The following is a 144,179-nucleotide window of genomic DNA, read 5'->3' as shown; positions in this document are numbered from 1 at the left end:
CTTATCATTTCCATTGAGTGGTCTATGCTCTTTTCAAGATGATTATTTGATCTTCGTTGTCTGATGTCCTATCTTCTAAGTGGTTTACTCTGTTGTTGATGCCCTCATTTGAATTTTTAATTTGGTTTATTATTTCTTTCATTTCAAGGATTTCTGTTTGTTTTTTTTTTTTTTTTTGGTAAAACCTCTATCTCCCTGTTGAGATTACCTTTTGCTTCTTGGATTTGTTTTTGTAGTTCATTGTTGAAGTGATCTTTCATTACCGATATTTGTTCTCTTATATCTTCTTTGAAATCCCAAAGCATTTTAACCATGTATATCCTGAAATCTTTGTCTGTTATTTTTCTGCTTGTAGCTGCCAATGCTTATAATGTTATGCCATCTTGATTTGTTTGTGGTACTTTTTTCCCTTGTCTTCCATGTTGTTCAAGTGTCTTCCTTTCCAGCTCTGTGGATCTGGTGTATTATTGTTTTTACCCTATAGATTTGTAGTGCTTTTGTAGGGTTCCAAGATATCAGATGGCAATCCGATCTGATAGCCACGCCCACCAAAAAATGGTGAGGAAGGTTTTCCAAGATGGAGTTGGTCTGCTTCCAGCACTGGGTTGTCTGGTGAGGTGGGAGGAGCTGGTCAATGGCCTTGTTCTGTGGATAGGTAGCAGCTGTGAGACCTGCATGGGAGCGAAGCACAGTCTGGAGTTTTGCAGAGGTGCTGATAGGTAATTCTGCTAAGCTGCTTGTGTGAGCTAGACTTGCGGGCTTTGTGTCTGGAGTTCAAAGACTTGCTCAAGCACAGAGGTTCTGATTTCTGCATGGGTGATTGAAGCACTGGTGATTTCTGAAAATATCTGCTGTATAGGGGTCTTCTCACATCCTCTGAGATGTTGTATTTCGTCTAGGTTAGACCTTGTGGAGAAGCTGCCTGTGTGTTTTCTTGGTTTCAGATAAAAATGAGACCTCTTCTATTCTACCACCTTGGATTCTGCCTGCATTCCTGATAATTTCCATTCTGCTGGAGTGATTTGCATTTCTCTAATTACTATGGTGTTCACCATTTTTTCATATATGTGTTGATCAATTGTATTTCTTCTTTTGTGAAGTGTCTGTTCTGTTCCTTAGCCATCTATTGATTGAGTTGTTTGTTTATTTATTTATTTATTTATTTTTTTGTGTTAAGTTTTTTGAATTCTTTATGTATCCTGGAGATTAATGCTCTATCTGAGGTGCATGAGGTAAAATTTTTCTTCCATTCTCTAGGCTCTCTACTCATGGTGTTGATAGATTATTTTCCTTGCTGAGAAGAGCTTTTTGTTTTGAATCCATTCTATTTATTGATTCTTGATTTTACTACTTGGGCTTTAGGAATCTTGTTAAGGAAGTCAGATGCTAGGCCAACATGTAGAAGATTCAAGGCTACTTTTTGTTCTATTTGGCACTGGGTCTCTGTTCTAGTGCCTAAGTCTTTGATCCACATTGAATGGAGTTTCATGCAGGGTGAGAAAGAGAGGTTTAATTTTACTTTGCTACATGTGGCTTTCAAATTTTCCCAGCACCATTTGTTGAATAGGCTATCTTTTCTCCAGTGAACGTGTTTGGCTATTTGTCTTGAGTGAGATAATTATATTTCTATGGGTTGTCTCTGTGTATTCTGTTCTCTACCATTGGTCTATGTGTTTGTTTTAGTGCAAATACCATACCATTTTTGTTACTATGTCTCTATAGTATAGTTTCAGGTCTGGTATTGTGATGCCTCCTTCTTCCTGCTTCTTACCAAGAATTGCTTTGGTTATTTGGGCTCTCTTATTTTTCCAAATAAAGTTTGTGATTGCTTTTTCTGCTTCTACAGAGAGAAATATTTCATACTGCTTAAGAAAATTATACATCAGTAAGATACATCATTGAATTTTAATAATAATTTCAGTAAATATGTATAATGCTTCGGTAACATGACCATATTGATAATATTAATTCTGTCTATTCAGGAGCATGGGAGATGTTTCCATCTTCTAAGATCTTATTCATTTGTTTTCTTTAGTCTTGTGTAGTTTTTATTTTATAAGTCTGTCACCACTTTTGTTGGAATGATTCCCAAGGTGTTTTTTGTCTTGTTTATTTGTTTTAATGCTATTGTAAATGGATAGTTTTCCTAATTTCTCTTTCAGTGGATTCATCACTGATGTATAAAAAATACATTTGATTTGTGGGTGTTGATTTTATATTCGTCTATTTTACTGAGTGTTGGGGTTTGAGTGTGCAGAGTTTAGCTCCCTCAGGCCTGACAGTTTGCAAGAGCTGTGGTTGTGATTTAGGTCAGCTGAGGCAAACCTCAGTCAGGAGGAGAAAAAGTTCTCTTCCCCTTATCGCAAGTCACAAGTTCTGCATGGTTTGGCTAGGAGGAAGAAGCTTCCTGCATACTTGTCCTGGGAACGGTACATTCTAAAGAAACAAATGCATCCTCAGATGATTAGATAATGTCTACAAAGAACTTTGGGAGGGTACTTATCATATGAACAGGAACGATCTGAATTTAGCTCTGTGTACCCGCTGAGGCATGACATTTGGGCAATGTGGGTAAAGTGTTAATTGCTTGCTTTGTTAGAAGAAGAATATAAAAGGAACTTGCAAATAAATCTCAGCATGCAGTCGCAACTGCTGCCTTTGCTCTGCATCCCCTGTGTCCTGGTTATTTTGCGACCCTTACCCAGGGACCCGAACGCACTAGACGTTCACAACTGAGTTTATTTATTAGTTCTAGAAATTTTCTGGTGGAAATTTTTGGATCTTCTAAATACAGAGTTATGCCATTGGCAAATAGAGATCACTTGAATTCTTTTATTCATATTCATGCCCCTTTAAATTCTTTTTTCTAATTTCTCTGGCTAGATTTTCAAGAACACAAGTTGAATACAATTGGTTAAAAAGGACATCCTTTTCTTGTTCTAGTTTTTAGAACCAAACTTGCATCCCTGGGATGAACCCCACATAATATGTTTTTCTATGTGATTTGCCTAAATTTTATTGAAAATTTTTCATGTATATTCATCATGGATATTGGTCTGAAGATTTCTTTCCTTGATGTGTCTTTGTCTGGTTTAGGTATCATGGTGATATTAGCCATAAGTTTGGAAGGGTTTCTTCCCTTTGTATTTCAAAATACTTTGAGGATACTGGTGATGATTCTTCTTTGAAGATATTGTAAAACTTGACTGAGAATCCATCTGGTACTGGCATTTTCTTGATTTGTAGGCTTTTGATGGCATGTGGTAGACTGTATTAAAAAAACAAGATCCAACAATATGCTGTTTCCAAGAAGCTCACCTCATAGTCAAAGACGTCCGCAGACTGAAGGTGAAAGAATGGGAAAAGATATATCACTCATATGTATCATGTAAACAAGCAGAGGGTTCCATCCTCATATCAGATAAAGTGAATCTCAATCCAAAAATAATCTTAAGGGACAGAGAGATATTTCATACTGCTTAAGAAAATTATACATCAGTAAGATGTAACAATTGTAAATATTTATGCCCCAATCAATGGAGCATCTATGTACATCAAACAAACCCTTCTCAATTCAAGAATCAAAAACCACAACACAATAATATTGGGTGACCTTAATGCACCTCTCTCACTACTGGACAAATCATCCAAACAAAAACTATATAAAGAAACTATAGAACTAAATAATATGTCAATATTTTGGAAATAACAGACATATATAGAAAGTTTCATTCATCAGTGAGTGAATACACTTTCTTCTCAGCAGCATGCAGATTCTTCTCTAAAGTAGAACATATCTGTGCCACAAAGCAACTCTAAGTAAATACAAAAAGAATTTCTATCAGAACCCAATGGAATGCAATTAGAAATCTATGAAATTATAAAAATAGAGACTTGTTTAAAACCTGGATCCTAAATAATACACTATTGAATGACAACTGAATAACAGAAGAAATCAAGAATGAAATAAATAAAATACTTAGAATTAAATGAGAATGCCAACACAATACAGCAAAATGTCTGGTACATCATGAAATCAGTACTAACAAGAGAGTTCATTGCATTGAGCTCATTCATTAAAGAAAAAACGTCAACAAATAAGTGACTTAAGATTGCATCTGAAAGCTCTAAAAAAAGAAGAACAAACCAACAACAAAAGCACTAGCAGACAGGGAATAATTAAAATCAGAGCTGAAACTGATGAATTTGAAACAAAGGAAACAATTCAAAAATTGACAAAATAAAAAATTTGGTGCTTTGAAAAAAGAAATAATATTATAAATCAATCGCCACACAAACGAAGAGAGAAAACTCAAATTACTAAAATACATGACAAAAAAGGAAATATCACACTACTGAAATATAGCAGATATTTAGAAACAATTTTGAAAATTTATCTTTCAGTAAAATAGAACATCAGGAAGACATCAACAAATTTCTAGAGACATAGGACCTACCCACACTGATTCAAGAGTATATACACAATTTAAACAGATCAATTCCAACCAATGAAATAGAAGACACCATCAGAAGCCTACCGACCATTCAGTATTTTAGAATAATAACAAGAAACACATCTAATTTTTATGAGCTATTTGACATCCATGATTTTTTTTCCAATACATTGAAAAGAAAGAAATATATGTAATACACACACACACACACACACACACACACACACACACACACCTTGTTTACTTTTTGTACTGTGGCTTGAACCTGGAGGAGTTTTACAGCTGAGCTACAATCCCAGTCCTTTGCATTTTTTTTTTTTATTTTGACACAGTTCTAAGTTGCTTAGGGCCTTACTAAATTGCTTAGGCTGCTTTGAACTTGCAATCCACCCACTTCAGCCTCCCAAGTCACTGGAATTATTGGTATGTGCCACAGTGCCTATGTTTGAAACTTTAAATGTTGAAAATCCCTAACAATGGCAATGGTAGTCTCAGTTTTTTTGTTCATATGTTTCTTTGTTTATCAATGACTTATAAATTCCAGTTTCTAAATTGCAAGAGAACCAGAGACCCTGGATTGAAAAGTGCCCATTATTGCTCTGTTTGAACTTCTTCTACCTGAAACCTCATTACTCACCTAGTCCATTTTCTCTAAAAATTCTGTAGGGGAAAGCAGTGTGATGTTTGAAACTAGACAGAATTAAAAATGCTCAAATATGTGTGAGCTACTAGACAAAGGTATTGGATTTGTACTTGAAAAACATCTCAGTTATGACCTTTGCTATGGTTCAATATGGTTTGAGTGTCTGCTATGGGCTCATGGGCAGAAGCATAATCCTCATAAGATAGTAAGAGGGTAGATTCTTTATCCAGGACTGAACACTGATCTTTGAAGGTTCAATGAGAAGCAGTGAGCTCAGGGCTCCATTTAATTCCTAAGCTTGTTTCTTTAATTTTTTGTGGTCATTATCTTGATCTCCGGAAGTTTACAATGCTATTATTACAACAGTTTAAATATAAGGTTGACATAAAGTTGTCAAGTGTTTGTTTTACTTCCTAATGTCAGCATATGTTTATTCACAGAGTTTCTCATAAGCAACACATATTTGAATCTTTTTATTAATCCATTTGATCAAAATGTGTCTTTTAATTGAAGGCTTTAATCATTTATATTCCAGGTAATTTTCGATATGCAGAACTTACTAAAGCACATTTTAAAAACTTATTTGTCATTCCATTGTTCTTTCTTTTTCTCTTATAGTCTTTGTTGTGCCTAAGTGATTTCTTTAGTAGTGTCTTGTTTTTCATATGACTTTGAGTTTGTCAATTACAGACTTTTGTTTGAACTGTACCACTATTGGTATTAACTTCAACAAGCTATTTTGAAATAATAGCCTCATTTTATGCTCTTAAATATAAGATAGGAAAAAAGAAACATAATGCCTACTAACAAATATCTCTGCTTATAATCTCTTCCCAAACACATCTTTAATTTTTGATGTCCAATTTAATATCTCCACATTTTATTCTGTTAACTTAATAATGTAGCTATTACTCTTCAATCTCATAATAAATTCATGAATGGCTTACACACTGTGCTTTCAATATAACCACATTTTCTATTTTCCTTTGAAGTTACTCTGAGCAGAGAGATTCTTATAGCTTTTCAGGTTCTCAGTCATTGAGGTTTCAGTCTTTCAGTTTGAGGAACTCCGTTTAGCATGTCTTATAAGACCAGTCTGGTTGTGATACATCAGGTCAGCTTTGATTTCTTTTAGAATGTTTTTATTTCTTCTTAATTTCTAAAGGAGAGCTTTGCTGGGTACAAGCTTCTTTATTCACAGTTTTGCTTTTTCATTCATTACCATGAAAGACTCAAGCTTCTCTTTACTAGCTAAAAAGTTTTCTGAAGAAGTTGGTTGCCTGGCCAGTTGTGGCACACTTGGTGCATTTGCTTCTTTTTTCCTTTTCTTGCTGCATTCAGAATCCTCTCTTTACCTGTGACCTGGACAGCTTGATTCCAGTATTACATGATGTGGATCTGAGTCAAGTCTTATTGATAACACTTGACTTCACTGCACCGTGACTTTGTATATTTCTCTAACATCGGGAGTTTAATGCTATGATCTCTTTTGATGCATGTTTCACAACTTGAGTATTTCAAGTCCCTCTTGAACCTCAATACCTATAATATTTGCTTTTAATTCTGTTCCACAGTTCCCACAACATTTCTTCCTTCTGCTTTATTACTCTTCCTTCTCTCTCCACTAACTTTGCAATTTCAAAGGCCCCATTGAAGATCCTTATTCTCCCTTTGGTATGACCTACTCTGGTACTGATATTTCCTATTATGCTTTTAATTCCACATCATCTCATCTACAAAACTGATAATGATCATTATTATACTACAGAGTAAGATGTTTCTGAAGAGAAATGGCATGTAGCCAGTGATTAACAAATGTGACCTGTTATGTAGATACTGGGCTCTGTTGGCACAATATTAAAAAGCAAGGGGAGAAGGCCATATGTGACTTAACTCCAGGGATTTGAGGTAGAGATTAAGCAAGTAGTCATAGTTGGGATAAATTTAGAAAACAGATGAAAATGAATTTGTTACTAGACACTGCTTGGGGGAATGAAAGCACAATAGTAACTCATGTTTTGAATAATGAAATAAAACAAACCTTATTTCTGGGAACTGATTAATAGTCATTGAGGGATGATTTTCACAAGGTTCCATGTTAAATCCTCCCCTAATACCTCAGATTGTATTTGAAGAATGAACTTTAAAACAGGAGTTAAGTTATAATGAAGCTGTTAGGATGGCACACAATCAAAACTGCCTAGGAATCATTGTATCCTTTATGAAAAAGACCTTCAGACACATAGAGACAGCAGCATTGCATGTGCACATAAAAGCCCCCTGAGATACAGCATCGAAGTATCACTCTGGGAGACCAGAAGAAGCCACTGAAGACATCTAGCCTCAAATCAGACATGGTGGAGCACACCTGCAATCCAGTGACTTGGGCAGCACAGGCAGGAAGATTGCAAGTTTGATACCACCTTCAGCATCTTCGCGAGACCATTATCTACCTAGTAACACTCAGTCTTAAAATAATAATAAAGGTAACTCAGTGGCAAAGCACCCCTTTGTTATGGTTTAGCTATTAGCTGTTTCCCAAAACTTTGTATGTAAGGCAGGGCAAGAAAGATTGGAAGTGAAATGATTGGGTTATGAGAACCTTAACCCAAACACTGCATCAATCCTATGATGGGAATAACTACGTGGTAATAATAGCTAGGTAATGTGTGCGGGAAGAGGTCAACCCTTTGCACTTGCCTTTGGGGCATATATTTTCTCTGTGGTGACAGGAGTCTCTCTCTCTCTCTCTCTCTCTCTCTCTCTCTGGCTCTCTCTCTCTCTCTCTCTCTCTCCCTCCCCTCCCTCCCTCTTTCTCTCCCCACCCCTCCTTCAGATATTGTTATATCCTAAGCCAATTTCCTCTACCATACTTTTTCAAGGTGATGTTCTATCTCACCTCAGGCCCCAAGGAATAGAGTTTGCCATGTATAGGTTGAGTCCTCTGAACCTGTGAGTGCCAAAAGAAACTAGTCCTCCTAAAATTGTTCATCTCAGGTCTTTGGTCATAGCAGTAGAAAAGCTGACTAAAACACCTGGGTTCCAGTGTCAATATTTTTTTAAAAAATTAATAACAGGAACTGGTACCAGCTTTTCTTGACCTAAACATTGAAATATGTTTAGTGAAAAAAGCAAATCCTCTTATTAATTTGACAGAGTGCATGCTTATTTTTAGCAGACAGCACTAAGTAAAATGGCAAAGGAGGGGAATTCAGATATGAAAAACGAGAATTCTTTCTGTCATGGTAAGTGTACCTACATATTTCATTTATTGTTATTTTTCATTTTATTCTTTGTCTACTGGGCACTGAAAACAGGTCTGCCACGCCACCAGTGCTGGCTTCATGAAAGAAGGTTGGATTCATGAGTAATTACTAGGGAGTTTTAAATTAAAGAGACAAGACTCTCATTACCTTTAAACCAGCTCCAGGATGGCTTCTCCTAGCTCCCGCCTCCAGCCACCTAATGCAGTGGCCAGGTTTACAGAAGAGACTAGCCAGAGAGGGAGAGCACGCCAGGGCCAGGCAGTGAGCTTTTATTGGGGAACAAAAACTTCCGGGAAAATCCCATCCAATGAAGGTTAACGGGGGCAGCATCCCAAGGTCAGGGGCGACGATTGGGTCTTCAGGGCAGTGGCCAGGTATGCCTCTGCACAGACAAGCCCTCAGACCTGGAAAGGGTGGGGAAGGCTTTTAACACAGCTGTGTTTAGGCGCCTCTCATCCAGCCAGGGAGGTAACTCAAATCACAGGTGAGAACGGCCTCCCACACACAGGTGCACTCTATTGCTGAGTTACATCCCCAGCTCTTTTTATTTTATTTTCAGGAAGAGACTTGCTAAGGTGCCCATTGTGGCCTCTAACCTGGGATCCTCCTCTGCAGCACCCAGATTTACGTGGGCTTATTCTACCTCAAGACAGGGTACCTATTTCAGACAAGAACTCGGCTTGAGGCATTCACTCACCTACACTTTTCTAGCTCTTGCTTAGAGTTTTAAACACACACTTCTTGACTGATAGATCTTTTATCAGTGCTGCTGTTGCCCTCAGTGTGGTAGTGTCTGGTGAGTTCACAAGTCAGAGTCTTCTTTCAGGATACACTAGTCTCCTTATCTCATTGCTGATATAAGCAAAGGTCAGGAAAAGGGCCCAGGGTGAGTGCTATTTGGAAGAATCACCCGCTATCTGCCACAACCCACCAGGCCAAGGACAAGGATGACTATCACTAGGACTGCAGCTTCCACAGTTGCCCACACAGGCGAGCACCTCTGCCTGGCTGTCGCTCTGCTCTTTCTCTCTGTAGTTCCTTTCCTACCGGAAGGTCAATCATGTGCCATTTGGTGAGGACCACTCATCACCTCCTTCCCTTCTCATGTCCTGTTTGCAGAAATCAAACCGCCATGGCAGTAAATACAGGAATGGGTCAGGCCAAAGCACCTCTGCTCTATCTCCTAATAAACCCTATCATCCAGAGACAATTTCTCTATATTTAACATAGCGTGCAAAGTGTTGCCCACTGGTAATATATCCCCCATGTGGAATCTAGCCATGATTATACCAGGGAATTCCATCAGCCTGGTCACCTTGCAAGAGCCAATAATATCTACAAACACCCCCTTTTGTAGGAATCCCTCCTTTAGTATGCTCTCGAACAAAGGGCAAAAAGGACACTCACATACACAGCAAAGGACCCAGTTTCCTCACTTGACAAGAGACCTATCTTTACCATTTCAAGTCACATGCCTCTCCCTGCCATACCTCCAACCAAACCCTCAATTTACCACCAGACCTGCCTGTCTGAACACTTGCACACACCTGGAGACGGTCTGAGATGATGAGATGCAGCTGGTAATACAGAAGATTTTAGGTTGTGCCCCATAAGAGTGAGCAGGTAACTACTAGACAGCTCAGTGAATAGCAGATGGTACAGCAAGCCATGCAGGGAACCATGGAAGCCCTGTCAGAAACATGATACCTTGCTCCAGAATTCTGGAATAAAAAATTATGCAAAGCTAGTGAAAAATAGGATAGAAGTTAATTTCTATGTTTAAATAAAGGAACTCTCTTAAAATACAAGGAGAAAACAGATATAAAATGATAAACACTGGGAGGATTATTTCAGAACACAATAAATCAACTGTCAGAGTCCAAGGAGAGTAGAGAAGATTGCCTCTCAGGTTTCTTCAGGGAATATTGTCTGCTCTGATGACCAATCTCAGACAACAGGATAGAACCTGACTGTAGCACAGATTGGGAATGCAATGAAATTGAGACTTTAAGCTGGCCATTAGTCTGCACTAATAAAATGCATAGTTATGATCAACCAATTTTCACTGGAAGTGATAAATAATATTCCATAGAAGATATGAGGCCCACAATCAAATGTATAGAACATTCTGGGGAAAGGTAGAATAGCACTACTTATATAGAAACTGTGTCTCTCTCTTGCTGTGCTATGTAAATTTCACAGGATATCTTCTGCCGATTTTGCTTTAAAAATATGCAAGTATATTAATGAACACAGAATTATTTAAGCTTGTTTCTTACAAAAATACCAATGCTTCTGTGATTACAGCTACTTCCAGTAATTTCCAGTAACTTCCAGCAATCTTTTCAGGTCTAGCAGGCTAAAGATCAATGTTTAGTTACCCTTTATCCATGCATCTTCTCTAAGGTATCAGAGGTCTGAGGAGAAAAAGCACTACCTCAACACAACTTCACCACATCATATATACATGGGGACACATATATCTTTATTGACTGAATTTAGGCTGTGATAACAACCTCATGGCCATCTCATTTTTTGTAGTTAAGGTCATTGCTGCTACAAATAACATATGTGTGCACTACTTCTGCCTACAAACACAGTCACAATAGAAGACCAGATTCATAGACTCAATTAACAGACATATTCACATAATTATGGAACTTCAGTTCTAATATCTCTGCTGACTGCAAGCACAGTTTGCTTCAACACTGCTGCCCAATTCACTTGATGCACCCCCTAGAAAAGACACACTGACAACCGACTTCACACCACATTCTGCTGGGCTCAGGTCCCAAAGAGAAAGCAGGGGTTCAAGACACCCTAGTGCATCAGCTGTGAGGTCACCCAGCATGGAGCCCAAAGGCACCACTGTTTTGCTCCTCGTTAAAAAATAAGTATCCCTATATCTCCCAGCACACACTGGGGAGCAATTACCGACCTTCCCCCAGATACTGGTGATACTGCTCACAGTGGCATTGCTGACCATAAACCCAGGAAAGAGTGCAAATGAAGGTAAAAGCAAATGAGGATTGTAGTCACTCCTGTGGTATAGAACACCATCCATACTGCAGAGAGGGAAGAGGAGGGAGGGAAGAATATTAATACAGGGCAGCAGAACTGTATAAAAACTGAAAGACTACTTATGGCACTGTTTCTTTTCAGGGCATTAGAATTTCAGGATAATTGAAACATCTTCTAAAAACTTTCAACCAGAAACACGGCAAGGTAAATTTCACATTTGAGGAAAGATCTCTCCACATTGTCACAGGTGCAAGGAAGGTGGGAGACTGACATAGGGAAACATTCTATGGAGACACTATTGTATTTAAGCAAACAGGCTGCATGGTGCATGGTTGTACAGCAGATGCAGGACATAGGAAGGGGAAATCCACACACCAGAGCTATGTCAGAAACAAAGATCTAGAGACTAAACTGCATGTTCTCTGCTATGTGAGATAAAAATATCAGGGCCCAATTTCTCATTTATCTCTGACCTACAGCAGTATTTCAATGAGCTGTGTGAACTAGATGTATCAATAAATCTAAATGTTCTGGTTCCCATGCTTTCAAAAAAATGTGAGTAGGGGCAAAGGTTTTAACAAAGAGAGAGGGTAAAAAAAAAAAAAAGTAAATACTCAAGTGCGATATTGAAATACCCAGAACACTTATTAATAAAACACTTATTAAGAAAATGTTATTAATCATAACATTTTATTAATGCTAGTTAAGACTGTCATAACACTTTATTAATGCTAGTTAAGACTGAAATGGTTTTCATATATTCACAAAATAGTGAGACTACTCACCAGCAACATCAGGCCTTTCTCTCACATCTTCCTCTTTTTCATCAGCATCACAGAGTGTGGCTGAATTCTCATAGAAGGTGTCCAGGTTGTGGTTGGAAGTCACCTTTCCCAGGAGGACATGGGTGACCCCTGAGACTGGTGACTAACTTTTCACTTCATCTGTTCTTATTTCCTAGAGGTCAGCTATGAAGGCCCTTCCACTCTATACACAGGTAAGGCCAGTTCATCCTCAGTTGACCTTCTTCTCCTTTTCCTCAGGGATGTTCATTTCTACAACTATCATTTACATCATTTTTATTTTCAACAAACAATGAAGGTCATTTCCCCCAATAATATAGAGAAGCCTGCCCAAACTTTCATTCTGCAAAAATGTGCAGAACTAATAGCTTGAACACAACTATTCGATTTGATAACAAAAGGCAGGGTTAGGTTGTTGCCGAGGGAGAAAGAATTTCTGAGAGGTGACAGATATATGCAAAAGTGCTAATCTGTGTCCTCAGTGGTCATTCCATGGCATCCTAAGTCCCCAGTGCTCCTCTCTGGAGTGATATAGCTCCACATGAATGCACAGAATTGTGTGTCTGAGTATCTTGTCTTGTTATACTTTTGATCAGTCCTTCTAGCTGATCAATACAGGCCATATGTCCTAAGCCAATCCCCTGTGGGCCACCACCTTGGGTTTCCCTTCACTGTATTAAATGTTTTCAAGGTAAATGTAGGTCCCTAAACAACTACATGTCTTCATTCAACATCTGGCTTACATGTCTGAATTGAATTCACAGACAACAAGTTATCACTGCATCCTGAAATAAAACTGGGTATATAACTGACATATAATCCCTTTGATTTGCCCCTCTATTGTCTTGGGAAACATAATTGGGAATAGGAGCATATCAAGGGATTTCTTTAAGGCAAATTGAAAGGGGTAATACGTTCACATCTAGGTATGACACATTCCTATTATGAGGAGCTCGGAATGAGGAGGCAGTAGAAATGAAGGAATTTCAGTTGAGAGGCAACTTCTAAGATAAAGTATCTTTGTGCCAAGGTCAGACAAGTGCATGATGAGGAGGCTCTTCCACTGGCCATCCCATCTACTCTAGTGCTGTATCCACACAAAGGCTGAGGACCAAAGCCAGAGCTCTGAATGAGCCCTCACAGACCACCTCCTAGAGAACTCCCACCCAAACCCCCTGTAACATCCATTTATCAAAGTGCATTAGAAAGTAGACCTTGTGGATCTATAGATTTTCACATAGGTGACCACAAAGGTGTACAGTATGAACAGTTAATGATAATGCTATGGTCCTCTTGGGAAGAAATGGACAACATTTTTATTAGTGAGTAAGCATTTTGATGATAAAATTCATGAGCTTTTACAGCATCTGAAAATAAAGGAAAAAAGGATCTCATAGCTTTGTCTGTGTGAGCATTATCCTTCATCAGAGGTCCAGGAATCTTTGTGTGGCTGCATATGCGAGCAAGGAAGTTCAGGGATGCATACTGCTGTAAAAGAGTTTGAAGAGTTAAAAAGAGAAGTAGTAAACTGCAATCCAAATGAGCATAGAACACATCTATAGAAACATGAGGAACAAGTATAGTGATATATTGAGAGTTGTAATAATGTTTAAAGTAGTAGGAAATAATCTCAGTGCCAGGATAATTATAGTTAATTCAGCTAGCTGTGGAGAGCCTTGAAGTAGGGTATAATAGTTATTCCATTAACCATTAATAAAACCAATGCGTTTCTCTTTTGATTATCTTTAACTGTATATAATATTAACCCGTGTGCAAGAAGAATGGTAGAAATCAAGGAAGAGGGAGAATGTTTAACTTGACATAACAAAGAGATTTTTCCCTCATGAGGCATATGAAAATCAATTGGTGATAAAAAATTCTGTTAATGTACCTTGATAGTAGGAGAAAAACTGTGAATATTGGAGATGTAAAACCTTTTTGTAAGTAGTATAAAACATAAAAGTCCATAGAATGTTTAAAAACACAGCCACAATACTAAATTGTTCATCAGGTCAAGTGCACTTTTCTTTCAGATAGGAGTCAGTTGGAAGTTTGCAAAATTAAAAAAAGAAAGAAAGAAAGAAAGGAAGAAAGCAAGAAAAACATTTTTGAAAAAGAAAGTTTGTACATTTGCAATCTTTCTGCTTTTCTTTCTGTACTGTGATATTAGAGAGAAAGTGGTTAAGATAGCCAACTGAAAACAGATAAGAGAGCCAGCCAAGCAGTTTGGATTTAAAAGGGACACTTTTTTTTTTTGGATGCAAAACCAGTTAAGTCTGGTTTTCATCAGCCTAGTAAATCTTGTAGGCCTTGTAATTTTTTAAAAAATATAAGACTAGGAGAGCTAGAGATAACCCAGAAGCTAGAAGTAAGGAAAACTGATGTAACTATTTTTTGATAAGATTATTCTCTTAAAGCATGGTGCAGTAGTTTATATTCTTTTGGAGAGTTCTTTTTTCTCTTTCTCTTTGTTGTAAATCTTGTAATATTTTTTACATAGTGATGAACATGAGTAATGTTTTGCTGTGGATTGAAAGGAGCAGAGCATGGTAGCCATAGGGAGCTTTTGAACACTTGTTCATTTTTGCCTCTTTTTTGACCCAGACCAAGATGGCTTCTTCAGGACACCATGCATAAGGCCATACGGTAAGAAGTATTACTATGAGAATACTATTGGTGTCCACTAACCCTAAATTGACTGCTCATTTAAACAGAGGATTTAGGTCTACTTTCAGTCATTGGTAAACAGTTCCAAACTTTGCATTTCCCCTTTCATTTAAAGGTTGTTGAGCTGAAACATTGGGAATCACAATCAATTTAGTAATGGAGCATCCTTTGGGGGGGTTTAAGGCATATGGGACCACATTTGGACATATATTGTACCAGTATATTCAAAACAAAAAACTTCTAGAATAACAGGTTTTTCTCCTTTAGCATTATGGGAATGAGACAAAATCAATCCAAAAGCATTTTTTAATAAAGGTGCTCCTAAGGAAGCCGACTTTTGAGAGAACTTAGTGGTCCTAGAGATAGCATTGTGACAAAGAAACCAAGCTTGCAGCACAAGCACAGGAGCTCCTGGCTCCTCATGAACCTTTTTACCGATACCTTCCCGATCCTTTAAAAGTAAAGAACCACTTTCTGGGTACCAGGAACAACAAGAGTCTTTCTGCCAGTAAGGCAGCAAGATGAGCATTATTCATGGTATGTCCAGCCTTGGAAAGTAGAAAGGAGAGCTCAGCTGATGACATCTTGAGTGTCAGATAAGGCACTTGCCATAGATTACTTGTTGGGATTTGGTACCAGCAGAAGAAAGACACGTGTCATTGCCTGTTCAGATGGTACCAGCAGAAGAAAGACACATGTCATTTCCCTTTCCCTGTTATCTGGGAAAACATCCAGAAGGGTCCCTTTCTCAGGAAGATTTATTGCTTTAGCTTCCCTATGGATAGAGAAGTTGTGAAGTCGCATGGGCAGAGAATTCTGTCATATCCCATGTTGGATGCCAGCTGTAAAAAAAAAAAATCAAAAGAGACACAGAAACTATGAAGAGGCAGAATATCGATAGAGTGCCCAAGTATCCAGCTCTGTTTATATCAATGGGTTACATTCAGTCACTGGCATCATTAGTACATTATTTTTCATGTGTCCTTAGGTAGGTACAGAATTAGAAACATTATGTAGCTTTCCTCAGTTACATACTATAGTTGCAATGTGCAATGTTAGGAGCATTGTGTAGCTCTGAAGAAAGTCTATTGTTTAATGCCACTGTTTTATGGACAGGTTCAGGCCCAGTGGAGGTTGGTAAAACATTGTAGCTGTCTAACAAGAGAGTTCCTTTATTCCCTGGAACGGTATACCTGAGATCAAGGTTGAGGCAATAAAACTCTAGTACATATTTTCCTTTTGCAGGGCATTGCTATAGGAGCTAGGCATCCTGCGTCCTTGTAGAGAAACTTCCTATGCACCAAGCATGCCACAGTCATGAAGCCATCAGAGACTCCCAATCCCAAACACAGAATCCTTACAGCTTCTCTATTTTGTTTTGTATGGCCTTTTTGAGGAATAAAACTTGTTTTGTCTTTAATATTGGCAGAGGCAAAAAATAAGGTATGCATTGACAACAGGTACAAAATAGTAATCCTAGTATTACTAAACATCCACCTATGAATGATTGTTTATCTTAGATGAATTGACAATTTTAGCCAGGTAAACCCAGATATTATAATGGGCTCTAGAATTTAAGGAGATTGATTGTACTGGATTTCCCACAGCTGGGGTAGAATAACAGAACTGCATTATCATTAGGATCAAAGCATTTACAGAGGTTTGTGTAAGTTTAGCAATTAAAGCAGTAACCAAATTTTCTGAAATATGTTTTAACCCAATTTAAGCCAAGAGCTATTGAGCTAAAGCTGTTAATGATTTTATATCCCCCCAAGTCATCAAAAGTCAAATATATTCGGGTCCATTTTAGTATTCTTTTTTTTTTTTTTTTTGAGGATAGTGATCATCTTTTTGTTTGGCAGAATCCTCCTCATTCAGGGTCAAATCAAATTTGGGGATTGGGTTATGAAGTCCCTGATGCCAACTTGTGATTAATAGGTCTCACACTTTGAGCTGGAATCCAAACAGGCCCTCTTGATGTATAGCAGCATATAGCAACATATCTTTTTCTCCATGTGAATCAAAGGTACAGGATCCCGCCATCCTGGGGGTGTTGGAATCCTGTATTTTACATAAATTTAGGCAAGGATTGTTTGGAAATAAAATACTTATCCATAGCATATAATCAACTGTGCGTATTTTCTTTGCATTGCATTTTGAGGGCATTAACTGAAAAAAAGCAATATTTAAGGCAATATAAATTCATAAGAGACGCTAGTTTCCCTTTTATTGTTTTTTGTTTTAAAAAGTGTGTTTTAAGAATATGATGTGCTTGTTTACAAAGCCTTTACAGTAGAATTATGAGGAATTTCATGATTTAAAAGGAAGGGGATAGGAAGGGCAGCAGAATACAACAGACACTAGTATGGCAATATGTATAAACGTGACTGTATAACCAATGTGATCCTGCAATCTGTACACGTGGGAAAAACAAGAATTCATACCCCACTTGAATCAAATGTATGATATATGATATGTCAAGGTCGTTGTAATGTTTTGAGCAACTAATAAAAAATTATCCTTTTTGATAACAGAAGTGTTTAAAAGCACAGGATATATATGCAGTCGCATTATCAATTTTTCAATGAAAAGGTTTACCTAGAGTGAAAGCAAAGCAATAAATGAGAAATGTAAGCAGATACTTTTCAGCCCTAAGGGAACTATCCCAAATGATCTCAGAAGAGTATCAATGGAAACATGAAGAAGGCAGTGAGGATGAAAAGGAGGGAAATGGGTAACATCCATATGCCAAAGTGCATTAGAACATAGACCTCATGGATTTATAGATTCCCACATAGGGGCCCAGAAGGGTTCACAGTGAGAACAGGTTTTAACTATAGCATGAACCTGTTGAGATGAGAATAAAAACATTTCATTAGTGATTGAATATTTTTATGAAAAAAATCCATGAGATTCCACAGCATTTGAAAATAAAGGATAAAGAGATTTCACAACTTCATCTGTGTGGGTGTTACCCTCTATCAGAGGTTCAAGAATTTTGGTGTGGCTGTGTATATGAGTGAGGAAGATAGGAGACATATGACACAGCATTTGAAAGGTTAAAAAAACAGGAGATAATAAATTAGAATCCAAAGGAGGAGATAACACAACTACATAAATATGAGGAACAAGTTTAATTATATATTGAGAATCTGTAATGGTGTTTAAAGTAGCAGAAAATAATCACAGTGCTAGGATAATGGCAGTTAATTTAGCATACTCTGAAGAGATTTGAGGTAGGGTATAAAAGTTAGCCCATTTAACATTAATAAAAACAGATATTATTTCTCTTTTTACCTTTATCTGTATACATTGTTAATCCATCCACAACACGAATGAAAAAAATCAAGGAAAAGGGATAATATGTAACTCGACATAACAAAAAGAATTGACCCTCATGAGGCATGTGAAAAGAAATTGGTGCTAAAAGAAAAATCTGTGAATGCAGCTTGATAGTAGGAGGAAAACTGTAAGTATTGGAGATGTACAGTTCTTCCATAGTAAGGTATAAAACATGAATGTTTGTGCCTGTTAAATATAAAGTTTTAATATGACCATTAGTTGTAATGTTACTGAAAGTTGATCCATCATTATTGTTGATAGCTCTTGTTAGTTTTTTGTAAAACCTGTTTTTAAAAAGGAGTTAAATAAACAATGGAGGCAGGATGCTATTATTTTTTTAACAACTGAAAAAAAGAAGAAAGCAGTTGTGCATAGCTGTAATTTTTAACTTATTTATTTAAGAAGCCATATTTATGAAGATCAATCCTATTTATATTAAACTTAATTTCTTTATTTTAATTGTAAATAATAACAATATCAGAAAAATGTAATAGTAGTATTAATCATCTTTTGTGTTGAAGAGAAATTTTAGAAACCAGGGATATTACATTAAATTCTAGACATTTTTTAGATACTAATACTTTATTGTCTGGCCACCTATAAAAATTGGTGAAAAAATATTGTGAGTTGGAATTTTTTAAAGTTATACTTTAAAGCCATTTCTCTATTTTTTATTTAGTTATTTGATTTGAATTGAATTATTTGTATCTATATACTTTTTAAAATTTTTATTGATGAGTGCTCATTTGTTTAAATGTTAATTTGATACCAAGTACATAATATATAGACATAGGACAGGCCTGTATCATTGGAAAAGCCAGGTATAAAATCCAACAGCCTGATGGAAACTGAAATCAAAGGTTTCATACAGCTGACTATTTGTCCCTGATAGCTATCAGATTTATTCCCAGCATCACCATGTGTATATCCTCCTAAGGATTTAGTAAAAGGAAATTTTAATGTACTCGAGAGTTAAATCTGGAGAAATTGACCTTTGGACAAAGACAGAATGTAAAAACCTTTATAGATAGACAAAACAAGACTGATTAGAAAACTACATTAACTTACATAGAATATTTTAAAACTTACATGGCTGTAATACTTTTTTTATCAGGTCAGAGTGTACTTTTGGCTCAGATAAGACTTAGTTGGAAGCCTGTGAAATTCTTTTAAAAATTTTTTTTAAATAAAGTTTATATATTTAAAATATTTTTATTTTTCTCTTTCTGTGCTATAGCATTAGGGAGGAACTGGAATTTCAGTATTTTCTGAAAACAGAAAATACTGCCAGCCAAGCAGTTTGGATTTAAAGGGAAACCTTTTTTCTTTTTCTTAACTGTTTTTTTTTTAATAAAACTAGTAAATCTTGTAGTTCCTGTAATTTACATTTATATATAAGGCTAAGAGAGTTAGAGATGGAGCAGAAGCTGAGAATTAAAGAGAACGGATGTGAATTTTTTAAGCTTATTTTTTAAAGCATGTTGTTGTAATATATATATATATATACATATATATATGTATATATATATATATAGAGAGAGAGAGAGAGAGAACATGAGTGATGATTTGTTATGGATTGAAAAGTGTAGAGCATGCAAGCCACAGGGAGGTTTTGGACACTTGCTTATTTTTGCTTCCTACCATAAGAGATAGTACTGTAAAATCAGTACTATTATACAAAAGCCCTGTAATTCGCTGCTCACTTAAACAAAGAGTTAATTTAGATCTACCTTCAGTAATTTTAAGCATGCGTCAATGAAAGTAGAGTCAAAACTTGTATTTCCCCTTTCATTTAAAGGTTGTTGAGCTGAAACATTGGGAATCACAATCAATTGAGCAATAAAGGACTTTTGGGGGGAGATTGGAAAAATGGATTCCCCCTCCTTTTGCCCTGGGTCACGAGGTCACCATTCTTTAAATACAGCAGAAGGTAATTGCTTATATTCTGGGTGGCAGGCACCATGTAGCTTAATAGGGCAAACAGACAAAGTATGTGTTTCTTTTTCCTCCTCTGTTTGCCACACACACAGAGCCAAGGGAGATTTAATGGGGGACAGCAATGGTGGGGGAGGAGAGGGCTGTGAATGTGCAAGGAATGCCTCTGTAAAGAATACTGTATGTAGCAGCTCTGGCTAAGGAAGGGGACATTTGAGAGGACACAGGGATAATGTTATTACAAAGAAATCAAACTTACACACAAGTACAGGAGCACGTGTCTCCTCAGGAAGCAAGTTACCTATTTTTCCCAATCCTTTAAACATAGGGAACAACTTCCTGTGTACCAGGGACAGCAAGAGTCTATCTCCATCAGCAAGGCAGCAAGATCAGCATTACTCATGATATGTCCAGCCTTATGAACTAAAAAGGAGAGCTCAGAACAATGATGCTATTGAGGGTCAGAGGGGGAATACCCGATAGGTTACCAGTTGGGAGCACTACTAGCTGATTAAAGATGAGCATCAAAACCTACTCCAGGCAATAAGTTATTCCCTTCCCTTGCCACCTGTTAAAACATCCAGAAGAGTCCCTTTCTCCAGCGGATTTGTTGGTCCAGACTCTGTAGTCAGACTGTGAAGAGGTGTGGAGAAAGAACTTTCTCATGCCCCAAAGTTGAGCACCAGTTGTAAAGAAAATAATAAAAGACACAGGAGACAAGACACAGGGGTAGAATAGACAAGCTGCAAACTTTATTTCTATCAATAGGTTATATTAGGTCACTGGCATTATTAGTACATTATTGTTCATTGCGTCCTTAGGTAGGTACAGAGTTGGAAACATTATATAGCTTATTCCTCAGTCACATTCTATAGTTGCAATGGGCAATGTTAGGAGTTTGTGTAGCTCTCAAGAAAGTCCATTTTTTAATATTTATGGTTATATGGACAGGTTCAGGCCCAGTGGAGGTTGGTGAAGCATTGTGGTTGTCTAACACGAGAGTTTCTGTATTCCCAGAAACAGTATACCTGAGATCAAGGTAAGGCTGATACGACTATCACAGAGCCTCCTCATGCAGGGCATTTCTATAGCAGCTAGGCATCCCGTGTCTTTGCATAGAAGTTTTCCTAACATCCAGGCATTCTGTGTCTGCACACAATCTTCCTATGCACGAAACATGACACAGTCATGAAGCATCAGAGAACCCAATCCCAAAAGCAGAACCCTTATACTCTGCCTCTCATAGGCCCATAAACATTCAGAAGTTTTCACTATTTGAATCAACAGAGAAAAATGGAAAACTGAATTTGTATTCCCTTTAAGAATATATCCATGCCTGTACCAGGGAAGAAACCATCACCTACTCACTCTGCAAAGATCCAAGTATCTGCAGCAAATGCAAATATGTAGAAAACCTTCCCTCAGTATTCTCTGAACCCCTGTAGAAAGGGCCAGAAAAGAAATCCTTTCACAAAACACAGGACCAGTCATCCATGCTGGACTAGGGGGCCTGTTTTTGGATTTCCATTGTGTGGTCCTCCCTGTCTTACCTCAAACCAACTTCTTCTCTAATTACCACCAACCAAGATAAAAACCAATCACAAGATCGATAGAAGATCTGAAATACACAGCTGGGTATTCTGGTCAATGCAGGTGTTCCATGAAATGGTGAGCAGGCCAGTACTAAGTGGAACAGAGTAAACAGCAACTGAATAGACAGCAAGCAATGCCATACCCAGAGAAAAGCTACTGGAGCATAATAACTCTCTCCAGTTGGAAATAAAACATGAAACAAAAGTCATGCAGGATAGACCAGATGTGTGAAAATGCCAGGGGCAGAATCAAAATATAACATAATAAATACAGAGTTGATTCAGATTCAGAACACAAAATAACCACCATCAGATCCAGAAGAAGACTGGGAGAACTGCCAATCAGAATATTGCAGAAAATGTTCTCTGTTGAAGACCAGCTTGAGAAAGTAGCAGAGAATATGACTGTAAAGGAAACATGAACATAGTGCAGTTGAGAGTTTGAAGTGAACAGAAGATTGCATTATTCAAATCCATAAATGTCCACCCTCCCAGCCTTCTTTTTTTTTACTTTTTGGCATTAGTGATTGATCCCAGAAGCACTTAACCCTTGGGCCACATCCCCATTTCTTTCTTTCTTTATTTTTTTTAATTTTGAAACACTATCTTGCTAAGCTGCTTTGGGCATCCCTAAGTTGCAGAGGCTGGCCTCCAACCTGGGAACACCCCAACTCAGCTTCCTAAATTACTGGGATGACAGACATGAGCCACCACTCCTGACACAATTATGCCCATTTGTAATGGGGGGTGATAAAAATGCTTCCTAGATGAAATAAAGCGAAAAAGGCAGGTTGCACAGTTGGCTGAACACTGTGCAAAAGTAAAACGCTGAGGAGAATTTGAGGCCCCAAACAGCTTGTTTCATCCAGAAACTGGTTATTCATGTGCCTTGCCATGAAAATCCATGGGGTTTTGAGGCCATATTGATTTACTAACTCGGGGATATCACTAAGAAGAGAATGTTATAGCCAACTGTTTCTACAATAGCTGATTAAGGCCAGAACAACAGAATACTCGGCAATCGCTCTGGTTCTGTGAACATTGAGAGTGAAATACAGCTCATGTAATGGTTTGGGTCATGTATGGTATCCAAAAGCATTACAGAGCTGAGCAGGAATAGTCTGAATTTCACCAAGAATTTAGTGTTCACTTGTGGACACACCCATCATGTTTGATGGAGTTGGGTATATGAAAATTTCAAAGATATTGATCAATATTCATTTTTGGTGATAGTGTTGAAATAAATAAATACACATGAAAAGAAGGAGAGGCCCTGCAAAAACAGCACAGTAGTTAGAATGGATCCATGGTATCATAAAATCGATGGAAATTCAGATAATGGTGGAACTTCAGTTCTAATATCTGTACTGAATGCGCAAGAAGTTTCCTTTACACTATTGCTCAAGGCACAGGTTGTACCTTTTAGAAAGGAGACACTGACAACCTCCTGCCCACCCCATCCTGCTGGGCTGAGGTCCAAAGAGAAAGCAGGGATGCAAGATCTCCCAGTGCATCAGCTGTGAGGTCACCCAGCATGGACCTGAAAGACGCCACTGTTCTGCTCCTCCTTAAAAAGAGAGCTGCCTGGCTTCCCCAGCACAGACTTGGGAGCCACTACAGATCCTCCTCCAACATGCTGGTGGTCCTGCTCTCAGTGGCCTTGCTGGGCCTGAGCCCAGTTTGGAGTTCAAGCGAAGGTAGAATGAAATACTGCTGGTGGTGATAAGGGGCTGTAATTTGTTTTTGCTTGGGACCAGGGGAAAGCACAGTGCAGAGAGGGAGGTGAGGAAGGAGGGAAGGAGATAAAAACAAAACAAAAAAAAAACCAGTAGACTGCAGAATTCTTAGGACAACGGTAAGGCTACTTTTGTTCTCATTCCACATCCAATGTATCAATTTTGTTTTATTTAATGCATAATGGGATCACCATAGATTTTTGGCCAGAGAAATGACAAGATAAGTTTGGATTTGTAGGTTGACCTCTGTGTCCTCTAAAGGACAGAATGATAGAGGACAAGACAAAATTGGGGCAATCCAATTGTGAACACAGTATCATGATCAAAGTAGAAGTGGGTTCCAGCAGCCTTGCTATATAGAGACACAGGACAGAAGAAGGAAGAAATCACATACCAAGTTGCCTCAGAGATGGAGAATTGTATAATAGTTTGACTTTCTCCACATAGGAAGAGAGAAATATCAGGGCCTTATTTTCATATTTTGCTCTTAATTATATTCACTATTTTAGTATGCTATAAATAGCATACATGTGACCCATGCCCAAACATTTGCTGCTGGTTTGCCCCTCAAGAGCATGTGAATATAAACAAAAGATTTGATAAAGAAAGGGCAAAATGATGATCTAATGGGATTTTGAAATTCCTAGAACATTTAACAAATATTAGCAACAAGGTTTGAATAATTCTAGCGAGGACATAATATTTGTTCAAATGATTTTTTTTACTATATTAATTTTTAGTCCAAAGCAAGCAGTTGAGACTCAGCATAGCACCCACCAACCATTCCATTATAGTCTCCTATGATGCCCACAGCATCATGTAGAGTGACAGACAAGTTCACTTAGGGGGTGCCCAGGTTGTGGTTGGAAGTCACCTTTCCCTGTAGGATACCTGTGAGCCCTGAGATTGGGGACTACCTTTTCACTTCATCTTGAGCTTCATTTTCATTTCTTAGAGTTTAGCTATGAAGACTCTTCCTCCTTGGAATCAGTCAAGATCCAATTCATCCTTAACTTTCTTTTCTTTGTTTTCCTCAGGAATGTTTCAATTTTACAAAGTCATGATAATAATCTTTTTTAGCTTTAGCAATTACTAAAAGCTAGTTCTCCCAAAGATATACAAGAACTTTCCCCAACCTAAATTCTGGAGACCAAGTGCATGACCACCAACTCCCCCAGGCAGAAATGACTGTGGAGAGATGATGCATGAATGGGAAGGGCCCTAATTCTGGCTTCTTCCTCCCTGATGCTGAGAGTCACTTAGCAGCTTCATTCTTTCTCAATGGGCCTCTCCAGCACTGCAGAGTTTCAGGATGCAATGAGCCCAAGTAAGCATCTGGATTCTTTTTCTCTGTTTTCCTCAGTTCTGCTGTGTCCTGCTAACTGACAAGAATTTCCACAGCTGTTTAGTGAATCTTTCGGGTCATCACTTATCTTTCTCTTCTCTGTCTCAGTATTTCCCCCATGGGAATCTTTGGCCCTGACTAACTTGTCTGTTGTTTCAAAACAGGGCTCAGGTGAAAAGACTTGGATTCATGGTCAGTCCTTATTACTGTGTCTCAAAACATAATTGGCCACATAAATGACATTCATAATCCTCTCACTTTGTTTCTCTTCTCTCTCAGATGGTAAGGTGTTCAAGACATTGTTGTTGTTGTTTTGCAAACTTAAGGGCAAACAATTGTTCTTGGAACTGAACGTGAGATGTCCCATATGGGAGTACACTGGTAAAGAGGAGCTCTTCATGAGGAAGGAGAGGCCATGAGGAAGGCTGTCAGCTGAAAGTAAAGTTCAGGAAAAAAGGGTCTGTGTGACAGATCAGAGAGGTAAATAGTAAGGAGTAAGGAGTATGCCACCACTAAGCTCATTTGTTCTTGGGCTGTACCCAAACAGATGCTGAAAATCAAAGGCAGTTCTTCCAGCAGGAGTCTCAAGCAGCACCTGGTCTTGGATTCCAACAAGCTGCTGCTCAGCAAGCATCACTGCAACTAGCAAGCCAGCAAAGTGGCCTTGCTATTGAAAAGGGACTAGCCAAACAGGCAGCTCTGCAGCAAAGTAGCTCCTCTGCTGCCTCCTCCATCGCTGCTGCCGCTGGTTTGAAGCAAGGACTAGCCAGACAAGCAGCAGCATCCCAGCAAAGTGGCCTTGCTTTTGAAAAGGGACTAGCCAAACAGGCAGCTCTGCAGCAAAGTAGCTCCTCTGCTGCAGCCTCCATCGCCGCCGCTGCTGGATTGAAGCATGGACTAGCAGGACATGCAGCAGCATCCCAGCAAAGTGGCCTTGCTTTTGAAAAGGGACTAGCCAAACAGGCAGCTATGCAGCAAAGTAGCTCCTCCGTTGCCTCCTCCATCGCCGCTGCCTCTGGATTGAAGCATGGACTAGCAGGACATGCAGCAGCATCCCAGCAAAGTGGCCTTGCTTTTGAAAAGGGACTAGCCAAACAGGCAGCTATGCAGCAAAGTAGCTCCTCTGCTGCCTCATCCATCGCTGCTGCCGCTGGATTGAAGCAAGGACTAGCAGGACATGCAGCAGCATCCCAGCAAAGTGGCCTTGCTTTTGAAAAGGGACTAGCTAAACAGGCAGCTATGCAGCAAAGTAGCTCCTCCGCTGCCTCCTCCATCGCCGCTGCCGCTGGTTTGAAGCAAGGACTAGCAGGACATGCAGCAGCAGCCCAGCAAAGTGGCCTTGCCTCTGTTGCTTATAAGCAGCAAAGTGCCAGTGCTCTTAGTGCTGGTGCTGGTCTTAGTGCCGGTGCTGGTCTTAGTGCTGGTGCTGGTCTTAGTGCTGGTGCTGGTCTTAGTGCGGGACTAGCCAAACAGGCAGCAGCCCAGCAGCAAAGTAGCGCCCTTGATCCTGGTTTCTTGAAGGGAGGATTCAATCAAGCAGCCCAGCAGCAAAGTGGCTTTCCAGATTTTCCTGGAAAAAGATGACCACCTCCAATCACAAGGTAATCATGAACATACTCCTTCATTTCATCTTAGCTGGTCAAGGAACCACACCACCCTCCTCCCAAGAGAGGAGAATACAAAAACCTTCCATCCTCCATCATCCTAGTAATCTAAATTCAAACACACCTAAGATTCTAATACACTCCACTAGCAGGACCCTCACCACTACACTTATGAAGGTTCAGTGTTCCAGAAAACCAATTGGTAAAATGAACAATGTTCACAGTCATTAAATCTCTTTTTAAACATTTCTCTGGGTAGAGTAGTAATTATGATTTTAAGGAGCATTGCCCTATATTTGCTTTTTCTCACTGTCTTTTCTTCATTCAAGTTTGTTTAAGAAAGCAGAGCATTGTTCTTCCTTTGGTCCTCTGCCTCTTTTCTCAGACTCAGTGACTTCTCATTCCATATATCCTCCTGACTACCCTTAGCTTAGTTCTATGTCATATCATGTTCAGTACTCCTATCAAATGATATTCAAGTCTATGATCCTAATTTTTATCTTGATTTTAGATTGCTCACTTTTAAATTAATCTATGCTCATGCAAACAATAAAATTGATCTAAGTGAAAAGAATGGTATGAAGCTGTTTCTTAAAGACATTTCATTCTACTTTCCCATCTCCCTCACCAAATCCACGATTATAATTTCTTTCTGACACCTTCTTAGAAATGTTTCTGCATATATAAGTACACAATCCTTTTTCTACAAATGATAACAAAAAGTATATGCATATCTGTATGTTGCTCATTTCAAATGGCATGCTTCTTTAATATTCCACCCCTAAGCAGATTATATAGACACAGATCATGCCTTCCTTCCTTCTCCTTTCCTTCTTTTATTTTTTTCATTCTTCCTTCCTTCTATTTTCTTTCTTCCTTCCTTTTTTGACCCCCTATTTTTTCAGTTCTTTCTTTCCTAATTTCATTATCTGCTTATCTCCTCAATTTTGTACCTTCTTTTCCCACATTTAGTATTCTTGCAATTGTGTCATTTTCCAGTGTGTAACTTTGTCCTAATTTTTAATTGAATCTTGCTCTTGTAGACTTTTAGCTTTTTTCAATTTATCTATTATAGATGTGTTTTGCAGCGACTATTTTTGAAGATATACAATTGACCATATTCAATAGAAACCCAAAGACAAACAACCTAAGAATAATTATCACTGCCTCATATTCCAAGCAAAGCTGCAGGCTCTAAATGTGCCAAAGTGTCTAAGAAGAAACAATAATTAAATGAGAGGGTAAGGGGGGAGGACAAGGGGAATATGAGCTGGAGGTGGGCTGTTACTTGCCTCACTTCAGTGATACCAACAAGTGATTATCAGTCTCCTGCCATATCAGTTCTCCCCTGAAACCTTCCATTTCTTGTTTCTTTCAGATACCAAAAGAGAAGATGATGCCTTCGGAGTGTTATGCTGTTGGAATAATTTGGTCAGAACTGTGTCTTTCATGCAAAATAAAACAATCATCATGGCATTTCTGATTTCTGTCTCTTTGGGGGCTGGAATGTCTGAAATTTGGGGGCCATGGACACAATGTAAGGACAACTAGAACCCCTTCCCATGGGTGCTTCCACCCAGCTTGCCACCTCCTTTATGCACAAGCCAGCTGCCAGGCAAAAAAACATTGTTTCCTATGTGCCTTGGCTTCAATAGGAAAAAAACAGACTTTTAAAAATTATTTTCGGAGTATAAGTTTAAGAAACAAGGAACATATAACAATGTTAGGAAGGTACACAGGCTGAACAATTCTTAAAATTTCAAAAATAATTTAATCAATTTTTTGGGGTCATGAGTGTGGTTGTAGTTTGCTTCTTCCTTGAACCCACTCTTCTGTTTCCCCCTATTTTATCATTACTCATTTCTGATCTATGTCCCCTACAATTCTTTATCTAAATAAAGAATGGGGAAGTTTACAAAAGACATAGCCTGAGAGGTTTTAATGTATATGGAGTTCTTCAGATTTGATTTTATGATCATCTTCTTTCTTATAAGCTTTTGACACTCAGTTAAGCGGATATGATAGTCAAAATTATGAAGGACAACATCATACAAGACCATGTTACATTTGCAGAAATTTCATACAATTTATGAGATACTTATTAATCACATTTAGCCATGTGACTCAATAAACATGAATTATCAATTCTCATTTCCAGGCCAATTTAACATATTCAAATCTTAATTAGGTTAATGTCTCTTTTAATTTAGAAGAGAAAGTAATTCTTTGGAATAATTCAAGACCCTCTGGAATCTCCCCAAGAATAGAGACAAAAAGACGTAATTTATTATTGATTTTGGAAAGTTGTCAAAATGCAAAAAAGGTTAAGAACACTTCAATAAATAAAAATCACAACTCACTGTGAAACAATACTATAGTGACAGAGCATTGTAAGGCAAATGTATAATTTATGTGGCTGTAAGATGAAAACAGGCAATTTAAAATTTAAAAGCCCCATCTTTCTTAAGTAACCAGAGACTGCAGAAAAGAACAGGAATAAAAGAATTATTTATTATTAATTTACTGGTGCATTATAGTTATATGTGATGGTGGAATTCTTACTTATATAATACATGCATCAGTCAATATTGTTTCCCTCTATCTCCCCTTTCCCTTTCCCTCTCCCTCTCCCTCTCCTTCCCCTTGCTCTCCTTCCTCTATTCTACTGGTCTTCTTTCTATTTTTCTATCACAAGATACACACATACACATTTTTTTTCTTTTGTAGCTTCCACATATGAGAGAAAATACAGGACTTGACTGTCTGAGTTTTGCTTATTTTGTTTAACACAATGCTGTCAAGTTCAATCCGTTTTCCTGAAAATGATATTATTTCCCTCTTCTTTATGGTTAGGTATATTTCCATTGCATATATATGCAATGTTTTCTTTGTCATCCAGTGAAGGATGACTAGGCTGATTTCATAATTTGGCTATTGTAAATTGTGCTACTATAACATGTGTATACATGTATCACAAGAGTACCATAACTTTAATGCCTTAAGATAAATACTGAACAGTGGTATGTGGGGACAAGTGCATTGAGTACTGCATACCTGGCATAAGTTAAGGGTGTCTGAGTGGCAAACCACTCCTCTCCTGCTAAGCCTCTGAGTGGAAAACCGCTTATTCTATAGGCCCAGCCCTTTGAGTGAGGCCATGTGTTGCAGTCCCTGTGTTTGCTCCATGGCCCAATCCTCGATTTTTCGCTGCAAGGGCATTTGGCAAGAAATTGTATTGGTGGGTGCCTGTAATCTTCTTAGCTACTGCCTGAGTGTATATCACGGTAACTGCAGAGTAAATCAGAACTGCGTCTTCTTGGTCTCCGGAGGCCTTGATTAGCAACTCCACAGACACACTCTCCTGTACCCTGTTCCATGGACCTCCTCACTGGATGAGAGAGAGCCCACACAACTGGCACCCAAGAAGGGATCTGAGGTAAGCTTATAAGACAGGGTGTGGCCCCTCACAGAGTGGTGAGGAAGGGAAAATGGGGAACCTACTGAGTTCCACCAAAGACTTGCAGCTGCAAGTGCTGCACTCTCTCTTAGGAACTAGAGGTTTAACCCTGAATAAGAGAGAAGCCCAGAAGTTCTGGGATGTAATAATAACTTCTAGGCCATGGATTAATGCTGCTGATGTTTTTGATTTTAGATATGGGACAAGATAATGGCAAGTGCACAGCAAGCTGAAGTAAGACAGGGGTATATTTTACCAATACTTTTTTTCCTATTGTGACAGCCATTCAGCAAAGTTTAGGGGGCCCTGGAATAGACCCTTGTCATATAGTGATGTCCCTGAGGAAGATGAGGCTGTGAGAGACAGACAAGGGGAAAAAGTGGAGGTAAAAATCTACTTAAAAGCAAGCAACCACAGCAAGTGCAGGAGGGAGAGAGACAGGAAATGGTACTGCTAGCCTTCATGGTGCAGGAAGAGGAGACTACAAGTGGCACAAGTGCAGCTTCTAGTCACAGGCAAAAAATTATATCTTTCCCTGAGCCAATGGTAACTGCCTCCTTATGAGGCAATGCCAAAGCCAGCAAGGGACTATGACAGTTTAGAGATTACCAGTCCACCAGACAGGCCCATGCCATGGTCTCCTAGAAATCCATTACAGGAGGCCAGTGATCCTTTTCAAGATCTATGTAGGATAAGAGATGAAAAGTGGGGTAAGGGAATACAAGCCTTCCCAGTCAACATGGCCCTACACCACAGCACCCTGCCACTTGGTATCCACAAGCACTGGGTACCCTGAAGGAGTTAAAGGAAGCAGTGAAAGAGGCTGAGCCGTGGGGGACATTTGCAGAACAAATGCTTGAATGATTCAGTCTTGAACTTAATTTCTCTCAAGAATGGAAAGACCTATCCAGAGCCACTCTTGAGCCCACAAATTTTTTGAAGTGGAAAGCATTTTTCTTATGATGAATGTGAATGGCAGGGAGATCATAACTATACCACAAATGTTAAATGTTTGCAGGGAGAGGGAATCTACAGTTCCCCAGCAGTACAAACTATATGCCCATTAAATTATTTTGGTCAGATGTGGTTCTGTGCTCTTGAATCCTGGAGGAAGTTACCAGCTGGGGGAGGTTAAGGCAGAAAGCCACTGAAGACTTGCTGCAGTTTATGGACAGATTAAACCAGAAAGGACCTAGGAGAGCCTTAGCCAAGGAATTGATCTTGGGTCTTATGTTCTAAATAAGGAACATACAGCAGCAGTGGCACCAGTACAAAATGGCACACTGGATGACTGGATTTTGGCCACCCAAGTAGCTCAAGCCTGTCTGCTTATCTCAATTATGGCAGTTGCATAAAAGCAGGACTAAGGAGGCTTGCAGACAGCTAGTCAGAGACTACAAAAAATGTGCACCCTTTCTTTCCATTGGCCCTTTACAACCTGCTGGAGTGAATGTCCAAGAGTTGAAACCTAATGCTTTACGGCAAATTGGTGTCACTCATTATGCACCTTTTGGAAATTTAAAATATATTTACATTGTCATTAATATCTCTTCAGGCTATATAATGGCCACAACCTCCACAGAAGAAACCACAAAAAAAAGGCCATTTTCTACTTACTAAATGTTTTGGAATTATGGATGTTTCCATGTCTATTAAAACTGACAATGGGCCAGCCTATACTAGCAAGACATTTTAGTTTGCAGTGATTGGCTTATACAACACTTAACTGGGATCCCCTATAATACTCAGGCTCAAGGCATCATAGAAAAACACACAAGGAATTAAAGACCATGCTACAAAACAGAGGGAGGACTATACCAAGTCCCCTGGTGATGTCTTGAACAAAACATTATTTGCTTTAAACTTTCTTTCAATTTCAAATTTTTCTATGGAAACAGCAGCCCATAAGCATTGGGCCCCCCTCACGCAGCCCTCCCATCTACCTATGGTCTCATGGAAGGATCCCATAACAAGCGCATGGGAAGGTCCAGGCCCCTCTTAACTATGGGTTGAGGGTCTGTATATGTTAACAGGAGCCTCACCCCATCTGGGTGCCTGCCAGAAAAGTCAAGCCCTGGACCCCAAAACCACCAACCAAGAAGATGAACAAACTAACTCTGGAAAAGAAAACTCACAAAGGACTCAACAATGCAACAGATCTTACATAAAGCAACCTGGGGTGATATTAAATGTCTTGTTGAACAAGCCACCAGATTGGCCCCTTTGCCTGGTGGCAACCCCATCCCTGGGCCTATAATGATGGTCCTAGTGTCTGCAATTCTCACTGCTTACAGTGAAGTCTCCCATCAGGTAAATTGGGCTTTGATTACTAGGCCGCCACATTTAGCAGTGGCCAATTGGGAAGGGCCTTTACCTAAGCACTTCTTTAATAATTCCAACCTTATTGATCCTGAATTATTCATCCAGGAGTTGACCATACCCAGGAATGCCAGCATTTCCATATCTACTCTGCCTTTTTTTTTCTCCATGGTAGATAATGAAACCTATAATCCAAACAGTCCCCTCTTTTTTGCTCTTGCCAATTTAAACTATTGTAGATAACAATAATAAGTCATATGTTGGGCTATGTCTCACTGACCACAGGGTTATAGTTACTACTACCTATAGCCATAGACTCTCCCATGGCAAATGCAAGAAACCCTTGCTGCCAACATGCTCAACAATACTTTTTGGAAAGCCTCCCTTGGATAATGACAGCATCCATGAAATCAGTGTGTCACTGCCATACCCTATTTCCTTGATAAGAGGAATTTCTCCAGGGAAGAACAACATCTATGCTAAGTGAAACTAGCCAATCCCTAAAAAACAAATGCCAAATGTCTTCTTTGATATAATGAGAGCAACTAAGAACAGAGCAGGGAGGAAGAGCAGGAGGAAAAGATTAACATTAAACAGAGACATGAGGTGGGAGGGAAAGGGAGAGAAAAGGGAAATTGCATGGAAATGGAAGGGGACCTTCATTGTTATACAAAATTACATATAAGAGGTTGTGAGGGGAATGGGGAAAAAAAAACAAGGAGAGAAATGAATTACAGTAGATGGAGTAGAGAGAGAAGATGGGAGGGGAGGGGAGGGGTGATAGTAGAGGATAGGAAAGGTATCAGAATACAACAGTTACTAATAGGGCATTATGTAAAAATGTGGATGTGTAACCGATGTGATTCTGCAATCTGTATTTGGGGTAAAAATGGGAGTTCATAACCCACTTGAATCTATTGTATGAAATATGATATGTCAAGAGCTTTGTAATGTTTTGAACAACCAATAAAAAAAAAGAACAATATCTATGTACTTGGGTGGGTGCAGCTCCCTGGAATGTAACTATTGTGCCCAAAAATCATATGGGCTACTGTGGTACCTGCTACATGGGACAAGCCATTACCAACTGAAATGCAGAAAATCAGTATGGCATGATGGATATCACGCCAATATTGCTAGCTGCTAGGCCCATCAAATGGGAAGCAGCCAGCTGGATAAATGGGTCAATATTGAATCCAGACCCTGACCATGGATTTGTGTTTATGTCAAACTATACCCATACCCACAATGCACAAGCTTGTTACGCCACCATTTGCCATGCTAATAATCAATGATACTGATGGCATAAATAGCACTCATACAGAGATCCCTTGTGCAGTCAATACACCCTGCTGCCTCACAAATTGTCTAACCACTACTATGAAAGCTAAATGTATATTTATCCTCAGAGTGGCCCCAGCAATCTGGCTTCCAGTGAACCTGTCCAAAGAGTGGAGGGGTCTATAGGACATGGAGATGAAGAATCTTCTGAATGAGATCCTACACCAGACAAGGTGTGCAATTAGCCTCATCATCACTGGAATTATTGTCCTGGTAGCCGCCATCGCAGCCACAGCCACTGCAGCTGCTTCACTCACTCAGAGTATCCAGACTGCTCAGACTGCTCAGACTGCTCAGCAATTTGTCTACTGCCAGGGCAGAAGGCTTTGCCATTCAAAATGACTTAAATAAACTGTTGCAAGCTGCTATTTTAGCCCTTCAGCAAGAACTAGACCTCCAACAGGGACAACTAGATATTCTGTTTTTGTTTCAAAGGCTCACTTGTGACCCTGAGCTTCATAGTATTTGTGTCATCCAATATGCTGTATCTGACAATGTCACCTTACACTTCTCCAATTTTTCTCAGTATTCTCAGGGTTTTTAGTCCCCCATTTCCTCCTGACCTGCAACCAGGACAAGAGAAGAAAGGCAATGGTCGACTGGCCGCTGGCACCCAACCCTCCCTGTCCGGAGGACAATCATACGTGCTAGGGAGACGAGTCAAAGCAGGAAGTACACATGGCTAATATAATATATTATTGAGGAAGTACATACAGCTGATATAATGCACAGGAGCCAATCAGGATAAAGGTCAGAGGGGTGGAGTGAGTTCACCTGTACACCCATCCCATAGTCTGTAAAGGAAGGCACAAGCTGTCCATGAAGAGTCCTGAACCTATCCTGGAGGTGGTCTATTTTTTCCATCACCACCCACAGCACCGCCTCCTGGCTGATCGCCAGGAGCCATTCCAGCCAAATGTGTGGCCCCAAGACCGGGAAGCGGGCAGCAAGTCATGCCCTACAAGTATATTAAGGGCACTTTGGATGCTAATTATGTTATGACTATGCATAAACTTACTAAGGTAATTGTCAAAATCAATGAGACTAAGGTGTCGATCTTGACAACCTCTTCTTTCTTTCAGGGATTAACTAAACATTGGTAAAACCTGATAGCCAAATTAACTAATCCTTATAATGCTATATTACCCTAGCCTTACTGTTTATAATAGTGATAATTTTTTTCTTGTGTTGTGAGACGCTTATGAAATCATGTACAGGCCACTGAACAAAAAATAGCCATGCTGGCTAAAGTCCTCACAGCACAGTCAAAGGTGGGAGATGTGGGGACAAGTGCATGGAGTACTACATACATGGCTTACGTTAAGGGCGTCTGAGTGGCAAACCACTCCCCTTGTGCTAGGTGCATGAGCAGCAAAACAGTTATCCTGAAGGCAGTAGTAACAAAAACAACATGGTATTGGCACCAAAATAGGCCGGTAGACCAGTGGTATAGAATAGAGGACACAGAGACTAATCTAGAAAATTACAATTATCTTATATTAGACAAAAGGTGCCAAAAACATGCACCGAAGAAAAGATAGCATCTTCAACAAATGGTGCTGGGAAAACTGAAAAACAACATGCAACAAAATGAAATTAAACCCCTGTCTCTCACCATGCACAAAACTTAACTCAAAATGGATCAAGGACCTAGGAAGTAAATCAGAGACTCTGTGTCTAATAGAAGAAAAAGTAGGCCCGAATCTCCATCACGTGAGATTAGGCCCCAACTTTCTTAATAAGACTCCTATAGCGCAAGAATTAGAATCAAGAATCAATAAATGGGATGGAATCAAGTTAAAAAGTTTCTTCTTGGCAAAATAAACAATCTGTGAGGTGAACAGAGAGCCTACATCCTGGGAGCAAATTTTTACCCCTCACATATCTGATAGATTCTAATCAAAATAATTGATTAGGAATATAAAGCACTCCAAAATAAAAAGGGAATCTCTAGGGAATATAAAGCACTCAAAAAGCTAAACACCAAAAAACCCCCCAAATAACCTAATCAACAAATAGGCTAAGGATCTGAACAGACACTTCTCAGAGAGGATATACAATCAGTCAACAAATATATGAAAAAATGCTCATCATCTCTAGCAACCAAATAAATGCGAGTCAAAACCACTCTAAGATATCATCTCACTCCAGTCAGAATGGTAGCTACAATGAAAACAAACAACAATAAGTGTTGGTGAGGATGTGGGGCAAAAGGCACACTCTTAAATTGCTGGTGGGACTGCAAATTGGTGCAACTGATTTGGAAAGTAGTATGGAGATTCTTTGGAAAACTGGGTATAGAACCTCCATTTGACCCAGCTATTCCTCTCCTCGGACTATACCCAAAGGACTTAAAAACAGCATACTACCGTGACACAGCCACAACAATGTTTATAGCAGCACAATTCACAATATGTAAACTGGGGAGCCAAACTAGATGTCCTTCAGTGGATGAATGGATTAAAAAAATGCTGAATGTTTTGTCTGATATAAGGAGGTTGACCCATAGTGGTGTAGAGCAGTAGAGCATGGGAGGAATAGATGAATAGATCTCTAGATAGGAAAGAGAGGTGGGAGGGAAAGGAAGAGGGTAGGGGATCAGCAAGGATAGTGGAATGTGATAGACATCATTATACAAAGTATATGTATGAAGACTTGAATTGGGTGTCAACATACTTTATATACAAACAGAGATACAAAAATTGTGGTATATATGTATATTAATAATTGTAATGAAAAAATACAACAAAGTATATGTATAAAGGCAAAAAGGAAAAAAATAATAGCATTATCTTAGATTAGGTAGAGGGAAGTTAAAGGAGGGGAAGGCAGGGAATGTGGGGATTAGAAAGATGGTGGAATGAACCAGACATTAATATGTGACTGTATGACCAATATGATTCTACAATATGTATACTGAGCAAAATTAGAAATTATATCTCATCTATATATGATACATCAAAGTATATAAGTGCATTCTACTGTCATGAACAACTAATTAAAATAAACAAAAAATTAATTTTAAAAAAGTCAACTCTTACATGTGGTTGGTTGTAATGTAAATTAGTTCAGCCATTATAGAGAACAGTGTGGAGTATCCTCAAAAAACTGAAAATATTTCTATCATATGATCCAGCTTTACCACTCTGAGTATACATGCAAAGGAAATGGAATCTGCATATAAAATAAATACCTATAATTTCAGATTTATTGCAGGAGCAATCACAATAGCTAAGATATGGTATCAGCCTAGGTGCTCATCAACAGTTGAACAGATTTTAAAATATGGTATATATACATAATAAAGTATTATTCAGCCATAAAGAAAAATAAAACCCTATCATTTGCAGCAAAATGCATAAACCTGAAGTCGTTATGTCGAGTAATATAAGCCAGACACAGAAAAACAGATTTGTATTCTCTCTAATTGTAGAAGCTAAAAATGTTGACTTGAAATTAGAATAGAGACTGGGAAGTATATGTGGGGGGAAGGTTAAAAAAAGGAGGTTGGATTTGATTAGTGCATGCTAGATGCATGATGGAAATAACACACGGAACCCCATTAATATGTACTACTAATACTTGTTAATTTGAAAAATCATCACAACTTAATTTAGCATTTAATTTTGGTGAATTATCCAAAATATCAAAAGGTTAAAAGAAAATCCTTCATAACTGATAGGTTATTAAACTTATAAGTATGATTTTCTTTTTCATTTACAGGGTTTTCCTTAATCTCTCCATTTTTAGTTTTCATATATTAATTAGAGTCCTTAGTTTCTCTAATTATGTGAAGCATGTGCTTATTCACAATATATGATTATTAGCACACTGAAAAATCTTAAATTCCTGTTAACTGTGTTTATAGTATGTAACTATTAGGCAAGTCATCATCAGAGTGAGAATCTTAAAAAGTTGAATATATGGGGTTTTCTTGTTATTGTTCTTATGTTTGAGAACTTAGTTGCTGTGTGTAAGGATTTTCCTCAGCATCAACTTCCAGTCTTTGACAGAAATAATGTTAGTAAAATTTGGTATAGGGAGAATTTTTTTATTAGAGCTTTATACATAGTAGTTGGGTTCATCCTGGCAAACTCATATGTGTGTGGAAATTGATTTCAGCTCATGATCTAAAGGAGCCTTCTTTCATGTAGAAGTTGATCTCCTGCTTTAAAGAAAAAACAACTGTGTGTGTGTGTGTGTGTGTGTGTGTGTGTGTATGTGTGTTTCTCTGATGCCAATCTCTGGGAGGAGCAAATACCTAAAGTTATCTCAAGAAAATAATTAATATTCTGCCCTTGGGCAGAAAGGAGGAGCCAAAGAGGATTTTACCTGCACATACTATTTCTCAATTGCCCTCAAAAATGATTTTTCTCAATGTTTTCTTCATAGTCAATAAGGTCTCTTTCTTTCCATTTGAGGAACTCCATTTAGCATTTTTTTATAGGGCAGGTCTAGTTGAGGGATCTCATCTCAGCTTCTGTTTGGGAATGTCTTTATCTCTCTTTCATTTCTAAAAGACTGCTTTGCTGTGTACAAGATTCTTGGCTGGCAGAATTTTCCATTCAGTCCTGTGAAACCTCATGCTACTCCCTCCTAACCTATTAGCTTTCTCTAGAAAAATCTACTATCAGGTGAATTAGAAGACTTTTACATATTGTTTCTTTTCTCTTTCTGATTAAAGAATCCTCTATCTTTCACCTTGATAACTTATAACAATATTAATTGGATTAGACCTGTTTTTTGTTAAACCTGAATATTTGTGTCCTTCTCTAGTACTTGAAGATTTCTTCTATGAAAAATTTGAATAACCTTTCTAAAATTTTGGCACTCTCAAGTCCCTCTTCAACACAAATAGTCACTATATTTGCTGTTAATGTTGTCCCAGTCTTCCCATAAGCTTTCCTCATTCTTTATTATTTTATCTCCTCTATGAATTTTTTAAGTACTCTGTCTTTAAGCTATTTCTCTCCTTGATTCATTTTTCCATGCATGCCTTTTCTCATGTATTTAATTTCATTTAATGCACATTTCAGTTGAAGGATCTCAGTTTGATATTTTTAAACATTGTTTCCATCTCTGTCAGTTTTTCTGTTAGCATGTTGGATGGTTTCTCTTAATTTTCTTGGAGCTCCTTGAGTTTCCTTAAGCAACTCTGTTAAAATTCTCCATCCAAGAATTTCCCCATACTTGATACTATCTTGGGACTTTGATCATTAGATGTGAACATAGTTCTCTGAAAGATCTTGATTCTTGTTTTTGTGCAAGGTAGTCTGCACATTCAACGGTTAGGTATTTATTCCAGCCCTCATAATTTGGCTTGTGTGTGTGTGCATGCCTATATGTGCTATTGCTTTGTCTTTTTAGAAACTCAAACAGGCTGCTTATTTTCTTGGAGCTTATTGTTACTTCTCATATTTCATCACTTGACCATAGGAGAGTATGGTCACTCAGTGTTGGTGTGGTATAACTATTTCATCACCAGAGGGCAATCCAAACCCAGGGTTGCCAACAATATGCATTTGTTCAGCATGAATTGCAGTGTACCTATAAACTATAATCTCCACAAGTATCTTACCAGAGTTTGAGTGGACCTAGCAAGTCTCTCTGGCCTACAGTTGAACCTTCAGAATTCTGCTTTATTCTGGGAAATATTTCCATGGTGGGGCCAGGCTCAGGCTCCTGTGCAACACTGGCCATGAATACAGCAATGCTGAGTCAAATCCCAAATGCTCAGCACATGGATTGCAGCATAGCACTGGGTAGAACTAAGTCCCCCGCTATTTGGGCTGCCTGCATGTTCAGTGTACTTATGGGCCAAGACCATTACAGCTAGCCATGCAGGACCCCTTATCTTGCCCAGTTATGGCTCAAGTCAGCAAAACTTGTGATGGACCACTAGGAGGTGCAGGTTGTAAACCTTGACCACATTCATATGAGTCTAATTGTACCCTCTTTTAAGTGCCAATAACTCTGCACCTTGCCTTAGGAGAGGCACCCTATTCTCTACCTATACATGGAGTCTCATTCAAACATTTCAAAATGGAAAATAAGATCCAGGGCATCCTGAAGGAGCAAAAATTCGAGACAGAAAATCTTCTGATGCTTTCTTATATCTAATTAAACTAATTTTTACTTCCAGAAACCATGGGGTTCATATAATTTGCCCTATTTTTACCACTAAATAAAACTAAAATCCCTGAATGTTATTGATTTATTAATATTAAATACTATTATTTAATTTAAAAATAAAATTAAAAATTATCTCAGAAAGCTGTTGAGAAGAAGACAGATGAACTAAGGAAAGGACAAAAGGGTAAGTTCTGTAAGTTTTCTTTTAGGCTTTCTTGATCACAGACATACTGCTCAAAAATCCAGAAATACAGAAAGGCTAATGGTCACAGATGAAAAACACCCAAGAAACACCTACTTTTTGTAGACAAAACACACCATAATACAGACAGTCTAGGAAGATAATAAACCTTTATACAGTGACCATCCTGTGGCAGCCAGACACTACAGGAAAAGTTACAACCTTCACAGGGGTGCTAAGACCTCCATGATTGACAGGGAACCTCAACCCTTCAACAGAGTGGTGTAGGAAAAGAGTACAAATGGGAGCTCATTCCTCCTTTTCCCTTTCCCTCCACTGCATGGCTCACTGGACAACAAATAGGGAACCTGGATCCCTTCCCAAACCAAAAGTAAGTAAGCATACCTCTGTCCACAGTGGGGTGGTTTCAGTGGTGACCACCGCTTGAGAAACAATAACAAGGTATTCATATCCCTCACAGTCACGGTGGATTTTTTGGTTGTTATTGCATTTGGCTATTTATTTGTTGTCGTTGCTGCTGTTTTTCCAGTGCTGAGGACTGAACCCAGGAGTGATTTCCTACTGCTTCATCCCCTGTTGTGTTTTTAGAATTTTATTTTTATTTTGGTACAAGGTCCCACTAAGTTGTTGAGGCTGGCCTTGAATTTGAGATCCTCTTGCCTCAGTATCCTAAGTCACTGTGATTATAGACATATGCCACCGTGCTGCTGATAGAGTGGTTTTAATAGAAACTTTGTGGAAACCAGAAATCCTCTCTCAGCAATTGTGAGCAACATTCCCTTGTCTGGTGCCAATAGAGGTTGAGAGGGAAACTTGTGCTTCTATACTCAGCCAGCAATAATGGAGTGACAACATTCCCTCCTTCCCTGATGGACTGGTTTGACATAAAGCCACCTAATAGTTGAGATTTAAATAAGATCCACAGTCTTGTTACACTTGAAATGTTCCACTTCTAAAAAAAATGAACATATGCTCAATGAGAAAAAGCCCAATATTAGTCATCTGTGTCTCAGAAGGACTAGAGAGAGAGGACACATATGACAAGATGTCAAGAGATGAAGACTGCAATTTTTTCAAATTGGGCAAAAGACATAAACCTACAGATTTTAAAGGGTAGGCAGACCTCAAGTGCCTCAGACTATTGATGGCACTATAACAGAAGAGCATAGAGTAGATGGTTTACAATTGAGAGAAATTTATTTCTTACTGTTCTGGATATTGGAAATTGGATAGCAGGATGCCTGCATGGTCAGATTCTGATGAGGGCCCTCTCCTGGGTTGCACACAACCCTGTTCTCATTGCATCCTTATATGGCGGAGAGCTGAGAGATCTCAAGTGTCCTTCTCTTTTTATGAGAGCACTAATGTCAACACGACATTCTCACCTGCACAACCTAATGTGACACTAATTAGTTTGCAAAAGGCCAACTTGTAAATTCCATCACATTAGAACTGAGATTTGAATTTATGAATGTTGGACTGACACAAATGTTGAGTCCATACTAACCAACCAAGAGAACCCATTGGAATCCACACCAAAATACCTCTTAGCCAAATACCTGACAATAAAAATTAATTCTTTAATGTAAAGGCAGTTAAACTTAAAGAGGAGAAAGCAACAGAAGTGAAAGCAGAAACCATTATCAGAAACAATCCATAGGAAAGTGGCCCAATGTGTTTAAAGTGTCAAAATAAAAGAGCTATCAACCCTGATTTCTGTGTTTGGTGAATTCATCTCTCAAGAATGAAAGGAATATAGAGACATTGCATGAAGAAAAACAAAGAAAAATTTTCACCAGCAAACCTAATTTAGATTTAAAAAAATGACTAAAAGTAGTTCTATAAACTGAAAAGAAGTAATAAAAGAGAGACTAAGAACAATGGAGATGGAAATATTTTCATGACTGCAATACATATCCTTTTCATTTTGATTTGCTAAAAATGTTAGAGTAAAAAAAAAAACCACTATCTGACATGGTTCTAAGAATATATAGAGAAGTACAGTTGTCCCTAATATCTTGTGGGTGCTTGGTTGCAGGATTCCTTTGAATTCCAAAGGAATTGAAACTTGAGTCCTTGATATAAAGTGGCAGTTGAATGAATAACATGGAACTAATGGACATACCGAGCTGACAATATTTAAGACAATTTTATTATAGAGGATGATGAAGGGACATCCAAGGCGAAGAAGTTCTACTCTTCAGCTGAACAAATAAAATGTGGACCTTATCAGACTATGACTAGTTGCACATATATAAAGCCAAACTTACAGCATCCACTAAAAAATGTCTGTGCAAAGATATACACTCAAAAATACTATAGATAAGTAAAAATGGAAATCTAAAAACAGGAAGTAACAAACGGGAAGGCATGCTATAGGTAGAGGAAATAACAAGTAAACAGAAATCACGAAGTAAAAAGGCAGTCAGTGTTCAGACTGAACATATCAATAGTTAATTAGATAAAAATGGTTGCAAATAAAAAATGGTTGAAAATTGGGGGACTTACCAATTACAAAAACATAAAATGATACACTATTACCAAAATATACCTAATAATCATCATATTTAAGTTGTATATATTTATATTAAATAATTCAATTAATATTTTGTGTAATTGATTTATGACATAAACTAATTTGTACAATTGATAACATTGTATAAAACCTACACATCCTATGAATGACTCATGGAAGGCTTTCAGTGCAATCCTTTCCTAGCAGAGCAAAGGCTTCAGTGGTATTTGCACTTGGCAGGAGAGTACCTGGTTTGGGCTCCTCACCCCTTGCAGTTCCCTGTGACACAGAGGTGTATCAAGAGCTTTCTTATCCTCATGGTGACACTATTCCTAGGGGACATCATCTAAGCCCAGGGCTTCAAAGGTCACATAGACTAGAGGCAGAAAATTGTATGACACGTGCTACAGTTGCCCTGGTGTGGAGCTACATTATTATTCCCTTTTAATTGATCAGATGGAATTTGAAGCAAAATCATTTTCTTCATGGTCAGTTGATAATAGTCCATAACTAGTTGGTTCTACTGATACTTTCCCCTGACTCAATTCTATAAATCATCCTAATGTTTTATCATACAATTCCAAGGGCTTGATGGAGCCAATGTAAGGAATCCTAAAATCTGATGTGCACTGGTTCGAACTCACCATAACAGATCATTGCATGTTATATAAAAATCATGAGCAAATGTGCAATATTTGTGCTAGGCACAGTGGCACCAGCCTGAATTAATACCTGCATTATCAGAGAAAACATTTGGCCTTTGGTTCTTTGGGATTGGCTTATTTCACTTAGCATAATATTCCCCAGTCCATCCATTTTTGGCAAATGCCATAATTTCATTCTTCTTTAAGGCCGAATAATAGTCCATTGTGTATATATACCACATTTTCTTTATCTATTCATTTGTTGAAGAGCACCTAGGTTGATTCCATAGCTTAACTATTTCGAATTGAGCTGCTATAAACATTGATGGAGCTGCATCACTATAGTATGCTGATCTTAAGTCCTTTGGGTATATACCAAGGAGTGGGATAGCTGGATCAAATAGTAGTTCCATTCCAAGTTTTCTGAGAACCTCCATACTGCATTCAGAGTTATTGCACCAATTTGCAATCCCACCAGCATGTATGGTGTACCTTTCCCACAACATTCTCACCAACAATTATTTTTGCTTGTATTCTTGATAATTGCCATTTTGACTGGAGTGAAATGGAATCTCAGCGTAGTTTTGATTTACATTTATCTAATTGCTAGAGATTATGAACTTTTTTTATATATTTGTTGAGTGATTGTATTTCTTCTCCTGTGAAGTGTCGGTTCAGTTCCTAAGCCCATTTATTGATTGGGACATTTGTGAGGGTTTTGTTTGTTGGGTTTTTTTTTTGTGTGTGTGTGTGTTAAGTTTTTTGAGTTCTCTACATATCATGGAGGCTAATGCTCTATCTGAGGTGCCTGTGGTAAAGATTTCTCCCATTCTTTAGGCTTTCTTTTAACATTATTGATTGTTTCCTTTGCTGAGAAGAAACTATTTTGTTTGAATTCATCCCATTTATTGATTCTTGATTTTACTTCTTGTACTTTAGGAATCTTGTTAAGGGAGTCAGATCCTAGGTTGATATGGTGGAGGTTTGGGCCTATATTTTCTTCTATAAGGCACAGGGTCTTTGGAGTAGTGCCTAAGACTTTGATCCACTTTGAGTTGAGTTTTGTGCAGGGTGAGAAATAGGGGTTTAATTTCATTTTGTTACATATGAATTTCCAATTTCCCCAGCTCCATTTGTTGAAGGCTATTTCTTCTTCAGTGAATGTTTTTGGTGCATTTGTCTAGTATGAGATAACTGTATTTATGTGGGTCTTCTAATCTGTACCATTGTTCTACATGTCTGTTTTGGTGCCAATACCATACCATTTTTGTTACTATTGCTCTATAGTATAAAGTCTGGTACTTGATGCCTCCTGCTTCACGTTTCTTGCTATAGATTGCTTTGGCTATTCTGGATCTCTTATTTTTCCAAATGTATTTCATGATTGCTTTTTCTATTTCTATGAAGAACGTCATTGGAATTTTAATAGGGATTACATTATATAAACACTTAGAGGTAAATGAGAATAGTGATACAAAATATCAAAATATCTGGAACACTATGAAGGCAGTGCTAAGAGGAAAGTTCATTGCATTGAGCTCATCCATTATAAGAATAGAAAGTCCATTAATAAATTACCTCAAAGCCCTAGAAAAAGAACAAATCAACACTAAAAGTAGTAAAAAAAGAGGAAATAATTAAAATAAGAGCTGAAATCAATGAAATTGAAACAAAAGAAACAATTAAAAAATTGACAAAACAAAAAGTTGGTTCTTTTAAAAAATAAATAAATTTGATAAACCACTAGCCATGCTAACAAATAGAAAGAAAGAGAAAATTCAAATGACTAAAATTTGTTATGTAAAAGGAAATATGAAGAGGGACACTACTGAAATACAGAAGATAATCAGAAACTATTTTGAAAATTTATGCTCCAATAAAATAGAAAATATTGAAGATATTGACAAATTTCTGGAGACATATGACCTACCCTAACTGAATTAGGAGGACATACAAGATTTAAATAGATTAGTTTCAAGCAATGAAATAGAAGTCACTGCCGCAGTCTGGCTGGGCACAAATCGGGAGACACTTGAAGATTCAAGCAGGAACAAACTTTATTTTTAGAACTGACCACGCATGCCTCCCAGGAGAACTCTCCAGGAACTCCCCTAGAGCTCCACCGGAACTTTGTGAGCACCCAACCGGAACTCAACTTGAGAACTCCACCCACACGAACTCTCTAGGAACTCTGTGAGAGGTGAGAGCCCAACCAGAACTCAACCAACCCACAAGAACTCTCTAGGAACTTCGTGAGAGCTCAAAAATAGTGGGCACCGGAGGCAGCAAGAACCCTCCTTCTGGCAAAATGCCAGGCACCATCTTGACCTGGCGGTTGCTCTCAACACATCACCATCAAAAGCCTACCAACTAAGAAAAGCCCAGAACCAGATGGATTCTCAGCCAAGTTCTATAAGAGCTTCAAAGAAGAATTAACACCACTACTCCTCAAATTAGTTCATAAAATAGAAAAAAGGAGGAGCCCTTCCAAATTCATTCTATGAAACTAGTATCACCCTGATACCAAAACCAAAGACACATCAAGTAAAGAAAACTTCAGACCCATATCCCTGATGAACATAGATGCAAAGATTCTCAATAAAATTCTGGCAAATCACATACAAAAACATAATTAAAAGATAGTGCACCATGATCAAGTGGGGCTCATCCCAGGGATGTAAGATTGGTTCAACATATGGAAATCAATAAACATAATTCATCACATCAATAGACTTAAAGACAAGAATCACATGATTATCTTAATAGATGCAGATAAAGCATTTGACAAAATACAGCACTTTTTTAAGTTCAAAACACTAGAAAAACTAGGAATAGTAGGATTTTACCTCAACAATATAGAAGCTATATATGCTAAACCCAATGTCAACATCATTCTAAATGGAGAAAAATTGAAAACACTCCCTCTAAGAACTGGAACAAGACAGTGATTTCACCACTTTTTTTTCAACATAATTTTTGAAACTCTAGCTGGAGCAATTAGACAGAAAAAAAAAGAAATTAAAAGTATATGAATAGGAAAACTTCTAGAACTGGTAAATGAATTCAGCAAAGTAGCAAGGTATAAAATTAATACCCATAAATCAAAAGCATTTCTCCACAAAAGCAATGAATCCACTACAAGAGAAATTAGGAAAACTACCCCATTCACAATGGCATCAAAAAATGAAATACTTTAGAATCAGTCAAACTAAAGAGGTAAAAGACCTTTCTGATGAAAACTATAGAACATTAAAGAGAGAAATAGAAGTAGACCTTAGATGATGGAAAGTTCTCCAATGTACATAGGATGGAGCCTGTGCAAATGAGGGATCCCAGAGCTTAGGCTTCATTCATTTTTTGGAATATTTTTTAAAAGCAAGAACTAATATGCATGATAACTTTGGAAAGGAAAACTGAATACCAGAAGTGGGTAAGTGTACCTATGATTTCAAAGAAGTAAGTAATTCAGGAAAAGGTTTTTTTTTTTTTTTTAACCCCTCAACTTACCTGTTAATATCTTAGGAACATTTTCCTTAACCATCTCAGAAAAAAAAGTACTTTTGTTTGTTCTCTGGATTTCATTCCTGCCCACCTGCAAAGCAAATAGTCATCAGGAAAGCAGTGGAGTCCAGCATCAGGAACACATGCCCTGAGCTTGGCTGTCTCTCAGATTACGGCAGCCTTTAAAACAGCGTGGCCTTAGTCCATCAACTCATCTGCAATCGTGAGATGATGATGATAATAAGAAGTTTCTGAAGGTGAGATAGCATACAATAAATGTTGAATAAATGTTTCCTATTACACTCAGCTTTGACCAGTATGGGTTGTGTTATGGTTTAGATATGTGTCCCCCAAATGCTGATGTGTGAGACCATGCAAGAAGGTTTAGAGATGAAATGATTGGGTTACAAGAACTTTAACCTAATCAGCGAATTAATCCCCTGGTAAGGATTAACTGAGTAGTCACTGAAGGCAGGTAGGATGTGGCTGAAGGAGATGGGTCATTGGATTGTTCCTTTGGGTATGTATTTTTGTCCCTGGCAAGTGGAGTAAAAAATCTCTCTCTCTCCCTTTCTTTTTCTTTCTCTCTTCCTCTCTCGCTCTCTCATTCTCTTGCTCTCTCTCTCCCCTCTTCTTGGTGGCCATATTCTAACCCGCTTTCCTCTGCCACACTATTCCACCATGATGTTCTACCTTAGCTCAAGCACCAAGGAATCGAGCCAGCTATCTATACATTGAGACCTCTGAAACTAGGAGCCCCCAAATAAACTTTTCCTCTTGAAATTCTTCTTATCGGGTATTTTGGTCACAACAAAGAAAAAGCAGACTAAAAGAGATTGGTAGAATGCTCGTAGGCCAGGAGAGAGAATTCCATTGCCTGAACCAGAGTAGAAATTATAAAAGTGCTCATATTTGCAATATAATTTGAAAATACAAACATCTTCTTTTGCTTATGGGCAGTGCCTGGTGGCAACAAAAGCCAAAGGAATTCCATATATTCAACAATTAGGTAAAACAACTATCATTAACTGAACAAAGATGGGGGGGGATGTTATTAGCTGTATTTTGTCCTCTCCCCAAATTTCTGTGATGAACTATGATGCCCAGTTTTTAGATATGCCTGTATTCGGTGACAGAATCTATAAAGAGGTCATTAAGTTAAAACAAGGCTGTTAGCGTGTGTCCTAATCCTATCTAATGAGTAGCCTTATAAGAGGATTTCATTGTGACACACAGAAAGACAGCAGGGATTCATGTGCATAGAGAGCTCCTTGTGAGGACAGTACAGAGTTCACTCCCTGGAAGCTCAGGCAAGGACCTGTTGTCACCTTAATCTTGTACTTCTAGTTCCAAAGTTGTGTGAAAATAAATTATATATATTGTTAATTCCACCCCTCTGGGGAGTTTTTAGGTAGTCAAAAACAACTAATAAGTGAGACAACAGGTTTCAGGATGTGGAAGTCAAGTAGGTGGTTTCAGGGCTTAAATTCACCTGAAGTTCCCCCAAGATGCCTGCTGCAGCCTTTTTCAACGCTTGAACCCGCCCTTTCTGATAGCGCTTCCTTCCTTTCAATGCTTCTGTAATCTCTGTTTTGATTGTCTGCTGAGTTCACAGGTGATATTTTCTTTCACAAAACACTAGTCTGTTTCATGCATTGCTAACATTAGACACGGACAAGAAAAGGGCCTGAGATGAGTGACATGTGGAAGAATCACCTGCTCTAGCCAGGACCCACGAGGCCAAGGCCAACAACTGCAGTTTCCATAGCCACTCATCCAAGTGGACACCTCTTCTTGGCACTACTTCTCTAGTCCTTCTCTCTGACCACTCATCTCCAGATTCCTTTCTCATATGGTGTATAAAAAAATAATAAAAAACAGAAATAGTCATGGTAATTAAAAAAGGGGAGGGGCTGCCAGGACCCAGCAACTTCTCAATATGTCTCATAAAGCCCAGAAGCCCAGCTAAAACTGCTTTGTTCTTTACATAACTAGGGAAGAGTTGCCAGCTGCCAAAATATTCTCCCTTCAGAATATATGCCAGAGAAAAAGATATCATTATCCTGGTCACCAGAAAGCATCACACTATCTATCTGTCCCAAATCCCATTGTTTAGGAAGCCCTCCTGCAACATTCTCTCTATCCATTCAGAAAGAGCCAGGATATGAGAAACACAGGAGTAAGTTGTCCACAATGGGCAAGGGATCTGTCTTCAGGATTTCCATTCACATGGCACTCCCCACCTTACCTCCAACCAAATTCTCCTCTAATTTCCACTAGCTCTGCACAAAACTGAGTAACCCAATGCAAGACCTAGATAAAGTCTGAATTGATAAGATGCAGCTGTTTATACTGATTATTGTAGATCCTCCATGAAAAAGATCAGGTAACTACCAGATAGAACAGAATAAACAGCAGGTGAAAAGATATCAAGCAATGCAGTTTCCCAAAGAAGACCTGGAGGAAACACAATAATGACAGAGAGCTAGTGTAAGCTAGAACAGACCTTGACTTAGAAGATTAAATAATGGAATCCTCTAAATTTAAGTGGGGAAACAGAGATGTAAAATGATAAGTAAGAAGAAGAAGATCAGTTCAGTACACAAAATACAACAAATCAGATTCAAGAGGGTGGAGAGGAATGAGTGAAGAAAATGCTGTGATGAAGACCAATCTGAGAAAAAAAAATCACAGAATGTGATTGTGAAACTGAACAGGAATGCAACACAACTGAGACTTCAATAGTGATATCAGACTACCCCATTCAACTTCATGGCCAATCAACCATCAATACCATTTTTTTAAAAAATCATCTCCTAGAAGCAACAAGGAACAAATGCTATCTTACAGGATGTTCTAGAATAAAGGAGGCACCTGAGAGACCTAAAACACCATGGTTTATCTACAAAATGTGCATTCATGTTGCTGTGCTGTGGAAATCCCAGTGAGTTTCTGTGACCTCATTGGCTTTAATAACTCCCAAGGATATTCATAAGGATAGAATATTAAAGCTGCTCGTATTCTTCAACACCAAAGCTTTCCTGATGAGAACCAAATCCTGTTGAGAATCTCAGATAATCTTTCTGACGTGAGCAGTCTGAGTCAAACTTTTGTTGCCAAAAGTTCAAATGTGGTATCCTTATTTACCTCAATGTTGAACAGCAATGAACATTGTATCATCAAAAACTTAACTAATATCCTACACATAGGGAAACATACACCATAATTGATGGTGTATGAGCTATAATAAGGGTCAGTGATCTTGAACATGTTCTTTTTGGCTATAAGATCACTGATGTCATATATATACATTTACACATTCATACATAAATTTCCTCCACAAACAACACAATGGGAGCAGAGTCAGTCTCATCAAACAGACTGAAATTTACATATTGTTGGAACTTTAATTCTAATATCTGTGCTGACTGATAGGACAGACTGGTTTCAAGAATAGTGCCCAAGCCACATATTGTACCTTTTGGAAATGACCAACTGTCAACCTCCTCCCCACCCCATCCTGCTGGGTTGAAGTCCCAAGGAGGAATAACAGAAATACTAGGCATCCTAATATGTTATGGATTCGATCACCCATCTTGGAGCTCAAAGGTGTCATTGTTCTGCTCTTCTTAAAGGGAGCTTCCCTGTTTCCCCAAGAACAGACCAGGAGCAACTCCAGAGCCTCCTCCAAGATACTGGTGGTCCTGCTCTTAGAAGCCTTGCTGGCCCTGAACTCAGCTCAGAGGTCAAATGAAGATATAAGAAAATGGGGGCAGGTGTGATAAGATTCTGCTTGGGTCTTAGGAGAACACACTCTAGAGATCCATACTGGTTGCACCAATTTGGACTGCAGAGTTCTCACGACAAGGATAAGACCAGTTAGTTATGTCTTCATTCCACATCAAGGCTTTTGACTTTATTTAATGTACAACTGGAACTCCATACAAAGTTCTAAAGATATGAATGACAAGGAAAGTTTACCATTTTTAGAAAGACATCCCTGTGCTGTAAAGGACGCATGGGAAGGTAGTAAGACTGTTAGAAGGAAGATCAGATGTGAAGACATTCTCATAAATCAGAGCAGACAGTAGGGGCTGATAGCTTTGCTTTACACTGCATTCAGGACAGAAGAAAGAGATACACATATTAGAGCTGCTTCAGAGATGGAGAATCAGATAATAAATTTGAATCTCCCTACATAATGAGATAGAAATGCCAGGGCAGAATTTTCCATTTTTCTCTGATCTGCATTCTATATTTCAGTGTGCTCTGAGTACTACTATGTGGAACATTGTCTCCAAAATGTTATTCCTGGTTTCTCTCTTAAGAAAGAATATGATTCCTATAGTGCAGGAATTAAAATCAAGAATCAGTAAATGTGATGGAATCAAACTAAAAAGTTTCTCCTAAGAAAGAAATTATCTGTGAGGTAAATAGAGAGTCTACATCTTGGGAGAAAATCTTTACCCCTCACACATCAGATAGAGCACTAATCTCTAGGGTATATAAAGCACTCAAAAAGTAAGCACCAAAAAAAAAAAAAAACAAGTAACCCAATCAATGAATGGGCCAAGGACCATAACAGACATTTCTCAGAAGATGATATACAACCAATCAACAAATAGATGAAAAAATGTTTATCATCTCTAGCAATTAGAGAAATGCAAATCAAAACTGCTCTAAGATTTCATCTCACTCCAATCAGAATGGCAGCCCATGAAGACAAACAACAAAAAGTGTTGGCAAGCATTTGAGGGGAAAAGGTAAACTCATACAATGCTGGTGGGGCTGCAAATTGGTGCAGCCAATATAGAAAGCACTATGGAAATTCCTTGGAAAACTGGGAATGGAATCACCACTTGACCCTGCTATCCCTCTCCTCGGTCTATACCCAAAGGACTTAAAAACAGAATATTACAGGGACACAGCCACGTCAATGTTTATAGAAGCACAATTCACAATAGCTAAATTGTGGAGCCAATCTAGATGCCCTTCAGTGGATTAATGGATAAAAAAATAATGTGGCATATATATACAATTTTATGAATTTTACTCAGCAATAAAAGAGAATAAAATCTTGGCATTTGCAGGTAAATGGATGTCGTTGGAGTAGATAATGCTAAGTGAAGTTAGTCAATCCCCAAAAAACAAATGCCGAATGTTTTCTCCGATATAAGGAGGCTGACTCATAGTGGGGTAAGGAGAGGGAACATGGGAGAAATAGATAAACTCTAGATAGGGAAGAGGGGTGGGAGGGAGAGTGAGGGGGCAGGGGACTATCAAGGATGGTGGAATGTGATAGACATCATTATCCAAGGTACATTTATGAAGATATGAATTGGTGTCAACATACTTTGTATACAACCAGAGATATGAAAAATTGGGCTCTATATGTGTAATAAGAATTATAATGCATTCTACTCTCATATATAAATTTCTAAAGAACGAATAAATTAAAAAAAAGAGATGACTGCTGAGAGATGACACACAAATGCACAGAATTCAGATTCTGACTTCTACATTGTACTTAGAGTCACTCAACTGCTTCCTTCTTTCCTAATGTTGCTCCTTAGTTATATGGCTTCAAGGTGAAGTGCACAGAAAGGAATCTCTGTGTCCCTTTTCTCTGTTTCTTCATTCAGCTGTGTCCCTATAGCTGATAAAAAAATGTCATATGTATTTGTGGATTACCATTTTGTCTATCACAATCTTGGTATTTCTCTGTGTGGGTCTAGAGTCTTGAGCAGCTACCTCTATTTTCAACAAGGGCTTACATGGCCAGACATGCACTATCAGGCAGCAAGTTACTACTGGATCTTGAAATATAACTGGCATGTAACTAACATTTATAATTCTTATTTCTTTGTTTCTCTTTTATATGAGGAGATAATTCTCTTGAAATCCTCTTATTTGAAACCTCAGATTCTGCCAAATTTAAAGGCAAAGGGTTGTTGACAGATCCAAGACGGCGGAATAGAGGAGGTACTGTTTCTGGCGGCTCTGTGGAATGAAACCAAGAAATCAGTCAGGTAGTGTCTCCACAAGGTCACACCTAGATGGAATATAACATCTCAGAGCATGCAACAGAACCCCTATATAGCCGATTTCTGCAGAAACCACCAGAGCTGCGACGTCCTGCGCTCATCAGAGCCTGTGTTCCAGTAAGACTCCAGATTCCAGACCCAAAGCCTGCAGTTCTAGCACACATGGCTCTCAAGCAGCATAGCAGAATCACCTTATCAGCTGCACTCCACTTCCACGCAGGCCATAGGGCTGCAATCTAGCCACAGCAAAAGACCATCCCAGCTCCCCACACCTCACCAGACATCCTGGCGTTGGAAACAGACTAACTCCATCATGGAAAACCTCTCTCGCCATTTTTTGGTGGGCACGGCTATCAGCCTGGACCTCCATTTGAACAGGTACCTGGTTTCCAACTTTCTTCCCCTCCCCACCTTCTTTGGGAAACTGCATTGCTTGATATCTTTTCACCTGCTGTTTATTCTGTTCTATCTGGTAGTTACCTGATCTTTTTCATGGAGGATCTACATTAATCAGTATGAACAGCTGCATCTTATCATTTCAGACTTTATCTAGGTCTTGCATTGGGTTACTCAGTTTTGTGCAGAGCTAGTGGAAATTAGAGGAGAATTTGGTTGGAGGTAAGGTGGGGAGTGCCATGTGAATGGAAATCCTAAGACAGATCCCTTGTCCATTGTGGACAACTTACTCCTGTGTTTCTCATATCCTGGCTCTTTCTGAATGGATAGAGAGAATGTTGCAGGAGGGCCTCCTAAACAATGGGATTTGGGACAGATAGATAGTGTGATGCTTTCTGGTGACCAGGATAATGATATCTTTTTCTCTGGAATAATTATGGGTGTATTCTGAAAGGAGAATATTTTGGCAACTGGCAATTCTTCCCTAGTTATATAAAGAGCAAAGCAGTTTTAGCTGGACTTCTGGGCTTTATGAGACATATTGAGAAATTGCTGGGTCCTGGCAGGCCCTTGTTTTTTAATTATCATGAACCACTGGGGACATGTAGATTCCCTCTCCCTGCAAACATTTAACATTTGTGGTATAATTATGATCCCCCTGCAATTCACATTCATTATAGAAAAATGCTTTCAACTTCAAAAATTTTGCGGGCTCTAGAGTGGCTCTGGATAGGTCTTTCCAGTCTTGAGAGCAATTAGGTTCAAGACTGAGTGATTCAAGCATTTGCTCTGCAAATGGCCCCCAGTCCCCATTCTCTTTCACTGCCTCCTTTAACTCCTTCAGGGTACCCAGTGCATGTGGATACCAAGTGGCAGGGTGCTGTGGTGTAGGGCCATGTTGACTGGGAAGGCTTGTATTCCCTTACCCCACTTTTCATCTCTTATCCTACATAGACCTTCAAAAGGATCACTGGCCTCCTGTAATGGATTTCTAGGAGACCATGGCTTGGGCCTGTCTAGCGACCTGGTAATCTCTAAACTATCATAGTCCCTTGCTGGCTTTGGCATTGCCTCATAAGGAGGCAGTTACCATTGGCTCAGGGAAGGATATAATTTTTGCCTGTGACTAGAAGCTGCACTTGTGCCACTTGTAGTCTCCTCTTCCTGCACCATGAAGGCTAGCAGTACCATTTCCTGTCTCTCTCCCTCCTGCACTTGCTGTGGTTGCTTGATTTAAGTAGATTTTTACCTCCACTTTTTCCTCTTGTCTGTCTCTCACAGCCTCAACTTCCTCAGGGACATCACTATATGACAAGGGTCTATTCCAGGGCCCCCTAAACTTTGCTGAATGGCTGTCACAATAGGAAAAAAAGTATTGGTAAAATATACCCCTGTCTTACTTCAGCTTGCTGTGCACTTGCCATTATCTTGTCCCATATCTAAAATCAAAAACATCAGCAGAATTAATCCATGGCCTAGAAGTTATTATTACATCCCAGAACTTCTGGGCTTCTCTCTTATTCAGGGTTAAACCTCTAGTTCCTAAGAGAGAGTGCAGCACTTGCAGCTGCAAGTCTTTGGTGGAACTCAGTAGGTTCCCCATTTTCCCTTCCTCACCACTCTGTGAGGGGCCACACCCTGTCTTATAAGCTTACCTCAGATCCCTTCTTGGGTGCCAGTTGTGTGGGCTCTCTCTCATCCAGTGAGGAGGTCCATGGAACAGGGTACAGGAGAGTGTGTCTGTGGAGTTGCTAATCAAGGCTTCCGGAGACCAAGAAGACGCAGTTCTGATTTACTCTGCAGTTACCGTGATATACACTCAGGCAGTAGCTAAGAAGATTACAGGCACCCACCAATACAATTTCTTGCCAAATGCCCTTGCAGCGAAAAATCGAGGATTGGGCCATGGAGCAAACACAGGGACTGCAACACATGGCCTCACGCGAAGGGCTGGGCCTATAGAATAAGCGGTTTTCCACTCAGAGGCTTAGCAGGAGAGGAGTGGTTTGCCACTCAGACACCCTTAACTTATGCCAGGTATGCAGTACTCAATGCACTTGTCCCCACATACCACTGTTCAGTATTTATCTTAAGGCATTAAAGTTATGGTACTCTTGTGATACATGTATACACATGTTATAGTAGCACAATTTACAATAGCCAAATTATGAAATCAGCCTAGTCATCCTTCACTGGATGACAAAGAAAACATTGCATATATATGCAATGGAAATATACCTAACCATAAAGAAGAGGGAAATAATATCATTTTCAGGAAAACGGATTGAACTTGACAGCATTGTGTTAAACAAAATAAGCAAAACTCAGACAGTCAAGTCCTGTATTTTCTCTCATATGTGGAAGCTACAAAAGAAAAAAAATGTGTATGTGTGTATATTGTGATAGAAAAATAGAAAGAAGACCAGTAGAATAGAGGAAGGTGAGCAAGGGGAAGGAGAGGGAGAGGGAGAGGGAAAGGGAAAGGGGAGGTATAGGGAAACAATATTGACTGATGCATGTATTATATAAGTAAGAATTCCACCATCACATATAACTATAATGCACCAGTAAATTAATAATAAATAATTCTTTTATTCCTGTTCTTTTCTGCAGTCTCTGGTTACTTAAGAAAGATGGGGCTTTTAAATTTTAAATTGCCTGTTTTCATCTTACAGCCACATAAATTATACATTTGCCTTACAATGCTCTGTCACTATAGTATTGTTTCACAGTGAGTTGTGATTTTTATTTATTGAAGTGTTCTTAACCTTTTTTGCATTTTGACAACTTTCCAAAATCAATAATAAATTACGTCTTTTTGTCTCTATTCTTGGGGAGATTCCAGAGGGTCTTGAATTATTCCAAAGAATTACTTTCTCTTCTAAATTAAAAGAGACATTAACCTAATTAAGATTTGAATATGTTAAATTGGCCTGGAAATGAGAATTGATAATTCATGTTTATTGAGTCACATGGCTAAATGTGATTAATAAGTATCTCATAAATTGTATGAAATTTCTGCAAATGTAACATGGTCTTGTATGATGTTGTCCTTCATAATTTTGACTATCATATCCGCTTAACTGAGTGTCAAAAGCTTATAAGAAAGAAGATGATCATAAAATCAAATCTGAAGAACTCCATATACATTAAAACCTCTCAGGCTATGTCTTTTGTAAACTTCCCCATTCTTTATTTAGATAAAGAATTGTAGGGGACATAGATCAGAAATGAGTAATGATAAAATAGGGGGAAACAGAAGAGTGGGTTCAAGGAAGAAGCAAACTACAACCACACTCATGACCCCCAAAAATTGATTAAACTATTTTTGAAATTTTAAGAATTGTTCAGCCTGTGTACCTTCCTAACATTGTTATATGTTCCTTGTTTCTTAAACTTATACTCCGAAAATAATTTTTAAAAGTCTATTTTTTTTCCTATTGAAGCCAAGGCACATAGGAAACAATGTTTTTTTGCCTGGCAGCTGGCTTGTGCATAAAGGAGGTGGCAAGCTGGGTGGAAGCACCCATGGGAAGGGGTTCTAGTTGTCCTTACATTGTGTCCATGGCCCCCAAATTTCAGACATTCCAGCCCCCAAAGAGACAGAAATCAGAAATGCCATGATGATTGTTTTATTTTGCATGAAAGACACAGTTCTGACCAAATTATTCCAACAGCATAACACTCCGAAGGCATCATCTTCTCTTTTGGTATCTGAAAGAAACAAGAAATGGAAGGTTTCAGGGGAGAACTGATATGGCAGGAGACTGATAATCACTTGTTGGTATCACTGAAGTGAGGCAAGTAACAGCCCACCTCCAGCTCATATTCCCCTTGTCCTCCCCCCTTACCCTCTCATTTAATTATTGTTTCTTCTTAGACACTTTGGCACATTTAGAGCCTGCAGCTTTGCTTGGAATATGAGGCAGTGATAATTATTCTTAGGTTGTTTGTCTTTGGGTTTCTATTGAATATGGTCAATTGTATATCTTCAAAAATAGTCGCTGCAAAACACATCTATAATAGATAAATTGAAAAAAGCTAAAAGTCTACAAGAGCAAGATTCAATTAAAAATTAGGACAAAGTTACACACTGGAAAATGACACAATTGCAAGAATACTAAATGTGGGAAAAGAAGGTACAAAATTGAGGAGATAAGCAGATAATGAAATTAGGAAAGAAAGAACTGAAAAAATAGGGGGTCAAAAAAGGAAGGAAGAAAGAAAATAGAAGGAAGGAAGAATGAAAAAAATAAAAGAAGGAAAGGAGAAGGAAGGAAGGCATGATCTGTGTCTATATAATCTGCTTAGGGGTGGAATATTAAAGAAGCATGCCATTTGAAATGAGCAACATACAGATATGCATATACTTTTTGTTATCATTTGTAGAAAAAGGATTGTGTACTTATATATGCAGAAACCTTTCTAAGAAGGTGTCAGAAAGAAATTATAATCGTGGATTTGGTGAGGGAGATGGGAAAGTAGAATGAAATGTCTTTAAGAAACAGCTTCATACCATTCTTTTCACTTAGATCAATTTTATTGTTTGCATGAGCATAGATTAATTTAAAAGTGAGCAATCTAAAATCAAGATAAAAATTAGGATCATAGACTTGAATATCATTTGATAGGAGTACTGAACATGAGAGCGGGCTTTGATATGACATAGAACTAAGCTAAGGGTAGTCAGGAGGATATATGGAACGAGAAGTCACTGTGTCTGAGAAAAGAGGCAGAGGACCAAAGGAAGAACAATGCTCTGCTTTCTTAAACAAACTTGAATGAAGAAAAGACAGTGAGAAAAAGCAAATATAGGGCAATGCTCCTTAAAATCATAATTACTACTCTACCCAGAGAAATGTTTAAAAAGAGATTTAATGACTGTGAACATTGTTCATTTTACCAATTGGTTTTCTGGAACACTGAACCTTCATAAGTGTAGTGGTGAGGGTCCTGCTAGTGGAGTGTATTAGAATCTTAGGTGTGTTTGAATTTAGATTACTAGGATGATGGAGGATGGAAGGTTTTTGTATTCTCCTCTCTTGGGAGGAGGGTGGTGTGGTTCCTTGACCAGCTAAGATGAAATGAAGGAGTATGTTCATGATTACCTTGTGATTGGAGGTGGTCATCTTTTTCCAGGAAAATCTGGAAAGCCACTTTGCTGCTGGGCTGCTTGATTGAATCCTCCCTTCAAGAAACCAGGATCAAGGGCGCTACTTTGCTGCTGGGCTGCTGCCTGTTTGGCTAGTCCCGCACTAAGACCAGCACCAGCACTAAGACCAGCACCAGCACTAAGACCAGCACCGGCACTAAGACCAGCACCAGCACTAAGAGCACTGGCACTTTGCTGCTTATAAGCAACAGAGGCTAGGCCACTTTGCTGGGCTGCTGCTGCATGTCCTGCTAGTCCTTGCTTCAAACCAGCGGCAGCGGCGATGGAGGAGGCAGCGGAGGTGCTACTTTGCTGCATAGCTGCCTGTTTAGCTAGTCCCTTTTCAAAAGCAAGGCCACTTTGCTGGGATGCTGCTGCATGTCCTGCTAGTCCTTGCTTCAATCCAGCTGCAGCAGCGATGGATGAGGCAGCAGAGGAGCTACTTTGCTGCATAGCTGCCTGTTTGGCTAGTCCCTTTTCAAAAGCAAGGCCACTTTGCTGGGATGCTGCTGCATGTCCTGCTAGTCCATGCTTCAATCCAGAGGCAGCGGCGATGGAGGAGGCAACGGAGGAGCTACTTTGCTGCATAGCTGCCTGTTTGGCTAGTCCCTTTTCAAAAGCAAGGCCACTTTGCTGGGATGCTGCTGCATGTCCTGCTAGTCCATGCTTCAATCCAGCAGCGGCAGCGATGGAGGCTGCAGCAGAGGAGCTACTTTGCTGCAGAGCTGCCTGTTTGGCTAGTCCCTTTTCAAAAGCAAGGCCACTTTGCTGGGATGCTGCTGCTTGTCTGGCTAGTCCTTGCTTCAAACCAGCGGCAGCGGCGATGGAGGAGGCAGCGGAGGAGCTACTTTGCTGCAGAGCTGCCTGTTTGGCTAGTCCCTTTTCAATAGCAAGGCCACTTTGCTGGCTTGCTAGTTGCAGTGATGCTTGCTGAGCAGCAGCTTGTTGGAATCCAAGACCAGGTGCTGCTTGAGACTCCTGCTGGAAGAACTGCCTTTGATTTTCAGCATCTGTTTGGGTACAGCCCAAGAACAAATGAGCTTAGTGGTGGCATACTCCTTACTCCTTACTATTTACCTCTCTGATCTGTCACACAGACCCTTTTTTCCTGAACTTTACTTTCAGCTGACAGCCTTCCTCATGGCCTCTCCTTCCTCATGAAGAGCTCCTCTTTACCAGTGTACTCCCATATGGGACATCTCACGTTCAGTTCCAATTACAATTGTTTGCCCTTAAGTTTGCAAAACAACAACAACAATGTCTTGAACACCTTACCATCTGAGAGAGAAGAGAAACAAAGTGAGAGGATTATGAATGTCATTTATGTGGCCAATTATGTTTTGAGACACAGTAATAAGGACTGACCATGAATCCAAGTCTTTTCACCTGAGCCCTGTTTTGAAACAACAGACAAGTTAGTCAGGGCCAAAGATTCCCATGGGGGAAATACTGAGACAGAGAAGAGAAAGATAAGTGATGACCCGAAAGATTCACTAAACAGCTGTGGAAATTATTGTCAGTTAGCAGGACACAGCAGAACTGAGGAAAACAGAGAAAAAGAATCCAGATGCTTACTTGGGCTCATTGCATCCTGAAACTCTGCAGTGCTGGAGAGGCCCATTGAGAAAGAATGAAGCTGCTAAGTGACTCTCAGCATCAGGGAGGAAGAAGCCAGAATTAGGGCCCTTCCCATTCATGCATCATCTCTCCACAGTCATTTCTGCCTGGGGGAGTTGGTGGTCATGCACTTGGTCTCCAGAATTTAGGTTGGGGAAAGTTCTTGTATATCTTTGGGAGAACTAGCTTTTAGTAATTGCTAAAGCTAAAAAAGATTATTATCATGACTTTGTAAAATTGAAACATTCCTGAGGAAAACAAAGAAAAGAAAGTTAAGGATGAATTGGATCTTGACTGATTCCAAGGAGGAAGAGTCTTCATAGCTAAACTCTAAGAAATGAAAATGAAGCTCAAGATGAAGTGAAAAGGTAGTCCCCAATCTCAGGGCTCACAGGTATCCTACAGGGAAAGGTGACTTCCAACCACAACCTGGGCACCCCCTAAGTGAACTTGTCTGTCACTCTACATGATGCTGTGGGCATCATAGGAGACTATAATGGAATGGTTGGTGGGTGCTATGCTGAGTCTCAACTGCTTGCTTTGGACTAAAAATTAATATAGTAAAAAAAATCATTTGAACAAATATTATGTCCTCGCTAGAATTATTCAAACCTTGTTGCTAATATTTGTTAAATGTTCTAGGAATTTCAAAATCCCATTAGATCATCATTTTGCCCTTTCTTTATCAAATCTTTTGTTTATATTCACATGCTCTTGAGGGGCAAACCAGCAGCAAATGTTTGGGCATGGGTCACATGTATGCTATTTATAGCATACTAAAATAGTGAATATAATTAAGAGCAAAATATGAAAATAAGGCCCTGATATTTCTCTCTTCCTATGTGGAGAAAGTCAAACTATTATACAATTCTCCATCTCTGAGGCAACTTGGTATGTGATTTCTTCCTTCTTCTGTCCTGTGTCTCTATATAGCAAGGCTGCTGGAACCCACTTCTACTTTGATCATGATACTGTGTTCACAATTGGATTGCCCCAATTTTGTCTTGTCCTCTATCATTCTGTCCTTTAGAGGACACAGAGGTCAACCTACAAATCCAAACTTATCTTGTCATTTCTCTGGCCAAAAATCTATGGTGATCCCATTATGCATTAAATAAAACAAAATTGATACATTGGATGTGGAATGAGAACAAAAGTAGCCTTACCGTTGTCCTAAGAATTCTGTAGTCTACTGGTTTTTTTTTTTTTTTGTTTTGTTTTTATCTCCTTCCCTCCTTCCTCACCTCCCTCTCTGCACTGTGCTTTCCCCTGGTCCCAAGCAAAAACAAATTACAGCCCCTTATCACCACCAGCAGTATTTCATTCTACCTTCGCTTGAACTCCAAACTGGGCTCAGGCCCAGCAAGGCCACTGAGAGCAGGACCACCAGCATGTTGGAGGAGGATCTGTAGTGGCTCCCAAGTCTGTGCTGGGGAAGCCAGGCAGCTCTCTTTTTAAGGAGGAGCAGAACAGTGGCGTCTTTCAGGTCCATGCTGGGTGACCTCACAGCTGATGCACTAGGAGATCTTGCATCCCTGCTTTCTCTTTGGACCTCAGCCCAGCAGGATGGGGTGGGCAGGAGGTTGTCAGTGTCTCCTTTCTAAAAGGTACAACCTGTGCCTTGGGCAATAGTGTAAAGGAAACTTCTTGCGCATTCAGTACAGATATTAGAACTGAAGTTCCACCATTATCTGAATTTCCATCGATTTTATGATACCATGGATCCATTCTAACTACTGTGCTGTTTTTGCAGGGCCTCTCCTTCTTTTCATGTGTATTTATTTATTTCAACACTATCACCAAAAATGAATATTGATCAATATCTTTGAAATTTTCATATACCCAACTCCATCAAACATGATGGGTGTGTCCACAAGTGAACACTAAATTCTTGGTGAAATTCAGACTATTCCTGCTCAGCTCTGTAATGCTTTTGGATACCATACATGACCCAAACCATTACATGAGCTATATTTCACTCTCAATCTTCACAGAACCAGAGCGATTGCCGAGTATTCTGTTGTTCTGGCCTTAATCAGCTATTGTAGAAACAGTTGGCTATAACATTCTCTTCTTAGTGATATCCCCGAGTTAGTAAATCAATATGGCCTCAAAACCCCATGGATTTTCATGGCAAGGCACATGAATAACCAGTTTCTGGATGAAACAAGCTGTTTGGGGCCTCAAATTCTCCTCAGCGTTTTACTTTTGCACAGTGTTCAGCCAACTGTGCAACCTGCCTTTTTCACTTTATTTCATCTAGGAAGCATTTTTATCACCCCCCCATTAAAAATGGGCATAATTGTGTCAGGAGTGGTGGCTCATGTCTGTCATCCCAGTAATTTAGGAAGCTGAGTTGGGGTGTTCCCAGGTTGGAGGCCAGCCTCTGCAACTTAGGGATGCCCAAAGCAGCTTAGCAAGATACTGTTTCAAAATTTAAAAAAAAATAAATAAAAAAAAAGAAATGGGGATGTGGCCCAAGGGTTAAGTGCTTCTGGGATCAATCACTAATGCCAAAAAGTAAAAAAAAAGAAGGCCGGGAGGGTGGACATTTATGGATTTGAATAATGCAATCTTCTGTTCACTTCAAACTCTCAACTGCACTATGTTCATGTTTCCTTTACAGTCATATTCTCTGCTACTTTCTCAAGCTGGTCTTCAACAGAGAACATTTTCTGCAATATTCTGATTGGCAGTTCTCCCAGTCTTCTTCTGGATCTGATGGTGGTTATTTTGTGTTCTGAATCTGAATCAACCCTGTATTGATTATGTTATATTTTGATTCTGCCCCTGGCATTTTCACAGATCTGGTCTATCCTGCATGACTTTTGTTTCATGTTTTATTTCCAACTGGAGAGAGTTATTATGCTCCAGTAGCTTTTCTCTGGGTATGGCATTGCTTGCTATCTATTCAGTTGCTGTTTACTCTGTTCCACTTAGTACTGGCCTGCTCACCATTTCACGGAACACCTGCCTTGACCAGAATACCCAGCTGTGTATTTCAGATCTTCTATCGATCTTGTGATTGGTTTTTATCTTGGTTGGTGGTAATTAGAGGAGAAGTTGGTTTGAGGTAAGACAGGGAGGACCACACAATGGAAATCCAAAAACAGGCCCCCTAGTCCAGCATGGATGACTGGTCCTGTGTTTTGTGAAAGGATTTCTTTTCTGGCCCTTTCTACAGGGGTTCAGAGAATACTGAGGGAAGGTTTTCTACATATTTGCATTTGCTGCAGATACTTGGATCTTTGCAGAGTGAGTAGGTGATGGTTTCTTCCCTGGTACAGGCATGGATATATTCTTAAAGGGAATACAAATTCAGTTTTCCATTTTTCTCTGTTGATTCAAATAGTGAAAACTTCTGAATGTTTATGGGCCTATGGGAGGCAGAGTATAAGGGCTCTGCTTTTGGGATTGGGTTCTCTGATGGCTTCATGACTGTGTCATGTTTGGTGCATAGGAAGATTGTGTGCAGACAAAGAATGCCTGGATGTTAGGAAAACTTCTATGCAAAGACACGGGATGCCTAGCTGCTATAGAAATGCCCTGCATGAGGAGGCTCTGTGATAGTCATATCAGCCTTACCTTGATCTCAGGTATACTGTTTCTGGGAATACAGAAACTCTCGTGTTAGACAACCACAATGCTTCACCAACCTCCACTGGGCCTGAACCTGTCCATATAACCATAAATTTAAAAAATGGACTTTCTTGAGAGCTACACAAACTCCTAACATTGCCCATTGCAACTATAGAATGTGACTGAGGAATAAGCTATATAATGTTTCCAACTCTGTACCTACCTAAGGACGCAATGAACAATAATGTACTAATAATGCCAGTGACCTAATATAACCTATTGATAGAAATAAAGTTTGCAGCTTGTCTATTCTACCCCTGTGTCTTGTCTCCTGTGTCTCTTATTATTTTCTTTACAACTGGTGCTCAACTTTGGGGCATGAGCAAGTTCTTTCCCCACACCTCTTCACAGTCCGACTGCAGAGTCTGGACCAACAAATCCGCTGGAGAAAGGGACTCCTCTGGATGTTTTAACAGGTGGCAAGGGAAGGGAATAACTTATTGCCTGGAGTAGGTTTTGATGCTCATCTTTAATCAGCTAGTAGTGCTCCCAACTGGTAACCTATCGGGTATTCCCCCTCTGACCCTCAATAGCATCATTGTTCTGAGCTCTCCTTTTTAGTTCATAAGGCCGGACATATCATGAGTAATGCTGATCTTGCTGCCTTGCTGATGAAGATAGACTCTTGCTGTCCCTGGTATACAGGAAGTTGTTCCCTATGTTTAAAGGATTGGGAAAAATAGGTAACTTGCTTCCTGAGGAGACACGTGCTCCTGTACTTGTGTGTAAGTTTGATTTCTTTGTAATAACATTATCCCTGTGTCCTCTCAAATGTCCCCTTCCTTAGCCAGAGCTGCTACATACAGTCTTCTTTACAGAGGCATTCCTTGCACATTCACAGCCCTCTCCTCCCCCACCATTGCTGTCCCCCATTAAATCTCCCTTGGCTCTGTGTGTGTGGCAAACAGAGGAGGAAAAAGAAACACATACTTTGTCTGTTTGCCCTATTAAGCTAAATCGTGCTAGCCACCCAGAATATAAGCAATTACCTTCTGCTGTATTTATAGAATTGTGACCTCATGACCCAGGGCAAAAGGAGGGGGAATCCATTTTTCCAATCTCCCCCCAAAAGTCCTTTATTGCTCAATTGATTGTGATTCCCAATGTTTCAGCTCAACAACCTTTAAATGAAAGGGGAAATACAAGTTTTGACTCTACTTTCATTGAAGCATGTTTAAAATTACTGAAGGTAGATCTAAATTAACTCTTTGTTTAAGTGAGCAGCGAATTACAGGGCTTTTGGATAATAGTACTGATTTTACAGTACTACCTCTTATGGTAGGAAGCAAAAATAAGCAAGTGTCCAAAACCTCCCTGTGGCTTGCATGCTCTACACTTTTCAATCCATAACAAATCATCACTCATGTTCTCTCTCTCTCTCTCTCTCTCTCTCTATATATATATATATATATATATATGTATATATATATATATATATATATATATTATATATATATATATTACAATAACATGCTTTAAAAAATAAGCTTAAAAAAATTTACATCCGTTCTCTTTAATTCTCAGCTTCTGCTCCATCTCTAACTCTCTTAGCCTTATATTTAAAATGTAAATTACAGGAACTACAAGATTTACTAGTTTTATTAAAAAAAAAACAGTTAAGAAAAAGAAAAAAGGTTTCCCTTTAAATCCAAACTGCTTGGCTGGCAGTATTTTCTGTTTTCAGCTGGATTTCCTAACCAGTTCCTCCCTAATGCTATAGCACAGAAAGAGAAAAATAAAAATATTTTAAATATATAAACTTTATTTAAAAAAAAATTTTTAAAGAATTTCACAGGCTTCCAACTAAGTCTTATCTGAGCCAAAAGTACATTCTGACCTGATAAAAAAAGTATTACAGCCATGTAAGTTTTAAAATATTCTATGTAAGTTAATGTAGTTTTCTAATCAGTCTTGTTTTGTCTATCTATAAAGGTTTTTACATTCTGTCTTTGTCCAAAGGCCAATTTCTCCAGAGTTAACTCTCGAGTACATTAAAATTTCCTTTTACTAAATCCTTAGGAGGATATACACATGGTGATGCTGGGAATAAATCTGATAGCTATCAGGGACAAATAGTCAGCTGTATGAAACCTTTGATTTCAGTTTCCATCAGGCTGTTGGATTTTATACCTGGCTTTTCCAATGATACAGGCCTGTCCTATGTCTATATATTATATACTTGGTATCAAATTAACATTTAAACAAATGAGCACTCATCAATAAAAATTTAAATAAGTATATAGATACAAATAATTCAATTCAAATCAAATAACTAAATAAAAAATAGAGAATGGCTTTAAATTATAACTTTAAAAAATTCCAACTCACAATATTTTTTCACCAATTTTTATAGGTGGCCAGACAATAAAGTGTTAGTATCTAAAAAATGTCTAGAATTTAATGTAATATCCCTGGTTTCTAAAGTTTCTCGTCAACACAAAAGATGATTAATACTACTACTACATTTTTCTGATATTGTTATTATTTACAATTAAAATAAAGAAATTAAGTTTAATATAAATAGGATTGATCTTCATAAATATGGCTTCTTAAATAAATAAGTTAAAAATTACAGCTATGCACAACTGCTTTCTTCTTTTTTTCAGTTGTTAAAAAAATAATAGCATCCTACCTCCATTGTTTATTTAACTCCTTTTTAAAAACAGGTTTTACAAAAAACTAACAAGAGCTATCAACAATAATGATGGATCAACTTTCAGTAACATTACAATTAATGGTCATATTAAAACTTTATATTTAACAGGCACAAACATTCATGTTTTATACCTTACTATGGAAGAACTGTACATCTCCAATACTTACAGTTTTCCTCCTACTATCAAGCTGCATTCACAGATTTTTCTTTTAGCACCAATTTCTTTTCACATGCCTCATGAGGGTCAATTCTTTTTGTTATGTCGAGTTACATATTATCCCTTTTCCTTGATTTTTTTCATTCGTGTTGTGGATGGATTAACAATGTATACAGATAAAGGTAAAAAGAGAAATAATATCTGTTTTTATTAATGTTAAATGGGCTAACTTTTACACCCTACCTCAAATCTCTTCAGAGTATGCTAAATTAACTGCCATTATCCTAGCACTGTGATTATTTTCTGCTACTTTAAACACCATTACAGATTCTCAATATATAATTAAACTTGTTCCTCATATTTATGTAGTTGTGTTATCTCCTCCTTTGGATTCTAATCTATTATCTCCTGTTTTTTTAACCTTTCAAATGCTGTGTCATACATCTCCTATCTTCCTCACTCATATATACAGCCACACCAAAATTCTTGAACCTCTGATAGAGGGTAACACCCACACAGATGAAGTTGTGAAATCTCTTTATCCTTTATTTTCAAATGCTGTGGAATCTCATGGATTTTTTTCATAAAAATATTCAATCACTAATGAAATGTTTTTATTCTCATCTCAACAGGTTCATGCTATAGTTAAAACCTGTTCTCACTGTGAACCCTTCTGGGCCCCTATGTGGGAATCTATAAATCCATGAGGTCTATGTTCTAATGCACTTTGGCATATGAATGTTACCCATTTCCCTCCTTTTCATCCTCACTGCTTTCTTCATGTTTCCATTGATACTCTTCTGAGATCATTTGGGATAGTTCCCTTAGGGCTGAAAAGTATCTGCTTACATTTCTCATTTATTGCTTTGCTTTTACTCTAGGTAAACCTTTTCATTGAAAAATTGATAATGCGACTGCATATATATCCTGTGCTTTTAAACACTTCTGTAATCAAAAAGGATAATTTTTTATTAGTTGCTCAAAACATTACAACGACCTTGACATATCATATATCATACATTTGATTCAAGTGGGGTATGAATTCTTGTTTTTCCCACGTGTACAGATTGCAGGATCACATTGGTTATACAGTCACGTTTATACATATTGCCATACTAGTGTCTGTTGTATTCTGCTGCCCTTCCTATCCCCTTCCTTTTAAATCATGAAATTCCTCATAATTCTACTGTAAAGGCTTTGTAAACAAGCACATCATACTCTTAAAACACACTTTTTAAAACAAAAAACAATAAAAGGGAAACTAGCGTCTCTTATGAATTTATATTGCCTTAAATATTGCTTTTTTTCAGTTAATGCCCTCAAAATGCAATGCAAAGAAAATACGCACAGTTGATTATATGCTATGGATAAGTATTTTATTTCCAAACAATCCTTGCCTAAATTTATGTAAAATACAGGATTCTAACACCCCCAGGATGGCGGGATCCTGTACCTTTGATTCACATGGAGAAAAAGATATGTTGCTATATGCTGCTATACATCAAGAGGGCCTGTTTGGATTCCAGCTCAAAGTGTGAGACCTATTAATCACGAGTTGGCATCAGGGACTTCATAACCCAATCCCCAAATTTGATTTGACCCTGAATGAGGAGGATTCTGCCAAACAAAAAGATGATCACTATCCTCAAAAAAAAAAAAAAAGAATACTAAAATGGACCCGAATATATTTGACTTTTGATGACTTCGGGGGATATAAAATCATTAACAGCTTCAGCTCAATAGCTCTTGGCTTAAATTGGGTTAAAACATATTTCAGAAAATTTGGTTACTGCTTTAATTGCTAAACTTACACAAACCACTGTAAATGCTTTGATCCTAATGATAATGCAGTTCTGTTATTCTACCCCAGCTGTGGGAAATCCAGTACAATCAATCTCCTTAAATTCTAGAGCCCATTATAATATCTGGGTTTACCTGGCTAAAATTGTCAATTCATCTAAGATAAACAATCATTCATAGGTGGATGTTTAGTAATACTAGGATTACTATTTTGTACCTGTTGTCAATGCATACCTTATTTTTTGCCTCTGCCAATATTAAAGACAAAACAAGTTTTATTCCTCAAAAAGGCCATACAAAACAAAATAGAGAAGCTGTAAGGATTCTGTGTTTGGGATTGGGAGTCTCTGATGGCTTCATGACTGTGGCATGCTTGGTGCATAGGAAGTTTCTCTACAAGGACGCAGGATGCCTAGCTCCTATAGCAATGCCCTGCAAAAGGAAAATATGTGCTAGAGTTTTATTGCCTCAACCTTGATCTCGGGTATACGGTTCCAGGGAATAAAGGAACTCTCTTGTTAGACAGCTACAATGTTTTACCAACCTCCACTGGACCTGAACCTGTCCATAAAACAGTGGCATTAAACAATAGACTTTCTTCAGAGTTACACAATGCTCCTAACATTGCACATTGCAACTATAGTATGTAACTGAGGAAAGCTACATAATGTTTCTAATTCTGTACCTACCTAAGGACACATGAAAAATAATGTACTAATGATGCCAGTGACTGAATGTAACCCATTGATATAAACAGAGCTGGATACTTGGGCACTCTATCGATATTCTGCCTCTTCATAGTTTCTGTGTCTCTTTTGATTTTTTTTTTTTTTACAGCTGGCATCCAACATGGGATATGACAGAATTCTCTGCCCATGCGACTTCACAACTTCTCTATCCATAGGGAAGCTAAAGCAATAAATCTTCCTGAGAAAGGGACCCTTCTGGATGTTTTCCCAGATAACAGGGAAAGGGAAATGACATGTGTCTTTCTTCTGCTGGTACCATCTGAACAGGCAATGACACGTGTCTTTCTTCTGCTGGTACCAAATCCCAACAAGTAATCTATGGCAAGTGCCTTATCTGACACTCAAGATGTCATCAGCTGAGCTCTCCTTTCTACTTTCCAAGGCTGGACATACCATGAATAATGCTCATCTTGCTGCCTTACTGGCAGAAAGACTCTTGTTGTTCCTGGTACCCAGAAAGTGGTTCTTTACTTTTAAAGGATCGGGAAGGTATCGGTAAAAAGGTTCATGAGGAGCCAGGAGCTCCTGTGCTTGTGCTGCAAGCTTGGTTTCTTTGTCACAATGCTATCTCTAGGACCACTAAGTTCTCTCAAAAGTCGGCTTCCTTAGGAGCACCTTTATTAAAAAATGCTTTTGGATTGATTTTGTCTCATTCCCATAATGCTAAAGGAGAAAAACCTGTTATTCTAGAAGTTTTTTGTTTTGAATATACTGGTACAATATATGTCCAAATGTGGTCCCATATGCCTTAAACCCCCCCAAAGGATGCTCCATTGCTAAATTGATTGTGATTCCCAATGTTTCAGCTCAACAACCTTTAAATGAAAGGGGAAATGCAAAGTTTGGAACTGTTTACCAATGACTGAAAGTAGACCTAAATCCTCTGTTTAAATGAGCAGTCAATTTAGGGTTAGTGGACACCAATAGTATTCTCATAATAATACTTCTTACCGTATGGCCTTATGCATGGTGTCCTGAAGAAGCCATCTTGGTCTGTGTCAAAAAAGAGGCAAAAATGAACAAGTGTTCAAAAGCTCCCTATGGCTACCATGCTCTGCTCCTTTCAATCCACAGCAAAACATTACTCATGTTCATCACTATGTAAAAAATATTACAAGATTTACAACAAAGAGAAAGAGAAAAAAGAACTCTCCAAAAGAATATAAACTACTGCACCATGCTTTAAGAGAATAATCTTATCAAAAAATAGTTACATCAGTTTTCCTTACTTCTAGCTTCTGGGTTATCTCTAGCTCTCCTAGTCTTATATTTTTAAAAAAATTACAAGGCCTACAAGATTTACTAGGCTGATGAAAACCAGACTTAACTGGTTTTGCATCCAAAAAAAAAAAAGTGTCCCTTTTAAATCCAAACTGCTTGGCTGGCTCTCTTATCTGTTTTCAGTTGGCTATCTTAACCACTTTCTCTCTAATATCACAGTACAGAAAGAAAAGCAGAAAGATTGCAAATGTACAAACTTTCTTTTTCAAAAATGTTTTTCTTTCTTTCTTTCTTCCTTTCTTTCTTTTTTTAATTTTGCAAACTTCCAACTGACTCTTATCTGAAAGGAATGTGCACTTGACCTGATGAACAATTTAGTATTGTGGCTGTGTTTTTAAACATTCTATGGACTTTTATGTTTTATACTACTTACAAAAAGGTTTTACATCTCCAATATTCACAGTTTTTCTCCTACTATCAAGGTACATTAACAGAATTTTTTATCACCAATTGATTTTCATATGCCTCATGAGGGAAAAATCTCTTTGTTATGTCAAGTTAAACATTCTCCCTCTTCCTTGATTTCTACCATTCTTCTTGCACACGGGTTAATATTATATACAGTTAAAGATAATCAAAAGAGAAACGCATTGGTTTTATTAATGGTTAATGGAATAACTATTATACCCTACTTCAAGGCTCTCCACAGCTAGCTGAATTAACTATAATTATCCTGGCACTGAGATTATTTCCTACTACTTTAAACATTATTACAACTCTCAATATATCACTATACTTGTTCCTCATGTTTCTATAGATGTGTTCTATGCTCATTTGGATTGCAGTTTACTACTTCTCTTTTTAACTCTTCAAACTCTTTTACAGCAGTATGCATCCCTGAACTTCCTTGCTCGCATATGCAGCCACACAAAGATTCCTGGACCTCTGATGAAGGATAATGCTCACACAGACCAAGCTATGAGATCCTTTTTTCCTTTATTTTCAGATGCTGTAAAAGCTCATGAATTTTATCATCAAAATGCTTACTCACTAATAAAAATGTTGTCCATTTCTTCCCAAGAGGACCATAGCATTATCATTAACTGTTCATACTGTACACCTTTGTGGTCACCTATGTGAAAATCTATAGATCCACAAGGTCTACCTTCTAATGCACTTTGATAAATGGATGTTACAGGGGGTTTGGGTGGGAGTTCTCTAGGAGGTGGTCTGTGAGGGCTCATTCAGAGCTCTGGCTTTGGTCCTCAGCCTTTGTGTGGATACAGCACTAGAGTAGATGGGATGGCCAGTGGAAGAGCCTCCTCATCATGCACTTGTCTGACCTTGGCACAAAGATACTTTATCTTAGAAGTTGCCTCTCAACTGAAATTCCTTCATTTCTACTGCCTCCTCATTCCGAGCTCCTCATAATAGGAATGTGTCATACCTAGATGTGAACGTATTACCCCTTTCAATTTGCCTTAAAGAAATCCCTTGATATGCTCCTATTCCCAATTATGTTTCCCAAGACAATAGAGGGGCAAATCAAAGGGATTATATGTCAGTTATATACCCAGTTTTATTTCAGGATGCAGTGATAACTTGTTGTCTGTGAATTCAATTCAGACATGTAAGCCAGATGTTGAATGAAGACATGTAGTTGTTTAGGGACCTACATTTACCTTGAAAACATTTAATACAGTGAAGGGAAACCCAAGGTGGTGGCCCACAGGGGATTGGCTTAGGACATATGGCCTGTATTGATCAGCTAGAAGGACTGATCAAAAGTATAACAAGACAAGATACTCAGACACACAATTCTGTGCATTCATGTGGAGCTATATCACTCCAGAGAGGAGCACTGGGGACTTAGGATGCCATGGAATGACCACTGAGGACACAGATTAGCACTTTTGCATATATCTGTCACCTCTCAGAAATTCTTTCTCCCTCGGCAACAACCTAACCCTGCCTTTTGTTATCAAATCGAATAGTTGTGTTCAAGCTATTAGTTCTGCACATTTTTGCAGAATGAAAGTTTGGGCAGGCTTCTCTATATTATTGGGGGAAATGACCTTCATTGTTTGTTGAAAATAAAAATGATGTAAATGATAGTTGTAGAAATGAACATCCCTGAGGAAAAGGAGAAGAAGGTCAACTGAGGATGAACTGGCCTTACCTGTGTATAGAGTGGAAGGGCCTTCATAGCTGACCTCTAGGAAATAAGAACAGATGAAGTGAAAAGTTAGTCACCAGTCTCAGGGGTCACCCATGTCCTCCTGGGAAAGGTGACTTCCAACCACAACCTGGACACCTTCTATGAGAATTCAGCCACACTCTGTGATGCTGATGAAAAAGAGGAAGATGTGAGAGAAAGGCCTGATGTTGCTGGTGAGTAGTCTCACTATTTTGTGAATATATGAAAACCATTTCAGTCTTAACTAGCATTAATAAAGTGTTATGACAGTCTTAACTAGCATTAATAAAATGTTATGATTAATAACATTTTCTTAATAAGTGTTTTATTAATAAGTGTTCTGGGTATTTCAATATCGCACTTGAGTATTTACTTTTTTTTTTTTACCCTCTCTCTTTGTTAAAACCTTTGCCCCTACTCACATTTTTTTGAAAGCATGGGAACCAGAACATTTAGATTTATTGATACATCTAGTTCACACAGCTCATTGAAATACTGCTGTAGGTCAGAGATAAATGAGAAATTGGGCCCTGATATTTTTATCTCACATAGCAGAGAACATGCAGTTTAGTCTCTAGATCTTTGTTTCTGACATAGCTCTGGTGTGTGGATTTCCCCTTCCTATGTCCTGCATCTGCTGTACAACCATGCACCATGCAGCCTGTTTGCTTAAATACAATAGTGTCTCCATAGAATGTTTCCCTATGTCAGTCTCCCACCTTCCTTGCACCTGTGACAATGTGGAGAGATCTTTCCTCAAATGTGAAATTTACCTTGCCGTGTTTCTGGTTGAAAGTTTTTAGAAGATGTTTCAATTATCCTGAAATTCTAATGCCCTGAAAAGAAACAGTGCCATAAGTAGTCTTTCAGTTTTTATACAGTTCTGCTGCCCTGTATTAATATTCTTCCCTCCCTCCTCTTCCCTCTCTGCAGTATGGATGGTGTTCTATACCACAGGAGTGACTACAATCCTCATTTGCTTTTACCTTCATTTGCACTCTTTCCTGGGTTTATGGTCAGCAATGCCACTGTGAGCAGTATCACCAGTATCTGGGGGAAGGTCGGTAATTGCTCCCCAGTGTGTGCTGGGAGATATAGGGATACTTATTTTTTAACGAGGAGCAAAACAGTGGTGCCTTTGGGCTCCATGCTGGGTGACCTCACAGCTGATGCACTAGGGTGTCTTGAACCCCTGCTTTCTCTTTGGGACCTGAGCCCAGCAGAATGTGGTGTGAAGTCGGTTGTCAGTGTGTCTTTTCTAGGGGGTGCATCAAGTGAATTGGGCAGCAGTGTTGAAGCAAACTGTGCTTGCAGTCAGCAGAGATATTAGAACTGAAGTTCCATAATTATGTGAATATGTCTGTTAATTGAGTCTATGAATCTGGTCTTCTATTGTGACTGTGTTTGTAGGCAGAAGTAGTGCACACATATGTTATTTGTAGCAGCAATGACCTTAACTACAAAAAATGAGATGGCCATGAGGTTGTTATCACAGCCTAAATTCAGTCAATAAAGATATATGTGTCCCCATGTATATATGATGTGGTGAAGTTGTGTTGAGGTAGTGCTTTTTCTCCTCAGACCTCTGATACCTTAGAGAAGATGCATGGATAAAGGGTAACTAAACATTGATCTTTAGCCTGCTAGACCTGAAAAGATTGCTGGAAGTTACTGGAAATTACTGGAAGTAGCTGTAATCACAGAAGCATTGGTATTTTTTAAGAAACAAGCTTAAATAATTCTGTGTTCATTAATATACTTGCATATTTTTAAAGCAAAATCGGCAGAAGATATCTTGTGAATTTTACATAGCACAGCAAGAGAGAGACACAGTTTCTAGATAAGTAGTGCTATTCTACCTTTCCCCAGCATGTTCTGTACATTTGATTGTGGGCCTTATATCTTCTATGGAATATTATTTATCACTTCCAGTGAAAATTGGTTGATCATAACTATGCATTTTATTAGTGCAGACTAATGGCCCGCTTAAAGTCTGAGTTTCATTGCATTCCCATTCTGTGCTACAGTCAGGTTCTATCCTGTTGTCAGAGACTGGTCATCAGAGCAGACAATATTTCCTGAGAAACCTGAGAGGCAATCTTCTCTACTCTCCTTGGACTCTGACAGTTGATTTATTGTGTTCTGAAATAATCCTCCCAGTGTTTATCATTTTATATCTGTTTTCTCCTTGTATTTTAAGAGAGTTCCTTTATTTAAACATAGAAATTAACTTCTATCCTATTTTTCACTAGCTTTGCATAATTTTTTTATTCCAGAATTCTGGAGCAAGGTATCATGTTTCTGACAGGGCTTCCATGGTTCCCTGCATGGCTTGCTGTACCATCTGCTAGTGTATCCTGAAAGAAGACTCTGACTTGTGAACTCACCAGACACCTCCACACTGAGGGCAACAGCAGCACTGATAAAAGATCTATCAGTCAAGAAGTGTGTGTTTAAAACTCTAAGCAAGAGCTAGAAAAGTGAAGGTGAGTGAATGCCTCAAGCCAAGTTCTTGTCTGAAATAGGTACCCTGTCTTGAGGTAGAATAAGCCCATGTAAATCTGGGTGCTGCAGAGGAGGATCCCAGGTTAGAGGCCACAATGGGCACCTTAGCAAGTCTCTTCCTGAAAATAAAATAAAAAGAGCTGGGGATGTAACTCAGCAATAGAGTGCACCTGTGTGTGGGAGGCCGTTCTCACATGTGATTTGAGTTACCTCCCTGGCTGGATGAGAGGCGCCTAAACACAGCTGTGTTTAAAAGCCTTCCCCACCCTTTCCAGGTCTGAGGGCTTGTCTGTGCAGAGGCATACCTGGCCACTGTCCTGAAGACCCAATCGTCGCCCCTGACCTTGGGATGCTGCCCCCGTTAACCTTCATTGGATGGGATTTTCCCGGAAGTTTTTGTTCCCCAATAAAAGCTCACTGCCTGGCGTGCTCTCCCTCTCTGGCTAGTCTCTTCTGTAAACCTGGCCACTGCATTAGGTGGCTGGAGGCGGGAGCTAGGAGAAGCTATCCCGTAGCTGGTATTAAAGGTAATGAGAGTCTTGTCTCTTTAATTTAAAACTCCCTAGTAATTACTCATGAATCCAATCTTCTTTCATGAAGCCAGCACTGGTGGCGTGGCAGACCTGTTTTCAGTGCCCAGTACACAAAGAATAAAACGAAAAATAACAATAAATGAAATATGTAGGTACACTTACCATGACAGAAAGAATTCTCGTTTTTCATATCTGAATTCCCCTCCTTTGCCATTTTACTTAGTGCTGTCTGCTAAGAATAAGCATGCACTCTGTCAAATTAATAAGAGGATTTGCTTTTTTCACTAAACATATTTCAATGTTTAGGTCAAGAAAAGCTGGTACCAGGTCCTGTTATTAATTTTTTTAAAAAATATTGACACTGGAACCCAGGGGTTTTAGTCAGCTTTTTTACTGCTATGACCAAAGACCTGAGATGAACAATTTTAGGAGGACTAGTTTCTTTTGGCACTCACAGGTTCAGAGGACTCAACCTATACATGGCAAACTCCATTCCTTGGGGCCTGAGGTGAGATAGAACATCACCTTGAAAAAGTATGGTAGAGGAAATTGGCTTAGGATATAACAATATCTGAAGGAGGGGTGGGGAGAGAGAGAGAGAGAGAGAGCCAGAGAGAGAGAGAGAGAGAGAGAGAGAGAGAGAGAGAGAGAGAGAGACACTCCTGTCACCACAGAGAAAATATATGCCCCAAAGGCAAGTGCAAAGAGTTGACCTCTTCCCGCACACATTACCTAGCTATTATTACCACGTAGTTATTCCCATCATAGGATTGATGCAGTGTTTGGGTTAAGGTTCTCATAACCCAATCATTTCACTTCCAATCTTTCTTGCCCTGCCATACATACAAAGTTTTGGGAAAAAGCTAATAGCTGAACCACAACAAAGGGGTGCTTTGCCACTGAGTTACCTTTATTATTATTTTAAATCTGAGTGGTACTAGGTAGATAACGGTCTCACGAAGATGCTGAAGGTGGTATCAAACTTGCAATCTTCCTGCCTGTGCTGCCCAAGTCACTGGATTGCAGGTGTGCTCCACCATGTCTTATTTGAGGCTAGATGTCTTCAGTGGCTTCTTCTGGTCTCCCAGAGTGATACTTCGATGCTGTATCTCAGGGGGGCTTTGTATGTGCACATGCAATGCTGCTGTCTCTATGTGTCTGAAGGTCTTTTTCATAAAGGATACAAGGATTCCTAGGCAGTTTTGATTGTGTGCCATCCTAACAGCTTCATTATAACTTAACTCCTGTTTTAAAGTTCATTCTCCAAATACAATTTGAGGTATTAGGGGAAGATTTAACATGGAACCTTTTGAAAATCATCCCTCAATGACTATTAATCAGTTCCCAGAAATAAGGGTTGTTTTATTTCATTATTCAAAACATGAGTTACTATTGTGCTTTCATTCCCCCAAGCAGTGTCTAGTAACAAATTTATTTTCATCTGTTTCTAAATTTATCCCAACTATGACTACTTGCTTTATCTCTACCTCAAATCCCTGGAATTAAGTCACATATGGCCTTTTCCCCTTGCTTTTTAATGTTGTGCCAACAGAGCCCAGTATCTACATAACAGGTCACATTTGTTAATCACTGGCTACATGCCATTTCTCTTCAGAAACATCTTACTCTGTAGTATAATAATGATCATTATCAGTTTTGTAGATGAGATGATGTGGAATTAAAAGCATAATAGGAAATATCAGTACCAGAGTAGGTCATACAAAAGGGAGAATAAGGATCTTCAATGGGGCCTTTGAAATTGCAAAGTTAGTGGAGAGAGAAGGAGGAGTAATAAAGCAGAAGGAAGAAATGTTGTGGGAACCGTGGAACAGAATTAAAAGCAAATATTATAGGTATTGAGGTTCAAGAGGGACTTGAAATACTCAAGTTGTGAAACATGCATCAAAAGAGATCATAGCATTAAACTCCCAATTTTAGAGAAAGGCACAATGTCATGGTGCAATGAGGTCAAGTGTTATCAGTAAGACTTGACTCAGATCCACACCATGTAATACTGGAATCAAGCTGTCCAGGTCACAAGTAAAGAGAGGATTCTGAATGCAGCAAGAAAAGGAAAAAAGAAGCAAATGCACCAAGTGTGCCACAACTGGCCAGGCAACCAACTTCTTCAGAAAAACTTTCAGCTAGAAAAGAGAAGCTTGAGTCTTTCATGGTAATGAATGAAAAAACAAAACTGTGAAAAAGAAGCTTGTACCCAGCAAAGCTCTCCTTTAGAAATTAAGAAGAAATAAAAACATTCTAAAAGAAATCAAAGCTGACCTGATGTATCACCACCAGACTGGTCTTGTAAGACATGCTAAATGTAGTTCCTCAAACTGAAAGACTGAAACCTCAATGACTGAGAACCTGAGAAGCTATAAGAATCTCTCTGCTCAGAGTAACTTCAAAGGAAAATAGAAAATGTGGTTATATTGAAAGCACAGTGTGTAAGCCATTCATGAATTTATTATGAGATTGAAGAGTAATAGATACAGCATTAAATTAACAGAGAAAATGTAGAGATACTAAATTGGACATCAAAAATTCAAGATATGTTGGCAAAGGGATTATAAGCAGAGATTTTTATTAGTATGCATTATGTTTCTTTTTTCCCATCTTATATTTAAGACCATATAATGAGGCTATTATTTCAAATAGCTTGTAGAAGTCAATACCAATAGTGGTACAGTTCAAACAAAAGTCTGTAATTGACAAATTCAAAGTCATATGAAAAATCAAGACACTACTAGAAAAATCACTTAAGCACAATGAAGAGGATAAGAGAAAAAGAAAGAACAATGAATTGACAAATAAGCTCAAAAATTTGCTTTAGTAAGTTCTGTGTATAGAAAATTACCTGGAATATAAATGATTAAAGCCTTCAGTTAAAAGACACATTTTGATCAAATGGATTAATAAAAAGATTCAGGTATATATTGCTTATGAGAAACTCTATGAATAAACATAGGCTGACATTAAAAAGTAAAAGAAACACTTGACAACTTCATGTCAACCTTATATTTAAACTGTTCCAATAACAACATTATAAATTTCTGGAGATCAAGATAATGACCACAAAAAAATTAAAGAAACAAGCTTAGGAATTAAGTGGAACCCTGAGCTCACTGCTTCTCATTGAATATTCAAAGGTCAGTGTTAAGTCCTGGATAAAGAATCTACCCTCTTACTATCTTATGAGGATTATAATTCAACCAAGGAGCCCATAGCAGACACTCAAACCATATTCAACCATATCAAAGGTCATTACTGAGATGTTTTTCAAGTATAAATCCAACTCTTTTGTCTAGTAGCCCATGTATATTTGAGCATACTTAATTCTGACTAGTTTCAATCATCACACTGGTTTCTACTTCAGAATTTTGAGAGAAAATGGACTAGATGAGTGAGGGTTTCAGGTAGGAGAAGTTCAAACAGACAGCAAAATGGGCACTTTTCAATTCAGGGGCTCTGGTTCTCTTGCATTTTAGAAACTGAAATTTATAAGACATTGATAAACAAAGGAAGAAACAACTGAGACTACCATGGCCATTGAGAGGAGTTTTCAACATTTAAAGTTTCATACACAGGCACTGTGGCACATGACAATAATTCCAGTGACTTGAGAGGCTGAAGCAGGTGGATTGCAAGTTCAAAAAGCAATCTAAGTAACTTAGCAAGGCCCTAAGCAACTTAGAACCGAGTCAAAATAAAAAAAATGGAAAGGACTGGGACTGTAGCTCAGTAGTAAAGCTCCTCCAGGTTCAATTCATAGTACAAAAAGAAAACAAGGTAGCCATATATAATTTTTTTCTTTTCAATGTATTGAAAGAATCATGGATGTCAAATGGCTCATAAAAAATTAGATGTGTTTCTTGTTATTATTCTAAAATACTGAATGATTGGTAGGCTTCTGATGGTGTCTTCTACTTTATTGGTTGGAATTTATCGGTTTAAATTGTGTATATACTCTTGAATCAGTTTGGGTACGTTCTATGTCTCTAGAAATTTGTTGATGTCCTCATGATTTTCTATTTTACTGAAGGATAAATTTTCAAAATAGTTTCTAGTTATCTTCTGTATTTCAGTATTGTGATATTTCCTTTTTGTCATGTATTTTAATAATTTGAATTTTTCTCTCTTTCTCTTTATTTGCATGGATAGTGATTTATAATATTATTTATTTTTTCAAAGCACCAAATTTTTGTTTTGTCTATTTTTTGAATTGTTTTCATTTCAAATTCATTGATTTTAGCTCTTATTTTAATTATCCCCTGTCTTCTACTGCTTTTGTTGTTGGTTTGTTCTGTTTCTAGGGCTTTGAGATGTAATGTTAAGTCATTTATTTGTTGACTTTTTATTCTTTAATGAATGAGCTTAATGCAACAAACTTTTTTCTTAGTACATCCTTCATGGTGTCCCAGAGATTTTGATATGTTGTGTTGCTATTCTCATTTAACTCTAAGTATTTTATTTATTTCATCTTTAATTTTTTCTCTTATCCAGTTGGCATTTCATAATGTATTATTTAGTCTCCAGGTTTTAGGCAAGCCTCTATTTTTATTTTTTTTATAGATTTCTAATTGCGTTGCAAAAATTGTGATCTGATAGAATTTCTCTTTGTATTTACTAAGAGTTGCTTTGTTAGATAAGATATGGTCAACTTTAGAGAAGGATCCACATGCTGCTGAGAAGAAAGTGTATTCACTCACTGATGAATGAAATTTTCTATATATGTCTGTTAATTCCAAAATATTGATTGTATTATTTAGTTCTATAGTTTCTTTATGTAGTTTTTGTTTGGATGATCTGCCCAGTAGTGAGAGAGGTGTGTTAAGGTCACCCAGTATTATTGTGTTGTGGTCTATTTGATTCTTGAAATTGAGAAGGGTTTGTTTGATGTACATAGATGCTCCATTGATTGGAGTATAAATATTTATAATTATTATGTCTTACTGATATATAATTTCCTTAAGCAGTATGAAATGTCCATCTCGGTCCCTTAAGATTACCTTTGGATTGAAATTTACTTTATCTGATATAAGAATGGAAACCTCAACTGGTTTACATGATACATATGAGTGATATGTCTTTTCCCATCCTTTCACCTTCAGTCTGTGAACGTATATGACTATGAGATGACTCTCTTGGAGCCAGTACATTCTTGAGTCTTCTTTTTTTAATCCAGCCTGCCACATGCCATCAAAAAATTACCAATCAAGAAAAGGCCAAGATCATATGGATTTTCAGGAGAGTTTTACAATATCTTCAAAGAAGAATCATCACTAGTAACTCCTCAAAGTATTTGTGAAATAAAAGGAGGGAACCCTTCAGAGTTTTAATATAAGGCTAATATCTCCGTGACACCTAAACCAAACAAAGACACATCAAGACCGATATGAAAACATCAGACCAATATCTCTGATGAATACAGATGAAAATTTTTCAATAAAATTTAGGCAAATCACATATAAAAACATAATAAGTGGGGTTCATCCCAGGGATGCAAGATTGGTTCTAAAAATTGGAACAAGACAAGGATGTCCTATTTTCACATTAGTATTCAAGAGTGTTCTTGAAACTCTAACCAGAGCAATTAGAAGGAAGAAAATATTTAAAGAGATATGAATATGAAAAGAAGAACTCAAATGATCTCTGTTTGCCAATGACATGACTATATTTAGAAGATCCAAAAATTTCCACCAGAAAACTTGTAGAACTAATAAATGAACTCAGTAAGTAGGCAAATAAAAAATCCAAACCCACAAATCAAATGCATTTTTATATATCAGTGATGAATCCACTGAAAGAGGAATTAGAAAAACTACCCATTCAGATAGCCTCAAAACAGACAAATAAAGCAATGAAAATCAAGACAAAAAAAAAAAAAACACTTGGGAATCAATCTAACAAATGTGGTAGAAGACCTGTAGAATGAAAATTACACAATACTAAAGAAAAAAATGAAGAATATCTTAGAAGATGGAAACATCTCCCATACTCCTGAATAGACAGAATTAATATTGTCAATATGGCCATGCTAACAAAAGCATTATGCATATTTAATGAAATCATTACTAAAATCCAATGATATTCTTCATAGAAGTAAAAAAAGCAATCACAAACTTCATTTGGAAAAATAAGAGAGCCCAAATAGCCAAAGTAATTCTTGGCAAAAAGAATAAAGCAGGAGACATCACAATACCAGACCTGAAACTACACTACAGAGACATAGGAACTAAAATGGCATGGTATTGGCACCAAAACAAACACATAGACCAATGATACAGAACAGAAGACATATGCACTCCCATATAAATACAGTTATCTTATTTAAGACAAATACCCAAAAACATTAACCAGAGGAAAGATAGCCTATTCAACAAATGGTGCTGGGAAAATTGAAAAGCCACATGTAGCAAAATGAAATTAAGCCCCTCTTTCTCACCCTGCATGAAACTCCATTCAATGTGGATCAAAGACTTAGGCACTATTATGGAGACCCAGTGTCTAATAGAAGAAAAAGTAGCCCTGAGTCTTTTCCATGTGGGCCAGTATCTGACTTCCTTAACAAGATTCCTAAAGCTCAAGAAGTAAAATCAAGAATCAATAAATGGGATGGATCCAAACCAATCTTCTCAGCAAAGGAAGCAATCAACACCATGAATAGAGAGCCTACAGAATGGAAGAAATTTTTTACCCCATGAACCTCAGATAGAGCATTAATCTCCAGGATATATAAATAACTAAAAAAAAAACCGTAACACACACACACACAAGAAACAAACAAACAAATAAATAAATAAATAACCCAATCAATAGATGGCTAAGGAAGTGAACAGACACTTCACAGAAGAAGAAATACAATTGATCAATACATATATGAAAAAATGTTGAACATCCATAGCAATTAGAGAAATGCAAATCAACACTGAGATTTCATCTCACTCCAGTCAGAATAGCAATTATCAAGAATACAAGCAATAATAAGTGTCAGCAGGGGTGGGGGGGAAAAGGTACACTCATACGTAGCTGGTGGGACTGCAAATTGGTACAACCACTCTGGAAAGCAGTACGGAGATTCCTCAGAAACTAGGAATGGAACCACCATTTTACCCAGCTATCCTACTCCTCAGTTTATACCCAAAGGATTTAAAATCAGCATACTATAGTAATGCAGCCACAACAATGTTTATAGCAGCTCAATTCACAATAGGTAAACTATGGAACTAACCTAGTTGTCCTTCAATAGATTACCATATAAAGAAAATGTGGCATATATACTCAATAGAATATTACCCAGCCTTAAAGAAGAATACTTGCTGGTAAAAGGGTGGAGCTGGAGAATATCCTGCTAAGTGAAATAAGCCAGTGCCAAAGAACAAAAGGCCACATGTTTTCTCTGGTATTCAGATGCTAATTATCAATAAGGGAGGGCTAAGGAAGATTAGGAAAAATAGAGTTGCTTTAGATTAGGTAGAGGGGAGTGAAGGAAAGGAGGGGCATGGGGGAAGGAAGGATAGTAGAATAAATCAGGCGTTCTTACCCTATGTACATATATGACTACATGACTGGGTTGATTCTATAGTATGTACAACCAAAAAATGGGAAATTATACTCTGTATATGTATAGTGTGTCAGAATGCATTCTACTATCTTGTATAACTTGTTAGAACAAAAAATCAATATAAAAATAAAAGAATTAAAAGTACAAGATATATGATCATACACTTTTGTATATTTAAAATATACTTTCTCCTGATGTTGGTATGAGTACTGAAAAATTAAATACTCATCTTTTCCATTGTTATAGAGAAATGATCCATGGCATACCATATACATATAAAAACATTAAAAAAATATTAATTGAAAAGTATCAGATCTGGTTGAATCTGTATATGTTCAAATAACTGTTCATTAAACTATCTATTTTGTCTACCTAGTCCGCATTCAGGATGATGTGAGTGAAACATTTGTTTTTCCTTGGGTTTTAAATCTCTAATGAATGGGAAGATGAAACAACTGTGGGTTCGATAACAAACGTGTGAATAGAAATGCAGAATCTGTTACTTCATGTACATCAAACAGCAATGAGAAGATAATATCTGCCATGGTTTGGCTATGAGGAGTCCCCCCAAAGTTTCTGTGTTAATGCAGAAAGTGAAATGACTGAAATGACTAGATTATGAAGGCCATAACCTAAGGAGTAGATTAATCCATTTAATGGATTAATTATTTGAATGTATTACTGGGTGGTAACTGTAGGCAGGTGGGGTGTGGCTAGAGAAAGAGTGTCCCTGGGTCATGCTTTTGGGATTATATATTTTGTCCCAGGCACCTTACACCATTTCCCAGCTGCCATGAGCTGAGTAGTTATGTCCAGTTTGCCCTTCTGCCACGACGTTCTGCTCACCTTATGCCCAGAAAAAAGGCATGAGCCAACCATGGACTGAAATTCTGAAACCAAGAGCCAAAATAAACTTTTTTTACCCCTAAGTTGCTCTTGTTAACATCTCTGTCACAGAGGTGAAAAGCAAAAAACACAACAGTTGGAAGCAAGAAGTGGGATTATTGCTGTAACTGACTGGACCATGTTGTGTAGAAGTTTCTGGAACTACTTGGTAGGAGAGTTTGGAAAAGTTTGGAGATGTAGGCTGAAGAAAGCTTAAAATCTTGTAAGCAGAGCTTAATGAGTGATTCTGTGGAGCTTCAGTAATCGGAATGCAGAAAGGAATGAGAATAGTAAGCACTGTGATCATGAGCTTTATAGGGGAATGGGGCCTCTGTTGGAAATTGGAATAGAGGCAGTTCATGTTACACTCCAGTAAAAGTTTTCATGAGACTTTTTGTGAGGTAAATTTAAATGAGATGGACTGATTAATGTGGCAGGGGAAATATGAAGGCAGCATAGCATTCACGTAGTGGCATAGGTGTTGTGGCAAGTTTCATCCAGGTTTATGCTGAGAATTAGGAGCAAAAAACAAAGAGGAGAGACTTAAAACACAGTTTAGCAAAAGAAGAAATACTAGTAATACATGGTTGCTGAGGAGACTACCACCACTAATGAAAAATTGAGTACTTTATACTGAGACAATAATAAAGATGACTTGAGAGCCTCTCAGGAATCAGCAAGACCACATTCATTGCAAGCTCAGGGGTATAAAAGTAAAAACTCATTTAAGAGAAGTTGGGGATACCCTGTTCTTACAGGGGTTCCTAACATAGTTTCTCAGATTTGCTTCATCATGCTCAATCATCCAGGCACTAATAGGCAACTACAGCCCTGTGCCAAGGGGATCCAGCTATTGCTCAAGCAGGCATCAGACTGGAATGCTTCATGTGGGGCTTACTGTGCAGGAAGACAGTATGCTCTATTTAAAGAGAAATTAAAACTTCCACCAAGATTTCCAAGGAAGGCCTGAGAGGTCAAGCAAAGAGTGACAGGGTTAGAAGGCCTGCATGCAACCCCTGAGAGGGTGATGTATGAAGTTGTGAAGGTGAAACTAAAGCTGTAATGGAAAATGCCAGAATTAAGATATGAGTGACATGGAATGACTGCTGAGGAGACATTGGCTGTGAAAAAAAGCCAACTTAAGAGAGGGTTCATGTGGATGGAAACTGACCAGGTCATGGGGTGGGGTTGCCCAAGCCCCTTTGAGATCAGACCTCATCACCATATGCCCCAAATTCTGAATGTAGAGTTACTGGAACTAATGTTTACCTGCTGGGGTATAGTCTTGCTTTTGTCCCAACCCTTCCTTTTGTTTCCCTATTCTTCCTTTTTGTAATGGAAATGTTTACTCTGTATTTTTATATATTGGCTGCATATAATTTGCTTTTGATTTTGCCAGAGCTCAAAATCCAGAGATTTCCTTGAGTCCCAGAGTAGACATTAGATGTGGACTTTTGGTCAATGCTAAAACTTTTAAGGCTCTGAGGACCTTGGAGATGGATGAAATGGATTTTGTATGGTGAGATGAAGAGGAGTTCTGGGGGGGCCAGGGTTGGAATGTTATGGTTTGGATATAAGGTGTCGTCCCAAAAGTTCCCATGTTAATGTGGGAGGTGAAATGATTTGATCATGAAAGCTGTAATGTAATTAGTGGGTTAATCTAATGGATCAATAGTTTGAATGGATTACTAGGTGGTACCTGGAGGCAGGTTGGGCAAGACTTGGAGGAGGAGGGCCACTGGCATCATGCCTTGGGAATTATATATTCGTCCCTAACTCCTTGTGTTCTCTCTCTCTCTTCCCTAGCAGTCTTTAGTGAGTCACTATCCTCTGTAGCATTTCCTTCTGTCTTGATGTTCTGCCTAGCCTTGGGTAGAGAAGAATGGAAGTGGCTAATCGAAAACTGAAACTCTGAAACTGTGAGCCAAAATAAACATTCTTCCTCTAAGTTGTTGTTGTCAGATATTTCTGTCACAGAAATGAAGAGATGACATATCCATTCACCCCAAAATATGCACTTTACATAAATGCTATTTGAAGGTATTTGTGAAATGGCAGAGGAAAAAGCATCCTCTTTGACTTTCCGATTTCTACTCAAAAACAGAACAGCAATTCTTTATTGAAAATAACTGTAGCCTTCTGTCATCACAGAAGTTGACACCAGTGTAAAGTATAAACAAACTCTTTGAACTTCCTTCCTTTCCTTAAATGAAGTAGTAAAATTTCCATGTGAAAGACATCTCTTCTGTCAGGATATACAAGCATGCTAGTTATCTCTGTCTGGGGGTTTATGCTCAGGGAAAAGTATACAGAGAATAACTTAATTCTTAAGGATTAAAATTAAAACAACGAGGATCCCTGTGTTTAACTTTTACAAGAGTCTCACTCTGATGAGGATTGTCTGTCAGGCAATTACTTTACCCAGAATTAACATGAGATGTTGTTAGGTTTGTCAAATATAATGAAATTTTCATGAGAAATCTAAACATAATTGTTAATAACAAATGAATATGTACAAGAAAGTTAAAAGTGTATGAATAAATTTCAGCAGTTTGTATTTATAGAATGTCTGTTAAAATATTTTCCAATTCTCAGACCTTTAACTCTTAAGTGTATATGAGTTAGGTTAAATAATACATATTTAGTTAACATCTAGATCATTACTAAATTATATTACATAACGTAATATTAACTGTTAATTTCAAACATAAATATATCTACTTTTGGCTTATCTCATATAAATGAAACGCTACTCAATGTGATAACAAAGCCATTCTGTGGCACATTAAATAGTTGTAATAACTTAACACAACTTTATAAAATCATAGAAACTAAGCCAAGAACTCAAATTATGGAAAATAACAGGAGAAAAACCAGGAATGCAGCTCTGTATATGAGAAAAGTAAATCATGCTTCCAACAAGTGAAATTATGGGCTACGAAAGATTTGTTTTTGTGAAGGAAAATGAGAGTAATTCTTGTTCGAAATTAGAATTACTCAATTGATTCACAACAGAAAAACAAAAATTGAAGAACAAATCTTAAGTAGATACTAGAAAGTTATAGAAGGTTGCTGGATTGGGAATGTTGAAAGACAAATTATGTTTGTAGATAACCTAGCTAAGATTTGAATGCATTTATTTACCAATTATGGTTTAAACTGGTATACACTTCCAATATCATATGGATACTGGAAGAGAAATAGAATTGGGCTGGATCACTGTTGAAATGGTAAAATTCCCCATGAACAATGATCTTAAAATGAAAAGGGTTTTCCTTTTTTTTTTTTTTTTAATGCAAAAGATCCAGGAAGCAAAGATTTTGTTTCAGCAACACACTTTCCATGTGTACCATGTTGTGTTTTATGAGTAACGTAAGTTCTTAAGAATTGTGAGTCTTTTTACATATTACAACACCTCAGTTTTCATTTTACAACTACCTCACCCAAAGTGTTTGCATAATATTTTGACACTTTGGGATTGTTTGAAGTTGAGCTGTGATTGTATTTATCAAGTGTTTTTAAACCTCTGGATACTTTTGAACTCTTCCAAAATGAAATTCTTACTCAAGTCCTTTTGTACTTTGTAGAACTTTGGGAGATTTCAGAGGGCTCTGGAATACCTCAATTTATTTTCTATTTAAAAAGAAGTGGAATTGGGGGATTAAATTAATCAAGATAGAGAGGGCATGAGGACCCATGTCTTTAGTCCCAGCTACTTGGTAATATAAAATACAAACAGTGTGAGTTCAAGGTTAGCCTCACCAGCATATCAAGACCCTACATTAAATAATTTAAATGGATAAATAAATAAATAAATATATAACATACTTCGAATATTTCAATATGTTATAATTTCATGGGAAGTAAGAGATGACATTTCAACTTTGTTGAGTTATACAAATATATATGATAGTTATATGTCCATGAAACTGTATTAAATTCCCTCACCCCTGATACATTGTCCTGCACTATTATCAGCCATTACTCTATTTTATAAGCCTGATGACGGTTCAGAGACTGCAGAAAAACTGAAAGTCATGTCTGAAGGTCTCCAAGTTTCATGTCTCTGAAATCCATCCTACTCCCTATTTACCAAATACACACAGGTTTGGATAAAAAAAAAAAATGGGAATCTAGAGAGGGAAACATTTTGGCAAAGATAAATGGAGCAGAGAAGAGTTGGGTTTTAGGGAGAACTAACCTGAACCCACATTCACATCATTGGAAACCAGGTTCATGATTGTGTAAGTGTGTAGAGCCTCTCAGTCTGTGCCAATTTCTCACTGATGCTCTATATTCTTTCTTTCCAGAAAATTACAAGAGTCTTAGTTCATATATTCTGAAATAGTTTTAAAACTTGCACTTGTCTTATGAAACACAAGAGATGCTGGATACAATGCAGTGATTTCACCTGGCTGTGGATAAAGGGAGGGGGGAAGCTTTCTAGAAGCATCCATGAGGGAGGCCCAGGATGTTCTTACATTGCGTCCATGACCCTCAGATTCCACACTTTCTCACCCCATAGAGAGACAGCAATCAGAAAGTGCATGCTGATTATTTTATTGGTCTATAGAGGGCATGACTATGACTGAATTGTTCCAATGGCAGAGCATTCTGGAGGACATCATCTTCTTATTCACTCTCTGAAACAAACAAACAGGAAAGGTTATTGGGGAGGTAGAGCATGGAGGAAGTTTCTAATGGCTGGCTGGCATCGCTGAAGCCCTGCAGGGGAAAGTCCACCTCCTCTGGTCTCCTGCTTCTCCTTCCACCATTCCCTTTCTGATTTCTTTTTCCTTCACTCTGGTTAGGCACCAAGCACCAAGCATGCTCTACTACATTGGTGCATATGAGGAAATAAAGATAATTTCAGGAGCAGAAGTATGGAGATGGAAACTCAACAAGTTATGTTGTTTCATTATGTGGATGTATGATATTAAACAACACATCCCACTGTTGTGTATAAGTAGAATACATAAATAAAAATATGAAAAGTATCTGGATTCCTTATCTGGGTAATGCTATTGAAAATAATATGATTGTGTTTGCAAAGAGGATGACTGAAATGCCCAACAATAATAGGGGTATTATACATGGCATGATTAGAGAAATTATGGCACAGTAACTCCATGAAATACTAATAATTTGCAGAATAATAAACAGAGAAGGAGGCAAAAAGATGGAGAAGGAGGAGGAATTTTAGAGAGGACGAGATGAAGAAATTCAAAAATTAAGGAAGAAATTTGTTTAGAAAAAAATAACAAAGGGAAGAAAGAAAGAAAGAAAGAAAGGATAATGGTGAAATTATATGTGTATCTCTTGAACTGCTCTGAAATTGTTGTAAAATTTGGTACTTGATGTGAGAAACAATGAGATCTGAGTATAATTTATGGTACCCATTGTAGAATACAATAGAGTGATGTGCTTATATGTGTATGAATGTTTCTAAGAAGATACACAAAAAAATGAATGATCCACACTTATTATGGTGGATGATATGAGGAGGTAGGATAATGCTTTCCTGATTTAGTTGAACATCTTTCTATTCAGTTGGGCTTTCCAGCAAAGGCATGGATTATTTTGCCAAAAAAGTATATAAAAATCTAGTGTACACTTTGGAGCACAGATGTAACTTCATATAGCAGGGATCCTTAAATGAGAGGCCCAGTGTGAGATAGAACTGATTTGTTATGTACAGATGAAAACAGGAAATGGGAAATCTTTTGAGTCTGAGTAAGGAGACACACGCAATCAAGGGAGATCAATGCTCTGCACACACAAAGCAACCAAGCTCAGTAAACACTGAGAGAAACGGCATTTGGTGCAGTATGACAAAAGAACAGAATTACCTTGAAGAACTTATATTCATTCTATCCTGCCCACAAACATTTGGAAACAGTTTCCATGACCATGTACTTTCAAGTTGTTCCCAGATGATTTGTAAGCATCTTAAATTATGAGAAGAACAAGAATTAGTGCCTTTGCTGGGTAGTGAGCTTAAATCATAGCTGCCCCTGAATTCTAGATCTGGGGTAGACTGAGCTGGGAAAGAGTTTATACTTTATCTTCTTGGGAAAGTGAAGGTGATCCCAAGGGCATTGCAGGATGATATGTGTCATGAAGTTCCCAATTACCTTCTGATTGAAGTGGTCCTTCTTGCTTTCCCAGATGAGGAGGACAGCTGGGCCACTGCTACTGCTGTTGAGGTGGCCTTCATGTTGAGGTGGTCCCTGCTCATTTCCAGGATAAGGAGGTGGACCGACCTGGCTGTTGCTGCTGCTGGCCTTCTTGTTAAGATGATCACTGCTGGTTTACAGGGCGAGGCACTTGATTTTGCCACTGATTGCCTACTTGTGGTGGTCCTTCCTGTGATTCATCACCTTCATCTTCATCTTCATTCTCATCTCCACCTTGAGCAGGGGTTTGGATGGGTGTCCTCCAGTAGGTGGTCTTTGAGGGCTCAGTTCAGAGCTCTGGCTTGGGTCCTCAGCCTTTGTGTGGGTACAGCACTAGAGTAGATGAGTCGGCTGGTGGAAGAGCCTTCTCATCATGCAGTTCTCTGACCTGGGCACAGGGACACTTTATCATAGATGTTGCCTCTCAACTCTAACCTCCTTCATTTCCACTGCCTCCTCATGACGAGCTCCTCTGAACTGATATGCTCGTCATATGGAAGTGTCATACCTAGGTGTGAAAGTATTACTCCTTTCAATTTGCCTTAAAGAAATTCTTTGATATGTCCCAATTCCCAATTATGTTTCCCAAGACAATAGAGGGGCAAATCAATGGGATTATATGTCATTTATGTTCCCAGTTTTATTTCAGGATGCAGTGATAACTTGTTGTCTGTGGATTCAATTCAAACATGAAAGCCAAATGTTGAATCAAAACTTGTAGTTGTTTAGTGACCTACACTCACCTTGATAACATGTAACAGAGTGAAGGGAAACCCAAGGCAATGGCCCACAGGGGATTGTCTTAGGACATAGCTTAGGACTGATCAATAGTATCACAAGACCAGGTACACTGACGCACAATTCTGTGCATTCACCATGGAGGTATAGCACTCCATAGAGAAGCACTGGGGATTTAGGACGCCATGGAATGAGCAAGAAGACACAGATTAGCACATTTGCATTTGTCTGTCATCTCTCAGAAATTCTTTCTCCCTGGGCAACAGCCTAACTCTGCCTTTTGTTATCAAATCTAGTAGCTTGTTATCAAGCTAGTAGTTCTACTCATCTTCCCCAGAATGCAAGTTTGGGAAGGCTTGTCTATATTATTGGGGGAAATGACCTCCATTGTTCATTGAAAATAAAAATGATGGAAATGAGAAGTTGTAGAAATGAATATCCCTGAGGAAATGGAGAAGAAGGATGAACTGAGGATGAACTGGCCTTACCAGTGCATAGAGTGGAAGGGCCTTCATGGATGACCTCTAGGAAATAAGAACAGATGAAGTGAAAAGTTAGTCACCAATCTCAGGGTTCACCCATGTCTTACTGGGAAAGGTGACTTCCAACCACAACCTGGAAGCCCTCTAAGTGAACTCAGCCACACTCTGTGATGCTGACGAAAAGGGAGGAAGATGTGAGAGAAAGGCCTGATGGTGCTGGTGCTTATTCTCACTACTTTTGTGAATATATGAAAAACATTTAGGTGTTAACTAGCATCTGTAAAATGTTATGATTAATATTTGATAAGTGTTCTGGGTATTTCAGTATTACACTTGAGTATTTATTTCTTTTTACCGTCTTTCTTTGCTAAACCTTTGCCCCTACTCACATTCTTTTTCAAGCATGGGAACCAGAACATTTAGATTTATTGATACATCTAGTTCACACAGTTCATTGAAATACTGCTATAGGTCAGCGATAAATGAGAAATTGGGCCCTGATGTTTTTATCTCACTTAGTAGAGAACATGCAGTTTAGTCTCTAGATCTTTGTCTCTGACGTAGCTCTGATGTGTAGATTTCCCCTTCCTGTGTCCTGCATCTGCTGTACAACCATGCTGCTTGCAGCCTGTTTGCTTCAAATACAATAGTGTCTCCATAGAATGTTTCCCTATGTCAGTCTCCCACCTTCCTTGCATCTGTGACAATGTGGAGAGATCTTTCCTCAAATGTGAAATTTACCTTGCCATGTGTCTAGTTGAATTTTTTTAGAAGATGTTTCAATTATCCTGAAATTCTAATGCCTGATAAGAAACAGTGCCATAAGTAGTCTTTGCAGTTTTTATAAAAACTCTACAGCCCTATACTTATAATCTTTCATCCCTCCCCTTCCCTCTCTTCATTTTCACTCTGATTGGAGTTCATGGCCAGCAAGGCCACTGTGAGCAGGAGCACCAGCATCTCGGAGGAGGATCTGTAGTTGTTCCTAAGTCTGTACTGGGTGAAGCAGGGATGCTTCCTTTTTAAGGAGGATCAGACAGTGGTGCCTTTGAGGCCCAGGCTGGGTGACCTCACAGTTGACACACTAGGATGTCTTGCATCCCTGCTTTTTCTTTGGGACCTCAGCCCAGCAGGATGGAATGGGCAGCAGGTTGCCGGTGTCTTCTTTCTAGTAGGTGCAGCATGTCAGTTGGGCAACAGTGTTGAAGCAAAACTCTCTGCAATCATCAGAGATATTAGAACTGAATTTCTACAATTATGTGAATTTGTCTGTTTAATGAGTTTACAATTTCCTCCTCCTAATGTGATTGTGTTTGTGGGTAGTACCCATATGTTATTTGTGTAAGCAATGACACTATTTGCAAAATGAGTTGATTGTTGTGTTTGTTATTAAAGCCCAAACTCAGTCAATGAAGATGTTTGTGTCCCCACGTGTATTCATATAGTTGAAGTTGTGATGAGTTAGTGATATTTCTCCTCAGATCTCTGAACAGTTAGGAGCCACACATGAATACATGGTAACTAAACATTGACCCTTACCCTGCTAGATCCAGAAAAACTGCCCAGGATGATAGGACTGGCTCTAATCAGCGAAGTCTTGATATTGTAGTAACAGATGGGCATAAAAAGTTCTGTTTTTTTGGGTGGTTTTAAAGTAAAATTGGCAGAAGATACCCTGTAAAATTTCCATAGCACAGCAATAATACAAAGATACAATCCCTAAATCAATAGTGCTATTCCACAATCTCACACGTGTTCAAAGCACTGCCATTTTCCAGAGTGTTCTATTCATTTGAGTTTGGGCCACACATATTCTAAGGCATATTCTTTATCACTATGAGTGAAAATTGGTTGGTCATAATTATGCATTTTATTAGGGAAGGCTCATAGCACCTTTGAAATCTCAGTTTCATTGAATTCACTTACTATGGTACAGACAGATTCAATTTCATTATCTGAGATTGTTCTTCACAGCAGAGAACATTCTCTGCAGTAATCTGAGAGGCAATCTTCCCTAGTCTTCTTTGAACTCTGACAGGTGATTTATTGTGTTCTGAACTATTTCTCCCAGTGTTTATTTATCATTTTATGTATTTTCTCCTTCCATTTTGGGAGAATTCCTTTATTTAACCTTACAAATTAATTTATATTCTTTTATTCCCTAGATTTGCATCTTTTTTTATTCCAGAATTCTGGAGCAAGGTACCACATTTCTGACAGGGCTTCCTTGGTTCTCTGCAAGGCTTGCTGTACTATCTGCTATTCATTGTGCTGTCTAGTGGATACCTGCTCACCCTTATCAGGGACAATCTAAAATCTTCTGTATAACCAGCTGCATCTCATCATTTCAGACCTTGTCCAGGTGTGTGCAAGTATTCAGTTATGCAGGGCTGGTGGTAATTGAGGAGCTAAGTAGGAAGTATGGCAGAGAGAGGCATGTGACTGGAAATCGTAAAGATAGGTCCCTTCTCAAGTGGAGACAACTGGGTCTTTTGCTGTGTATGTGAGTGTCCTTTTTGATGTGTTTGCCATAGCACAGTAAAGGAAGGCTTCCTAAAAAGTGGGATTGGCTTCAGATATGATTGACCCTTGCAAGGTGACCAGGCTGATGGATATTCCCGTTAATAATCATGGATATATTCCAAATGGGGGATATATTACCAGTTGACAATCCTTTGCATACAATGTTAAAAAAGAAAAATTCTCCCTGGGATAAAGGGTTTATTGGGAGACAGAGCAGAGCTACTTTGGCCTGGCACATTCCTCTATTTACTGCCATGACAGTCTGATTTCTGCAGACACAATATGAGAAGGGAACCAGGTGATGAGCGGTCCTCACCATATGACATATTGTTGACATTCAATTGGGAAGGGAGCTACAGAGAGAAAGGGCAGAGGGGAGAGCCAGGCAGAGGTGCTCACCTGTGTGGGACACTGTGGAAGCTGCTGTCCTGTGGCAGTCATCCTTGTCCTTGGCCTGTGCAGTCTTGGCACAGAACAGGAAATTTTTCAAAATATCACTCATCCTGGGCCCTCTCCTGACCTTTTCCTATATCAGCAATGCGTGAAAGAGACTAGTGTATCCTAAAAAAAAAGCTTACTTTTGAACCTATCAGACACTACTGCACTGAGGCAATAGCAGCACTGATAGAGGATCTGCCAGTTAAGAAGGGTATGGTTGAAACATTGAGTAAGGCCACAGCAGGCAGCGTCAGGAGCCCTAGCTCAGTGGACACCTGCAAGCAAGGGTCTTGTCTGAAATGTGTACTCTGTCCTGGAGTAGAATAATCTCAGTTAATCTGGATGTTGCAGAACGGATCACAGGTTGGATGACATACTGGGAAGCTTAGCAAGACACTGTCCCAAAACACAATAAAAAGAGCTGGAGATGTAACTCAGCAGTACGGTGAACCTATTTTCAATGTCCAGTACACGAAAGATAAAAATAAAAATATAAACAAATAAAATATGCCAGCACAGAATTCTACATTTCTCCATCTGAATTCCCCATCTTTCTTTGTTCTGTCTGCCAAAACTAAGCATGCACTGTGTCAAGTTACTAAAAGAAATTTATTTTCACTCAAGTTTGGAGACTCAGTTCAGGATTTATGGTGATAGCAGGTTCTGTTTTTGCTTTTTTGTTTTTTTATTCAGAGTAGAGCCCAGGTGTTTTAGTCAGCTTTTTTCATGCTGTGAACAAAAGACATAACAAGAACAATTTTAATGAGGAAAGTTAATTTTGGGGATCACAGTTTCAGAGGTCTCAAACCATAGATGGTGAACTCCATTCCTCAGGGCTGAGATGAGGAAGTACATCAGGGTAGGTGAAGGCAGAGAAATGTGGCTGAGGACATAACAATCTCAGAAAAGAGAGAGAGATAGATAGAGAGAGAGAGAGAGAGAGAGAGAGAGAGAGAGAGAGAGAGAGAGAGAGAGAGAGAGACTCTTGTCATTAAGCCCCAATGACTGACCGCCACTGGCCACAACCTACATGCCTACAGTTCCTGTTTAGTTCATTAATATCACAGGATTAATACACAGGTTGGCTTAACCCTCTCATAACACAATTCTTTCACCTCTAAACTTTCTTGCTTTGCTTACATATGCACTTTTGGGAAACAGCTAATATCTAAACCATAACATAGGGATGCTTTACCACTGACACATGTCTATTATTATATTGAGATTGACATTTGCTAAGTTGCTAAGGGTCTTACCAACTTGCTGAGGCTAGCATCAAACTTGCAATCCTCCTGCCTCAGCTTCCCAAGTCACATGGACTATAGCTACACTCTACCATGCCCCATAGCAGATTATGGAGGCTCCCATAGGGTCACCTCCATGCTGTGTCCTGAGGCAGAGATTTCTATGAGCCTATGCATCCCTGCTGTCTCTACATGTTGGAAGGTCTTTTTTTTTGTAAAGGAAACAATTCTCAGGCATATTTGACTGTGTGCCATCCTAACAACTTCATTATAGCTTAATCCATGTTTTAAAGGTCAGTCTCCAAGTAGAGTCTCAGTCTGTGGTCCTGTGAGAGGCTTCAACATGGAAATCAGCCCTGAAGGACTCTAAATCTGTCCTCAGTTAATGAGGGTTGTTTATCCCATTGTCGAAACCATGAGTTACTACTAGCCTTTCACTCCCCCAACCAGTGTTGAGTAACATATCTATTTTCATCAGCTTTATAAATTTATCCCAGATATGACAACTTGCATAATCTCCATATCAAATCTCTACTGGAGAGAAAAATCATTGTTTCTCTCCTGGATTATCAATATCATGCCAACAGAGCCAGTATCTACATAACAGGTAACAATTAAGTACATGCTACATGCCATTTCTCTTCAGAAACATCTTACGTGTATTATTATTATTATTATTATTATTATTATTATTATTATTATTACTGCAGGAGATGAGAGAGTCACAGGCCACAGTGGATGTAAATGCCTTCAGTGTCTAGGAGGAAGCCAGACCCAGGACCTGCCTTCCTGTGGCTGTGCCCCTCTGTTTCCTGCGGTATGTCTGCTTAGAAGCTGAGAGAGAATGAAGTACCAACCTGAGGAAATGGTCAATGTGAAATACTTCCTGAGACTTAACAGGTGAGATAAGAAAAGTTTTGTTCCTAAAAATTGGGTTGGTCTTAAGGTACATGCTCATTTACAAGGGCTTCTGGTATCCTGTCCCTCTTCTTCATAGAGTATTTTCTTCTTTTTCTTTTAAATACAAAACCCTGGCGGGTTGAAATGGAGTTTTCTGAAATGGAATTTTCTAGAGAGGCATATTAACTTTAGTTAATTTTCTGGAGGCCCTTTTATATAGATTACTCCTAGAGTTTTCTAATGACGATGATTAGTTTTTAGAAAATCAAGAGGGAGAGTGGACAAAGAGTTGTGTACCAAAGAAAGTACTGTATGTTCCTTACCCGGCTTCCAGTTTTCTGCCTGAGTGGCCTCCTTTATCCTGCCCATGGTGAGGCAGTCATGTCCTCAGATTCTGCAGGGTGGACAGGGAGGCACTGCTCCCCATTCCCATAAGGAGTCCCCGTAGGCTCAGACCACCACTGTTTTACCAATGTCAAGCTGTGTTCCACTAAGTTCGTAGAGAAATATGGTCACTACTTCTTCCACATGAGATATGAAGCAAAGCATTTCCCCTCATAGTTACAAAAATATACAAACTGCAGGTAATTAGATTCATTAAGTGAGAGTTTTTCCCAAGTGATTGATGAATGACTCCCTTTTATTCAATGTGTAAATGCATATTTTCCTTTGGAACTCTGAATGCCTCTCTGCTAAACAACTTTGATAGTTACAAGTGCCATATTTTATCATTTCAAGATTAAATTTATAAACAGTTAATATCTTGGAAATTGAAATGTGTGGCAGATTACATATTTGAAAGAATGGCCACAGGGGTACATCTCATTCATGATTATGTCTTACCAGGGACCTGATGTCTGCTCTTCAAGGGTTGAGATCTAATTCCTTTTCTTGAAAACTGTGGTAATTTGCAATCACCTGGACCAACAGAGCAGTTTGGAAGAGATGATTTGTGACTATTGATTCTAGGGCACAGAAGAGCCATGTGATTCATACTTGCCTTGTTGGAAACTTGGTCACATGCTGTGAGCAAACATGGGCTGAGAGGTAAAGACCAATATTTAAAAAATAATTAGGTTTCTTATTTTCACCCAATACTTTTGAATGCCAGGTTTTCTTTCTTGCTTAATATTCCACTTTATCATACAATATATTGCCTATCTCACCTGGCTATATAACTAAATATTTTTTCATTATTTTGTTGTTCCTAACATGCTTAATATTCATGACATGTTCTATTCCTTTTAACAGCTTTTGATGATTATCTGCCTTAAGTCAACATGGAGAAGAAAGAACAGAAACTTGATATCATGGATTGAATTTACCAATGCCTTACTCTTGTAAGTTCTACCACACAATAAAATAAATAGAGAGATACAGATGCAGAGAGGAAGAGGAATGGGGAGAGAGAGGGATGAAGAGAGACAAAGGGGTGGGGGGGAAATTGACTTTATTTTTTTAGAAAAAGTTTCAAAATGCTTATTTGTTCAAGTTATCTTGCTACACAGACTTCTATTATGTGCTCTCTTGAATTTAATTTCAAACTCTGCTCATTCTTCTTCTTATTTTTTAACTGGGTGCATTAATATAATATTTCCATTCTTCAGAATCAGATGGGAACTTTTCCAAGGTAGATGAATTTAGTTAATGTATTTTAGAAACTAACAGACAGAATTCAGTAAACAAGACATGTTTGCTACTATAATTGTCTTCCAATTTCATTATCCTATGAGGAAATTGAGTCTAGTTATTAAGTCTAGCTATTGATCACCCAGTGAGTTATCAAAACAAACTTCTCTACAGAACAGAAAAGTTTCTTGTTCCCTTTTGTAAATAGACTAAATAAAATTGACTTTCTGATAAAATATGTGATAAATTTGAATTGATCATTATTTCTTTTCCTAATCCTGTTTATTTTTTAATTTTTAATTAATTTTTTTGTTTATATATGACAGTAGAATGCATTACAATTATTTTACACATACAGAGCACGATTTTTCATATCTCTGGTTGTATACAATCTGTTTTCCATCTAAAATCGGTCTATCTTCATGTTTTCCTGATGTATTCACAGAGCATTTTACAAATGTGTAGAACAAATGCAAGTTTATTAATAATCCATTTTATCTTAGAATCTCAGGTATTGAAAACCAATAAACTTAAAATAAGCAACTAATATTACAATTATGGTAACTCTGAAATAATTCTTGTATTTGAGGGCTCAATTCTTGGGATAAAAGGATTAGGTAATTTATTAGAGCTTTTCACATGCATGTGAAATATATATTTTAAGACACCTATGGCAATTTTTCTTCAGTAGTTGCATAATTGAAAATTTGTAAGTTAATGTGTTAAAATTATGATCCAAAGAAAGTTCATAGGTTTCCTTTGGACACATTCAAATGTGCTACAAAACAAATACAGCATATGCTTCTTATGTTCCTATTGTGTGGAGGTAGCTTGCAAGTCTGGGTAGACTGAAAAGAAGAGAAGGCAATTTTGAAACCCCCTAAATCAGCAATGAGCAGTCGTGCATATGTGCCACTGTCTCATAACCTTGTGCCAATTTTCATTTTTCTACTCACTAATTACTCAAGAATTCACTAGATTTAATGTTTTCTGCAAAACTTCTATGGTTTGAGGAAGACTGAGATTTGCTTGTCCTAATGCCTGTTCTCCCCACTTGCTCTCACAACCTTAGCTGTCACTGCAGCTTATCAAATGCACTATGAAGGACCTGAGGACATTCTACTTTCTGACTCTTGAATCTAGCTTTATGACTGGTGCCTCCAGAGTCTCCAGCATCATTGGCACTTGCCTTTGGGTGGTCTATGCATAAATTTCTCAGATAATTTCCTAGCATCACAGCTACTGACACTGGGGCACTATTGCTCTTAGAGCTCATCTGAGTGGAGTCTCAGGACACATTCTCCAGGGAGAGCATCCTCATTATCTGAATGAGATTAGTCAATGAATACATAGAAATCATGACAGAATCAGGCACTTTCTAAATGTCCCTCTCCAAAATTTTCTTTAGCCAACCTCTCCAACGTCAAAGAGCATTCAAAAGGCAAGGAAATAATAATAATAATAATAATAATAATAATAATAATAATAATAATAAAAAACAGCAGTCAAATATAAGGAAATCTTCTTTAGAATAATGTTGGCTTTCTCAACAAAAATCTTAGGACTCAGAAAAGAATGAGATATTTTCAAATCCTGAAAGAAAAAAGTTGCCAACCAAGTATATGATAGCCAGTAAAACTATGCTCAGAAAACTAAGGTTCAATAAATTCCTACAGACTAAAGAAAGCTGAGGGGATTGACTATCAATGGACTGATCCTATAAGAAGTACCTAAGGCAACCTACATCTCCATCCAAAGAATGGTAACTACCAGCATGAAAACAGGCAAAGGAATTATCTCACTGGTAAAGCAATCACACTCATGAAAGAAAGAAAAGAATCTATCAATAGTCAGGTTCCCATTAAAGTAACAAATAACTGAGATAATCACCTTGAGTAGAGGGAGGGCTCTATTGGTGTGAATAGGTTTGGAGATAATAATCCATGGTCAGCTGGCCTCTGTTGCTCCTGTGCCTGGGCAAGGCAGTGCAAGGCAGTACAAGGCAGGAGCATTTTCAGGAGCATGTGGCTGAAGAAGAAAGGGCCGGGATTCCAATATTTGTTCAAGGCACCTCTCCAGTGATCTCCCTCTAGGTTTTACCTCCAAAGCTTCCCCCAGTTCCCCATGGAAACAAGCTGAAGACTAAGCATTAACGTCTGTACCCTTGAGGTAAAGTTAGGTCCATATCACAGCAGAATCAAGTTTTAGACTGCACAAAACCATAAAAATTATAAAGAACAGAAAATAAGCCAAGAATATACAAAACAGCCAAAAATAATTCATGGAAAGGCAGAAATCAGTTCTTACCTCCCAATAATGAATAAATAAATAAGTGTGTGTGTGTGTGTGTGTGTGTGTGTGTGTGTGTGTGTGTGTGTGTTTGGGGAGGTATGCCAGGGTCTGAACCCAGGGACACCTAACCACTGAGCCACATTCCTAGACATTTTGTCCTTTTATATTTTATTTTGACTCAGGGCCTTGCTAAGTTGCTTAGGCCTAACTAAATTGCTGAGGCTGGCTATGAACTCATGATCCACCTTCCTGAATGTAAATGGAATAAACTCTGCTGGACACAGTGGCACAGGCCTATCAACCCAGGACTAGGGAGATTGAAATAGAAGGATCTGAAGTTGCAGGCCAGACTCTGCCACATAGGAAGACTCTGTCTCAAAACAAAAGATAGGAGGCTAAGCATGTAGCTAAGAGGTAAAGTGACCCTGGGCTCAATCATCATCATCCTCAACATCCCCCAATGGAGCAAAGTCTCCAGTGGAATGCTACAGACAGATGAAATGGAAAAAAATATCAAGTATGAACATTGCTTAGAGGAATCTCACAACATTGTTTAAGACAGATAAAAACTAATGTAAAAAAATGGAAAAGTAATTCCATGTCAATGGGAAACAAAAGCAAATAGGGCTAGCTCTAGTTATATCAGTGAACTAGATATCAACTCAAAATCTGCAAAGATAGATGACCATGAACTTTATATAAGGATATAAAATGAATTCAACAAGAAAATATTTCAATTGATTATGTATATTTACTCAAAAATGATCACTCAGGAACATTAAACAAATAGTTTCAGTGAAAAGTGTTAAACGGATACAACAACAATGAAGGTTAGAGTCTACAACAAGTCACATTCAACAATGGACAGATCATTCAGAAAGAAAAACAATGAAAGAGAGCAGTTAATCCACCCTACAGATAACATGAACTTTGGAGACGTCTGTGGAATATTTCATTTAATACCTGTGAAAAAATATGTGTCTCATTAGCAAATAACACATTTCCAATGATAGTATATTGTTAGGCCACCAAAATTTTTTCAATAAATACTTAAGATTTAAAAATCACTTCATAAAAAATAAAATAAAATCACTTCATGTAGTCTCTGTGATTACCTTGAAATACATCTAGAAATTTTAAAAACTCAATGAATAATAGGAGGTATACAAAAACATGTAAATTGAATAACATTTTAAAGAATGTCCAATGGCTCATTGAAGAAATCCAAAGGGGAATTTAAAAAATGTTCAGACAAATATTAGGGAAAACACAAATTTTGCAGGATATTGCAAAAACTGTATAAAGATGGTAGTATATTGCAATAAATTTCTTTACCAAAATCAAAAAGTATGCAAATAAACTGCCTAAAAATGATTCACAAGGACTTAGTCAAGAAAAAATAAATCATACCCTAATGGAAAAAAATAAAAACAGAAATCACAAAGTTGAGACTAAAATATATACAGAAGATACTGGAAATGAAGAGTTGGTTCTTTGAAAGACAAACAAAACATACAAAGCTTTAGTAGAGTAAGAAGTATAGAAGAAAACTCAAATAAATAAAACTAGAGTTGAAAAAAGATATATTATCACTAATACCACAGAAAAATGAAGATACATGAAAAACTGATATGAAGAATTATACAGTACACTATTGGAAACCAGGAAGAAATGGATGAGTTCCTAGACACATGAAACCTACCATATTGAATCTAATTCACTATTTAATTTAAATGAAGTCAATCCAAATATACCATTAATGCCTAATGAGATTAAATCAGTAATTAAAAGTCCCCCATCAATGAAATGCTTTACTACTGAATTCTACAAAATATGCAAAGAAGAACCAAGCCCATATTTCTTCAAATATTTCAAAACTTAAAAAATAAGGAAATTTACCAACTCATCTTATGAAGACAACATTATTCTGATAGCAAAACCAGGCAAGCACACAAAAAAAGTACAGAGAAATAATCAGGATGAATACAGATGCAAAGATCCTCAACCACCCACTGGCAAAATGCTCCATCTGCATATCAAAACTTATGAACCATCATCAAGTAGACAGTTTTAGAGGGATGTGAGGATGGTTCAGGATATGAAATCAATAAACATAACATGTCCCACATTAATTGATTGAACACCAAAATGATGTGCTCAAAAAATTGATCACAGAATATACCGACCTCTACATTATAAATAATAAATATATAAGCCAAACCCACCACCAGAACAATGAAGGATATGAGATATCTAATTTTATGAATGTTATTCAATCTACTATGAGAGATAGTAGCCTGATCAATTAGGCAAGAGACAGAAATACAGGGCATTAGCATTGGAAAAGAGAAAGTCCAAATATTTCTGTCTGCAGATGACATTATTTTATAGAGAACAAAACATAAAGTCTCCTACAAAAAAATTGTTGCATATCTCTTTTAATACTCAGATCTTTTGTTGCTGTGACCAAAAGACCCAAGGAGAACAACTTAGAGGAGGAAAATTTATTTGGGCTCACAGGTTCAGAGGTTCACTCAGTCCATGGGTGTTCAACTCCATAGCTCTGGGACTGAGATGAGGCAGAACATCATGGCAGATGGACATGGTATAGGAAAACAGATGAAGACATAGGTAATCAGGAAGAAGACAAAACCCCATGTACACCTGTAGTGACCTACTTACTGCAGTCACATACAGCCTACCTAGAGTTACCAGCCAGTTCATTCAGATTGGTGGGTTAATCCCTTAATCTCTTAGTTAGGTTACAGCTCTCATAATCTAGTCATTTCACCTCCATACATTTTTGCATTGTGCCACACATAAGCTTTAAGAAGACAACTAATATCTAAACCACACAATGACAACTTCAATACACATGCAGAAAACAATATTGACACCTAAAAACATATACCAATAAAGACCAGTACTGATTTTTCTGTATCAATGATGAATTTTCTGAAAAGGAAACAAGAAGGCAACTCCATTGACAGTAACTACAATAAATAAATATCAATAAAATGTTATTTTGTCAAGAAAGTAAGGTCTTCTACAATGAAAACTATGAGCCATTGGTAAAAGATATTCAATGAAACTTCCCAATATGAAAGACATTCCATGTTTACAGATTAAAAAAAATAATATTGTTAAAATATCCATACCACCCACAGCCATGCCCAGATGCAATGCAATCCCATCACCCCCAAATCAAGAACATTCTTAAGAGACGTTGAAAACTCAATCCTAAATTTCACACAGAATAGCAAGTGACTGTATTCTGAGTAGCCAAGAATTCCCCAGTAAAGAACAAATCCAGAGGCATCACATTATCTGAATCAAAGTTTACTTCAAAGAAATAGTAATCAAAACACAAGGGTACTGAAATAAACATTGACAATACAGCAGTACAACACAAGAGAAAACCCTAAAATTAATCTATCTACTTATAACCAATTTATTTTTTTTGAGGAAAGAATCAAGAACATACATTGGAAAAGGGATGCCTTTTTAATAAATGCTAGACGTATTTTTAGTGATGTTATAAGTAAATAAAAACAATTTCTTGACTTTGTTGCAGACCAAACCAGCACCTCCAAAGGAAGCAATGAGAACACGCCAGTTCATCTTTCTCAATTTGTTATCCCTTACCCCTGATCTTTTACTAGAGTTGGTTCTATTTTTGATGTCGAAAATAGAAAAAAGTTTCCAAACTTAACCCTCTGCAGAGTCTGAGATCACCAATAAATTCTAAAAGTATTTTAAAGACAGCAACTGTCCTCTTTGAGTTCCTCCATGCCCAGGCTGGGGGCAAGGTCACTTCTGGAGGAATGGTGGTCAGAAAAGCATGTAGCAGGGATTGGCCATCCCAAAAATAAGACATGGATCAGCAGAATCTTTTAACCATTTATGTTTCCTTCTAGTTCAGAAGATTGGAACCTACACTGATCATGCCAAAAGTGCGATTAAACCACCGATCTGAGGCAAGCTTCCTTTCCCTAGCAAAAACCATGTGGAAGGCTCACATAAGATAGAGGGCAAAATGTTTGATCCACCTGCTTCCATGCAGGCTTGGTATTAGTAAAGCTCTTCTATCACTTGAATCATTGGCTTTATCAGGGAGTAGCAGCATTGGATTTTTCTTAGTTACCATTTCTATATTTCTTTCATTTCTTTTTAGAAAACAAAGCAAATGTTTCATTGTCTGTGTCCACCACACTGATATCACAAACGTTCTAAATAAATTTTAGCTTCAGAGGAAGCCTGCTCTTCACTCTAGAAGACTGCACACCTGCAGAAAACTGCCACACAGGGGATGACATTCCCAGCTGAGGAATGTCATCAATCATGACGGATGGGGACGGACACTTATTAACTGCTCCCCATTCGGAATGTCCTCAAAATGCTCATTTAAATTGAGTTTGAGGTTGCTTTTTTATTAGACAATGGATTGTTTATTTTCCTTGAATTAGCAAAGCAATTTAGTTCTCATTTTGTAGCTATTTTTCACTCAGAATCTAAAATTTGACAGGCATCATAGGAAAAGCATCACCCAAACCTATGGAGAGTAAACATTTTGTATTGCTGCTGTAAGAAACAATATCAACTTAGTAACTTAAAGCAACACCATTCTATTATCCTGCAGTTCTGCAGTTCAGAAGTTAAATATGGTTCTACGTTGTCTGAAAGTGAGGTGTCAGCAGATTGTGTTCTCTGCTAAAGGGTCTAGGAAGAGTCAGTCTGAAACTCACTCCCCCTCTAGGCTACTGCCACTTCTTCAAGCTCAGCAATGACTGATCTTAATCACATCATTTCAATTTCACTCAGACAATGACACTTCTTCCTCCCTCTGACATGTAGAATGAGTCTTGTGATTACATCAACCCCAGCCCTGGATAGTCCAGAATATTCTATTTGAAAGTCCACTTGTTAATTCCCTCTTTATCGTGTCATTTTACATATTCACTGTTTTTTTGGAATCTGGATGTGAACCTCTTTGGGTAGACATTGTTTTCCTGTCTCAGGAGGGCAGGACCCCTCTAAACTCTGTTTCATTGTTGATTGGAGATGGATTCTAATGCTTTGGCAATGTAGAAATGTGGCATTTGCAAGAAGATAAATATGAGTTCATATAAAATTACTTTGTGTTGTATATATTAGCACTTGGTTGTATGTATGTGAAATAGTGTGTATGACAAACTGAAACAGCACAAATTTATTTGAGGTGATTCTCCATTTGTAGAATAAGGACCACTGGTTCCTTGGTGTGATATAAACACCTGAGAATGAGAATATGTGGCTTCTCATCACCTCTGTTGCAGACTGTGAAATTATCACTAAAACATCCAGTTCCCCCTGTAAAATGCAACATTCAAAACAATTCCATTTGAAAATTCATTTTTTTACTCCCATAATGTACATTTTAACAGCAATTACAGCAATAGTTGTCATCATTTATATACACAGTCGGTTACTGTTGATATCAGAGACAAATATTCCAAGTAGCCCATAGTGTTACACAACATGCAGCAATCCCTCCCTGTTAAAATGACCTTCCCCAGAGCACATCAAATGTTTTTATTTCTGATGTCTAGTAAGGCTCCATCCAGCCTCTTGTCTCAGGGCATCTTTTTTCTAAGGGGAGGTGGGGGGAAACAGCTCCAAAGCTTCTACACACCTCCTCCTTCGACAAGAAGATTTTATTCTTCCCTTCACCATTTTGCCAGTTTCTCTGTGACCATTTATATAATTTCAGGTAGATTTCAGTATGGAAATTTGTGATGAACCATTTGGACTATTTGCAATGCTTAATTAGTAGTAAGTCTCAATGGACTCCCAACAGCTACATATTAGTGTCTATCTAGATAGGAATAAAGGTTTTATTTCATATTTCATTCATCAATTATAAGTATCTGCCCTGGGAATGATTAGGCAGAGAGAGGCCCAACCTGGGAGCTGTGGCACTGGTACAATGCAAGCAGCCATCTCTGCTCTAAGTGGGAGTCGAAATCACAGGTTTAGATGGGGACCTGTTGTAACAGTGTTGCCATGAGGAGGAGTGGGGCCCTTGAGACAGCTCTGTGTCACAGGGAGCTGCAAAGGGTGAGAAGTCCAACCCTGCTGTTGTACTTGTGAGTGCAGGTACCAGTGAAGGCTTCACTCTACCAGGAAAGGACTGTATTGAAAGCTTTACCTGGATTATCACAGTATGTGCAGGGTTTGTACAACATTAATAACTGCAACAAAGTAAATTGCATAAATCTTAATTAAATATAATTTAACATAAGTTTGAACAAGCTATATTAATATATATCTTAAGAAGATATTAGTAATGGTGGATAATTTTACCTTTCTTTAATCTACAAACTCACCCCTCAATGTTCAGCTGATTTTAAAATTTGAACCATTTGCCCCTCACTGAGCCACCTCGGAGGACTCAGCAGCCTCCCTTTCGAATCGCCTTGCTTCCCAAGGCTCTATTCCCACCCGCTTTCTGCTTCAGCTGCCTTCCACAGGCTGTTTCCACTGAGGAAAAGGAATTGTATCTTATGTCCACCATCCAGAACCTTCACTCTTTGACTGCTTTGTTGATGGAGGTAAGGGTGATGACCTGCTTCCTGCTGGCACTGAGGATTATATCCATATAAGAATTCAACAGAGAAAAGGCAAAGAGACCCTTACTACTGTCCAAGGGCTTGCTGATGATTAGGATAAAAATAAATTAGTGAAGGTATTTAAGAAGAAATTTGCCTAAAATGGTACTGAAATTGAGCATATGGAGAAGTAATTCAGTTACAGGGTGACCAGAACAAGAATATCGGCTGAAGGTTCATGGGTTTTAAGTGCTTGTGGCTACTGAAGCTTCAGTGACGATTTCCTTGCAATGAGTAGAATTTCCCTTCTGTCCCTTGGCTTGTCAAAAGTTTAAAAACCTCACAGATTGTACAATGTAACCATTTGGGGTCTGCTTTTAACTTGGACTAGTGTAACTCCTTCATGCAATAAACTGAAAAGAGCCACGCTGTCTAGTCTTGAAGTCCCTCATTTAAACAGAGGTCAACTAGGTGTCTGGCAGTGACCACCCTGAAAGAAAGCAATAATGTGGTGCTTCAGCAAATTCCAGAGCCTCAAGATTAGATGGTTGTATCTGACCAGAAACTTCTCAACTCTCCCTCAGCAGAGGCCCCTGCCTTAAAAGTGCCAAGACTGATCAGGAGGATGGGGTCAGGAAGCTGTATCACTAGAGGGGGACTTTGGTAGTTTTTGGTTTGTTTATTGGTTTTTGTTTTTTAAAAAGAACCTCTGGTGTCTAACCTAACCAGGTGGATAAAACTCAGAGGCCACCTTCCTTCCATTGAAGTGATGTGACTGACAGTTGGCTTGCCACCAAGGTCGTGTTTTTGACTAGACATATTCTAGCTAAGGAGTGTCCAAAACAACAGAATGTGAGGCCATCTTAATGTCAGTTAAACTTTTGACAAGGAAACAAATACCAAACAGATGTTATCAGTCCTGTAGTTAGCTTTAGAACTTTCAACTTACTATCAACAGCTTCCCAGTGCCATGTGAAATGATAAACTGGCTTTTGGCTTTCTTTTTCCCTTCTGGTTTTAATGTTATGTAATGTATTTAAACCCTTATTTAAATAAAAGTTGTTTTCAGAAATAAAAAAAAAATTAAACCAGTTATATGTAACATAATTTTTGGTATGTTGGTTCTGAACTTTGCTTTTTCCTTCATGTTTTCTAGATATTTTATTATTTCCTGTATTTCCTGCCTTTCTGGTATTTCTTGAATTTTTGTTTTACAAATCCATCTTGGCTTGTCTATGGTATGTTTGTGTGTATATCTGTGAAGATTTATTTTAGTAAATAATATGAATTTTATATTATATATAATCTATGTTTTATATAAATATATACAGATACATACATAAATATATACATAACTATGTACCTATATTTATATCTATCTAACTCATGATAGATTCAAGATTTTGGCATTTGGGGTGGAGTATAGAAACTATATCAACTTTTTCTCCCTGCACCCTCTTATGATCCTAAATTAATTGTATTAAATTTAATCAGCTCTCTGTATTCATGATTTATACATCTTCTAATCCATCCACATATGGATATAAAATGTTTGCCAAAAAATTGTGTGTTCTGAACATGTACAGATTCCTGTTCTCACCCTTATTTCCTAAACAGTACAGTATAACAACCCTTTACATAGTATTTACTTTATATTACATAGTGTATATAATCTAGAGATATTTAAGTGTATGGGAGGGTATGCATAGAGTATATATGCATATTTTACTTTTTAGATAAGAAATTGAGCATCCACACAATTTGATTTCTCAGGGGGTCCTGGGTCTTATTCCATATGTTCATGTATGGATGACTGTATTACTGTACCTACATTTTAGTAAACTATCAGATAAGGTTACAATTTGAACTTCAATCATCTAGCATATTCAAAAATTCAAGGAAAAAAGGAAGAGACATTCCATTTAAGGAAATGCTGCAGGATTCTCTCACAGAGAGACAGGACATTGGAGCTTTTGGCAAAAAGCGCCATTTATTCATGTGGCACTGGCCCAGGGATTTGTATCCAAAGACAGAGCCTTGAACACAGTGGGCATTGCCTTATATATGCTCTGTCAGTTCCCCCTTTACATGTCAGCCCCTTTGTCTCCCCTATATGGTGACATACATTCTGATTGGATATTCTATACTATAGAGTTGCAGCAGAGCTGGGACAGAGTGGTGCATGTGCACATTGACACTGTGTCACATTGCCTTCCCTTTGTTTTGGAACTGCCCTTTGTTCTGGGTTGGCTCTTACTACATTACCCCTTTGATGTCAGATCCTCTCATGGTCAAAGAGCATCATCCTGATTCAATGGCTTATATTTTCATAACATTATAACATGTGTGGCCCTTTTCCTTTTGACAATAGCCTCCATGAGATTGGAGGCAGATATTATAAGCAGGGATAGCAGGCAGGTTGGAATAGGCAGACCCCCAGCATTAAAACCACAATACTTATGAGAATTTTGAATCCTCCAAAAGTTGAATACAATCCTCCAAATAATTCCCCAGGGTTCTATCTTTTCCAGGTCTCGACCTGGCTTTGGACAATCTTTCTCATAGGATCTGTGATTTCATTTATGACCTTTCCTTCACCATCTATTTGTAAGCAACAGTTTCTTAGGTTAAACTTCCCGTGTATTCCACCTTCAGAAGCAAGCAAATAGTCTAGGACTAACTGATTTTGACAAATAACAGTGCATTTAAGTACGTTGTTTGGCTACTAAATTGAGGGCCCTTGCTGTTTTATTAATCATAATTTTAACAAAAGCCTGTAGCCTGATAATACAGTTTAACATATAGATTGGAGTATATGAGACTCATATGATTCGCCCTCTGTCCAGGTGGCAGGGCCAAAATGGTGAATTAGCTGTTCAGGGGACCATTCATCATTTTTCCAATTGCCAGTTTCTGGTGATTGCTGCTCCCATTGGGCCCCTAGGTCCTCATATATGGCATTATATACTATTCCTCTCTGGCTAATGGAAGGAGGAAAAAGGAGAGATGAATGATCACCAGAACCCAGGATCTGGACCCTAACCAGGGTAGTTTAACATAGGTGCCCCTTCCACATATCCAGTATAGTTGACCAGGGGCTTGCCATTTGATGTCTTCATTGACATCATTCCAGGCATTTTGGAAGCGAGAGTTAGACAAGGGGTGACAATCTGGCTCAGAGTGGTTTGAGATTCCCACTGTTGATTGGTTACATCATAGAATCTTTGACCTAGACATGTCAAAATTCCAACTGAGATGGTAAACTGTTTTCCTTCTTTGGCAGACAATATTTTCCAATAGTTGAGGTTTTGAGGAAACTAACTCCAGTAATTGAATTGGGAGAATGTTTTTTTTTTTCACTATAGGCTCATGAGCGTCTAGCTCTTTAGCTTCCCACGGCCATGGATTCCCCCATATTAGTTCATCCACACACAGAGCAAGAAGAGACATTCAGAGATTATATAGTTTCTGCTAAGGTTAGGAATAGGTTTCTAGGTGTGGTGGTGATGGGGAATTTAGTCTTCATCTCTTCATAAAAGGAACTGAACTTAAGTTGTGACTGTTTTGATGTGTACTAGGGCCTGGGGGTCCATGCCCCATCCATACATAGCTATATCAACTTGGCAGCCATTTTTTTCATCTTGAATCCCATGGGTCAAGGATAGTAAAATTAACTGGATTACAGGCTCCTGAATTATAGCTGGGCATGGCAACACCCTTTTGGAGGAGTGTTACCTTTCCCCTGAGAGGTGGCCCATAAAACACAGCTCCAGAAAGGGCAGTAACCATTGTTATTGGTGCATCTGAGTTGAGTTGAAGCTTATTCATTCATGTGTTAATCATTGAACCTCTACTCCTGTTCCCAAGATAGCCCTTCATAAACCTCTGTAGACCACCAAGAACAGTACTTAAGTACAGCTTGATACACATCAAAGAGGACTGACAGTGGCTGCGTTGAATTAGTGATCAGTGTCCAGTTAATTATCTGAGCTGCTGGTTCTTTACTTCCTTGGTGGCCATGAGCTTTGCCTCTGAGTCTGCTTTACAGTTTCCCCAGGGACCATGCTATTCCCCTTTGGATGTGCCTAACAATGCATGACTGCCACCTTTAGGAGCCCATGCAGTATTTAAGAGCTCAAGGATTTCTTTGACATATTTTATGTCTTTTCCTCCTGAGTTGATTAGGGCCTTTTCTTTCTTTTAATATTTAATTTTTAGTTGTAGTTGGACACAATACCTTTATTTATTTATTTTTTATGTGGTGCTGAGGATCAAACCCAGGGCCTCTCATGTGCTAGGTGAGATGCAGATGATACCATATGGGATTTTTCTTATAATCACAGAATTCACTGAGGATCTCTTAATTTTTCCATTCAAACTAAACATTCTTTATAATCTTCTTTCTTAGCACAGTGGGGGAAGATGGTGATGGAGGTCACTGGATTACCTCCAGGTAAAAGAAGTAGCAGTTTCCCTCTAGAGTTGTGTTAACAGCCAAAGAAGAGGCAGTTGCTCATTATGCTGCATGGGGGATGGATTCCTGGCTCCCACTTAGTTTCCAGGGAAAATGAGTTTGCAGATAGCTATGCTATTACTGCTTCCCAGGTGGTCTCACTGACACCACCCAATGTAGAAGGGGTCTGTTTCCTTGCTGCTGGTATGAAGGGACCCAGGCCCTACGTCTGATAGCCAGTGATCACATAATATTGGGGAGGGGCTCATTGCTCCTAGGAAGGGATGTGAGTTCCAGTCCCTATTCTTCTCTTACTCTACCTCAGTGGAGGGTTGTAGCTCATGCTTTCTGCTTCACAAACATGGAGGTCTAAGCTCCACTCTTAAGGTCATGCCTCATTCCATATTCCATCTTTGGCTGCCCTAGAGTTCTGTCTTCCCAGCTTGTCTGCTTCCTGGTCCTTAGGCTGGAAACAACAGCCATTTGTTGGTCTTTCCTCATCTGTGACCATTGGCATTTCTTTGTTCTTGGAATCCCCCACTATGTGTTTTTTAAGCCAAAAAGAAACATAGACAACTATATCTTGTCTGCTCTGGGGTCCTTTATACATCTGCCATAGTCTCCCCATCTTTCAGCGTCTCCTTTGGTTTCTGTTATATACAGCATTCAGGGAATTTACTTGAATTTAGTGGGGGGGAAAGGGAACTTGGTTTACTCTAGGCATAAGGAAGCAGCAAGAGGCACTATTAGAGTATTTTTGCTTCCTTAGGAGACATTTGTTTTCACTCTCCATATTGAAGCATCTTGAGGAGATAGACTTGGAGATGTCATTGTTCTCATTCCACACAGAGATTAGTCCAGGTCACCTTGATCAAGGTGCAGATTTGTTAGTACTGGAATAGAAAGGAGACAGGTATCATTCATGTTTATTAGTGACCCCATGACCTGCAAGGTTGCTTTCCTTCATTAGCATTCCTCTTGATGATCCTTCTAATTCTTTTTTTGGCATGCTTCTACCTCAGAGATGGTAATGTTTATCAAACATGTATTTGAAAATAAAGTAGGATCACAAGAATCCTGCCAGGGTTTACATCCTATTTTTCTTAAATGTTCAGGCCCAGACATACTTCCACCTACTTTACCCACAGGTAAGACATTTAAGGAGTTCTGCATCAGATTACAGGGAGAAAATCTTAACATACCCTGGGCACAAGTTCTGAGGTCCCTCAGAGAAAAGGAATTCTCTCCCAAAGCCATCTGAACCTCAAGGCCCTCTCTTTCTGGACCTGAAATGAGGCTGGCAGCATTGGAGACCTCTGGAAAGTCTTCAGGGCATTCTGTCCTTGCTTCATGAATAGCATCTGCCTTCCACACAGTGAACTCCTCCTCATCAAACATTTGCTGGCCACTCTCTTGGTGTTTTCTCCCTAATGAACTGTATTTGTTTTCAAACTGGCCAGGCTAAGAGTTTTCCAAGGTCTTTAATTTTTGCTCCCTGTTAATGATAAATAGCATTGTGATTTGTTTTTCTTTCCCTACATTTTATTATAAAAATCTGGAGAAGGAAGGCACACCCACAACAAATGACTTAGAAATCTCTGTCATGTAATATTCCAGGTCATAGCTCTTAATTTGGGCCTTTCAGGAAGCATCCGGAAAAAAAAAAAACAAAATTCTGTCAAGCTCTTTTCCATTTAATGGCAAAGGAGATCTTTATTTTACCTGCCGATAATTATGTCCTCATTTCTGTCTGGCTTCTCATCAGAGTGGCCTTTGACTCTTCAGATTTCTACCCACATTCTGATGTGATTTGGTGTGTGTTCTCCATGTACATTTTAGTTTTCCTGCAGCTCTCTTCTTCTGTGGCCTCAACAGAATCTGAAATGATGATTCCAGGAACATAGGCTTTCTCATGCATCTGCTTCCAACTCTTACAGAAGCTGCCTCCTTCAAAACTGTGTCTACATTCCCAGGAAATGGTGACAGCTACATCCTTGCTGTTGTTATCAATCTCAATGATGTTTAGCTGAGAAAGCAATGACAAAAACTTCTGCCTGGATTTTTGAGCATTAGACATTTATTTCTCCCAATTCTGGGGCCTGGGAAGTCAGTGATCAAGACATTGACACATTCAGTGTCTGGTTAGAGCACTTTCCTCAATGACAGTTTTTCCTGATGTCTCCCTGGGAGAAAATGGCTGAAGAGGGAAGATCCATATGCACTCATTTGAAGGAAACGAAAAAAGAACCAGGCGTCTCTCAGGAACCCCTTTTAGGCATGAATGACACTCATAAGCTCCCCCAAGGTAGAGAAAAGGATTTTGTATTCATCCTGAATATCTAGTAACAAGGCACGGAGTAAGTAGCTGAGAAGGAAAAGAAGTAAGGAGTAGAGAAATCAGGGAATCTGAACATAAAACAAGTGCACTGTCATGGAACTAGGGGTAGAGAGTGTGCTACGATGGGATAGAGTTGTAAGCCCTGCTCCTCACTGCTGAGAAATATGTTTAGAAGAAAAGACTAAAAAATGTCCATTGATTGTAGTAACATGAGAGTCATCATGTCACAAAGAATTACATACTTCACTTTGTCCTGAGTACCTAAAGAAAGAGGAAAGCAAATTCAAAGACTTTCCATCTCTGCCGCCATTTGTGTGTATGTGTGTGTGAGTGTGGATTACTAGAGATTGAATAGTGAGCATTGTAACAAGGAGCTACATTCTCAGACCTCTTAATATTTATTTTGACACAGAGTCTTGATAACCTGGCTTTGAGGCTGGCTTTGAGGTTGTGATGCTCCTGCCTCAGCCTCCCAAGTCTCTGGGATTATAGTTGTGTGCCATGGACCTCAGCTCCGCCTCCACTTGCATCAGTCTTCTTTGATCCTAGTCACCTTGGATTCCAGAAACAAGGTCTCAGGTGATAAACATCTCCTGATGGGTTGAAGCTATCCCTGCAAAACCGGAAATTTCTTCTGCCAACAAGGCCCATCTCACCTGAGATGATGGTGGACAGAACACACCTGATTGAGATCACCTACTTGGAAGCTGTCAAAAGACTCCACCTGTTCAAGAACCCAACCCTTCCCTCATAGTTCCCCTTTCTATATAATCTCAAAATGATTGTCACTCCATAAAAGACAGGGCTAAGAACAAGGGTTCCTTCATCTTTTCAGTAGAGCCAAATGGATTAAAGTTGCTTTCATGGCCTTTACCATTAATTTTTCTGTTTCGTTTCTGGGGTGAGTGGCTGGATCTGATTAGTTCAGCCTCAGAGTCAGGCCTTTGGCCAAGGACTATGTAACAGCTTGTTTTAGTGAAGTTTTTCACTGCTGCAACCAAAAAACCTGACCAGAACAATTGTAGAAGAGAAAAAGTGTATTTGGAGGATTTGGTTTCCGAGGGCTCTGACCATAGACACCACACTCCTTTCCTCAGGGGCTCAAAGTGTGGCAGAACATCATGGGCAAAGAGTGTGGTGGAGGGAAGTGGCTCACATGATGATCAGGCAGCAGAAGACTCAAAAACTTTCCATCTCTGCTGCCATTTGTGTGTGTGTGTGTGTGTGTGTGTGTGTGTGTGTATGTGTGTGACTAGAGATTGAAAAGTGAGCACTGTACCATGGAGCTACAAAATATATAACATAAAGGCACATGTCAATGACCATACTCCTCCAGCCACACCTTACCCACCTTCAGGTACCATTTAGTTAATGCCATCAGGGGATTAATTCACTGAAGGGTTAAGTCTCATATTCCAACCATTCTCCTCTAAACTTTCTTGCATTGTCTCACCCATGAGTTTTTGGGGGACACCTCACAACCAAACCATCACACAACTTTAGTATTATAATTCATCATGGACAATGTAATTTGAAAATGCACTTTGGCTTAATGTTATTGTTTTATGTGTTCTTTTTTTCTGTTAGTCTAGATGGTTTCTCTGACGGTGATGACTAACTTGTAAGGGGGAAAAAAGAAAGAAAAGTCTGATGGCTGACAGACACAGTCACTACTGGTAGGTATGGTTTGGTTGATAGCCCTTGGGGTTTTTTGAGCTGGTTAATTTGGATGTTCTTTGTGTCAGAATCCTTGCCAGAACAGTGTTGGCTAACATTGGGCTTTTACTGCTGCCATTCCCTTATGCAAATTTGTCTTTATTGAGGGTGTATCTTCCTCCTGATATTTGCCACTTTCCTGGTTTTAGTTTGAACACAAGTTCACTACTTAGCTCCAGAGATTCTAATTTCAGGAGAGGGTAACTCCACTAAAATGAAAAACAAATCCAAGGACAAGAATGTGTTTGGAGAAGAACTCATCTGGCAATTCAAAAGGTTTTATGTTGGATAGTTAAAGTGCTTCAACTTTTGAAAATCCTTAATAAATATTCCTCATTATTTTTTGCACTCTGATCTGGAGTCTTGGGGTATTAAGAATGATAAAATATTCACAAATGTCTGGTCAGGTTTAAATTCCGGTGCTGTGGAAACTGTTTACAAGTTTAAATCAACCTGTTTCTAAAATGACTGAAAGCTGTGATAAATCAAAGCAGGGAGAGAAGACTTTGGAAAGACCAAAGCTTTGTTTCCAGGTAGGGAGGGCACAGGAATTGTCCTTTGCCCTACTCATTGGAGTAGAAAGCAAGTTGGGTCAGAAGGCCCTGTCAAGGAGACAGTTCAAAAGTATATATATTTTTTCTAACCATTTAGAAAGGAAATTTACACAGGTTCAGGTGCCTCACTCTGTACTGATTCACTTCAAAAAAGGAAAAGACATTGACCTAAGATTGCCAGAGGCCTCACTTTAAACTTTAGCTTTCACTGGTCCTTTGTGTTCTCTCTTCTCAACTACGTGTAGATCATTTCTGGGCCTTTGAGACGTACAATTTTGACTTTGTTTCAACTAGTTGTACCTTTGAAACATTAGGTTTAAAATTAAAGAATATTTAGGACAAGAGTAATCATATCAAAGACTAGTGAAAAAATAGCAAACGATGAGACTAAATTGAAGATATAAAATCTTAGTTATCAGCGGGCACAACATCTTTGTTTGTATGTGGTGCTGAGGCTCGAACCCGGGCCTCACGCATGCCAGGCGAGCGCGCTACCGCTTGAGCCACATCCCCAGCCCGATATAAAATCTTTTTTTGTCTATGGTTATGTATGTTTATGTACATGTGTATTGTGTGTTGTGTTGACATGGTATCAAATTCAGTTACAAGTAAATGATGCTCATAATTTTAAAAGGGTCAAAAATAAATGCCTTAGATCATGTAAGTTAAATCTTTGAAAAATAAAGAGTTCACATTTTTTTTGTGAGACAAAAGTAATGATGTCTTTAAAATTGTTATACATATATATATGTGTGTGTGTGTGTGTGTGTGTGTGTGTATTTTTTTTTGCCTAGATTTCTAGCCAATCAGGTTTGTACTTTTCTCTGTTCAGATGTTTCTAGCATAATATCCATTTGCTTTTATGTTTTATCCTTGGCAGAAAAAAATGGCTTAAAATATTTTCAATGCTAAAATAATCTAAAAATACCTGTTCAAAGAGGTGGATTAAGTTTGATAGAAATGAAACAAACATTTATAAATGTATTTGTCAGAGAAAACATCTGGGCCTTTGTATTGTAAGTTAAAATACTGAACCCTCCATCACTAAATGTAAATACAAGCACAATTGCCTAATAAAAGTCTATATGAGTATGTGGGAGTGTACTCATATTCTCCAAATGCACAAGCCTTCAAAAATGCAAACCATAGGAGGGCACTAACCATGCAGATATCCTTCAAAATACAATTGTTAGTTGTGATAGGCTTTTTCAGGTCAATATAAGACTACCAAATTTAAATGGATATTCATTTTTGTCATTTAATAGTTAACAGTGTATAAAAACTTCTGTTAACAATAAGTTACCTGTGGAGGACTTTATTATTCATTATACTGGGGTGAGAATTTAACTGTAGTTTTGGAAGGATAATAAGAAGAGCATGATTCATTTAAAAGTTGGTAAATGTGCTTCATGCAACTTTCCTTTTTTTAGCTGCTTTTTCCACAAAGAAAGAAAATTAAGGGGGGCAAAGAGTGCAGTTCAGGGTTAGTGTTGATTGCCTCATACACACAGGTCCTGGGTTTTATTCCCAGTACCAAGAAGAAAAAGAAAGAACAAAAGACCCTAGAAAGAAAATTGAGAGCTCTCTTAGACTTTTTTTGGGTTCTTCTCTCAGATATGATATTATTATGTTAAGTGACATTCAAATAGACTAGGGGAAAAACATGAGAATTTGTTTTCTTATACCATTAAATAGGTCTATATTTAGAAAGGGGCAAAGGTAAAACACATGCACCTGGGATAAGGCTCTTGCTCTATTCTTTGTTGGGATGGCCCCAAACAAGGGTAAGGTGATGCCCATTTAAATTATGGATAAAATGGATGATTTTTTTTCTGTAATGATAATGTGATTCCAAAGTAGGAGGAGATATAATACAAAACTAAGTAAGATTCTGGGTAAATTAGAAAAAGTATACAAAGTGTTTTTAAAGAAAAGAGATAGAATTTGTAAAAGATGCTATATGTAATAGAATTGACAAATTATTATGGGTTTTGCAGAGACTAAACAGGTATCACATGTACATTGGTGTTATTATAAAGATTGCTTCTTGGTTCAAAACTATTGTACAAACTGAATGTGCTTTTGCCCTTGTTTATTTCACTTGTATTTTCCTTTAAAACTTCATCACTTGCCTCTTAGTTTTAGGTGGAAGGACAACTTCGAATAAAATAATCTGCCTTAACTTGAGGTAATAAGTCTTCATTGACCAGACAGGATATTACCCTGAATCCCAACATTAATACTGACCCCAATTAAGCAGAAGGGATAACTGTAAAATTACAACATCAAAATTTAAACCCACTATTTCTACCTCAGGACTGGGAGAGCCAGTCTTCTGGGTGTTCAACAATCAACCAAAATTTGGAGATGAAAGTGAAGGAATATAAAAGGGCTTGGAAAAAATAGCTAATATTTTGGTCCTTGCCCTCTAAGGACAGTCAGGACCCTGGAAATGGAAGTCTCTCTAAGGGCCCTACAACTCCAGTGAGTCACCCAAACACCTGATGAGGGAGGGAATCTTGAGGGCCCTAGAAAGCAGGGAGGCAACCAGTGTGCATTCTGCAAACAGGAGGGTCACTGGAGTTTTGTCCAGTACAGGGTTCACTTACTTGGCCTTGAACTCCCAACAGGGAAGTATAACCAGAGACAGATAGACTAATGTGAGGGTGGAAGAAAAATTTAAGAATGTCATGTGTGGGCAATGAAAGGGGAAGTCAGTGGCCCCTTGAAATGTAACTGGAGATGTGCACTTGTTGGCTCTTTGCAAAAGTCCAAAATTGATAGTGAATGTGTTATAGACACAATTGCCTGACTCCAAAGCCTATCCACCAGGCTCCTCTGCAGAGAAATCTGAACTTATAGCTTAGACAAGGACCATTTACTCATATAGAAACAAGAAAATGAATGTTTTTTTTTTTCTGACCTAATCATGTGGGGTGTTTTTAGTAGTCCATACTCATGGAGGTACTTAGTAGGAGAGAGTATCCCTTTCATGATTTATGTAGTGAGACATCTTCACATGTTGACATCCTTTATATTCAGGTTTATAATTTATAATGGAACTTTTACTTTCACACTTAAGCATGTTCCCCCTTTTTATTACTGGCTTCGGCTATTGTTTTAAGACTAGTTTTCACTGGGTCAAGAACCTGCAGAGTCAGATTGGCTGACAGCTCAGGACCCTCAAGACTGACTAATGGACACAAGAAAGAAGGAAATTAGAATAAGGACTTAACCTCTTTACTTTTGCCTACAGATGAGTGGCTAAAAACAGAGTTAAAGACTTGGCAACTCTGCCAACATTTGCAACCTTCTCCTTTGCTCTGAGTCGCCATGGATTCCTCAAACAAGACCTGATCTGATAAATATCTTGTAATGAGCCAAAGCTATCACCCAGGCAGCAGTCATTGTCCTATCTTGAGAAGGCCCAGCCTGACCAATGGAGAGGTGATTATGGATAGAGCACACCTGGTGGAGAACACCTGCTTGGGTAGCTGTGAAAAGCCTCTACTATTGGAATCCCCAACATTACCCTCATATTCTCCTTTCTATAAAATCTCAGAATAAGTGGGTGCAGTGGTACATACCTATAATTCCAAAGACTGAGAGGAGGAGCACTAGTTTGAAGTCAGCCTCAGCTATTTTTCCTGACCCTGGAAGGAAGGGATAAGGACAAAGATGCCCCTGTTTTTGTAGGGTAACTGCACTAATCAAAGCTCCTTTCTTGCTTTTCACCATTGCTGTCTCTGTTTGATGTTTAGGGTGAGCGGTGGATCTGATTAATTTGGAAGGATACCCAAAGTCACACCTTTATCCTAGGAATCAACTATGTCTCACTGACCTGGCAGTGAGCCATGGAAGTGGAAAATTAAGGGAATTTGGTTATAAGTTTGAGGAAGCCTTCTACTATTATTCCTTAACATAGTGGCTAAAATGTTCACAGTCTGGTACTACTTCAGTGATTTATTGGGTCACTTCTCCTTCAACTCCAATCATCATCAAGACTGAAAACTTTGCTTGTATTTTCCTTTAAAACTTTGCTTGTTTGGTCCAGACCTTTGCTTTCAAACCCAGTGCTAGGTCTGCTTCCAGACAGATTCATATGATCTCTGCCTCAGCTTATCCCTTCCATTTGGTCTGTTAATCCAGGACTGTAGTCACCACTTCTCCACACCTTGGAAAGCAAAGTTGTGTTGAAGACTTGATCATATGGGAACAGGGCACAAAAGAGAGCATAGCTATTTTCCTTGGAGCTCAGTGCTAAGCCCACCCTGATGAGATGATGAAGAATAGAAAAGACTATTTGGAAGAATAAGCAAAGGATGTCTCCAAGGGAAAAAAAATACGAGAGGAAAATGTCAGGAACAAGATGATAAGTTAACACAGGAGAACTGAGACAGAACATAGCATTCCAATAAATCAGTCTCCAAAGATAGGTGAGTAGGAGTGGATTTCAGAATATGGCCGAGAAAATTCTCTGTGTTAAAAAGACTGTAAAAACAGGAGTGCAACACAATTGAAGCTTTGAAGGATATATCAAGCTTCCTTATTCAAGCATATAATTGGGAAAAATTAACCATCAATGATTTAAAGTACTTTGTCAAGAAATAAGTCTGAAACCCATTCATATAGAAAACTTAGGAGAAGGGTCAAAGACTGGAAAAAGTAACATGAAGCTGCATGATTCATTCTAGGACATGTGCATCTTGTAGCTCATGTGGATTCCCTTGGGGATTCAGTCACCACTTTTGCTCCAATAATCCCCAAGGATATTCATAACATTATAATCTAGGCTTACCTGAGTTCTACAACATGATGGCTTCCCTGATTTTGCCTGGTTCTAGAGAATCCTGGACAACCTTGTGGCACTGAGAAAGCTGGAGTCAATTTTCTGTTGATCAATGCATGTGGAAACTCACATCATGAGTGATGGAATTTGGGCTACAACAATGACCAGAGATACTCACTGCTTTTACTTATGGATATAGGATCACACTTGGCAAACATAGACACATGTGCCACAGACACAACATTGGAGCGAAAGTCCCGTAGGGCTGCCCAACAACTGGGACTGGCTCTGTAGGAGGCTTCTGGCACACTTCAACATAAATTAACTTTTGAGGTTCCTGTAGAGTCATAGCTCCAGATGCATTTATGTTACTGTTACTTGGTGAAGCAGTATTTACCTTTGATGTCTTTGCAGTGCTTGGGAAAGAAACTAGCACAATCATCTGATTGAGAATGTCTTTCTGAACCGTTGATTTCTCTATTAGGTCTTTTTCTTGCTGAGTTGTGCTTAATGCAGGAAGATCAGCTGTACATGAAGGACTGGCACTCACATTGAGTTGCTGGACAGAAGTACAGTCTGTTTGCTGGGCAACTAATTCTCAAGTCTTCATTATCCTTTTCTTTGTAGACATCTTTAATGATACCAGACATTCGATTCTCCAAAATGAGTTCACCTGGCATTCTTGATGAACTTCCAGGTAATAGAGGAAAATTTGAAGCTAGTAAGGCAAACTTTGATGTTGGAGGCTTTGTTTCAGCTGTTGAAGGATGGGGTCTTAGGAATCTGTCATCTTCTCATCCTCTTTGACTTCTGAAGCATTCTCCTGCCCCTACCATAGTCCCCATTCTGTTCCATCTGTAAAACAGAAGTTTCCTTGGGAAGGTGAGTCTGCTCCTGATGCCCGGTTACTGTAGGGTTATGCTGTTCAAGTGGAAAGTTTCTTGAACTGTCCAATACTTTAGTATTGCTTCACAGTGAGCTATGCACTGAAATTTTATTCAGTGACGTGTTCTTGGCCTTTTGGCATTTTTAACAGCTTTCTAAGATCAAATGCTGGGTTTAGATGTTTTGTGCTCACACTAATTTTGCAAGTTTCCTGGGGATCTTAGAATATCCTAAAAGGACTTTGTTTTGTCTCCTTATAAAAAGAAATATGTTAAAATAATTAGTATTTCTTGATTTGTCTAAGTATGCATGGGAAATGAGAAATGATGTCTCATATTCATTAAGTTACAGAAATATCAGCTTACTATGTGTCTCAAATTATATGAAATTTCTAAAAACCCAATATGTCCTTGCATGATATCATCATTCAAAATTTTAACAATAATATTAGGTATCCAGAGACTAAAACAATAAAGATGATTTTTTTGTTTGTTTTTGTGATGCTTGGCATTGAATCGAGGATCTCACGTGTAATAGGCAAGCATTCTACCACTGAATCACATGCCTACCCAAGGTAAATCATAAAATGAGGCCTAAAGGACTCCAAATTCCTTACTCCTTTAAACCCATCATGCTGCTTCTTTTTTAAATAAAATCCACTTGGGTTTGCATAAAGAATGGTGGGGGGCTTTGGGAGTAATGGTAAAATGTGAAGAGAGAAGGGTGGGATCCAGGCAGAGGCACCCTACAAGGGCATTTGTATCCAACAAAACCTGGTTTAACTATGTGGGAAATTTTAAGTATTTTACAATCTGTACAAATTAGTTGCATTTGCTATGTATTCCCCATTTCATTAAAAATACAAAAACATTAAAAATTTTTGAAAATAATCTAAAAATTTCTTTGTGTCCTATAGAATCTAGGGATGTCAGGGGAAAATAGAAGTCTTTTGTCTGGCAGCTGGTTTGTGGATGAAGGAGGTGAGCAGCTTGTTGGAAGCACCCATGGGAAGGATCCTAGGTTTTCTTACATTGTGCCCAGAACCCCCAAATTCCAGATTATCCCATCCCCAGGAAGAGAAAGAGAAATCAGAAATGGTATAATTATTATTTTATTGGGATATGGAAGAGACAGTTACGACCATCTTGTTTTGATGGCATAGCTGTCTGAAGGACATCATCTTCTTCTTTGGCATCTGAAACAAACATGAAAGGTTACAGGGGAGACATGATATGGGAGGAGACTGACAATCACTTGTTGGTATCACTGATGAAAGGCAGGCCCCAACCCGCCTCCTCTTCCTTTCCCTCTTGTTATTACCCCCTTTCCCTCCTAATTTCAGTATACTTGTTATGTTCCTAGTGCATAATGTGCTTGAAGTCTGGATTTTTAACATGTGGAAATAAGGATAATATTAGTTTGTTTACCTTCTGGTTGCTATTGGAAATGAACAAGGCTACATGCTCAAAGAGTCACTGCAAAATGTAGCTATAATAGTAAAATTAAAATAAGCTAAGTATGTAATAACAGGACTTGATTAAAGAAGGCATGACAAGTCTCCCAAATGGAATACAATACAGTTGTAAATATAATAAACATAAGATAAAAACACAAGACAGAAAGAAAGAGAGAATGAAATTAGGAAAGGAAGACTAGGAGGGAGGAATGAAGACAATGGAAGTTAGGAATGAGGAAGGAAAGGAGAAAGCAGGCTGGCAAAATCTGTATATGTATAGGAACTATGATGAAAGGACCCTTCCTTCCTTCCTTCCTTCCTTCCTTCCTTCCTTCCTTCCTTCCTTCCTTCCTTCCTTCCTTCCTTCCTTCCTTCCTTCCTTTCTCTCTCTTCTTTCTTTCTTTCTTTCTTTCTTTCTTTCTTTCTTTCTTTCTTTCTTTCTTTCTCTCTTTCTCTCTCTCTTTCTTTCTTTCTTGAATAAAGAATGAGCCCAGGGGTTCTTTACCACTGAGCCTCATCCCAAGCTCCATATGATTTTTATTTTAAGACAGGGTCTTGCTAAGTTGCTGAGAGTCTCACTAAGTTGCTAAATTGCTGAGGCTGGCCTCAAACTTGCAACCCTATGCCTCAGCCTCCCAAGTCACTGGGATTACAGATGTGGGCCACTGTGCCTAGCTAATGAGAAAGAACTTTTAAGAATTATGTTATTTGAGATGAGCAAAGTACAGATCTCCATATAATTTATGGTATCATATGCTGGATAAAAAGGATGATGCACTTATGTACCCATAAATGTTTCCAAGAAGATGTCAAAAGAAATTATGATTGTAGTTTTGGTGAGGCATGTGGGGAAGAAGAAAGAATGTGCCTTTCAGATTTGGTTTCATACCCTCTCTTCTGGTAGGCTGCTTTTTAACATGAGCATAGGTTAATTGGGCACTGAGCATTTTGAAAGCTAGAAGACAATGAGGAGCATTGACTTGAATACCATTTGGCAGGAGTTCTGGACGTGAATGCTGTGCAGAGAGATAGAACTGAGCCAAGAGTGATCAGAGTCCACTGTGAAAAGAGAAATTATTGAGTCTGAGAAAAGAGGCAGAGGACCAGAGGGAGAACACTGCTCTGCTTAAAGGAACCAACAAGAAGACAGGTTATCATTTGGAACAAGGAAAATTTAGGTCAGTGGTGCTGAAACTGAGTATTACCTTGGAGAGCTTCTTAACACTACAGTGTCTTCCTATCCTACCCCAAAATATCTGATCAGAAATATTTAGAAAGAGGCTTCACTACCATGTAATTTCCCCATTTACCATCAGATGTTTTGGCACACTGAACTTGGAAGGTTGAAGTATCAAAGGCCTTTTCTGGAGATTGAAGTACAACTTAGGTGTCATTGAATATTGATTATGGGGGTGATAGGCCTTGTGGGGGGCTTCATGTTCTATCCCTAAGGAGGATAATGGTGGTCCCAGAGTCATCCAGGAGGAAATGGGGGATGATGTTTCTAAATACCTCCTGATTAGAGTAGTCATTGTTGGTTTACAGGATGAGGAGGCTAACTTGACTGATGCTGCTGCTGCTGCTGCTGCTGCTGATGGTGGTGGTGGTGGTGGTGCTGTTGTTGGTGCTGCCGGTGGTGGTGGTGGTGGTGGTGGTGGCGGTGCTGGTGGTGGTGGTGGTGGTGGTGGTGGTGGTGGTGGTACTGCTTGCCTCCTTGGTGAGGTACTTCCTGTTGGTTTCCAGGACTAACAGTGCCATATGGTTCCTCCTCCTCCTCCTGATGCTTCTTGCCCTTTGCTTTAGACCCCTTCAGTTTTCCAGAACGAGGGTGGACATTTAGCTGCTGCTGGCCTCCTTGTTGAGGTGGTCCCGTCTGGTTTCCAGGACCTTGGGTGGTATTTGGCTGCTGCTGCTGCTGCTGCTGCTGCTGGCCCTCTTGTTGGGTTGGTTCTTGTTGGTTCCCAGGACCATGAGTATCATTGGACTGCTGCTGCTGCTGGCCTTGTTGGGGTGGCTTCTGGTGGTTTCCAGAACCCTGGGTGCCATTTAGCTGCTGTTGCTGCTGGCCTTGTTGGGGTGGCTCCTGCTGGTTTCCAGAACCCTGGGTGCCATTTAGCTGCTGCTGCTGCTGGCCTTCTTGTTTGGGTGGCTCCTGCTGGTTCCCAGGACCCTGGGTGTCATTGTGCTGCTGCTGCTGCTGGCCTTCTTGTTTGGGTGGCTCCTGCTGGTTCCCAGGACCCTGGGTGTCATTGTGCTGCTGCTGCTGCTGGCCTTCTTGTTTGGGTGGCTCCTGCTGGTTTCCAGGACCCTGAGTGTCATTGTGCTGCTGTTGCTGCTGGCCTTCTTTTTGGGATAGCTCCTGCTGGTTTCCAGGACCCTGGGTGCCATTTAAAAGCTGTTGCTGCTGCTGGCCTTCTTGTTGGGGTGGCTCTTGTTGGTTTCCAGGACCCTGGGTGTCATTTACAAGCTGTTGCTGCTGGCCTTGCTGGGGTGGCTCCTGCTGGTTTTCAGGACCCTGGGTGCTATTGTGCTGCTGCTGCTGCTGCTGCTGCTGTTGCTGGCCTTGTTGGGGTGGCTCCTGCTGGTTTCCAGGACCCTGGGTGCTATTGTGCTGCTGCTGCTGCTGCCCTTCTTGTTGGAGTGGCTCCTGCTGGTTTCCAGGACCCTGGGTGTCATTGTGCTGCTGCTGCTGCTGGCCTTGTTGTTGGGGTGGCTCCTGCTGGTTTCCAGGACCCTGGGTGTCATTGGACTGCTGGTGCTGCTGGCCTTGTTGGGGTGGTTCCTGTTGTTTTCCAGAACCATTGGTAGCATTTGGCTGCTGCAGCTGCTGCTGCTGGCCTCCTTGGGGTGGTTCCTGTTGGTTTCCAGGACCAGGGGACTCATTTGGCTGCTGCTGCAGCTGCTGCTGCTGGCCTCCTTGGGTTGGTTTCTGTTGGTTTCCAGGATCAGGGGACTCATTTGGCTGCTGCTGCAGCTTCTGCTGCTGGCCTCCTTGGGGTGGTTCCTGTTGGTTTCCAGGACCAGGGGACTCATTTGGCTGCTGCTGTTGCAGCTTCTGCTGCTGGCCTCCTTGCTGGGTTCTTTGTTGGTTTCCAGGACCCTGGGTGGCATTAGGCTGCTGCTGCTGCTGCTGCTGGCCTCCTTGCTGGGGTGGTCCCTGTTGGTTTCCAGGACCAAGAGTGTCATTTGGCTGCTGCTGCTGCTGCTGCTGCTGCTGCTGCTGCTGCTGCTGCTGGCCTTCTTCTTGGGATCCTTGTTGGTTTCCAGGACCCTGGGTGGTATTTGGCTGCTGCTGGCCTCCTTGTTGCGGTGTTTCCTTCTGGTCTCCCGGATCAAGGAGGCCATTTGGCTGCTGTTGCAGCTGCTGTAGGCCTCCTTGTTGAGGTGGTCCCTGCCCAGGACTCTCCTTGTGGTTTCTATTACCAGCAGGGGGTGGAGGGCTGAATTCTCCATTAGGTGTTCCCTGAGGTCGCTGGTGCCTTTTCTCACTTCGTACATCAATACCTGTGTGGATATGGCAGAAGAATGCATGAGATTAATGATGGAAACTCTCCTTGCTGTTTCCCTCTCTGATCTCATCTTCTACTGGAGGATCCTACAACTTCCAGCCTCCCACATGACCTCTCCTTCCTCATGAAGAGCTCCTCTCAACAGTATACTAATCATATGGAACATCTCATATCTGGCTCCAGAACAAGCACTTGTCCTTCAATATGAAAAGATGAAGTTTAGGGTATGTCCAAAGGCAGAAGAGAAACAAAATGAAAGGACTGTAAACATTGGTTATGCTGCCCATTCGTGCACCATTACCCTTCCCACTCATGCATCATGTCCCAGAAGTCATTTCTACCTGGGGGGAGCAGACAGCCTAGTCTTGTCATGGAAGCCAGGGCTCCCTGTTATTTGAGTTGGTGGTCCTGCATCTGGTCTTCAGAATCTAATTTGGGGAGGCTTGTCCATATTTTTTGGAAAACTAATAATTGCTAATTCCCTCAAATAATGACAACTTTGGAGAACTGGAAAATTCCTGAGGGGAAATAGGAAAAATTAATTGATGGAGACACTTTTCCTGGGTATGATTCCTCAAAATTTGCTGTGACTATTTGTTAAGTTTTCTGGGTATTTCAGTGCCATATTTTGTCATGCATTTCCCCTTTTATTTATTAAATCTATTGTTTGTCTTCACATGCTTTCTCAGGTGGGGAAACCAACAATAAATATTTGGGCATAGAATCATATAGACTACTTATAGCACATTGCAGTACTGAAATTGGACAGGAATAAAATATGAAAATTGGGCTCTGATATTTTTATCTCTCTAAGCAGACAGAGTCAAATTATTATATGATTCTCTGAGTCTCAGGCAGCTCTGATGTACATATACCTCCTTCCTCTGCACAGGGAGGAAAACCTACTTCTCCTTTGATTGTGATACTGTCTTCACAACTGGACTGCCCCATCGACTCTTGCCATCTGCCATTCTGCCATCCTGTACGTTTCAGAGTACACAGAGGTCAGCCTACAAATCTGAGCTTACTCTGTCATTCCTCTGGCCAAATATTTTATGGTATCCCTATTATATTTTAAATATAAGCTAAGGCCTTGATGTGGAATGAAGTCATAACTGTTCATTCTTACCCCTGTCCTAATAATTCTGCAGTCCAGTATGTCCTTTCATGTCCTTCCCTCTCTTCTCCCTCCTCTCTCTGAAGTGTGGTCATCTCCCAGACCCTAAGCAGAGTCAAACCACCGTAACCCGCTCCCCACCAACATTTCCTTATACCTTCAGTTGACCTCTGAGCTGGGCTCAGGGCCATCAAGGCCACTGTGAGCAGGACCACCAGCATCTTGGAGGAGGATCTGTAGTTGCTCCCAAGTCTGTGCTGTGGGAAAATGGGGCAGCTCCCTTTATAAGGAGAAGCTGAACAGTGGAACCTTTGAGCTGGGTGACCTCACACCTGACACACTAGGATGTCTGGCATCTCTGCTTTCTCTTTGGGACCTCAGGCAAGCAGGATGGGATGAGCATGTGGTTGTCAGTGTCTCTTTTCTGAAAGGTACAACCTGTGACTTGGGCAGCAGTGTTGAAGAAAACTGGTTGTGCATTCAGCACAGATATTAGAACTGTAGTTCCATCATTATTTGAATTTCAGCCTGTTTGATGAGACTGTGACTCTGTGCATCCACTTCGTGTTGCGTATGGCAAACGTTTGAAAACAGTGGTGTCACACTTGTCTGTGTTTGCCAGCCGTGATGCTATATATGGAAGTAAAAATGGTGACTCTCTCCGGTCATTATTTTAGCCCCAAATCCATCATTCACGATGCAAGCTCCCACATATGTTGGATATTTAATCAAAATTATGTTGATATAGAGGTCATTTCAACTCAACACTGTATTGGGTTAGGACACCACACTTGAACATGTGGTAACAGAAAGTTGACCCCCCCTCAGCTTGCTCAGTGTCACAAAGGTTGTCTGGGATTCTCTAGAACTGGCCATAATTGGAGATGCCATGGTGTTGTAGAACACAGGTAAGCTATAGATTCTAATCTTATGAATATCCTTGTGGGTTACTGAAGCAAAAGTGGTGACTGAATCCCTATGAGACACAAGATACACATTTCCTAGAATGATCCATGCAGCTTCATGATGCTAAGACTTCTTCCAGGCTCTGTCCCTTCTACTCAGGTTCTATAGGATTGGGTTTCAGCCTTATATCTTATACAAAGTATTTTAAATCACTGAACATTGATTGGTCACAACTATACAATTGAAGTCTGATACAACTTTCAAAGCCTCAGTTGTGTTGCACTTCATTTTTACAGTCAGCTCTTATGCTGTTTTTTTTTCACATTGGTCTTCAATACAGAGAATTTTCTCAACCATATTCTGAAATCCATGCCTGCTCAACCTTCTTGGAAAACTCATTTTGTTGATATGCTTCATTCTGTCTCAGTCCTCTGTATTTATTTATTGTCTTGTACCTGCATTTTCCTCATGCATTCTTTTTTTCTTGGAGAACATTTTTTGCTTGTTCTTCCAAATCAGAGTCTCTTCTATTCTTCATTCACCAGGGTTGGACTGGCACTGAGCTCCAAGGAAAATGGCTATGCTAACTTTTGTGCACTGTTCCCATCTGATGGAGTCTTCAATTCAACTTTGCTTTCAAAGGTGTGGAGGAGTTGTGACTGCTGTCCTGGATTAACTGGCCAAGTGGCAGGGACAAGCTGAGGCACCAGTCATATGGATCTGTCTGGGAGCAGACCTGGCACTGGGTTTGAAATTGAAGGTCTGGACCAAATTGCTTCTTCCTGCTCCAAGCAAAGTTATCAGTCTTGATTATGACTGGAGTTGAGGGAAGTAGTGCTAAACTTTGAGCACTTTAGCCACTATGTTAAGGAATTATAGCAAAATGCTTCCTCAAGCTTATAATTCAGGATTTTCTCCATTTTCCCACTTTGATGGCTCACTGCAAGGTAAGTGAGCTGTGTAAGTCAGTCCTAGGACAGAGGCCTGACTCTGGGGATCCAAACAAATTAGGTCCAGCCACTCACCCCAAACACTGAACAGAAAAGGCAATGGTAAAAAGCAGGGAAGGATCTTTGATTAGTGCAGCTAATCTGGGAAGATGGGGGCATCCTTGTCCTTAGTCCTGCTTTCCTAGGCCTGACAATAACACTGAAATTTTATGTTTGTTTATTTGCTTATTTTTTTTCATTTGGGGATTAAACTCAGGAGACATTTTACCATCAAGCTTTATCCCCAGCCCTTTTTAATTTTTTATTTGGGGACAGGGTCTAGAAAAATAGCTGAGTCTGGCTTCAAACTAGCTCTACTGTTGTCATCTCATTGGAATTACAGGCATGTACAAGGAAACCTACTTATCCTGAGATTTTATAGAAAGGGAAATCTGAGGGTAAGGTTTGAATAGTCAGAGGCTTTTCACAGCAACCTAAGCAGGTGTTCTCAAACAGGTGTGCAAATCACCTCTCTGGGTTCTGTCAAGGAAGGAAAATGACTGCTGCCTGGGTGATAGCTTTGGCTCATTGCAAGATATTTATCAGATCAGGCTGTATTTGAGGAATCCATGATGACTCAGAGCAAAGGAGAAGGTTGCAAATGTTGGCAGAGTTGCCAAGTCTTTAACTCTGCTTTTAGCCACTCACTAGATATTTGTAGGAAAAGTGAAGAGTTTAAGTCCTTATCCTAATTCCCCCCCCTTTTTTTGGTGATGCTAGGGATTGAACCCAGGGTCTTGTGCATGTGAGGTAAGCCAAGCGTTCTACTGACTGAGCTATATCCCCAGCCCTCTCTGATATAAGGAAGCTGATTCATAGTGGGATAGAGAGAGGGAGCATTGGAGGAATAGATGAACTCTAGATAGGGTATAGGGGTGGGAGGGGAAGGAAGGGGGTGTGGGGTTAGAAAAGATGATAGGATATATGGTCGTTATTATCCAAAGTACATATATGAAGACACAAATTGGTGTGAATATACTTTGTATACAACCAGAGATATGAAAAATTGTGCTCTATATGTGTAATAAGAATTCTAATGCATTCTGCTGTCATATATAAATAAAAAATAATTTTAAAAAATTCTCTCTTTCTGTGTCCTTTATTCAGTCTTGAGGATCCTGAGCTGTCAGTCAATCTGACTCTGTAGGTTCTTGGCCCAGTGAAACCTAGTCTTAAAACAATAGCTGAAGCCAGTAATTAAAAGAGGTCACATGCTTAAGCCTGAAAGTAGAAGTTTCGTTATAAATTATAAAGCTGAATACAAAGGATGTCAATGTGTGAGGATTTCCCACTACATAAATCCTGAAAAGGATACTCTCTACTACTAAATACCTCCATGAGTTTAGACTACTAAAAACACTCCAAATGATTGGGTCAGAAAAAAAAAACCACATTCATTTTCTTGTTTCTGAGTAAATGGTCCTTGTCTAAGCTATAAGTTCAGGTTTCTCTGCAGAGGAGCCTGGTGGATAGGCTTTGGAGTCAGGCAATTGTGTCTATAACACCTTTGCTATCAATTTTGGACTTTTGCAAAGAGCCAACAAGTGCACATCTCCAGTTACATTTCAAGGGGCCACTGACTTCCCCTTTCATTGCCCACACATGACATTCTTAAATTTTTCTTCCACCCTCACATTAGTCTATCTGTCTCTGGTTATACTTCCCTGTTGGGAGTTCAAGGCCAAGTAAGTGAACCCTGTACTGGACAAAACTCCAGTGACCCTCCTGTTTGCAGAATGCACACTGGTTGCCTCCCTGCTTTCTAGGGCCCTCAAGATTCCCTCCCTCATCAGGTGTTTGGGTGACTCACTGGAGTTGTAGGGCCCTTAGACTTCCATTTCCAGGGTCCTGACTGTCCTTAGAGGGCAAGGACCAAAATATTAGCTATTTTTTCCAAGCCTTTTTATATTCCTTCACTTTCATCTCCAAATTTGGATTGATTGTTGAACACTCAGAAGATTGGCTCTCCCAGTCCTGAGGTAGAAATAGTGGGTTTAAATTTTGATGTCGTAATTTTACAGTTATCCCTTCCAGTTAATTGGGGTCAGTATTAGTATTGGGATTCAGGGTAATATCCCGTCTGGTCAATGAAGACTTATTACCTCAAGTTAAGGCAGATTATTTTGTTAGAAGTTGTACTTCCACCTAACACTAAGAGGCAAGTGCTGAAGTTTTAAAGGAAAATACAAATAAAATGAACAAGGGCAAAAGCACATTCAGTTTGTACAGTAGTTTTGAACCAAGAAGCAATCTTTATAATAACACCAATGTACATGTGATAGCTGTTTAGTCTCTGCAAAACCCATAATAATTTATGAATTCTATTACACATAACATCTTTTACAATTTCTATCTCTTTTCTATCAAAGCACTTCCTAGGCTTTGTATACCTTTTATAATCTACCTAGATCCTTACTTAGTTTTGTATTATATCTCTTCCTACTTCCGAATCACATTATCATTGCAAACAAACAAATAAACAAAAACCATCCATTTTAAACACAATTTAAATGGCTTCACCTTACCCTTGTTTGGGGCCATCCTAAAATGGAATAGGGAAAGAGCCTTATCCCAGATGCATCTGGTCTTTTGGCAAATTTATGTGTTTTACCTTTGCCCCTTTCTAAATATAGTTCTATTTATCAGTATAAGAAAATAAATTGAGGTCGGAAGATGTCAGGCCAGAGGGAGGCAGCATTCTGTGTTGCTCTGTGATACAAATCTCACCTAGTGGGAATATGGCATCTTGAGAGGGTTAGAGGATCCCTATCAGCTGCTCTTGCACAGAAATCACCATCGCTGTGCCCCCATGCAGGGTTCTGGGCCTCAGCATTTGAGCAGGACTCCAGGCTCCTGACATCTGATCCCCAAAGTTGTAGCCAAAGCAGGGCTTGCAAGCACCTCAGCAGCATCACCTATCAGTAGAATTCCCAGACTTTGCTCTGCTACCATTTAGGACACTCAGCTGCTACCTACTCTCAGTAGAACACCATCACCCGGCTCCCCCACTGTACCCGACATCCCAGTGCTGGAAGCAGAGCCCCTCCATCTTGGCTCACCTTCCTTACCATATTTGGTGGGGGCAGCTCCCAGATCAGAACTCCAGCTGGCCAGGCACCAGGTTTTCAACTTCCCCCTTCTCCCCAGTGGTGGTAACCCAAACAGTAGCTGCTCAACACAAAACAGCTCTCAGTTGGACAGGTATTCAGTGCAACCAGGGCACTGCCCTCAGGGGAACCCCACTGTGAGGTTCCTCAGCTGGGAACTGCTAAGGGAGAGGTAGACAGGGCTAAAGTTTGGAGCCTAACAGAGAGACCAGGAACTGGGAAATCTCAAGGCAAGATAGGGAGATAGTAGCAGGTGATCAAGTCATACGAGTGGTCCCAAAAAGAGGCCCTTGAGGCCAGTCCCTGTACGCAGGTGCCACTCCCTGATTTCAGGCACCCTGTACCAGGACCATCCTTCCTACTCTGGTTACCTCCACCATCCTGAGGGCAGAGACACAGCTTACAACAGACTAACACACCTATTGAATGAGAAGAGAAGCAGTTACAGATCTTTAATACTAGCAACTAGCAACAATCCTGATTTCTTCGAGTATTTTTTTCTCTTTTTTTCTCTCCCTCTATCCTCCCCCTTCACATCCCCAACATATGTGAAACCAAGAACTTTGAATGAAACAGGATTTTGAGGACTAGGACATCTGAATAATATAATATAGAGGTGTTGTATATGCTTTTATTTTTCTTTTATTTTTATTTACCCCTCCAATTTTTACTATTTTTAAATTGTTTTTCTAAATACATATATGTGTGTTTACTTTCTGTACTCAACTGTCTTCCCATGCACTTGTCTACCCTAAATTACTTCCTGTCTATTGTCTTGCTACTAACCTGCTCCATTAGATTTCTCTTTCACACTTCCTAAGATATATTAACTCTATATCCTTACATCCTACCCCCTCAGCTTCTCATCCTACCCAACACCCTCAGTTCATTGTCCACTGTAAGAAACTGTAAACCCCTTTACAAAACTACATATTATATTATATATAATAATCAAATCCAACATTTATGTACATTGAGACCAAAATGTAAATGTCTTAATAACAAATTGTTCATAGGTGGTATATTATTGATATTAGGATCTGATAACATTGTCCTTCCCCACAAAGGAGAGGTTTTGGAACCCTACAAGAGCACTACAAACCTACAGGGTGAAAACAATAACACCCAAGACCCACAAAGCTGGAAGGGAAGACACATGAGCAATATGAAAAGACAAGGGAAGAAAGTATCCCAAACAAATCAAGATACCACATCATTAGAATTCTTCGCAACCACAACAGAAGAAATTACAGATAAGGAGTTCAGGATGTACATGATTAAAATGTTCTGTGAAGTCAAGGAAGACACAAGAGAGCAATTACAAGCAGTGAAAGATCACTTTGACAAGGAGCTGCATGAACAATACAGGAAGCAAAAGATCACCTCAACAGAGACATAGAGGTTCTAAAAAAAAAAAAAAAAAACCATAAATTCTTGAAATGAAAGAAACAATAAACCAAATTAAAAGCTCAAATGAAAACATATCAAAATATAGAACCTTGAAAAGAATGTAGATCACACAGTGATAATGGTAAGAAACCATGAGCAGAACATTCGAGAAATATGGGATAGCATAAAGAGACCAAACTTAAGAGTTATTGGGATAGAGAAAGGCATAGAGCTCCAAACCAAAGGAATGAGCAACTATTCAATGAAGTAATATCAAAAACTTTCCAAACATGAAGAATGATTTGGAAATCCAAATTTAAGAAGCCTATATGATGCTGAATGTACAAAATCACAACAGATCCACACGAAGTCACATTATAATAAAAATGCCCAACATACAGAATAATGAGAGAATTTTAAAAGCCATGAGAGAAAGCAATCAGATTACATATGGGGACAAACCAAATAGGATAATGACAGATTTTTCAACACAGACCTTGAAAGTTAGAAGATCCTGGAACAACATATATCAAGCTCTGAAAAAAAATGGATTCCAACCAAGAATCTTGTATCCAGCAAAATTAAGATTTAGATTTGATGATGAAATAAAAACCTTCTATGATAAACAAAAGTTAAAAGAATTTACAGCTAGAAAATTGGCACTACAAAATATCCTTGGAAAAATATTCCATGAAGAGGAAATAAAAAAACAACAATGAAAAATCAGCAGAGGGAGATAGTGCCCTAAAGAAAAAACTAATCAAAGAAGAAAACCAAGTAAAGTTAAATAACAAAAATAAACAAATATGGCTGGGAATACAAGCCATATCTCAGTAATAGCCATAAATGTTAATGGTTTAAACTCACCAATCAAAACACATAAGCTATCAGATTGGATTTTTTAAAAAGACCCAATAATATGCTGCCTCCAGGAGACTCATCTGATAGGAAAAGACATACACCGACTGAAGGTGAATGGTTGAGAAAATCATACAACTCACATGGACTGTGGAAAGAAGCAGGGTTTTCCATCCTCATAACAAATAAAGTAGACTTCTAGCCAAAGTTAATCAAAAGGGATAAAGATTGACATCACATACTACTCAAGGGAAGCATACACCAACAAGATATACCAATTATAAATATATATGCCCCGAACAATGTAGTAGCTATGTGTATCAGACAAATTTTTCTCAAGTTCAAGAGTCAAATTGACCACAACACAATAATCTTGGGTTTCTTTAGCACACCTCCTCTCATCACTGGATAGATCTTTCAAACAATGAATGAAGAAACTATAAATCTCAATAATACTATAAATAATTTTGACTTAACTGACATATATAGAATATTTCATCCTGCATCAAGAGAATACACTTTCTTCTTAGCAGCACATGGATCCTTCTCCAAAATAGACTATATATAAATATGCCACAAAGCAACATTTAGCAAATACAAATACTTTTTTTTGTATTTGCTAAAATACCCTGCACTTTATCAGATCATAATAGAATGAAATTAGAAATCAATAACAAAATAAAAAAAATTACTCCAACACCTGGAGACTAAACAATATGCTTCTAAATAAACAATGGGTTGCAGAATGCATCAAGGAAGAGATCAAAAAATTCTTAGAGGTAAATGAGAACATAGACACAACATATCAAAATCTCTGAGACACTATAAAAGCAATTCTAAGAGGAAAGTTCATTGCATGGAGTTCATTCCTTAAAAGAAGAAAAAGTCAACAAATAAATGATCTCCCATTACATCTCAAAGCCCTAGGAAAAGAAGAACAAATCAATATCAAAAGCAGTAGAATCAAGAAATAATTAATAAATTAGAGCTGAAATCAATAAAATCAAAACAAAAGAAACAATTTAAAAAATTGACAAAACAAAAATTTGGTTCTTTGAAAAATAAATAAAATTGACAGACTGTTAGCTATGCTAACAAAGAGAAGAGAGAAAATTCAAATTACCAGCAAAGATGCTGAAAAAGATATCACAACAGACACTACAGAAATACAGAGGATAGTTTTTAGAAATTATTTTGAAAACTTATACTCCAATAAAATAGAATATATTGAAGGCATTCACAAATTTCCTAAGTCATATGATTTGCACAACTTGAATCAGGAAGATATACACAATTTAAACAGACCAATATTAAGTGATGAAATAGAAGACACCATCAGAAGCCTACCAACCAAGAAAAGCCCAGGACCACATGGATACACAGCCAACTTCTAGAAGACCTTTAAAGAAAAACTAATATCAATAGTCTTCAATTTATTTCAGAAAATAGAAAAAGAGGGAGCATTTCCAAACTACTTCTATGAGGCCAGTATCACCCTGATTCCAAAACCAGGCAAAGACACATCAAAGAAAGAAAACTTCAGACCAATATCTTTAATGAACATAGATGCAAAAATTCTCAATAAAATTCTGGTAAATGGAATACAAAAGTACATCAAAAAGATCGTGCACCACGATCAACTGGGATTCATCCTAGGGATACAAGGTTGGTTCAACATATGGATATCAATAAATGTAATTCATCACATCAATAGACTCAAAGATAAGAACCATATAACCATCTCAAGAGATGCAGAGAAAGCATTTGAAAAATCCAGCACCCCTTCAAGTTTAAAACAGTAGAAAAACTAGGGGTAACAGGAATATATCTCAACATCATAAAGCCGTGCTAAGCCCCAGGTCAACATCTTTCTAAATGAAGAAAAATTGAAGGTATTCCCTCTAAAAACTGCAACAAGACAGGGATGCCCTCTTTCAGCACTTCTATTTAACATAGTTCTTGAAACACTGCCCAGAGCAATAACACAGATGACAAAAATTAAAGGGATACATATAGGAAGAAAAGAACTTAAATTAGCACTATTTGCTGACAATATGATTGTATGCCTAGAAGACCCTGAAAGTTCCACCAGAAAACTTCTAGAACTAGTAAATGAACTCAGCAAAATAGCAGGACATAAAATCAACACCCATAAATCAAAGGGATTTCTGTTTATCTGAAAGAGAAACTAGAAAACTACCACATTTACAATAGCCTCAAAAAAATTAAATACTTGGGAATCAATCTAATGAAAGAGGTGAAATATCTATACAATGAAAACTACAGAACCATAAAAAAAGAAATCAAAGAAGACCTTAGACGATGGAAAGATCTACCATGCTCTAGGATAGACAGAATTAATATTATCAAAGTGACCATACTACCAAAAGCACTATACAGATTTAATGCAATTCTAATCAAAATCCCAATGGCATTCTTCATAGGATTAGAAAAAGAAATCATGAAATTCATCTGGAAAAATAAGAGACCCAGAATAGCTAAAGCAATCCTTAGCAGGATAAGTGAAGCAGGTGGCATTGCTATACCAGACCTTAAACTATAGTACAGAGCCATAGTTACAATACATCATGGTATTGGCACAAAAACAGACTGGTAGAACAATGGTACAGAATAGAGGACACAGAGACTAACCCATAAAATTAAAATTATCTTATATTAGACAAAGGTGTCAAATCATACATTGGAGAAAAGATATCCTCTTCAACAAATAGTGCTGGAAAAACTGGAAACCCATATGCAACAAAATGAAATTAAATCCTATCTCTCACCATGCACAAAACTCAACTCAAAGAGGATCAAGGACCTGGGAATTAAACGAGAGTCCCTGCATGTAATAGAAGAAAAAGTAGGCCCTAATCTTCATCATGTTGGATAAGGCCCCAAATTCCTTAATAAGACTTCTATTGTGTAAGAATTAAAACAAAGAATCAATAAATGGGATGGATTCAAATTAAAAAGTTTCTTCTCAGCAAGAAACAATCTGTGAGGTGAATAGAGAGCCTACATTTTGGGAACAAAGTTTTACCCCTCACACATCAGATAGAGCACTAATCTATAGGGTATATAAAAAACTAAGCTAAACACCAAAAAAAAAAAAAAACCCAAACAACAACAACAAAAAAAACCAAATAATCTAATTAATAAATGGGCCAAGGACCTGAACAGACATTTCTCAGAAGAGGATATAGAATCAATCAACAAATATATGAAAAAAATGTTCATCATCTCTAGCAATTAGAGAAATGCAAATCAGAACTACTCTAAGATCTCATTCACTCCAGTCAGAATTTCAGCTATTATGAAGACAAACAACACTTAAGCGTTGGCAAGCATGTGGGGAAAAAGGTATTTACTCACACATTGCTGGTGGGACTGCAAATTGATGCAGCCAATATGGAAAGTCCTTGGAAAACTGGTGGAATAGAATCACCATTTGACCCAACTATCCCTTTCCTGGGTCTATACCCAAAGGACTTAAAAACAGCATACTATAGGGACACAGCCACATCAATGTTTATAGTAGCACAATTCACAATAGATAAACTGTGGAAACAACCTAGGTGCCCTTCAGTAGATGAATGGATAAAAAAAATGGTACATATACACAATGGAATGTTACTGAGCAATAATAGGGAATAAAATCATGGCATTTGCAGGTAAATGGATGGCGCTGGAGAAGATAATGCTAAGTGAAGTTAGCCAATCCCCAAAAAAACAAATGCTGAATGTTTTCTCTAATGGACGGTGACTGATTTATAGTGGGGTAGGGAAAGGGAGCATGGGCGGAATAAAAGAACTCTAAATGGGTCAGAGGGGTGGGAGAGGAAGAGAGGTGGGGGATTAGCAATGAGAGTGGAATGTGATAGACGTCATTATCCAAAGTACATGTATGAAGACACAGATTGGTTTGAACATACTTTATATACAACCAGATAAATGAAAAATTGTGCTCTATATGTGTAATATGAATTGTAATGCATTCTGCTGTCATTTATTTTTTTAAAAGTCAATAAAATAAAAGGAAAAATAAGATAAATATTCTCACGGGTTTTTTTCCCAAGTCTATTTGAATGTCACTTAACATAATAATATCAAGAGAAAAGAGCCAAAGAAAAAGTCTAAAGAGACCCTTCAATTTCCTTTCTAGGTTTTTTGTTCTTTCTTTCTCCTCTTGGTCCTGGGGATAAAACCCAGGACCTGTGTGTATGAGGCAATCAACACTAACCCTGAACTGCACTCTTTGTCCCCCTTAATTTCCTTTCTTTGTGGAAAAAGCAGCTAAAAAAAGGAAAGTTGCATGAAGCACATTTACCAACTTTTAAATGAATCATGCTCTTCTTATTATCCTTCCAAAACTACAGTTAAATTCTCACCCCAGTATAATGAATAATAAAGTCCTCCACAGGTAACTTATTGTTAACAGAAGTTTTTATACACTGTTAACTATTAAATGACAAAAATGAATATCCATTTAAATTTGGTAGTCTTATATTGACCTGAAAAAGCCTATCACAACTAACAATTGTATTTTGAAGGATATCTGCATGGTTAGCGCCCTCCTATGGTTTGCATTTTGAAGGCTTGTGCATTTGGAGAATATGAGTACACTCCCACATACTCATATAGAATTTTATTAGGCAATTGTGCTTGTATTTACATTTAGTGATGGAGAGTTCAGTATTTTAACTTACAATACAAAGGCCACAGATGTTTTCTCTGACAAAAACACTTAAAAATGTTTGTTTCATTTCTATCAAACTTAATCCACCTCTTTGAACAGGTATTTTTAGATTATTTTAGCATTGAAAATATTTTAAGCCATTTTTTTCTGCCAAGGATAAAACATAAAAGCAAATGGATATTATGCTAGAAACAACTGAACAGAGATTGGTTAGAAACCTAGGCAAAAAAAAATACACACACACACACACACACACACACACACATATATATATATATATATTACAATTTTAAAGACATCATTACTTTTGTCTCACAAAAAAAATTTGAACTCTTTATTTTTCAAAGATTTAACTTACATGATTTAAGGCATATTTTAGACCCTTTTAAAATTATGGGCATCATTTATTTGTAACTGAATTTGATACCATGTCAACACAACACACATTACACATGTACATAAACATACATAACCATAGACAATAAAAAGGTTTTATATCTTCAATTTAGTCTCATCATTTGCTAACTTTTCACTAGTCTTTGATATGATTACTCTTGTCCTAAATATTCTTTAATTTTAAATCTAGTGTTCCAAAGGTACAACTAGTTGAAACAAAGTCAAAATTGTACATCTCAAAGGCCCAGAAATGATCTACACATAGTTGAGAAGAGAGAAGGCAAAGGCCCAGTGAAAGCTAAAGTTTAAAGTGAGGCCTCTGGCAATCTTAGGTCAATGTCTTTTCCTTTTTTGAAGTGAATCAATATAGAGTGAGGCACCTGAACCTGTGTAAATTTGCTTTCTAAATGGTTAGAAAAAAATTATATTTTGAACTGTCTCCTTGACAGGGCCTTCTGACCCTACTTGCTTTCTAGTTAGCTGTAGCCCTCCAATGAGTAGGGCAAAGGGCATTTCCTGTGCCCTCCCTACCTGGAAACAAAGCTTTGGTCTTTCCAAAGTCTTCTCTCCCTGCTTTGATTTATGACAGCTTTCGGTCATTTTAGAAAGAGATTGCTTTAAATTTGTAAACAGTTTCCACATCACTGGAATTTAAAAATAACCAGACAGACATTTATGATTATTTTCTCCTTCTTAATGCTCAAAGACTACAGATTAGAGTGCAAAAAAAAAAAAAAACAAATGAGGAATATTTATTAAGGTCTTATAAATTAAAACACCATTCATACCTGCCTTGAACCAATGTCTTTATATTTATTTTATTTCTGAAAGATAAATTCAATCAATACAGAAATCAGGAGTGATCACTTTGTTATTTCAGATCTTGAAAAGTATGGTGCCACTTCTGATAGCTTTTCATGTGTTTTTGATGTTTTCTATTCTCATCTGTATACTCTTCCTTCATGTGGAAAAACTCTTTCACAGTGGAGATGTAGCTTGGTGGTAGAACTCTTGCCAATCACATGATAGGTCTTGATTTCAATCTCCAGAATGAAGATAAAAAAATAAAGAAAAGAGTTTTTCAATACAAATCTTTTTAAGATATTTTCTTTTGGTTGCTGTTATTGGAATTTGATTAAGATGGACCTTAGTGGGCATTTCAACGTGCATTTTTTTATTTGTTTGGTGTTGTGGACTCAAAGTTTCTCACTGGCATGGCCCCATGAAGAAGAGGTGTGCTCCCTTGCTGCTCATTGACCCCACTTCTGTCATCCAGTGATATCATACTGTGGGGCAGAGTGACAGGCTCATCCATCCTAGGTAGGGACGTGAGTTCCAGTCCTTTTTCTTCTCTCACTCAACCACAGTGGAGATTGAGGTTCCTGCTTTCTCTAAGCTCTATTGTTAAGGTCATGGCTTTTTCTGTTTGTGTTTGGCTGCCCAAGAGTTCTGTCTTCCGAGTTGTCTGCTTCCTGGTCCTGTGGCTGGAAACAATAGACATTCGTTGGGCTTTCTTCATCTATGACCATCAGCGTTTATTGTTCCTGGATTCTTCAACTACATGTCTGTGATTTTAAGCCAAAAAAACAATGTAGACAACTCACCATCTTGTTTGCTCTGTGTCTACATTTCCAGGCGCTGAGCTACATCCTGCTGGTTGTTTGGGTTCAAGTCAGGCATAAGAATTTTCATAAATGACTTACATTAAAAAAGGACTAAAGCAAATTTTCTACTCAGTAAAGAAATGACAAAACAATAAAATCTTTTACAATAGGAAGGTAAGAACAATGAAGATCATTATATTAGTTAAAATAGAATGCTTCTTTCTTCTCTTCTTCAGTCTCTGAATATGCTTGATGATTGAAGTTCATATTGCAACCTTAACTTATAGTTTCCCAAAATGTAGGTAGCAAAATACAATCAATTCTTATTATACATATATAGTCCAATTTTTCATATCTCTGGTTGTATATAAAGTATGTTGACACAAATTCATGTCTTTGTACATGTACTTTGGATAATGATGTCTATCATAGTCCACCATCCTTGCTAACCCCCTAGTAAATATAAGGAATGACAGCCTGTGGCTTATACTCCCATACCTCGAGAAACAAAACAAAACGAAACAAAACAAAAAGTTAGTTGGGCACAGATGATGAACATATATTCTCATTGATTATTTTGTCAACCATAAAGGAAATGACTCCTTAACTTTCACCAAGATTTTTCATTTTTTTAAAAACATTTACTGATTGGTTCAAGTATATATGTATTATATGCATATTTGTTTTGTTTTTATTTTCTCATTTCTTTTTTTTTTGTGTGTGTGTGTGTGTGTGTGAGAAAATAGTTACTTTTCCTTGCTCTGTTTTTTGAGGTTTAGGGGTTTTGATTATTATATTCTGTTAAGAATGTCCTTGGTGTTTGGGGGGATGGGATTACATTGCATCTGTGGATGGCTGTGGTGGTATGAATATCTTAATAACATTAATTTTTACAGTCTGTAAACATGGCATGTTTATCATTTTGTGAAGTCTTATTGAATATCTTTTACCAATGCCCTACAGTTTTCATCGTACAGAATCTTCACTTCCTTGGTGACATAAAATTTTCTTGATATTTATTGTTTGTAGCTACTGCCAATAGAGTTGCCTTCTTGCTTACTTCTTCAGCGAATTTATCATTGATATAGAAAAATCAGTATTGTTCTTTATTGCTCTATGTTTTTAAGTGTCAATATTGTCTTCTGCACGTGTACTGAACTTGTCATTGTTATGGCTTATATATAAGGTGTCTTCTTAAAGTTATATGTGAGACAATGCAAGAATGCACAAATGTGAAATGACTAGATTATGAGAGCTGTAACCTAACCAGTGGATTAACCTACTGATCTGAATGAACTGGGTAGTAATTCTAGGCAGTCTGGGTGTGACTGCAATAAGTAGGTCACTAGAGGTGTGCCTTAAGGGTTTATATTTTGTGCCCAGGTTGCAAAAACTCCAGAGTTATGGAGTTGAACAACCATGGACTGAACCTCTGAACCTCTGATCCAAAATAAACTTTTATTCTCTAAATTGTTCTCATTGGGTATTTTGATCACAGCAATTAAAAAATCTGAATATTCAAAGAGGTATTCAATATCCTACAGGCATCATGAACTAAATATGTCTAATATGGAACTAATTTTCATTTTCTCCTGTATGTCCAAACTGGAAATCCATTATCCTTGACTCCTTCACCCTCAGTAATAGAATGTACTTATAGAGAAATATCAGCTATAGAGAATACCATGGGAAATTCTGAAATTTTACATGCTCCTATTTTATTAAAAGTCAATTTTTTGTGCTCTTCCCCCATCCAAAATAAGGGGAAAAAAAATCTGTGGAGGTCAGTTTTCAGACCTGGTTTGCTGTAGCTTCCTGAGAGATGGAGAGAACATGAATTGTTTTCTAATGGAAATCCCTTTAGTTTGTTTTTTATTGTTTGAAATCAGAGTCAAAGAACAATTGAAATCTGAACAAGTCAGGAGTGGAAGTAGAGGTCTTTTTCTAATGCAAAATATGGCAAATAAGTAAATCAAAAAAGATCAGTAGCAGGAAGGGAGTAGTGGGTGGAGGGCAAGAAGGGAAGGAGAGGTTCTGTGAGCTGAATTAGAACAAGATATATTTCATGCTTGTATAATTATATCAAAATGGACTCTACTTGACATATATGTCATGTATAACTGAAAATAACGAATAAAATCTAAAAAACAACAAAAAAAGAGGTATTCTAGAGTTTTTTGTAGGAGTCTATGTTTTCCTCTCTATAAAATTATGTCATCTGCAGGCAGAAATATCTGGACTTCCTCCTTTTCAATTCCAATGCCCTGTATTTCTCTCTGTTGCCTAATTGATCTGGCTACTCTCTCTCTTAGTAGGTTGAATAACACTCATAAAAGTAGACATGCTGTATCCTGCATTTTTCTGGTGATGGGTTAGTCTTGCATATCATTTATAGTGTAAATATTCTTCTAGGACCAAGTTATTCAGTATTTTTATCAGGAAAAGATGATGAACCTGATCAACTGCTCTTTTGAGTCTCTTGAGATGATCATACCATTTTGCTTTTTTTCAATTGATGGGATGTGTTATGTTTACTGACTTTATATGCTGAACCATCCTCACATCCCTGTAAAACTTACAACTTGAAGATGTGCGTAAGTTTTGATATGGTGATGGAGCTTTTTGCTAGTGGGTTGTTGAGGATCTTTGCCTCTGTATTCATCCTGTTTATTTCTCTGTACTTTTCTTTGTTGCATGCTTGCCTGATTTTGCTATCAGAATAATGCTGTCCTCATAGGATGCGTTGGTAAGTTTCCTTCTTTTCTCAA

This window comes from Spermophilus citellus (assembly GCF_964194105.1).
Source record: "Spermophilus citellus genome assembly, chromosome: 10".
Taxonomy (NCBI): domain Eukaryota; kingdom Metazoa; phylum Chordata; class Mammalia; order Rodentia; family Sciuridae; genus Spermophilus; species Spermophilus citellus.
This window is presented reverse-complemented; position numbering follows the sequence as displayed.